The sequence below is a fragment of the Thamnophis elegans genome, chromosome 3 (assembly GCF_009769535.1).
Source record: "Thamnophis elegans isolate rThaEle1 chromosome 3, rThaEle1.pri, whole genome shotgun sequence".
NCBI lineage: Eukaryota > Metazoa > Chordata > Lepidosauria > Squamata > Colubridae > Thamnophis > Thamnophis elegans.
The window spans coordinates 21,294,287-21,422,286 of NC_045543.1; the positions used below are offsets into that span (position 1 = coordinate 21,294,287).

Genomic DNA, 128,000 nt, shown 5'->3' on the forward strand with positions numbered 1-128,000 from the left:
TGCATCTGAAACACTTTTGATGTATTAAATGGAAGGAGAACAGACAGAATTGATGTTTCAGTTATAGTGGATATACACTGCAGGAGGAAATTAAAATTATAAGGTTACCTCTTTAGGAACTAAACTTTTACAATCTAAAACAGCTAACTCAAAAAAGCCAATAGGCAAGAATCTTACATTTTTAACCTTTTTCAGTTTTGGAAGATAAAAGCAGATAACAAAATCTATTTCCTATATTAACATTTCTGCAATGACATTAATAAAGATAACAGAAAGAAATGAGAAACACTTTTCTCAATGTAATATATCTAATTTAGCTGATGCTAGGAAAAAAATATTTTTGTGCATACCCTTGAAAAATATTTTGAATCTGTAGCAATCTATTACCACTAAACCAGTTTTCAATCAAACAATTCTTAAATTAAAAATGAAATATTCTTAATTTAGACCTTACATTTATGTTTGGACTGTTCTGTGTTTTGAAAAATAGATTATTTAGAATCCAATTATGTTGCACTTCAGTCCTTACATTATTAACCATATATATATATATATATATATATATATATATATATATATATATATATATATATATATATATATATATATATATATATATATATATATATATATATAATGTGATGTTTTCCATGGTGAGCTAAAATCAGTAACACCATTTATTACAGAGGCTAAAATAATTTCTGTTGGTATTATCTGTATATTAAATTTTTGTTTAGTCACAATCTTTCATTTTTCACATTCTAAACAAACAGTGGTCATGTATCTTAGCAAAAGATGTTACATATTTGTATAAGCGTTTTCAGTAGCATATGCCTTTTTTAAAAATATCAAACATGCAAAGAAACAAAAATAAGACAAAAATATCTATGTTACACCAAGAAAAGCCAAATTTGCAACTGATATTTCTGGTCCATAAGTATGGCACCCTGAGGATACTTGCATATGTGTAAATGCTTCTCTGGGGTCTGTAACGCAGCAGGAATAGTTTTTTCCTTCCAGTAATAGTAATAAACATGACCTTGAGAATTCCAATGTTTGTTACAGGTTTTTCTGAAGATGCAAGGGATGTGGTTGGAAAGAGGCCTAGAATTGCCAGTGCAAATACATTATTAAATGTGCACACACAACTAATTACGATCTTCAATTATATGTGATATGTCTAAAATGAGATGGGCTGTCTCAACTGCAACTTGCAAACCATTCCGCTTTGCAGCAAAACAATCCAGGACAAGATGGTCAGCAGATGTTACAGAGGACTCGTGAACACAATTTTGGGGAAGGAAAGAAACAGAACGACAGTTTAACATCTTCCAGTTGAGGCCTTCCTGTTTGTTGCAAAGGCCGCACCCACACTTTTGAACAAAATCTGACCAATCCGAGTTGCTAGGAATCTTAGGTGGAATGGACCACGAATGACCCCAATGGGTATCAGTGAGAACGTCACCACTGTCATGCTCCAGAGAGCGAGCAATGGACTCCAGTGAGTGGCAAAAACAGTCAGTTACTAAGTGGAATTCCTCCGAAGAACAACCTAGATCTTCCAAGGTGCCCTCTGTTACACTACAACTCTAGAACAGAGAGGAAGAAAATGAAAGTTGTTGTTACTCATTGACCTACTATGTTTTAGTAGCTCATGTATTAGTATAATACTAGATATCAGTATATAAGAGCCATGGTGGCACAGGGATGCAGTACTGCAGGCTAACTCACTGCTCACTCCAGGAGTTCGATTCTGAGCGGCTCAAGGTTGACTCAGCCTTCCATCCTTTTGAGGTGGGTAAAATGAGGACCCAGATTGTTGGAGGCAATAGGCTGACTCTGTAAAACGCTTAGAGAGGGCTGTAAAGCACTCTGAACCCGTATCTAAGTCTAAGTTCTATTGCTATTGCTGTTATAGCTCAATTTAAGATTATCTGGAAAGAGACTCATTGTGGTTTATGACTCCAAGGTAAGTGTCAAATATTTTGATGGTAGTCCTCAACTTATGAGTGTAATGGAGCCTGCCCTTCGAGGTTGTAAGTCAATGGGAGTTGTAAAATGAGTCACCCACATGACCAACCCAATTTTACAACCTTTTTTGCTGTGATTGTTAAGTAAATCAATTGTTTGCTATGGGCCTGTTTTGTTGAAAGCCAGAAGAAAATTCTCATTTTTTACAAAAAAAACATCAAAAACATGGTTACATGACCATAGGATTTAAAATGGACATAAATGTGGACCAGCTGCCAAGTGCCTAAAATGTGATGAAGTGACAAAAGAGAGGGAAGCAACCATTGGAACTTCAAAAGCCGGACACAGGTACCCCCAGGAAGATCTGTTGTAACTTCATATGGTCACTAGGTGACCAATCATAATTAAGAACTACCTCCTTAAGTCCTCTTGCATTAGAAAGGTTCATTGCCTGAAAATGAAGAGGTCCTTGTACAATATTACAGTCCTAAAAAGCAAAGGTGCCCATATAATATTTTCTATTCTGTCGCAATTTAATATTATTGCTGGAAAAGAATTGTGAGGCTTTCAAGTGCTCTGTCAACGAACATAATGGGGTTGAATTTATTTTCCAACAGAGGACCTTTACATATTTATCTTTTGCCTAACAGTAGATGCCAACACCTAGCCAGAAAAAAATAATATTAAGCAGGAACTGATTTGGTTAATATGAATGGGAGAGCTCCAGAATATCCCAAGCCTAAAGTCAAGCTATACTGGGAACAACAGCAGCAACAAAAAACCAAACAACTTAAAAGCCAGGAAAAGGCAAATCATTTCTGCATTATTGCTCAGCAAATTACATGAGCATGAAGTCACTAGTAATTAAGCTTGGTTCAACAATGTCCTTACCTTACCTTATCTTTTCCTTGCTTTATCCATAGCCTTAATATTGATTTTATAATATACAAACATATAGAGACATACATGCATTAAATGTTATATAATACACAGCATGTGGTCTCAGTAAGGTGTTTCTTCTGTACTCATATGCGTACTTATGCATGTATACTTATTACCAGTACGTACTACCAGCCTTAAATAATTTAAATACCCCCCATGAAACTCTCAAACCTTGTGCTTTATGTAGGAGGACACATGAGTTTCGGTACAGCCTCCGCCCAGCAAAATCCATGGATCTTTGACTGTTAACTGCAAAACACGTTCTGCAGTTTGACAAGCAAGCTGCAGAGGGGGAGAAAAACACCAAATACTTGTATTATAGAAGCTGATATTTTCCCCTCCAAACAGAATCGGAAAAAAATATATCTCCAATTAATTTATCTTTTCTGCAAAGGAATTCTGGTTTGGTTTAGTAGGTATACTACTTATCCCATTTTATTTTCTCAGTGACACTACAGATTCGTGGCACGACATAACCGCGGTAGACTAAAGCGCGCCGACAACACCGCGGCGCTAAAACCACGATGTCAAAAGCGCGCCCACAACAGCGCGCCGACAACAGCGCGCCCACAGAAGCGCGATTTAACTTAAGGTGAGGTTTAGGGTTAGGTTTAGGTTTAGGGTTAGGGTTAGGTTTAGGGTTAGGTTTAGGGTAGGTTTAGCGTTAGGTTTAGGGTTAGGTTTAGGGTTATTTTTAGGGTTATGTTACAGTGCGCTTCTGTCAGCGCGCTGTTGTCGCGCGGTTTTGACGGTGCGGTTTTGTCACCGCGCTTTAGTCACACGCGATTTAGTCTACCGCGGTTTTGTGGTGGAACCCTACAGATTAACATAGATTGTTGCAGGTATTTCATTCCGCTTTTACACAGTTTGAAAGTCAACAAATGTAACATTTAAAATACTTAGCAAACCATGCAGGTAATCCTTGCGTAGTGATCACAATTGGGATAGACAACTTAAGTCAAATTAAGTGAAGTAGTAGTTGCTAAGTAAAACCATGACTATTTGTACAATTTTAATTCAGCTTTCCTTTGCTTTTTGGACCATGAAGGTCTGTATGCAATTACAAGGATTGCCATAAAATTACTATTTCATCATAAACGGTCGCTAAATGAGGAAGAAACCAAATAAGGATTACAGATCCCAGGTTATGTCCCATCCATGCTTAATAGGTGTTAATATCAGGAACATAGCAAACATTGTCATGGCAAAAATTGTGATTCAATAGCTTGCAGCCAAATAATTAGTCAGATAAAGCTGTGCATAGTAAGAGATATGCCCTTCTACCATTAGAAATGCTTGCTTTTGATTAAGCCTGCAAAAGGTTTTGTTTCTTTTCCCTTCCTTTTGACAATTATCTATCTTTCAGGCACTGGAGAGATTTTCTTGACTCTAAGGATTACTCCACTCTTTTTCTCACCAGAATTGACAATATCTTCTGTCATTACTCTGCTCAGACAATTGCACTCAGCATGTGATATGGAAACCCCATTAACTTCCAGCAACTAAACCAATAATCTCTTGATTTAAACAAACACAAGAGTTAATCCCAATGGAATTTAGCCTATTTGCAGACACTTTGCAAAGTCCCATTTATCTAATCATTTCTCATTTTTCTTTTATCACCTCATCTTGGATAAAAAGAGGTGTTATTTTTTTTTCTTGAGAAGATTTCTGTGCCAACATGTTCATCATGCTAATTTCCTTAAAATAGTCATTAAAAGCAGCAGCTGTAAATCAAGAAACACAATTTAATGCCTCTCAGTCTGATTTCATCAGACTCTCTGACAGAATGCTAGAATATTTGCCCCATAAGAACAATTACACTCACTGTCCAAAACACTGTCAAATATCTACTTGTTCAATGTTGTCCAAATATTACATTATTATAGTTTTATTCTACCTTTTTTCCTAAAGAAGCCCCTAAGGTCACATTCATGATCTTCTCCATTTATTTATATTTTCACAATACAGGTAGTCCTTGGACTTATGACCAACATTTCTGTTGTTGAGACATTTGTTAAGGGAGTTTTGCTGCATTTTATGACCTTTCTTGCCTCAGTTGTTAAATGAATCACTGCAGTTGATAAGCTAGTAACCTAATTGGTAAGTAAATCTGGCTTCCCCATTGACTTGTCAGAGGGTTGCAAAAGCAATGGTCATAAATATGAATCAGCTGCCAAGCATCTGAATTTTGATCACAAGATCATCAGGATGCTGCGAAGGTCATAACTGTGATGACCTTTGCAAATGGTCAAAAGTCACTTTTTTCAGTGAGGTTGTAACTTTGAATGGTCCCTAAATGAACTGTTGTAAGTCAAGGACTACCTGTATATGGAAAGGCTGAAAGAGGCCTATACTTGTACCTGCAGCCTCGCTTCGCTTGACAAGAAAGAGAGGAAACTCATGACAATTATATTTTTCTCCATACTTTATGCCAATTATATCCATGCCTATAGATCTGGGATGGCGGACTAATGGCACGTATGCCACAGGTGGCACGCGGAGCCATTTGTCAGGACACGCGGAGCGTTGCCCTGTCAGCTGACCAATGCGCATGCACGCGTTGGCCAGCTGAGTTCAGCCTTTTTTAAAGCCATTTTTTGCCCTCCCCGGGCTCCAGAGGCTTTATAGGAGCCTGGGGAGGGTGAAAATAGCCTCTTCTGGTTTGCTCATAGGGCCGTTTTTAGTCCTCCGGAGTCTTCAGGGAAGCCTCCTGAAGATCCCTGAAGGCTCTAGAGGGCTTAAACCAGCCCTACGAGCAAAGTGGAAGTCAGTTTCTGAATTTCCGGTTTGCCCATAGGTCTGGTTTTTTGCACTCCGGAGGCTTCAGGGAAGCCCCTGAAGCCTCCAGAGGGCCTTCGGGGGGGGGGGGGAGGGGGCAGCGGAGGCTGTTTTCGCTCTCCCCAGGCTCCTATAAAGCCTCTGGAGCCTGGGGAGGGCGAAAAAAGCATGCAAAAAAGGGGGTTGCGCCTGTCATGCGTGCATGCATGCTGGAGGGGTGGCACATTGCATTATGGATGTGGCACACCCACGCACGCCCCTCCTGTGCTCCCCCCGCTTATGGTACGCGAGCCAAAAAAGGTTTGCCATCGCTATTATAGATTGTACTTATCTTCCTGGCATTCCTTCCCTAAATCATCTTGCCTCTCATTAACAAACTCTCCAGACCTAATCCACTGTTAAAGAGTGCCTTAAGCATCTTATTTGTAGTACAACTCTTGATTTCCACACGTGATTAATGGTCTAAGATAGAGGTGTCAAACTGGCAGCTTGCAGCCCGGATTTGTCACGTGTAGGCCACGCCCACCACAGCTCTGTGAAGGGGAAAAACATGTGCAGAACTGAAAAACAAGATGGTGCCGGCATGGCTGGCCTGGGTTGCTGCTGGTTCCAGACAGCCAAACCACTACTGGTTTGGCTGAACCGGTCTGAACCGGTAGGAACCCATCACTGGTGACGCCGCAAGTTTGACACCCGTGGTCTAAGGTCATTATTGGTTTCATGTGTAGCGAATTAACCACTAGATTAGCCTTCTAATAACCTTCATCTACTATTTTTTGCAAGATATATAAAGAGATTACCTTTAGTTCATCCCATGCTGTTTCATTCCTATTGCAGAGTAGCAAACTGCAGAAAACTGGCTGATCAGGAAGTAGATGCAGGAACCATTTTGAATCAAAACATTGAGTCTGTAAGTCCTTCAGTTGGCCATAACAAGCAGGAGACAGCAATTGTAAGGAAGGTATTGGCTGAGAACCTAAATTAAAGAATTAAATTAAATTAAACCTAAATTAAAGAATTCAATTAAAGAAAATAAAGGCATGTATAATCCCATGAACAAAGAAGCATGTTTTATATGACTGCTGAAAAAGTTATTTGGGATAAAAACAGATGTTTTCTAAGGCTTCTATGTTCTTAAAATGTTTTGTGGCAAGAAATAGAGGAAGGGAATTTGGACGCACCTTACAATTAAAAGGGTTGCAAAAATTAAATGAAAATGAAAATTAAATTTTATATTATGAAAGCATAATCTCAGAAACAAAGCACGTACATTAATTTGTGAGATTTATTGCCCTAAGATGCCTTGGTGATAGTCAAGGACTTAACTATTCTAATAAAAAGATCAATTTACAATGGATTATCAACATTATCCATCATAAACACACACACACACACACACACACACACACACACACACACAGAGTGACAGAGTCATATGGGCCCAGCAGTTTTTCTAATCTATTTGATTTCTAATCTTTCTTTGAAAGGGATGAAATGGAAATCAGGTCACCTTCCTTTCAGATACCGTAAATATGATAGATGATTGGACACACATTATTCAATATTGTGGAAGGCAACCTTACTATTGCTGTTCTGTTGTAGACTCCTCTGCTCAGCCCCACGATGGCCCTGGAAACTGGCTGTTGCTGCTTAAGATAAGTTCTGGTTTCAGCTTTAGATCTGGCCCGCAGGGCTGCCTTGGAAACAGTGAAGGACTGACCCATGGTGCCTCCCCCAACGAAAACAGAGCGGTCTTCCAGAGCTCCATTTTCGCTGGCAGAGGGTTGCAGGAGGCTGTCGCAGCTGAAAACAGTGCTTGGGAGCCTGTTTTCACTGGCAGAGTGCTCAGGCCGCCACAGGGGCCAACATGACTGATGTCGAGCCGGCCACGCCTACCCTGGCCACACCCAGCCGCCCAAGGTCAAACACAACCCTGATGGAGCCCTCAATGAAATCAAGTTTGACACCCCTTCTTTATAGCATTCTAGACAATTGTTCTGGAGCCATATACTAATGGTACAACATTCCATAAAAATTCTTTTAATTGCTGATTTAATTTAAACTTCAGTCATTTTAGCCATATATTGTATCCAAAGTTCTTAGTCCACTTTATCGTACTCTTATTTATTCTTGTTTCAAATTTCAAGAAAAGTTTATACATCTTAGCAATTACATGTTCATTATTTCTACATATTTCAACTTCAAATTGTTTTCTGCTGCTCAATTCTAAATGTTTATCTACCTTAAAGCTTTCTCTTGTGTATCTGAAGACAATTGAAATCTAAATCCTTTTGCATCACTTGTTCTCTTGATTTCATTTTATGTTCTCCATGTTCCTGTTCCAAAAACTCTTGATGTTAATTATTTTCTTTACCTACTGTTTCATTCGTTTAGTATGTTTCTTGTGCTGAGACCCATAAAGGCATTTTCAGGTGTAGTCTGGATTTATATCAGTTCCAAATTCTCAACATGGCACAGTAATATAATGATTTTTAAGATCTACATTAACCTTATCATACCATACTAAAATTGAAAGTTTAAGAAAATCTGGAACAACAGAAAAATTAGTCTCACTGTAGGGAATGAAGCAAGAAAGAGAATGTTGCCAGTAACATTCAATGTAGCAAAACACTTCTTTCAATAATTTTAAAAACAACTACACAAACGGACGTCAATGGATGGATAAAATAGGTTGAAATCAGGTTGATTATATATTCTGCAAGACAAATGGAAAAGCTTTATTTCAGCTAAAACTACAGAAGACAAATTAAATAATCAAAGCAACAAGATTATGACTTCAGCTATATTCTGTAGAATTATGGGTCCAACAAAGAATAGATTTAATGGATTAGATTCATAGAATGCCTGAAGAACTCTGTAGTTTGAAGATGAAACAAACAGAAAAACATTCGGAAATGCCAGGAAAAGAATACAAATTGCTGCTACTGATGCATTCAGAGTTATATAAGAACATTACGTATATGAAAATGTGGCCTAAAAGATGAAAGAAAAGTTCTATGGGAGAAAAACAGTACTGGTAGTTAAGAAGAGACAGTATCAATATAAAGAGAAATTGACAAATAGTTGTCAAAATTGATGAAAGACACAAAAATTTGTTCATTATTCTGGTTGGACATTTTGAAAAATTAAATTAAATTCTCCTCAGCAAATCTACTTCTTAGCAAAAAATACTTCCGATAGAAAAGGCATGAAATACCATCATAACTGTTCAAAATCTTACAAATAGCAATAGCATTTAGGCTTATATATTGTCCCATATTCTCTGGATGGTTTACAATGTTCAAGCATTATTTGCATTTTGTCCCCAACAATCTTAGGTCTTACTGCTAAGGAATGGAAAAGATAGATGTGTAATCTAATGTAAAAAATGGAGCAATATTAAAGAATGCTCAAACTCTCAAACAATTGTACTTCTCTAACATACTAGTAAGATTAATATTTTAAGATTTTGCTATCCAGTCTTAAATAATACATGAGAATTTCTGGCTCTACTAGCTGGATTCAGTGCTAACATCTGATGACTAATGGAAAAGGCAAGAGAATTTCAAACAGATTTTTCTTTACTGACTTTTTACTTGTAAAAGCCCTTAAAAACCTAGGCTGGGTTATCATATCTTCCTACGGAATAAATTGTAGGAAGCAACAATTATAATGGAACATGGAGCAATTAATCGGATAAGAAGTAACCCAAGGTTATAGACTGTCACCTTTTATTTAACTTACATGAAAAATATATCATGAGAGACACCGAACTAGAAAAAAATAAAAATTAAAGCTCCTGGGAGAAACATCAACAACCTTTGTGATGATACCATTCTCATGGTCAGAAATGAAAAATATGAATCTTTTGTAAGTGAAAAAATAAGGTGGAAAAAAACAATTTGCTACTGTATATCAAAATCAAACAAAGGAAAATCAAGTGAGGAAGCAATGACAACCCCGTGCAAACAGTAGATAGAGATGTTCAAAGAAGCCTATCTTTCTAGATTCAAATGCAGGGGTGAAATTCAGCAGGTTCTGGAGAACCAGTAGCGGAAATTTTGAGTAGTTCGGAGAACCGGCAAATACCACCTCTGACTGGCCCCAGAGTGGGGAGAGAATGGAGATTTTGCAGTATCCATCCCCTCACACTCACAGAACTGGTAGTTTAAAAAAATTGAATTTCACCACTGTTCGAATGGTGAATAGTCATGAAAAAAAATGACATCTCTTACTTGAGAAGAAAACTATGATAGGTCTAGACAAAACATCTAATTTTTTGGGAACATGGACAAAACACCATGGTTTTCCCAAATGCAAATATGACTATGAGAGTTGAATCCTCTAAGAGGCTGAAACACAAGTGATTTTCATTAACATTTCATTAGTACATTATATGGAGCCAATTTTGTTTCTACCTTAGCTGCATCCAATATTGTAGTTAAAGTATGTCCAAAAGGCTCAGTCTAAGTTGCAGTAGAGCATAGTAATTAGATAGTGCTTCAAATGATTTATATCTTAATACTGCTGAATGCAATTACATTTTGTGGCAATGCGTGATTGTGATTCAAATTCTAGGATCTAACAAGACCAACTTTAATGCGGTTTATGTTAAAAACAAGGGATGTCCTTTAAATCCTGGATATTTTTTCACAGATGCTTCAATTGAATTATTCAATGATGTTGCATATCAAATATTTTAGGAATGTGTCGATAGTATTGCCTAGGATAAGGGAAGGAATTTATTTTAATTTGGTGTGCTGTATGAACCCGCCCACTCGGAGTTGTGAAATGTAGTCCATGATCTGCTACTTTAAAACAAGGGGTGACACTTTCTAGAAAGCTTCACATGGATTCCTGTAAATAAAAGTGAATGATAAGATACTTTATCTTGTTTTAATAGGGTTTATCATTGTGGAATGGAAATCAGGTTAGGTTCAACTCATTTTGAAGCAATTGTTTGCAGGAGTTGTAATTTAAAAAAACCTGAGGTAAGCAATGGTTGTTGAAATAGTTGGTGTCTACCCATTATGTGGTATCTGGTGGAAAAAGCATACTCATGGTCCTGTCCAAAAGTGTGTGCCATCTGGTGGGATCCTGGAACAAAGCCTTTTCTGCCATGGGACTTGTCTTCTAGAACCTCATCTCCCCCAAGTGGTCTTCCCTTGAAAACTTGGCTTTTGTCAGTGAGTTGGGACGGAAAGTATGGGTGAGCTTGTTTCTTGATCTTCCCTGTGTTAACTTAAGTATTCCTAGCTAGTTGCTAAGTTAGTTTATGTTAACTCTGTTGTTTTAAAGTTGATTGTTCTTTAATGTTTTTAATTGTTAGCCTCCCAGAGTTATGCACATGAGATGGGAAACCAAATACATTAACTAAGCAAATAAATATATGGTATGAGATTAGAGATAGGTCAAACACCTGACTATTGCTCAATAGTCTAGCACTTGCAATTTGGATAGGTGGGCAACTGACAAAGGAAAGATTTCTGCTAATGGTTTGCCACATCCCATTTTCTTGTGGATCATATCCTGAAGTGATCATGTCTGAAAGCTTATTCATTACCTGTCATTTTCTTCAGGGGCTCCATCATTCTTATTCCAACTCTCTCGACAGCAACAATATTGTTCTCCTTTAAATACTGCTTCAAGGTTGGGTGGATGACCTTCTGGCATATCACAAGGCCGACACCATCAGTTATTACTTCCCTGCCTACACTGAGTAACTGCTCCAACATTTCGGCTTCTAGAGAAATTCCATGATGGATAACTATGGCTCCTTCTCCGGCATGAGACAAATCTCCTGACATAGACATGCCAAACAGAGCCACTTTGATCTGACCTGAAGGAGTTCTTTTGAAAGGCGGAATCAGATGCATTTCTGGCATTTCAATTAAAAGTCCAGGATAGACAGTAGAATCCATAACTCTCTTATTTTTTAAAGGTATGTAATGACATTTTCCTAGCACGGCACTAGAATCCACATTTTGGGGGACTGTAAACAGAAAGGCTCTTAACACCAATATGCTGATGTGATCGGCCTCCTTTCTGCTAAGCATGCAAGCACGTTTGCTCGATATAATACTGCGCACCAGGCTAAGGAGAAGCTTAGAACTGCTGAAATCCACCGGTATTCGGCAACCACAGGTTTCAGATGAAAGGTAGTCAAGGCACAGGCTCAAAATATGTTTGCTAATTTTAATGAAAGGGTACGGAGCCATATTCAGGCTTTCGTATTTTTCAAGCAAGCTGCAGCAAAAAATTGCAGTAAATAAGCCACTGTCCCCGAAGAGCGCAAGGTGATTCTGCAGAGAGGCTACCAGAAGCTTTAAGACGGGAAGAGTGACACAAAGACTACTCAGCAGAACCGAAGATTGTGATGAAATACGAACGTATCCTCCCATGCCGTTGTGTAATTGTTTGAGCCTACCTGTGGGGCCATAGGAGGACCTCATTATCTTACTAAACGTGGAGACAGCCTGGCTAATCACCTCCTTAGTTAAAGGTCCAGTGGTGCAGAGGGAAGGTTTTTTAACATCAGCCCGAGACATCTTTCCCGAGAAAATTCCAGTCAAGCTTTAGAAGAGTTCCATTTCTACAAACCAGTTTTTAATTATCATTATACATAGGCATGCGAGACCTTGGGTTTTCTTTGCAGGCAATGATACAACAAAGGGATTTAACAGCACTTATTTGATGTTAAACAATGTGATCAATGTGATGATTGCCGAAGTTGCTTCATTCAACCACACCGTTTGAGTTCATTTCCATGACCTGTTTTTGAAGAAAGCTTTGCTGTTTTGGGTAGATGGTAAATGCCAACATGGGCACCAATGAATAAAAATCCAGGCATGGGCAGTCAATTCCTACTATTCCAGCTGCCTTCCATCTTTCCATCAGACCTATAATAAATAAGAGAGATTATGCCTATAAGGAGGAGGGGAAGAAAAGAGATCTCTTAATACTATAAACACAGAAAAATACATTTATTAAGGCAACTTATTTCAGTGAAAACTATTGGCAAACAATCTCTGAAAATGAGGTATAATTATAGAATGAATATTTTGCATGTTGGAAAACATTCTGATAATTTGCCAACTCAGATTACTCACCATAATCCTTTATATAAGCATAATGGAGAAAAAATAGCATTAACAGTGGGCAGTTATGGAGTTTTGCCAATAAAGCACTCAATCTTTGATTTACAGAGTTTATTTCTTCTCTTTAGAGGTATACAAATAAAAGTGATATTTTACACATTTTTAAAGCTCATATCTTAGCAATCCTTTGAAATGTTTAGTGATATTTAAAATATTTTCATATATATGACATTGATTAATTTAAACTTTATTGGAAAAGGTTTTGTGTCAATTGCAAGAATGTTCAGATTTTATTGTATTAAAGAACAGCATGTATACACACTGTACATACATAATAAAAAGGGCATAGCCACATCCTAGATGCGTGATCTTGGGTATCCAACTGAATGATACTATATCCAGGAATGTGGAATGTCCTTTTTGAGAGAAAACTATTGGTTTGACAAGCTAAATAGAAATCACAAGAGCCAAGATTTTTACCATGACTGTTTTGAGGGTGGTGGTGGGGGGAGTTGACCAATTTTTGTGTCAGATCTTTCATACACTGTTTTCTAATAACTGCCCCAGGAATACTTGGCAAGAGAGTCTAAATTTTGGTGGTTTCGAAAGAAGGCCTCAACTTTTGCAATCAGAATGAAAGAAATAGTCCAACCTGAATGGGCCAATCCGGCACAGCCATCTTGCTGGGGACAATTCACCATGGTCAATTTGCAGCAGGATAAGTCATGGAGGGACAATTCCATGCAGGAAAACACAATGTTATCCGCTACTGGTTTTTTGACATTATTTCCATTGACAAAAATAGAAATAATGTAGACAAAACAGTGGCAGATAACATTTACTGTGTTGAGTTATCCCACGTGGATTGTCCCAGGGAGAGTTGGCCATAGTGAGTTGTCCCATGATGAGTTGGCCTTTGCAAGATGGCTGCAACGTTGTCCTAGACCCTAGCATAACTATCTAACTCTATCAGTTACAGCATAAAGCTTGAGCACCAATTTATATCTGGAAGTCATTAAACATAGGCAACTAAAGGATACCCCAAACCAACTGGGGCATCCACATAAAACAGCATGTTGCCATTCTGGCACTAACATGGAATTGAACTTTAATTTTGGGAATACAGCAAAAGAATATTGATTTTGGAAAGTTAATGGGGTAGATGGACTTGAAAGAATATTTCCTAAAGGATGTTTAAAAGAATACATGAAGATTTTGAAATTAACCATAAGAAACCACCTCCTGTGGCAATGTTTTACTGATTGAAAAAGAAACAGATGCTAAGAAGGGACTTTGAAGGTTAAGTAGAGCGAACTAGAGAGAACTAAGGATTACAATTAAAGGACAAGAGACCTATTAATACAATGGAGCAATATGTTTTGCTATAAAAGAATTTAAGTTTGTTTTGGAGCGCCGTACTTAACAATTATTTACAAGATTGTTTGATATTGTAACAGTGGGAAATAGAAAAACAACAGATTTTATTGAATAAAACAGGCTGAGGTTGATTTGAATGTGGATTAGTATTTTTAAAAAATGCCAGATTACAAAAGTCATATGAAAAAAGATGTTTTGGGTCTGAAAATGAATTTATAATGCCAGAAAATGTGATATGGAAAAAGATGCCACAATGAATTTACAAATGAAACCAGCTGATATCTTAATAAAGGGGAGATATCTTAATAAAGGGGAGATACAAACAATAAATCAGAAGAGTGACTTGGAAAGTCTTCTTATCTTGGATTTATAAAAGGGATATGTTAAACTAATGTAACTGTTCCTGAAAGAAAGAAAATGATAAGAAATTAGCCAGTGAGATATTATTTGACAGGTTTAAAGATCAAGAAAAGTAAACAAAAAGAATTCAAAATGGATTTATTCGATCAGAGTCAATATATATGTTATGGTTTCTGATAGCTAAATGGAATTTCTTTTTAACCAGGTTTGAACAACTAGACTTTAAAGATCAGTCCATAAATGAGATATTTCTTTTACTTTACAATATAAAAAGTGTAAAGTTGGAATACAAAATGGATTGATTACATAGAAATATAATATAATATTATATATGATGTTAAGTTGAAATATATTATTATTACAAATATAATAAGTTACTACTTTTGGTAGACTTTTGCTGATTAGGACCGAGTGATGAATTTTTATAATTTGATTATTGATTAGGGCTGAGGCATGGAAAGAAGAGATCTTTGTTTTACCGAAATGTTACAGAAGGTGTTAATAAAATTGTACTTTTCCGGAAGGAGAGTCACTTTTTATATACCCTTTTCTTTATTTTTTTTCTTTTACCTATGAACTTTCCTTTTCTTAATTTGCACCTGTCTTTTATCTTAAAAGATAAAAGCTTAAAAAAAATATCACAGACATAGGCAGGTTAAGAATACATGATTTTGAATAAGGGCACAGATACAAATTTTGCTTTAATGAGTTCAGAGTGTGTGCTGTTATTAATTATGCTCAAAAGCTGCATTTGTAATAGCTCTGCCAAGGTAGCAGATGAACCACAGCTGTTCAGCATCACATGAATATTGCTTAATATTTTGGTTCTGCTACATGTACAAAAATTGTAAACTGATGAAAAATGAAATGGCTGGTGAATTTAACCAGCTAGGGGAGTATACTAGATACACACACACATACATATCATCTATATGTGTGTATATGTGTATTAGAGGGGGGAGGGAGGGAGAAAGAAAGAGAAGGGGGCAAGAATATGCCTATCAAATCCAGTTTATGGTTGTAAGTATTATAAAGAGATCATGGAAAAGAAAATTTTCAAACTTTTAAGGCTAAAACATTGCTGTGGGCTATCAAACTATACAATTTTCACAGAGAAAAAGAGAGACAATCAATATTGAGGTTATTTGTTCCTATAGGATTCTTGCCTAATCCTGTAATGGATCCTGGCCAGAGCACCAAATTATAATATACTATCTTGCATATTTGTCCATTTTGAGTATTTAAAATCCCTATGCTTTTTTCCAAAATCTTTTCCCCAAAACTCTATATTGTATTATGGGGTTTTTTCCCCCCGAGAACAGGATCAAATTCTGACAAAATGAAATGCTTGAGGACAATCAATGAGTTGCTACAGAAGCAACATCTCCAGATCAGAAACTCCCTGGTTCTGCTAAATTTTACTAATCCTCATTTCCCAAGAGAAAATTCTATGCCATGCCAGCAAAGCAGGTCCTTAGCTGTCTGTTCATTTCCTGGTTTTAGGATTTTTTCACAGAAGTTGTGATGTTGACATTTATACCTATGTTAGGAAAGCTTCCTTATGGTTTGACACTAAAGGCCATCTATTGTGGACCATTAGTATGCCATCTACAGGGAGATTCCAGACCACAGTTCTGCAAGAAGAGGCATCAATTCTACAACAGAGTGTAGGAAATTAAAGAAATTAGCTGTTCATTAACATTTCCTTTGGTTGGCTTAATGGTTATATAGGTAATCCTCGACTTACAATAATTTGTTTAGTAACCACTCAAAGTTACTACAGTGCTGAAAAAAGTGACGTGACCATTTTCCACATTAATGATGGTTGCAGCATCCCCATGGTCATGTGATCAAAATTCAGGTGCTTAGCAACTGACTCATATTTACGACAGTTGCAGTATCCTGGGGTCATGTGATCACATTTTGCAACCTTCTGACAAACAAAGTCAATGGGGAAGCCAGATTCACATAACAAATGCATTACTAACTTGAAAACTACAGTGATTCACTTAACAACTGTGGCAAGAAAAGTGGTAAAATGGGGCAAACCCCACTTAACAAATGCCTCATTTAGCAACAGAAATGTTGGGCTCAATTGTGGTCATAAGTCAAGGAGTACCGTATTTTTCAAACTATAAGACACATCAGAGTATAAGATGCACCATGATTTTAAAGAGGCAATTTTTTTCAAAACGTTTTAAAAAACGGATGTGCAGAGGGTTTGGGAGGCTTGCAAAGTGGTCCTGAGGGCTGGGGAGGGCAAAAATGAGTAAAAAATGGGCCATCTGTCCTTTTTTTTTGCCCCCTCCCCAGCCCCCAGGAGCACTCTAGAAGCCTCCCAAACCCTCTACAAGCCTCATTTTTTGCAAAACAACAACAACAACAAAAAGAGCATGCAGAGCTTTCGGAGGCTTGAAGAGTGCTCCTGGGGACCTGGGGGAGAACAAGCAAAAACCTGGTCATTTTTTGCAAACAAAAAAGCATGCAGAGCTTTGGGAGGCCCTTAGAGTGCTCCCAGGGGCTGGGGGACAGAAAACAAGCAAAAAACAGCCTTCCCCCCCCCCCGCAAAAACGGCCCCTTTTTTGCAAAAAAAAGAGGGGGCATGCAGAGGCTTTGGGAGGCTTCTAGAGTGCTCCTGGGGGCTGGGGAGGGGGCAAAAAAAAAAACAGGACAGATGGCTCATTTTTTACTCATTTTTGCCCTCCCCAGCCCTCAGGACCACTTTGCAAGCCTCCCAAACCCTCTGCACGTCCATTTTTGCAAAGAGGACGGGGTTTCAGTAGGCCAAAAATGCTGTATTCATTGTATAAGGTGCACCGAGATTTTCACCCTTGTTTTTGCAGGAAAAAGGTACGTCTTATACTCTCAAAAATACCGTACCTGTATTTTTGTGGCCTTTTAATGGTTCTGTACTTACCTCTTAATCATTCTGTAGCAGTTTACAATTACTTCCCTTCATTTTCTTTGTCCTGCAGCACATATCTCACAATGTGAGAGTCATCATAATAGTCGTCTTTTTTTGGTTGAAAAAGGGGATTGGATTTCATTTTATACCATCCCCAATGTATAAGCACCATGCCAGTTCCTGTAACAATGAAAAACCGGTAGTTCTTCCAAAAGTCTCTAAGACCCATGTGCTGATCACTACCTATGCAAAGAAATTGGGATATTTGAGCATGTTCTACTAAACAAGTTAATCAAATCATATCACTCAGACCACCAACAACAACATCAACCTACTATATAACAAGTTCATATTTGATTGACTGTTGATACTAATGGTATTTTTCTCTCTCAGAAATAAGTGCCATAAATATTGGGAAGATTTGCTTTTAAAGATGTTCATGCAATATATGTATGACCTATGCTGTAACGGTGCATATAAAAGGCCAAATCAGGTCTCTCATGAGAAATAATGAGAATTATACTTGACATTTGACTAGAAATTTCCACCACTCCTCAAATCCTATCTTCTTTCTTTTGCAAACCAGAATAATACTATAAAACTGCCTACTGCAACCTTGCAGTTGTTAGTTGTGAAGTCGTGTCCGACCCATCGTGACCCCATGGAGGACGTTCCTCCAGGCCTACCAATGTGCTGGGCTACAATGCTCACAATACTCTTGAGAACATAATATAGAACACTGGCTTATCAGGAAGTATGGTCTTACATGCTTGTCCCTGGGAACTTTTAGATGAAGTTTTTTTTGGGGGGGGGAATTGATTGGGTTGATTTGATAATTACAGACTTTCCCATCTGGAATTTGTTTATTTAATATAGTATTTTTTATTAAATAAGGATGGGAAAGCTTACAACTATTTATAGATCCATTAAATAAGTGAAGGGAAAAATCTATCAGGTTTTTTTAATTATTATTGTCTCTTCAACATCCAGACAGGGTGGATTCTTTATGTTTAATGTTAGATTTATTTGATCTTTGGGTTATTGTTTTTCTTTTGTTTTTGTTGTGAGTGTTTAATTTTTTTTTTGTATTTTTGCTCTTGTTCATAAAACTATATATATATATATATATGTATATGTATGTGTGTATATATATATGTGTGTGTGTGTGTATATATATATATATATATATATATATATATATATATATATATATATATATATATATATATATATATATATATATTTGGATAATCTGGTCAAAGTGGACATTCAGGAACATGAATGTAGTTTATATAGTTTAAAATGTTAAGACTCACAATTTTCCCTATCTAAATGAACACAAGGATTTCACTAGTATCCTATATCCCCCACCCCACCCCAATCCTCCACTTCTATAAAGTGTTCCATGAACATAAACATGCGGCGAACTAGGGGTGGGTTGCAATCTTGATTTGAAGGGCAAAATGTGATTTATGATGGGCAGATGTCCACAAAGCACCTATTGGAAACATCTTAAAGCAGCTGTTTTCCCCTGTCCCTGGATTTTCCCGACAGTCCACAAGAGCATCACTATATAGGAGAAAGACATATCTCGGGTAAAAGTTTCCAGCAGGTGTTACATATGTACACTTTGCCCATTGAATCAGAATGGCTGCCCTGCCTGGCTCCAGAAAATTACCCTAATATGGTTTCAAAAATAAGCTTAAAATGGACATTTTAGAATTAAATTGGTGTTGACTTGCACCTGCTGGATCTAAAATTGGCATGACATCTGCCAGATCTGTTACCTTTGCTAATCTAGTCAGAAAATACTCTCTTTGTTGAAGTCATAGAAAATTAAAAAAAAAAAAATCAACAAGGAAAAAAGGAGGGGAAATACATAACAAAGTTGGAAGGGACCTTGGAGGTCTTCTAGTCCAACCCTCTGCTCAAGCAGATAACCCTAAACTATTTCAGACTAATGGTAGTCCAATCTCTTCTTAAAAAACCTCCAGTCTTGGAGCACCTATAACTTCTGGAGGCAAGTTGTTCCACTGACTAACTTTCTCACTGTCAGGAAATTTTTCCTTATTTCTAGGTTACTTCAACAGATCACCACATTACTCTGTTTTCCCACCTTATTTAAAATGTAAATGTTAATTTTTTAAAAAATAAATTGTATTAAGCTGTAATTCTATCTGACAATAATTCTAATTAAATTTAATCAGACCAATTTTTAAGTTAATCTATATCGGACTGCACTTCAAAGAATTTTTTTAAAGCCCTCTTGATTTAAAATAAAATCTGCTTTTTATATAAAACATGCATATACTAATGAGTCATCTATTACGATTAAGACACTCTTTGCTGAAGAAATTAGAAAAGAGCCTAATTTCCAAAACTCGATTATTATAAAAATTAGCATGCATATTTAAAGTGCAATCTATATATAGTTAAAACATTTTACATCCAGATGACTTCAAAGAGAAAATAATGCATAATTATATGTATATAATTTGTTATAGCAAAATAATTAGTGTATGTCTTCCTGCTCAGGAATTATATATCAATATGGAAACAGATTTAATTCAATTATTTAAATCAGCATATTTTTACTGGGGAGGAAAGAATGGTTTATTTGCATATAAATAGAAGATGAAGCTAGTCTTCTTAGTTGTGGATTTTGGCTAACCAAGTTTTGCAACACAAGACAAACTTCAGAGATTCTCCCCCTCATCCCACACCTCCCCGCCCCCCCCCTGATCAACTCCATTCTTTGAGTAAAAGGAAGAAGCCCATCCATCTAGAGAACATCAAGTCTACATCTAATGCATTGAATTTTGGACAATAAATAATATTTTATTCTATTATGTGAGATGGGCTGTGCAAGAAGGCAGGTGGATGTTCAAAATAATGTAGCATGCACAGAGGGAAAAAAGATGTTTTACTATTCATTCTGACCCAACAAATACCAACTGCCTGTAAAAGTCAGCTTCTGCATGTGAATTTATTGACTGTATTATGCAAAGTGATTCCATTTTTCAGGTGGAAAGACATTCTATTTCCTTAAAACAAGTCATTTAAAAAAAAACCCAACTCCTCGGGATATAAATGGCTTCCTCTAAAAAATAGCAAATGCCACTCTGAAGAAATATCAAAAAGTTTCAAGTTGTGTGCATGTATACTGAAATCTATTCCCAAAACAGCCCCCGGGTTATTTAAATATCTATTACTAGCAACTGCAAATGACAAGTGACAATTATGAATGTAAGAAGTCAGGCAAGATACTATTCTCACTTGCTTTGACCTTTGGATATTAGATCTGTAATTATTTTGTCATGTTAAATATTCCAATTATACCAATAAAGAAATAAATTATCATGTAGCTAATTTCGGTATTTGGCCACCTCCATAATTTCGGTATTTGGCCACCTCCATAATTTCTCTTCATCTTTAGCTGACAAGTTGATGACACATTAGGCATTTTGCATGGGAATAAAGGATGGTATAGTCTTCAGCAGACTGCTGGCCTTATCTGAAGGGATGTTCCATTTAGTTCAGAAACTCAAATCGTGCAAAATTTCAAATCAAATAGCCAGCTTCCACATACATAATAATCCTGTTGCAGTTACAAGTACACAAGTACAATGTGAGGATAGAGCTCATCCCTCCTACTATCTCCAAAAGTGGAGGATATACTTAGCACCCCAGAGTGTTAATATTAGGCCCAGGATTGAATGAGATATTAAGTGTTATCTGGGTTGTATCATTTCAGATTGCAAGTGGGACTGTTCAACCAGGCTATCTGAAAAACTGTTGCATCTATACAACTGTCCCTATAGTTGGCCCTGAAGATGAGCTATGTAAGAGAGAATGGGATTTTGGCAAGTGATATTATTGGGTCATTGAAAGAACATTATAAAGATTTTGCTCAAGCCTCATTTGGTATGGGAAACACACTGTGATTTCATCCAAGGTTTTATCTGTGATTCAACAGTGTACTGTTTTTATAGTTCACAGTAAAATCTCTTCTGAATCAAGTTTTACTCTTGGTGACTATAAGACCCTATGTTTTTTCAGTTGCCATTGCCTTCTTTTTTAACTTCATACTCCTAAACACTCCTAAACACAATAGAGCACCACAAACAAATTAATATGATGAGTTTCACTGGTGCACCAGAGTAATATACATGTTGCATAGAATATGACGTACATATGGAAACGTATGACTAGTTTTCCCCCCCTAACTACTTGGATTATTCTTTTATTCTTGTATGGACTGCACCAGTAGAGGCTAAACCAATTCCGTTGTATACATCGTGTACAATGACACTAAAGGCGTTGAACTTTGAACCGATTTACATTTCTAGTTAGTATATCTCGATGGTCTCCATTCAAATATTAAGCAGATCTAATCCTATTCATCTTTTTGAGCTCAGACTTGGTTAGTTAGGCAGGTAGTGTCATTTAGATGGAATTTTACACCGTAAAACATGCTGTAATCTGCTCTGCAATAGGTTGTGGATCCTAAAAAAATGCTCTAGTTAATTAGCACCTCCGTTTGCCTTTTGCTACAAGGGGCAGATGCTTCTACTCCGCCCCCGCCCCGCCTTACATAAAAAAAATTGTCACCCGTCCTTTCCCATAAGTGCATTTCGACCCAATACCTCTCTCTTACGTTGCAGCACGGAAAAGCAAAACACTCTCGTTGCCCCACAATCCTTGCGCCCTTCAAGCTTCCACTCGTCAGGCTTTCCGGAAATGGAGACGAAAGAAAGGCAGAAACTACAAATTCCAAGATACACCGCGAGATTTAAAAAAAAACCCTCGATAAATCGATGTTCCGATGCATGCTGGTAATTGTAGTTCAGGCGAAATGGAAATGCAAAAAACAAAACGCGGAGTAGCTTCTCGGCTACAATACAATTGACCGGAAAAATCATAGGAGGGAAATTATTCAATTTGAATTGAAGCGTGATTTTGAGGGATCGGTTTCAAACATTCCTTAATTTTGTTAATCACATGTCTTTTATTAGGATTTCCCCGTAGCATGGAATAGATTAGTGGTTTATTAAAAGACAGGAACATGTTCTTAGCTATATTAAATACCCCGGGTTAAGCGGAGTAGCATCCCAAGGGCGAATAAAAAGAAACAGATGTGTCATACCGGTGAGATTTGACCCAAGAGTTACCTATTCACATTAAAATATTTTTGAAATTTTGAGCTTTATTTCATCAGATCCAGTAGTTACTGCTTGGGAAAGCCCATGCTTTTTGAAATTAATACATTTCAACTGACTGTACAAGTGGATGTTTAAAAAATAAAATAATACTCCTTATGTAATGAAAAGGTTTCATATTTAATTAATGTTAAACATTAATGTTTAATGTTTCTATAGTCTGTGCATTTTGTGAGACTCCTTGACTAGATTTGCACACCGGACTGAGCTAAGATTTATTTAACCCAGTTTTATCTTTAAAAAATTAGATCTTAAAGGACTGGATTCACACTCATAGTAAACCATCAAGATTATACATTCTAACACAAGGTCAAATAGGACATAAAGTCCAATTCAAACAATGTGAGTTACAGGGTACTATAATAAGATGACTTTGAAAAACATGAACAACCAAATTAAGCTAAAAAGTATTTGCTGTGTTGTGGCTCATTATGTTTCATAAACTCAGAGCAGTTAGCAGATGATTCAGTATGGTGAATATACCACTGATTAATTCAATGTATCATGATGCAGTTAACTAAATCAGTTTCTTGTAGAAACACAAGGATATATATAATACAGGTAGTGCTTGACTTACAACCACAATTGACCCAAAATTGCTAAGTGAAACATTAGTTAAATGAGTTTTGCCTCATTTTATGACGTTTGCCAGACTTGTTAAGTGAATCATGACCATTGTAAAGTTAGTAACATTTGGTTGGTTTGGTTTGATTTATTGGATTTATATGCATGGTTGTTAAGTGCAGCTAGCTTCCCTATTGATTTTGCTTGTCAGCTGGCAACAGCTGGCCACATGGCCCTGGAAGACTGCAACAGTCATCAATGTCAAGCATCTGAATTTTAATCATGTGACCATGTGGATGCTGCTATAGTCATAAATGTAAGAAACGGTCATGTCACTTTTTTCAGTGCCACTGCAACTTTGGTCATTAAGTTAATTGTTGTAAATCGAGGACTACCTTTAGATCTGGCAATAACCTCCTTGCTAGGGTACATTTGCATTTGAGTAAACATCATTAAAAACCCAATGAAAAATTATGAGTTACATAACATGTTAAAACTAAACCATTAATCCCAGTTCTCAAGTCAAAACCAATAAAATTCCATTATGTATTAATTGGCTTGTATGAATCAGGCCTTCATATTGAGCTATAATTGGTCTGGCTTGTTTTAACCAAGCATTTTGTAGAAACGCAGTTACTCAGTTTAATACAGGAACAGGCTATCTTTCTACAAGTATTTTGGGGGTGTTAGCACACAATAAACCCCTCATTTTTTTTCTTCCTTGAAACAATAGATTTCAGCATATTTAGCTTAATGATTAAATAAAACATTATTCTGAGCCAGACACCCTTGCCTAATTACATTACTTTAGCCATTTAGGTTTCAGAGTACAAACGCCTGTATGTATGCTATACTTGATCTGAAATAACTGATTTTAACAGACTTTCAAGTAAAATACAGAACTGTTTGAGAAAAGTTAAAAGTTCTTCCCGAATAATTGACTTGCGGCTTTACGACTTCATGGACACCTCCATGTCTTTCTTTTGGCAAGAATTCAGAAGCGGTTCTCTACATTTCCCAGGATATTTATTTATTTATTTTCCCAGGATAGTCGCCCGTCCTGGGGTCTCCTGCGGATCTCCCATCCGAATGGATCGATCCCTGGTAGAGCTGAAAAACGCATCCATGCTCACTTTCCCCTCTGACGTCACAAGCAAGAAGCTATAGAGAATACCGTATAAAAGCTATTGGTTGTTGCCCGTCACGTGATACGCGTGAGCCAGTCCACGCTTCGGGATGTCTCATTTTCAAATTTTTTTAAAAAAAAGTCGCGTTTCAAGCTGCGGTGCACGCCTTTGAAAGAGGTAAGACGCAGCTACAAACACGGTGCGTTGTTTTAAAGCGTGGGTTCGGAGACGTGGGAATTACCCACCGATTTTGTACTGGGCCGCTGTTAGGAAGCGTCACAAGAGGCAGAGGCGGCGTTGTTGTTGCTGCAACCGGTGATTTGGGGAAACTTACTAAACGTGGTGGAAGCAATAGTGCCCATAGGCGAGCATGGAGAAAACACGACTTTAGCTGCGTGAATCTGATCTCATTTGCTGTCCGGAAAGTAAAACAAAGGAATTACCAAGTACAAAAGCATGAGCTTCAAGTTGTGACTGTTATCTATGCTAAGAATGACAATGTAAACACAGTTTTCATATAGAATTGTACTATCTATGTGTGTGCAGGTATGCACTTAATGACGGTTTTTGAGGATATCCATTTGTATGGTCCAATCCTGAAAAATATAACTTATAATCATAAAAATGATCATTCTAAGCCATCTAATTCCCCATATCCAGAAATCATATACTTTGTTTCATGTATACTTTGGCAATTTTAAATTTTCCTTATAGATCTAAATTAAGTTTAAATTCAGTTTAGATGCATGCATGAAATGGAGAATGTATTTTGTTCTATGCAGGGATCCAAGTTTCAGCCATAACAAATTTCAGACTGATGGAGTGAGTTGAATGGGGCAAAACTGACATACCTTATTAGTCTACAGCAGCAGTAGTCAACCTGGTCCCTACTGCCCACTAGTGGGCATTCCAGCTTTCATGGTGGGCGGTAGGGGTTTGCTTGTAACTCTGCTTTATAAATTTTATAAAGTAAAGTTACTTCCCTACTTTATAAATCACCATTACTGTGGAACCGGTGGGCGGTTAGAAAATTTTACTACTAACAGAGATACAAAAGTGGGCGGTAAGTGGCTTGTGCATTAGTCCAACTATACTTGCCTTATCCAGCTATACTTAGCCATGACTGCACTTGAATTCAAGCATGACATATGTCCACATCCCCCATCCCTACCCTTAATTTCCCTTTCCCCTTAATTTGCTTAACTACGACTATGTTCTGCCAATTGCTTTTCCACTCTCCTCCTGTCTCCCACCCTAGAACTCCTGTCTCTCCCCCCCCCCCCCATGCATGTGTCCTGGTTTACTTGGAGCACGTAAACTTGACTAAATCATGTTTTATTTAAATCATTTCCAATGCCTGTAGTATCAAGCCTGTGTCAACCCATAAAATCCATTTTCTCTTTATAGCAGCTTTATTAATCTTTTGGTAGGGTTTTTATGATTTTTGAGTCATGGAAATTATAATGGATTTTCTTTAAAGCAGATACTTAAAGTTTATTTGAAATACTTTGTAAAAACTGAACATAAAATGGTGTTCAGGGTGGTATCTTTGAGATACTTGTATTCTATTCTACTGTATAATATGCAGATAAGTGCTAAGTTAATTGCTTCCTAATAATGCACTAACAACGGTCAATGAATAAAATACTTAAGGTCTTGGAGTTGATTTGTACAAGGAGGGGAGAGAAGACAAATGAAAGGGACAGAAAATAAATGAGAGTATAACACATTCCTGAAATATTAGGGACCTGATTGGTTTTTGGTCATGAAACTTGTCCTCCGATATCTAAAACCCACATCATGGCAGGAAGCTGTGAAACAGCTTTTGTTTTGAAATATTTTAATGAAATTCTTATGTGTGAGGGTTAAGACCCATTAAAATGCACAAAATGTCACACCAAAAAAATGTTAAGATCTGGTTACCTGAATAAAGCATCATTATAAAAACTGGTTCTGCTTTGAAGTTACTGAAGGACCAGTGTTAATAAATATTTTCATGTCTTTGTATCCTATGGACTTTGTATCCTATGGACTTTGTGAACACTTTGTATCCTATGGACTGTCTCTTTTCCTTGGTGAATAGCTTTGTATGGGCTTTTCAAAATAGTACTGGAATCCTTTTGTTTGAATATGTGTGTATGTATATACACAAACACACACACGGTTGCTATTACATTAAGGTAGGGTAACGCAGTTAACATATTTTTTACCGTTGCACTTGTATTTATTGATTTAATAAGCCACTAAATTTCTAAACTCTGGAGGTTTACAGCTAAACTTTATCAGTAACTGCACTAAATACTAAATAAGCCATACTACTGCCTCTTTCTCTCTTGTTGCATTATTGGTTTTACTTGCTTAGGTGGATTCAGTCTCAAAATACAAGATCCTGTCCATAATGTTTACTATCACCAGGGTCTTTATTTTAGGGGTATAATATTTTAGCTATACTGGGTATATCAAAGAGAGAGAGTACATTTTTTCATAAACATCACAGCAAATAACACCAAAAAGTAATTTCTGGAGGAAATTTCTTTATGTAATATATTTCTGTGTTGTTGAGAATATATATTTCATGAACACAATGGTTGTTGAGGTAGACTTGGATTGAACAATATGGCAGAACAATTGGCAGGGCAATGGTTGGATAAATCATATTAAGGAAGAAATTGAGAGTTGTGTAAATATTCTAGAGGGGGAAATTGTTATCTTGTGGCTTAATAGAAGCATATATCCACAACATTTTCATCATGTGTGGTTATGTATTAACAGAAAAAGAATATGTGTCATGCCCAGCTCAAGAACAATATAGAACAGTGCTGCCAAAATTCAGTTCTTTATTTGTTCACACCATATAGATGGAATCTTGCCTGACTAAACATTTATTGTAAACAGATATATCTTCTAGGGAGTGGCTGTCCTAAATCTCTTTCCCTCTTCTCTGATCTAGATCCAGGCTGTATTGTCTCTTGGCTCACTCTTCTCCTTGGAATATTCTCTTGCCACTTCATCATCCCAATTCCTCCTTCAGAGTAGCTTTCTTATTGATAAAATTGATAAATCAAGAAACACCCATTTGTTAAACATTTCCAAGAAAGAGTAGTAAATATTAAATGCCTAGGATGCAGCTTTCTCAGGTATAATGCTGCAAGTATATTCAGGATAGTAAGAGCTGACAAGATATGATGAAGTCAGTAGAATACAGTTGCCACATTCATTTAGTAACCCTTCTTGTGAAAAACTTTGCTACTCCAGGAAAAAAAGTTGTAAACGCTGCCAAGGACTTTTGCGCTAACTACTTTACATCAACTACTCCTAAGAAGGGGAAAGGGGGCTTTATTACCTCTTCCACATGAAACACATTTATGGAGTCTTGGGGCGCCTTATTAAGAACTCTAATATCAGTTTATAGGAAAATGTATTTATTGATTTAAAACATTTATATCTTTTCACATCTTATATAAAACTGAGAAGCTCCCAATCAACAATTAAAACAATATCAAGAATAAAACAGCATATTAACATATTAAATCTATTTAAACCATAAACTTTAAAAACCTGCACCAAAGTTAAACTTCCAACATACAGTCTCTCATTAAATCCTCTCACTCCACCTCACCTTACTCCAGGGATTGGAGGAAAAAACATGTCTTCAATGCTTTTTGGAAGGTTTGAAGGGTAGAAGAGGCAATGTTGTAGGGGAGGGGCAAGGTGCATGCCCACCCTAACTATACAATACAATACAATAGCAGAGTTGGAAGGGACCTTGGAGGTCTTCTAGTCCAAACCCCTGCCTAGGCAGGAAACCCTATACTGTTTCAGACAAATGGCTATCCAACATCTTCTTAAAGACTTCCAGTGTTGGGGCATTCACAACTTCTGGGGGCAAGCTGTTCCACTGATTAATTGTTCTAATTGTCAGGAAATTTCTCCTCAGTTTTAAATTTCTTCTCTCCTTGATTAGTTTCCACCCATTGCTTCTTGTTCTATCCTCAGGTGCCTTGGAGAATAGTTTGACTCCCTCTTCTTTGTGGCAAACCCTGAGATATTGGAACACTGCTATCATGTCTCCCCTAGCCCTTCTTTTCAACAACTGACCTTGTTGGATTGAAAGCAGATCATGAAGATATAAATGAAAATCTGCTAACTAGAACTAAAGGGAGACAAGAAACCTTGGCTTACTTTCCTCCAGTCTATTTTGGGGGGCATGATTAAAGAGCAGTGAAATAATTATTTTATTTCTGATGCTGTTGAAGCTTGGATGGAACAGAGTGTCACCTTGAAAAAAGAATCAGGCAATGGCTGAGTTACATTGCAGGTGCTAAAAATGGAATGAAGTCAGGCTCATTTTCCTACTGCTATTCTTAGGGTTTAATACCAGGTTTAATCCTTAGCTGGTGACAAGGAGTTGATTATGACCTGAACATTCAGTAATCATGTGAACTATTATGAACACAAGAGCAAAGAGTAATTCAGCCAAGAAATCTGTAGTCGAAAATTGCAGGTTTTTCCCCAAAGACATAGAAATGAATTAATGAAAAGATTTGGATTTTGTAACAGTAGTAAAACATTTAACAGCATTTTCTTCCTTTGCCACTTAAAAGTGTGCTTTTTCCTTTAGGGTGATTTTGTTCAGAATTGAGAAGCCATTTGTGAATTGAAAAAATAAAATAAAAACACTTTATTGCCAGAGTGAATAAGAAGAAAAAATGCATATGGATTAATTCACCTGTTGTGTTCATTATTTCCTGAAATTGCCTGCTTCTTGGTTTTTAAAAATGTTGTTTTTAAGTTCATTTACAAATGCATATTTTACTAAACCTGTGTGGATTGTTTTCTGCAAAAAGCTAGCCAGATAAAATAGGATAATTAATTTTAAATCAAACCCACCTAGTTTTATTCCTCAAATGCCTGAATTTGCTTCTGTAGCTATTCCCAAGGTATTTCATATAAAATTATCTGTCTGGGTTCACATGCAGGCATCTATAAATGAATATACATGTACATAAAATTTCAGGGCAGGGTGGAGGCTAAGATCATTGACTATGAAGACTCCTCCTTGTGGTATGGATGCTGGCTAGATGACTTTCAACCATCACCTTCTCAGTCCAACCTATGTCATAGGGTTGATGTAGGGAAAAATAGGAGAGGATACTAGGTATAATGCACTGAACTCCTGAAAAATGGCAGGCTATAAATCAAATAAATTACACCTGCAATATTAAGTATCTCATGTAGCTACTGGTTCAGCTTATGAATATGTATCTCCTTAATTATTGAAATACTGTAATATTGAACTGAACATTAAAAAAAAAGGCAAAAATAACTATTTATCTACAGTATTTCAGTGACCAGAAAATCTCAATATCTTGGGGCATTTCAGGCAAGGATGTTCCAGACTGGTTTTCCCAACATAACTTGAAGAGTGTTAAGAGAAGGTTTTTGCAAATAACTTTGCTTTGGTGTCTTCCATTAAGCTATCGATGAAAGGGGATATGTGTAAATGTTTATAGGCAAGCAAGAAGAAGCTGGCTAAGTTTGCATTTTGTAGAAGAGGATCTTTTAGAAGAAATCTCACTGTGGGTTTTGTGTATGAGAGAACAAATCTGAAATTTGAAAGGATTTTCTGCCTTATCCCAATAGCACCTTATTTATTTCAGCTTCAGTACCACATCTCTCAAGTATGAGAAAATTTCTTCTCACCTGGCTGTAAGAACTAATGGGTGACAAGTAGATTTTGCACTCCAAATTCATGCAGAATATTATTTAAGGCAATCTGAAAATGCAGAAGAAACCGGGAAAGAATAAAAGTAATGTGCACTCAAAAACAGAAGAGGAAGAGACTCCACTGGAATTGGAGAATGATTATTACTTATACAGAAGAAATTCCAATTGTTAAAATCTTTGCAGGAATATTTCTGCCAAACACTAGGTGATGCTGTTGTGCCATGAAGGCAACTAAAATGGGAATATTTTCTTATAATTAGATACCAAACTACAGCAATGCTGAAAAAGAGAAGCTAAATAGAGATACAATGATTAAATCTCAGATTAATAAACCGAGGAATGCAAAAATGTCATGTTCCTTTAGGCAGCTTCCTTATTATCCTTTTCCCATGAAATAGACCAGGCAGGATCTTTCAGAGGTACTAGAATCTGTTAGATCTCTGTTAATCTCTGTTTTCTGTTAAAAAGAAAGTATGGGGGAAAGAGGTAATTTACAAAGAAGTAATAAGTGGTTTCTATAATATCTGAAGTGTGAAGTTCTTCTTTAAGATATACGATCTCTATTTTCTTCTTCTTAAATTGTACAGTATTTTCTGGCAGCTGAGCTATCTTTTTAATTTTCTATCTATAAAAGTCTTTGATATGTTCATAGGTCCTGGAATCCTTCAAACCTGAGATTCCGGTTTCAGTTATGGAAAGAACCACATTTAAAAATGAATTTGCTATTCATGGGGTAACATTTAATATGCAAACATATCTGGAGGGCACCAGATGCATACTGATGAGCCATATATTATCTCAAATGCATCTGAGCAATTCAACCTGAAAACCTGACAATGATCTATTCAGCTCAACCTGTCAGATGGAAAATGATATTTGTGCATTGAAGTACAGATACAGTGTATTTCCTATCACTAAATTCAGATCATGATTCTGCATGTGGGGAAAATAGGCTGGATCTCAGTGACTAGATCATCCTGTATCTGTGCTGTAGATCAGAATGCTTGGAGATGTGAATTGTATGCTTCTCTGTGAAGAGAAAATGAAGGTGTATATAAAAAAAACATCCATGAGAAAAGAGTGTATTGTGGCCTCACCTTTTCTAATTCTCTATATGTGAAGGTTTCCATTGTTCTGTTTATTTGGTCTAGGAGGTTTTTATCTACTCAGAATCCTACTGCATTAATCCTTTCCAGGCAAATTAACTGTGTTGATCTGTTCCTGACCTTGACTCCTGTCTTTATAGCATCATTGTATGCAGCAGGAATATCTATTTTGCAGATGCAAAAGGGTGTCCCCATAGATGTCTAGATTGAAGTCAATCATTGTGACACTATTCAAGGGTTAGTAGAATGAATTAGTACAGGGGTGTCGAACTCGATTTCATTGAGGGCCGCATCAGAGTTGTGTTTGATCTTGGGGGGCCAGGGTGGGTGTGGCCAGCTTGACGTCACTCGTGTCCGGACACCTGTGGTGGCCCGAGTGATCTGCCAATGAAAACGGGCTCCTGAGCTCCGTTTTTGGCTGCGAGGGCTTCCTGTAACTCTCTGCCAGTGAAAAAGGAGCTCGGGAGAGCTGCCCCCTTGCAAGCTCCATTTTCGGCTGCTATGGTCTCCTGTAACTCTCTGCCAGTGAAAATGGTGCTTGTGAGGGCCGCATGCCGGCTTCCTGAGCTCTGTTTTCGCTGTCCGTTTCTGTTTCCGGGTAACCCCAGGATGGCCAGATCTAAGCACCCTGTGGGTCGGATCCAGCCCCTGGGCATAGTTTGACACCCCTGGATTAGTACTTTGCTGGAGCTTTTAGCTCTTTCGACAAAGTACAGAAAATCAAGCCCTTAAGTGATAGCTTTCTGCCCAGTCCTTCTTAACAGTTGAAGGCAGAAGGATGAAGAAATTTGTGTTATGTTATTTTGTGTCCACCATTCAAAGGAATTCCTGTCGCTCGGGCATTAGGGCTTAACTAACAGTGTGGCATAAAATGCATAATTATCTAATGCTGGAATCTCCAACATGGCATCCACAGGCACCTGTGTCCTCGGTGTCCTCAAGACTCCCTGCCCTATCTGATTTTGTTTGCATTAAATTAAGAAGTTGCTTTGCTTCATATCAGAGCAAAATGTCAGGTTCTTCTTCATTTCTTCTGGACCCCAAATGAGACCTATAAACTTTTGTAGAAAAGGAAGATGATGGGTTGCTGCATTTAGTATCCTCAGGAAAAGAAGGAAAAGCAGAGATCATCCTTCTGGTTTTAAGGATAGCAGGTAAAAGTCTATAAATTAGTGCTTTGTAATTGTTTTATATCCCATAAGATAGCCATTGTATGAATGTCAAGTCCTCAGGACCTTTTTGTGAGAGTTGTGGCTTAAAGTTGGAGGCCTCTGCAATGAGATTTTTGCTATAGCAAAAAGGAAAGCAATGTTGTATGATATTATGAAGTTTTGATTTAAGTAATTTTTCCACTTTCCTATGGCACAGTATTCTTGAATATTAGTTGACAAAAAACTCTCAAGGATTCATATCTTGATTTTCCACCTTGGCAATTAACAATCTTGTTCTATTTTTTAAAATATATTTTTATTTTACAGTTTTTCAAGAAGGAAACCAGTGACTTCTACCACATCATCTGGCTGCTGTTAGAATCTGAATTGAGAAGTCTCAAATCTTTGTTCTGCTGGCAGGTAAGAATTGAAGGGGGAAATTTTTAATTCTGCTACACAGACAAACAGCATACACGTTGGTAAATATGGTTGCACAGAAACTGCCAATAGGTTAAAGGGGGAAAGACACATACAAAACAAGACTTAGAATGAAGAAATAACTTTAAGAACCCATATAAGGTACAGACTTAAGTAAAAATTAATAAACATTATAAAACGTTGTGGTACAAAGGTGTAATAGGACGTAGGAATTCATTAAAGGTTACTGAATTCTTTGGTGTGCATTTCTAGTTCAAAGTGATACCTTCTGCTGACCAAAATTGAATAAATCAATTTTTGGGGGAAACTGATCCTGGCCTTTCCTTGGAGGAATCTGAACACACATTTTCATGCTACATAATGTTTTCATGTATACTGTGAATTTATAACCAGATTTGTGGTGCTTATCAACATACTTATTTAGTTCTTTGTAACATTTTAAACATGTTAATAAGAAAAGATTGAATGTTTGTTCTTGTTATAAATTGTTCTCCCTATGCCCTGGGATCTTTTGTCTTTGGTCAGAAAATTTATTTGGCATAGAAAATTATGACCTGGGTTCCATTACCATTGAAAATAACTCACAGCTTGAAGAATGTTCCCCAGAATTTGCTCTCCTACAAAATAAGAGGTGCATTGGAGAATAAGGTCTGCAATTTAGATAGCTTTAGCAATAAATGTTCTGTCTGAAAACACTGCAGGTATCCTTTGCTTTAAAATAGGTTCATGTTTTAAACTGTGACCACCCTGCCCTTCCTCCTCAGATCTTTGTATTAACTTAGTAATTACTTTATAGTCCTAGATTTAGATCTTGCTCCTAAATGCATATATGGAGTTGCTTCAAAATATATCAAGATCTGTGAACAATTCTACCGAAATCTTTTGTAAGACACTATGTATAAAGTTGTTCTTTCTATAGTCATTCCATTTCCGATTGTACCTTTCTATTGGTACAATAGAATTCTAATTCAAATATCTGTGTTAATATATACATAGGTGAAGAGTACGGTATTAGTTGAGGGGTCCTTGGTGCTCTCTTAGCTTGGTTGCTTAGTTTTCTTGCAGATGTTTCATTATTCAAACTAGATAACATCATCAATGCTAGCACTAGCGACTAGCACTGACAATGTTATCTAGTTTGGGTAATAAAATGTCTGCAAGAAAACAACCAAGCTCAGAGAGCACAAGGAGTTCCTCATTTCAACCCCGAGCTATAAATATTCTCCTTTGGGGAGTTAGTTTCTATATGGAAAGGGCCTTTTTTTACATCTAAATTCTATCTCAGTGGTTTGCTACTATTGAGTCCCCTTCTGACTTTCCTTTGCTCTTAATTCCAGAGCTTATTTCAATAAACTTTTATCATTTTCTGTTTGATTTTAAAGTATGAAAACATTTGTTTTTAATTATGCCAGTATTCACCGTTCGTCAGGCAGCTAAGTGTTGAATGCAAAAATAATTTTAAAATTTGACTTTATTTTTTCCCAGGAACTGTGGAATGTAGAAAGTATTTTGGTCTCTCTGATGAATGGCCTGTGTGTGCGTTTATATGTGTTTTCATTTTCCTCTTTTGGTCTTAAGCGTGATTCAGGGCAATGGGGACCTCCAAGGATTTTTAAAAAAAATTGTAATAAATGATATAGGATAGAGTATTTGAACCTGGGATTGATTTCTCTGCCAGTGGGAAGAAAGGCCTCACTCTAATATTAAGCATTAAGGTAAAGACTTTCTTGAGTTGAATTTGATTGCTGCTTACTGCCTTGATATGTGTAAATTCTGTGTAATTCTCATGGCAATAATATGGAGGAAGTGGCTATTGTGTTTTTTCTGAAAACCCCATCCCCAATATTTTGGTTTAGCCTGGGTAGGTGAGTTCAGTGAAGAGATGAAAATTGTAACAGGTTATGTGATGCTTATTTTGTGGGTATTCTGTTACTTGAAGAGAGTGTGACATTAGATGTACCAGCCATACCTGTAAACCCTACAAAAAGCACAACCAGAAATATTAGTTCTATCTTTATTATAAGGTTACATTATCATGTAGGGAAATCTGAAGATGTTTCTTCCCTTTTCTCTTTTTGCTCTCTCAAAAACATTTCCCAAACCCTCACTGCTTCTCTGGGTTGAGGCATATTTTGCATGCCAGTTGTTTAGTCTGCCACTCTCCCTCCTTTCTCCTAAGGCAGGGATCCCCAATCCGTGGATCAACACTGGTCCATGGCATGCCAGCAACTGATCCGCGCAAACAAGTGAAGTCCAATGTGCAGGATGCAAGTAGTATGCAAAACCACGCCTCCTCTACTCCGTGGAAAAACCTCTCTCCATGGAACCGGTCCCAAAAGGTTGGGGGTCACTGCCCTAAGGTCATTCCCACATGCCATTACAAGGCCTCACACTCATGTCCCCTGCTGGTCCCTCCTCTTTCCATTTAGAGGGAGGATCTAGAAATGTTTAAAGCATGATACTGTACTCATGAGGCAGAATTCTTACTCTGAATAAGAGAGCACCAAACAGAGATCTATGTCGGTCTGAAGCACCTTGCCTTTGTCCCCTCCTATAATTTGAGCTTCTCAGCTTCAACTTCCACTTGATTATCATATTATCAAACAGGTGGAACAGTAAATTTAAATCATAAATAATCTAATGAGTAAATTAATCCTGAAATTTTGTAAACTAACATTATTTACAACTAGCCAATAACCCAGCATTGCCCGGATATTTATTTATAGGGGTAAAATGTCTGGACCAAAAGTAATTTCTAATATTGGATTTTCCCCCTTACCAGAGGGAACCCCCTCATGGAATACTTTGAAGCCGTTACCATGGCAACTCCACTGCGCTGTACAGTAAAAGCCATTTTACAGAAGTACAGTAGAAGTCATTTTAAGGCACAAAAGGCTGTATCTCAACAGAAAACACACCCCGAAGGGGGTTAAGGGTGTCTTACCTCCACATTCTTTGTTTCCAGAGAGTAGTTCATCTTTATACCAAGTTTGGTTGGAATTACTTGAGGCATTCCAGAGTTATGCTGGAACACACACACACAACACAACACACACCTGCTTTTTATGTATAGAGATGTATAGACTTTTAAACAAGCTTTGATCAGAAATGTTCTTCAGTTATAGGTAGTATTTTTTCCTTTTTAATCCTTTCTTAATCAGAGCACTTTACATTTATGATGGTGAGGCAAGTTATGACAACTGTAGCATAAATAAATATGCATTCTCAGTAGAAAAAATATAGCTTCGACTTAAGATATATTTCTTATAGGAAGACTTAAGTAACACTTAGGTTTTCCATCTTTGGATGAAATTGCTATTGCTGACAGGTTTGGATATCAAAAGTGTCATAGTTGGGAAATACTACAGTAGTATTTCTCATTATCCTGTTAAGTAATTATGTGGCTGGGATTTTGACCATAAATGTGATCGTAGAAATTTGCTATTTTCCATACTCTATCCCAATAATTGCAGCAAGAAAAAAGAAAAAAAAAGAAAGGAATTGTATCTGCGGAAATAATTTAAAACTCCAAGCAATTTGGTTAAACATATTACATGTGTTCTGTGCCTAATTGTACTTTGTAGTAAGCTACAAAGTAAAAAGAAAAACCAAATTATATGCATTCATGAACACAACATTCTTTCAAGTTTGACATTATGGTATGTAGGCTTCAGAGTCTCTAATCATTACAGATTTCCTAATGTGATACCTCTTTTTTTATCTTACAGATTTAATCACCAATTAAAGAGACAACAATGACTTTGGACAAATTGGTTATCAAGGTAAGCTGATGATTGATGTAGGCAGAGAAAACCAATGTACAAATAACTCCAGTTGGATTTTATGGGAGCAAATCTTGTTGCATTGTTTGTTTGTTACACTGAAATGCACTGCTAAATGATTCTAGTATATTTCCCTTTGGTGTTAGGCTAGCATAACAAATGATAGTGTATATTCAGCCCACTAATTATGTGACAATCTAAAGATAGAGCATATATAAATTCAGGGAGCAATGAATGGTAGAAGAGGAGAAATTATCTCAACTGATTCTCAATTTTCAGTGAATAAGAATCTTATTTTTTATGTGACAGAACAAGTGGTAGAATCCTTGTGACCAAAATCCTGGTCCCAATTAACCCAAGGACTCCCTGTATTGGTTTAGAGATGTCCACAGACTATAGAACAGGGGTGTTAAACTGAATTTCATTGAGGGCCGCGTCAGGGTTGTGTTTGACCTTAGGGGGCGGAGTGGGCGTGGCTGCGGTAGGTGTTGCCAGCTCGACATCACTCGTGTTGGGGGTGCCTGTGATGGCCCGACCGGTCTGCCAGTGAAAACAATAGCAATAGCAATAGCAGTTAGACTTATATACCGCTTCATAGGGCTTTCAGCCCTCTCTAAGCGGTTTACAGAGTCAGCATATTGCCCCCAACAACAATCCGGGTCCTCATTTTACCCACCTCGGAAGGATGGAAGGCTGAGTCAACCCTGAGCCGGTGAGATTTGAACAGCCGAACTGCAGAACTGCAGTCAGCTGAAGTAGCCTGCAGTGCTGCATTTAACCACTGCACCACCTCGGTTGGTGAGCTCCATTTTTGGCTGTAATGGCTTCCTGCAACCCTCTGCCAGCAAAAACGGAGGTCGGGAGGGCTCCGTTTTTGTGGGCAGAGGGTTGCAGGAGGCCATCACAGCCGAAAACAGAGCCCACCGGCCCATTTTTGCTGGCAGAGGCACTGCAGGCCAGTCCTTTACTGTTTCCAGGGTGGACCTGCGAGCCAGATCTAAGCACCCCATGAGCTGGTTCTGGCTCCTGGGCCTTCAGATTGACACTCCTGCTATAGAGGTTTTGTCAGAGCGATAAAAGCATATTGTCACATCATAATACAAGCTCCACCATTCACTTAAGTTTGTGCAACATTATGACACCTGTACAAAAGAGTGACTTTTAAAATTTGACACCCCTCCCCTGCTCTGCCTGCAGAGGCTCATGAGATGAACATGTCTTTCTACATGTGAACAGCATCTTTGCTTGCAGCCGAATGTTTTGCAAAAATATCCCCTGAAAAGATAGCCATTAAGTTTAGCTATTTGAATAAAGTCTCTGTTCTCCTTGTGCAGTTTTCCCATGTCAGCTGTGTAAATCTTTCAGAGAACACTTGATTTCTATTGTCTTGGGAGTAATTGCACAATGGGTGGTCAATTTGTATTACTTTACTAAAGGCTGTATGCAATCCTTCATGTCTCCTTTTGCAGCTTGTAATGAGATAGCAGATACTTACGTTAACTCTTCTGTTAGCATCTCATAGTTAAATATTAAAGTTTATATTTATGCTGTTCAGACATACTCTAGCCCAGGGGTATCAAGCTCGATTTCGTTGAGGGCCGCATCAGGGTTGTGTTTGACCTCGGGGACAGGGTGGGTGTGGCCAGGGTGGGCATGGCCAACTTGCTGTCACTTGTGTCGGGGGTGCCTGTGGTGGCCCAAGAACTCTGCCAATGAAAATGGATTCCTGAGCCCTGTTTTAGGTCACGACAGCTTCCTGCAGCTGTCTGCCAATGAAAACAGCTCAAAACGGATCCTGGGAGGGCCACATGCGGCCTTCCCGAGCTGCGTTATCGCTGGCATAGGGAATGCGGGCCAGTCCTTTGCTGTTTCCAGGTTGGCCCCATGGGCCAGATCTCAGCACCCTGCGGGCAGGATTCAGCTCATGGGCCTTGAGTTTGACACTCCTGCTCTAGCCTGATCCTCGTAAGAAGCATGCTGGCGATCTTGAGTATTAATACTATCTACCGTTATATAATTTTACTAATTGTTAAGTAAATCAGTAGGAAAACTTGAGAGCATCCAGTTCCCATTATGTTAAGAAGGCAAATACTTTGGAGCATTCCTATGAGTATAGTACATTTCATTCCCTCCTTGTTGACTACAACTTACTATTTTCTTACAACTGGTATTGGCATTGTAAGGTTATTGTAATATTGAAATCTTGAACTTTGAACTTGCAAAGTGGTTTGTTTCAGAATACGTCTACTTTGTTTAGTGGAGTAGCTGTAGTTAGCAGCTTGAAGCATTTAATTTAAGTTTGCATTTAATGCAAATAAGCAGGTAGAACAACCCAACTGGCATTTTTATTTCCTCACTTGACTGTATTTAAAACTTCTCTAATGAAGTCATTACAGGTACTTCTAAAATATAGTTATGTTTATCACCAGAGTAAGATAATAAATGCTTGGCTGTGAGATTTTATTGCATGGATTTTTTTGATGTTAATCTAATTCCAGTTCCCAGACTTCTGAAGAGTCAGGTGGCTGAGGCAATTGCAAACTTTTGTTATCACTCAAAAGTCCCATCTCCTTGCGGCTTCACAGAGAGGCTATAGAAAGAAAAACAGAATGTTTCCAGCTTGATATACTTGGGTAGATATTGGTTCTAAATTGTTCAATTGTTGGAAATCCATCTCAATACTTCTTGCTAAAGAAAACTGTTGGAGTTTTTTTGGGGGGTGGGGGACTTGTTTGCTTTTGATTTGGTTTTAGGCAGCTTCCAAAGATTTTTCAAAATTTGATATGTACAGTATGTTTTTAAACTCTTAATACAAAATAAATCTACCTTATATGATGAGAGGAATGATGTAGGAAGAAATATTAGTCTGATGGAAACCTGATTTCGTTGGAGCCTTGTGGCTACCAATCGTTCTGTATTGAAAGTCCAGAAACTCTTATAGTTGTTGGTTAGCAAACTTGTGTAGACTTGTAGTTCAGTGTAGAAATGCAGATATTCATAGAATTAATATCCCAATTAGCACAATCTAACAGTGGTGATATTACCTAGTTGGGTGGTGAAATGTCTGCAAGAAAACAGCCACGCTCAGAGACTACCACATCTCAATTTATTTAGGCAGCATAGTGTAAGCAGAACAGTGGCTTCCTCAGACAGGTTTATTTAATAAGTCCTCAGTATGACTTCCACAAAATGAGATTTATTTTAAAATATTAAAATAAATGGCATAATTCCACCCACAGATTTTATTTTGAAGAGAATCATTGTTTCATCATTTGGTATCTCTTAACACTTCCATCCTTACTTACTAAATAATTACATGTATTGTTTATCCTTACTTATTTATTTATTTTACTTATTATTACGAATTCTTACTTATTATCCCTGTTTTATAGGGAGGGAGGAAGGAAGGGGATTTCCAACCCTCCCTTGCCAGCTTCCCACAAGCAAAATTAATGGGGAAGCCGGCAGGAACCTGGAAGTTGCTCCCACTCCCACTGATTTTATGGCCTCTAATGGTCATTCTGTTTCTCTGTTTAGTAGGGGAATATCTTTGAAATGATGACCCAGCGGACCATGGGTTACCTGCTATTGTGGTAAAAGTCTATGTATATTTATTTGAAAACAATTCTTTTCAATCAGAATGGAATTCATGCATGCAGTTTTTCTAGGATTCACTAGATTATAAAAAAACAGTTTTTCTTCTATTCTCCCATGGAGAAAAGTCAACATTGTCTAGATATGCATGGTTGTCACTGGCTGTTTTTACACTTTTATCCAATTTTGTGGTCTCACAAGAGCCATCAACAACACAGGTCAACACGCATAAGCACTCTTCTCCACTACTCCTCATATAGTATCTTACTCTCCATAATATTATCAATACATCTTATGAGTAATATCACAAATTGGACCCTGGACTTTTCACAAGTACCCTGCCACTCCCCCTCCTGAGGTTTGGAAACTGCTCTCCCACAGTGGTCTGGCTGTGATTCCAATTCCCTTTCTACCATTGAAGTCATGGTTGGTTGTTTCTTGATATTTCACATTCTAAACTTTTTATGGAGGATTTCTATTTTGAATACTGTTTTGAGTTGCCAAAACAGCTGAGAGAATATTGCATCAAACAGATTTTAAATGATAAATCCATGCTAGTTTCAATGATAATATGCTTGATTTCAAATTGAAATTCAGATTTTTTTTTTCTGTGCAAGTCATGGATTCTGCTTGGTAATATATTATCTAACATGTTTTCACTCAGAACTGTTTGGAAAGCTCTGGAAAATTCATTGGCTCATCTATTTACATCTCAGCGGTTTCAAATGTAATTTAGGAAGAGAAGAACACCTACCGTCTTAATAGCTTTGCTTCAGTAGAGCACATGTATCTTATTAGAAAAGTCCCAGAGGATTTCAGATCATTTTCCTGATGTTGTAATGCAATATTTTCTGTAGAGGGAGTAGTTGATCTACATTTGAGCTATAATCTCCAAACCTTGGGTTGAAAATTAATACTACATTCAACAAGAAAAGTTTTACTTTACTAAATTTTACTTTAGTCCCCCCCTCCCCCCGAAAGGCTAAATTCAATAATTTCATTGTGTCTTTGGATGAAATGGGATGCAAAGTGCAGGATGGTACAAAGTAGGTGATGTATAGCAATTAAGAGATAAACTTGAAGCAAGAAGATCCAATTTGCTAGTCTGCCTCAGCCACCTTAGATCATTCATTCTCTCTCCACTATACAGGGTGATTGAGGTGAAGAAAGTGAGGAGAAGTGAGCACCGTGTGTCTTGGCTTAAGCCCCTGAAATAAAATTGGGATCTAATAACTAAATACACCTTGTTCGGCTGAATAGGAGCAAACATGAATGAAAAAGGTAGTATAGCTCTATTAAATAAGTTCAAAGGTGAGGTTGGCATTACTAAAATGCTGTGAAGATAGATTAACATTGATCGGGAAGCCTTAGAAAAGTAATGCTCTATTCTAGAGAACATACATGTTAACATCTACTAACATTTTAAAAGATACCAGTGTTGGAATAATGTGGATTGAAGCTGCAACCTTGTATGTGCTTACTCTAGAATAAGCCTCTGGGACTTTGCATTCAGTGGGACATTCTTCTGGGTTCATTAGATTGGCCTGGAGCTCCCATAGCGAGATAGGGAATGTAAAATAAAATTTATAAATCTGGAATAACCCTGCCATTCACCCCCCCCCCCTTTGTTGGAAGATTTTTTTAATGTCAGGGGATCACTGAATTTAATTTAAAACCGCATAGATCTTTTATGATGACTTAGCCTAACCAGTAAAGGTAAAGGTTCCCCTCGCACATATGTGCTAGTCGTTCCTGACTCTAGGGGGCGGTGCTCATCTCTGTTTCAAAGCCAGAGAGCCAGCGCTGTCCGAAGACGTCTCCATGGTCATGAGCCCAGCATGACTAAATGCCGAAGGTGCATGGAACGCTGTTACCTTCCCACCAAAGGTGGTTCCTGTTTTTTCCACTTGCATTTTTACGTGCTTTTGAACTGCTAGGTTGCCAGAAGCTGGGACAAGTAACGGGAGCTCACTCCGTCATGTGGTGCTAGGGATTCGAATTGCCGACCTTTCTGATTTACAAGCTCAGCATCTTAGCCACTGAGCCACCACGTCCCTATAGCCTAACCAGTAAATAACCTTAAAGTTATGTGTGGGTCTTTGAAGTTCCTGAGTGAGGGTCTTTGGAGCCCCATGTTAGAAATCCTGTACAGTAGTTTTCCCTGCCTCCCTTCCTTTCAGTTTTTCATCTTTGTACTGTTGTCAGAAGAGGGTTGTGTAGGTTTCTCTGTGCTGCCCCCTTGAGGGAATGCTATTGGCACTCACTCTCCCTGCCCACTTCCACCCTATTAAACAGGCTCTTGCTTAACCCAAGAAGGCACTCTTGTGATCTCTGATGACAACGATAGCAGTAATTACAATCTGACATACTGTATGAAATGTTCTCCCACAAAAACAGGTTTTTGAGTTCTCTGCACTTCCTTAGGGCATTCTCTTGAAGGCTTTAATGTCAACTCCTAATAAAACTGGAATTATGTCCTCATTCCCTTACTTCCCCGTTCGTTCCCCTGAGAAATTGTTCCCTTGCCAGGTAGTGTGTTTTTTCTGTCTTTTCGATCCCTATCATTGAACTTGGCCACTGTTAAGCCAGGATGCACGCAACTGCAGAAGTGTTTGAGATTACAACTTGGCTCCTTTAAATACCCAACAAAGGGCATCCTTTGCCTGTCATCCTATTATATTTCCCTTCCTCCTTTCAAGTTTGATTGTAGTAATTTTTTTGTCATTTGTATTTTGATCATTTAGCTGCCAAAATCCACTTCTGTCTTTCTGGTTGGTAACTTGATCTGACATCTAACAAGTTTAAAACTCCATACAGTTAATGATTTTCTTAGGTTTATCTGATTTGAATTGGGCTTTCTGAAGTTTGAAGAAAATAGCTTTTTCTATCACATGTACATTAGTTTACAGGCGGTTGGGGGGGGGGTTCCAAAATTTTGAAAGACAAATTGTCTCTTTCATAACATGTCAGTGATAGCACCTATTTACCTGAAGGGAACTGATCAGGTTGCTCCAGGTTGTTCTTCTGCTCATTTTCCCCCCTCCTCTGTATTCTGGACAGATAAGCCCTCTTTAAAGCAAGTGAGTCACCTTTTAAGACATGGTGGTTATTACTTGACTTTGTAGCATGTTAGTATCTCTATCTCTTTATCTATCTCTATATTCCTCCATCAATCTTTCCATCTATCTATCTTTCTCCAACCTACCCAGTTATTCGTTTATTAAAATACAGTAGTCACCTGGGTAAATGAGACTGTTGGGCACCATTGAAATGTCTTTGGGACCTCTGCTGTCAACGGGATTGGGGTTACATACTGTATCTTGTTTTACTTTAGTTTTGTAACCCTTTAATCCTTGAGGTGGGATATTCCCTCAGTCAAAAGATTTAAAGTTGCTTATGAAAGTTGCTTTTCCCAGTTTTAGTTTGTAACTTCACGGGAGGCTGAACAAGACAGCTAAAGGGTCACTGCCATGGAGAAATAAGGTTGAGATTAAAAGAAGCCTTTCTGTAAATTGTCCAATATGCTGTATCTGGTTCACGGATACTAATCTAAAACCTTTGGGCCTTGATTGAATTATGCTGTTTGTAAGCCTGCTTTGAAAAACTTGATTCAAGGCCCCTCCAAGTGCCCATTTTTCTCTCAAGAAGAAGAAAAAGGGAATAACCCCCATGAAATCTCCCATCAGTGGCAGGAATTGAGTGCCTCTACATTAGATGTTGATTCCCTAGGGAAGAATAGCAGAGGACATGGACTCATCCTTTGTATGGTTGAGGAACATTTTAGATGTCATCTTGCTGTGTGAGAACTATATTTATGTAGATGGCTGAGGTAAATGTTTAAACAACTCTGACCATATGAATATAGACTAGTTGCTTTTGGCTTTTAAATCACGATTCCGTTAGGAAGTAAATGCATTGAGCGTGTATGTGTGTGAAAGACTGAATTTTGGGGGGAGCAGCCTTTAGTGAAGATGTTTCATCAAGGTTTTACAGTAATTAAGCCCTCAAAGTACTGATTTATACCTGTATTGAAACAGAAAGCTGGAAAAACAAAATATTGTGCCAAAAAGCAAATTTATTCTCTTTAAAAAGAATTGGGTTAATGTAATGGCATTGGAGTCGTTCAGCAGTCAGATGGTGCCTAAATCATCATCATTTTTCATGTTTGCTTTATGTAATAAAAGCTATATGAAAAAATTGTCATCTTTCAGTAAATGATATTTTAAAAATAGTTTGTTGTTAAAATAAAACTTGTATTAATATGAGAAGGAAGCCTCAGTCTCCCAGTGTTCATATGAATCTGAGGTATTTCATAATTTAGAGTCATAAGCACCAACCTTCCATTTCTACATGGTTGTGAGAAGCAAATCAGAAGATTTTTGCTTTCATTTTCACCAAACTATGGCTTGTCATTGTTTTTGAATTAAGCTCAACTCTGATTAATGTTGCCTATGTATTACTTTAAAGAGGCACAAAGAATAGGAAAGTATTAGAGTTAGAAAGCTTGCGTGACTTTCTGTTAATATTATTAAGATCATAAAACAACTTTTGCATGTTTGAGAACTTCATCTCTTTCATTTTTTTATTGTATAAAGATCTAAATGAACAAATAATCTTAGGTTATTTTGAAAACCCATACTTCCCCAAAGTTTGTCCCAGATTAAACATTTAGTTATCTGATAATGCAAGTGATTCATTTGTAACTGTTCTGGAAATGGAGAAAGGAGGGAGCTTCACAAGAGGCTGAGGCTCATGCACTAAAATCGAAGCATTATTAGAATCATTATACTGTGATGTTGTCTTAAATCATGGTTCAAAGACCATTTCTTAAAATCTGAGAGAGAGAAATAGGTGAAAAGCGGATTAGTGATGAAATAACATTTTTACAGTATTTAGTACCTTTATTTGCAATCATGCCTTTTAACAAAATTCATATAAAATTAAAACAGTTCATATCTTGAAAGTGATGAAAGAAATTGACACTAAGGGGGAAAATCATTACAGCCAGCTTGCATTTCCTTCATGTGGACTTCCTTTTTGTTTACTGTATTAACGTTTTCTCCTGACTGATTTCCTACTCACTTAAACTTAGCAACATTAATTTATTTGTGTGGAGAGGAAATGAGTTTAGTTTTACTTCTGTAACTATCATAATGTTCTTACACATCATTAATAAAATCATTCTTAAGCAAAACATGACTGTGTAAAAAGATTTTCAAGCTTCATTTCCACATCTGATGTTTTATTTAGCAAGCATTATGACTCATGATTTCTGGGGGAGCCTTTTTGTAATGCTGAGCAATGGCCAGCTGACTCTTAATAGACATAATTTAATTTTATATTTTACTTCATTATTATTAGTTTAACTAAATTTGTCATCCGTCAATGGCCTAATTCAGTCTTTCCCAACATGGGGACTTTGAGATGTATTGAAATACAACTTGCGGAATTCCATCTTCCGTAGGAATTCTGTGAATTGTGATCCTATACAGTTCAAAGGCCCTGGGTGGTGTAAGGAAAGCATTTTATGCAATAATTATTGTATAAGATACTTCACTGTGACAGATTACTCAACTATATTTGCCTGCTAAAAATAAATTATTGTAATGAACTGAAAATCTGTCTCAAAGGAAGGCGTAGCACATGTGTTCTGGAAGCATTTTTGGAGTTTCTTCAGTTCAGTGCTTCTGCTGCAAATGGTATACAGGTAGCCCTCGACTTATAACTATTGGTTCAGCCACTGTTCAAAATTATGGCGCTGAATGAAGAGACTAACCACCCCTGCCCAAAGTTAGAGCCGCTGGAATGCCCTCGTATTTGAGAACTTGTCAATCCACTCACGCTTATGACTGACTGCAAGGGGATTACCTCTAGCATGTTGTAACGCTCGGCCCGCAGCAGTTTTCGAAGGCTGGTATAAAAAAGTTCCATAGGAGAACTGAGACTGTTCCCCCTATGGACAAGGGGCCATTGAAACTACAACTCATCTCCTGTTATACTGCCTCTAAAAGGACCCATTGACTCATTTTATAACACCTCATCTGATTAAAGTACCGTGGGAATTCTGGTTTCTTTTGAATACAATTACTAATATTGGATCAGTATGACAAAGCTCTGAACATAGCTAAGTTTTGCTACTTTGTAAAATTAGGCAGACCTTGGTCACTCACTGATGATTTCACCATCAATTGTAATATGTTACTACACCCTGTTCCGTCCTGTTGAGTTCTGCTCAGTCTTGTTTTGTTTTAATGTTTAACTTTTGTGCTGCTCTGTGACTGTAATAAAAATTGATTAATTTGACAGACTGCAGGGATGCTGCAGCGCACACACCCCAGTCTATCTTCCCAACCCATTCTGCCCCACTGAGTGCCCGCAGACCTTAGACCTACCTCCCACACTCTCCTCCCCACTTCTTATCACGGCTCAGTCACTTATCGTTTCCTTGGAACTCCTTTGGGAAGCAACCGCTCCATTGTGGCTTTCCTACACAAAAAGCTGTGTGGTATAATCCCAGAAGTGGATGCCATTTTGGGAGCAGGTGCAATGAATTCCGGGATAATGGTACCCAGCCTCCATACAGTGTAGGGAGCGTGAGGGCAGACCGTCTGGCTCTCCTTCTCAAGCACTATCTCTGAGATCTTGTTATTGTTATATACACAAGAATGTGAAATTATAGCTGCCAGTTCTTTAGCTGTCGGCTTTCATAAGCATTGAGTTCTTCCAAAGAACCAGGTCATTATGTATTGGCATAAAATATGTGAAGATCCAAGTAGTAATGTGGCCTTTTGCAATTGACAGAAGAAAGTTTTGACAACGTACAGATTTAAGCGCGGCACAATGTTGTTGTTTTTTATGGCACCCAGTATACTGATATGACCAGTTTCTGCCATAATCTTTCAATTTTGATTTTTAAATCTTACTGCTGTGATCTTCTACAATTCTTTGTCTTCTATTCTACTATTCCTTGGTATTGCCATATCTGTTATCCACACTTTCTTCTTATTACTAGTACTATCATTGTATCTATGCCTAGAAATCTACTTTTTAGCCCACAGAAGAACTCTGTAAGAAGTATGGTGGGGAACTCTAGTTTCTATTGCTATAGTAACTAGACTTTTATGCTACTTAATTTGAATACAATGGGGCTGTATAGGCATATAGTGAGTATGGTATATAGAAATGTGCACACATACTTGAGAGAGGTTATTTTACAAGTTTTTCTACATAAGAGACTTGTTTCATCCTTTATTCTTTCCTGTATTGAATTATTTAACAATTAGCTATATCTTAGGAAATACTGTTTCATCCTGCATGAAACTTTTTAATATTCAAGGATTTTTAATAGGATTTTTTGTGACAAATGGCTTGCTAAGTGGAATAAAACAAATAATTTCTTTAAAAAAATTAATTTTCCTGTGAACAAGAATGGGTCTTAATCTTATATAAGGTAGAGACATTTTCAAAAGGAGATTTTGTATCAGATGGTGGCTTGTAGTTGTAGACAATCCTCTGAACAAAGTAGATATCCAAATTTCAAAGATCTTTGCCATCTTTTGCATTCTCCTCAGCATCACCTGTGCAGATCATGAATGCACTATCATACCATGTTTTCCCGAAAATACAACCTGTCCTGAAACTAAGGCCTTGCCACATTTTTCACGTGGGCAAAAATATAAGCGCCCCCTGGACAACCCCCCCATCCAGCCAGGCAGAGCACTGCTCACCGACCTAGCGGTATCCCAAAGGCACCAAGCTGCGGGAGCCGGGGGGAGAAAGGCACTCACGTGGCTTGCTGCCTTCGGGATACCGCTAGGTTGGGGAGTAGCATTCTGCCGTTCTTCCGATTCTTCCAGCAGCGGCCACTCTATGAGTGCGCTCTATGATTGTGGCCCCTATGGCAGCCGGCACACAACCATAGAGCGCACTCCTAGAGCGACTGTTGCTGGAAGAATTAGAAGCAGAGTTCCAGGGTTTGGAAGCCGGAGAAGAAGTTATGCTCGAAGCGCGGCGGTGAAAGTGGCGGCGGTGCCCTGGCCCTGCAGGGAGAGCTGTGCCAGGGCATGGTGAAGCTGGGGGGCGGAACAGGCGCTCACGCAACCACCCTCTCCAGCCGGGCAGAGCTCCATGCACTGACCTAGGGGGGTATCCCGAATGTGCCAAGCCGCAGGAACTGGGGAGCGGGCAGAGCACCACGTGGCTTGGCGCCTTAGGGATACCCTCTAGGTCAATGAATGGTGCTCTGCCCGGCTGGAGAGGGGGTTTGCTGGGCGGCTTCTCGTGAGCGTGGTCACCTCATGGTTGCTTTACCCTTGAGGCTGTGCCCGGCTTTTCGGGAGCCTGCTTGCAAGGGAGCAGCCACCTGGCAACCCCAAAACAATAAGCCCTCCCCTGATAATAAGGCCCAAGCCATATTTTGTGGGTCAAAAGAAAATAAGACCCTGTCTTATTTTGGGGAAAACATGGTAGATGTATCGTGTAGACTTATGAGTAGACCAGAGTATCACATGGAATAGTATGGATAAATAACTAAAGGAGTAGGAAAGAATAAGAAATTGTATCTAGGTTAATGATCAAACTTTGCTGTTGTAGCAGCTATTTGAAAAGGCCAGATGGTCACAGTTTCAAGGGGTCTTCCTTTTAATTGAGTGTGTTTAGGTCTGCATTTATAAATAGATGTTTAGCACAATTAGATACTTAATAAACACATTCCTTTCAACTCATAAAGCCTTTGGTCACTACAGGGACAGTTAATAATTTCTATGAACTGGATATTTTTAAAAAATCATTGTGGTTTTCAAGGTGACAATAGAATCTTGCACTTTTGGTTCTCCACAGGATACAGTGAAATAGATTTCGGGATGATCTATGATGCCCTGTTTTTACTCAATGTAAAATGTATGCAGGATCTCTTCCAAAGTCATCTTATGCTAACTGGTTTGATTTGTAGCAATGAAGTGTACCAGAAACCTTACATTTTGCAACATGCCCATGCTAGGTTTACGTCTCGAATACACGTTTGTGTATTTACTGAAGTATATATAGTTAAAATGAATATATATATTGCTGTTTGTTCTTGCTCCAACTTGCTAGGTGGCAAAAAGTCTGGAAAATTGAATGGGAGGACAGCCCAAAATGAGAGAGCAAAGAGACTGGAGACCCCCTTTTTAGAGAGGGAGGGAATGACTATAGTGCACAGAATGAAGTAGGATGGAAAAAGTTTGTGGGTGGGAGGGTAGCATTGTTCTCCATATCACAATTTGAGAACATAACCAAATCTTCCAACAATTTTCTAGTGTGTATAGTATTTGACCTTAATATATATAAACAACGTGATATGTTTGCTTGGCTGTTGGACATTCTTGTCCTTTGAAAATCAGATAAGAGTTAACCCCAGAATTTTGGTTATTTTTCCATTCTGGCAGACTGAATCAGCTTCTCCTAAAGGAACAAAGAAAAGAAGAAAAAGGCATAATGCCAGTGGGATTTAATTCTAGGGTAATTTAGCATGCTTTCCTGAGTCAACTATTGTTAACAATCTATATCATGGCGATTTTCTTAGATGTCAATCTTACATATAAATGATATACTTGTTTGATACCCACATTTTTTTTACAGAAATCTGCTCTTAAGCCAGGGGACAGATTCAAAATCTTCCAATAATATATATTTATTCAGCAGTATCTTAGTATAAATGCAGATGCTTGTTTTCATAAATATCTCAAATAAATATTTAGTCTTTGGGATGCATTGAGGTTATGGGAAATGTTTGAACCAGAAGGGCTGCGGAAAGCTTCACTGGTATTACATGGGGATCTTTGGGAATGTATTTCTCATACCTGCTGTTTCCAAGGCTTATTCAAAATGATATTTTCTTTGGAAAACAGACTGAAAGGGGGCAGATTTTATTAATGAATTACTACAGATTTTATTAATAAATTACTACAGATTTTATTAATAAATTAATGAATTATTACTATATTACTATATTCCATAAGAAGAGAGTATTTGTAGTTCAATTGAACCATGCAATCCTTGGTGCACTCTGAGCTTGGTTGGTTTGGTTGCAGGTATTTCATTATCCAACTAGGTAACATCATCAGTGCTAGAGAATGTGAGGTTTGTTCCCTGTTTACATACAGTAGTTTTTCTTGCCAGTGTCGATGTGGCTGTGATTTTCTTTTTGGTAGTTCTTGATTAGGATATTGTTTTCTGCTTGATTGTTTGCGTGTGTCAATCACTGTTTATCTGGGCATTAGCTGCTAATCTTTTTCTTTCCGTCTTAGCGTTTTTATTGTCTCCTCTGAGGTCTGTAGATGTTATTTATTTCTGTGTCAATTGAGGACTGATTCCCTAACATTTTTGGATTTAACTTGGACTAGGATGTTCACAATTTATCTGTGGAAATTATAGTTAAATCTGACCATGTCTTCTGAGATTAAAGGGTTTTCATCATGCCTTGTGACTGCTAGTTGATGTTCATGGATGTCCTCTGCTAGTTTTCTACTTTCCTGTCCTACATAATGGCTGTTATAATCATAACACAATATGTTTTAGGTGAATCCTGTTGTCATTTTTTTCTTTTCTATTTATTGAGTTGTTAGGTTTGCTTAAGATGTTTTGGGGTTTTTCGTTGAGGTGTGTGCTATGGTGATGCCTGTGATTGTAATTGTTTGTTGGTTATTTCTGAGATGATTTTAGTGTATAACAGTGCTATCCATTTAATTGGAAGCTGCTGTACTGTATGGGAAACAGACCACCTACACAGCATCTTCCAATAAAACATAACTTTATCAAAAAGTCCCTGGCAACTCAACCCCTTATAGCACAGCCAATACAAGCTATGAAAAGGATAACATGTGTAAGCAAATAACCAACTCAGAGAGCACCACTGCAAAATGACTGGCAAAAAAAAAAGGGTGTATCATATGCACATGATGCTTAATTTGCAGATTTGAGGAATCGTGACTATAACAGCTTGCCGGTGAATAGGACTTTTATTTCATTGAGCATTTAAAAACCCATTTCTACTGAAAGCAAGCCAACATTCAAAGCTGGGGGTAAATTGGAAAAGTAGGTCATATTTCTGTTTTGCTCAATGATTGCAAAAAGGAGTTTCAGTTTCTTTTTTCAACTTACTGGCCCATTTTACTATTTTTGGAGGGTGATGTAATTGCCTTGTTCCAGAAACACATTTCACCTCAGCCAATTTTTCCCTTGAAAGTAGCTGCCATTATCCACTTGATAAGTGTCTCCATCCCACTTAAAAATCTCAACAATTTGTTTGGTCTCCCACAATTTAGCTGGAATTTGAAGATCCTCAGAGGAAGTTATTTTCTAGCATGTTTACCTTAGTGATTGGTTCTGTAACGGGGATAACTATTTCATGTAGCATAAGTCTGTTTCTTATTTGGACAACAGGAGAGCATCTTTGCTTGACTTCTGTCATCATTAAATCATCTAACTGCTTGTTAAATTTCCTGTCTGTCCTACTCTTTGATTATTTTCAATTGAATCATTTTTATTCACTAACTTTCTGCATGTATGTTTAGAACATGCATTAAATTGTATCTCGAGAATTTTTGTAATCAAATGGTGGCCTCCCTTGTAAGTAAAATGATTTCTGTGCTGCTTCTCTTATTCTTTAGGTTATGCTGCAAAATAGACCACACGCCAATAGCCAAGTCTCTAGCCACTTAAACATGTAAACAGTCTGGCTTCTTACGAAGTGGAAAAAATTCTTGTGCAGTGTTTTTAATACGATCAGCATGTTAAAAGTTCTGTGTGCGGCTATGTCAGTTTTGTTTGGCGTAATCTTCTCTTTTGTAACCTCCCCATAATGTGGAACCAAATTGTTTACTTGTGTAGTTTTTATGTAGCAATTAGTTTCTGGGGTGGCTTAAGTGTACTCATATTTTTCCATCAACTGAGTTTTAAGCAAAGGAAGCTGCACACTTTGGGAACTGATGTTACCAGGGCCATATATTGCAAGAGTCATTTTCTAAGCAGTTGTAAAACTCTTTCTTGGTCATCATAGAACAATTGGCAAGTTTGGATTGAATTTTGACTTTGTTTTGGTTTTGTCTGTTTCTGGTTATCTTATCCTCTTTATGTTGGGAATGCCTACTCAGAATGCTACTTTCTATTGTAGATATGCACCGCCACATTTTCATTTGGTCAGAAGAGATAAAGTTCAGTATAAGTTTTCTGGGGTCTTATTGCTACCAGTTTGTAATACATTCATTCTTTTGGTTTTCTCTTTTTGAGCCAAAATGACATTTCATACCATGCTGTAAGTATTTGAAAACATCTAGCTGTCCACTCTTGGATATTGATTGCCTTGACAATGTGGATCCTATTTCTGATCCTGGAAGATCTCTTCTTATGTCCATAATTGCACATCAGGGTGAAAAGTACTAGGGTTTTGTATTTATTCTCCCAATGTTTTGGTCTCTTCTAATGGTTTTCTTATAGCTTCTGCCAGATAGAACTTGAATGGTCAGTGGCCAAAGATGATGGAGTTGTAGGTGAAAACTTTAGAAAGGAATCCTATTGGAGAAATAATCTCATTTAGGATAGGCAGTTTTTCAATACTTGAGGGACTGTCACAGAGAAAGGGGGGAAATCAGCCTATTTTCCAAAGCACCATAAGACAAGAAACAATGGATGGAAACTAATCAAGGAGAGAAGCAACCAAGAATTAAGGAAAATTTCATGACAGTGAAAATGATTAATCAGTAAAATGACTTATCTCCAGAAATTGTGTATGCTCCATCACTGGAAGTTTTCAAGAAGAGCTTGGATGGCCATTTCTCTAGAATGGTATAGTGTCCTGCTCGTACAGTGGGTTAGACTAGAAGACCTCAAAGGTTCCTTCCAACTCTGTTATTCTGTGATTCCAAGATGATTTCCTGCATCTTACAACCTGGGAAAGAGATGGGCTTTATTTTCAGTAAAACTTTTAAGTGTGCAGCTAGTGGCAGCCGTAATCCCTAGCTGGTTTCAGAAAGCTGAGCAGAGTGAGCCACAGTAGTTATAGGAGTATGCAATGTTCCAGATTCAGTTTGGAAGAAGGGTTTCAAAGTGCATCAGAGTATGAACACAGCAATTGCCAAAACAGCTTTGTCTCTTTCCAGCAATGTGTGACTGCAGTGGAAGAATCCTGCAGCAACAGCTGTACAATCTGGAAAAAGAAGCTCTTTTAATGAATTACAGGAGTGTTGCATTCATATTCCCCTGGGTTCCAAGCCATCTCTTCTGATTCAAATATTAACCATTAAGGTTAGTACTGGATGGGAGAGAGACCATTTAAAAAAATCCAATTATTATTTATTTCTATTTTGATTTTTTTTTTTAAAAATCAGCTTTCTGTTTTGAATTTTGAAAAGATAATCTGCTGTGGTTTATTTTTTTGCATCAGGCAGACATTTTTAGGAAAACTAATAATGAGTTTTGAAAAAGAAGCAAGATTAGATTATTAACTTGATCAATTTATTTCAGCAGTCAGGGCAGCATACAGATAAATAGATAGCTTTTATTTCTGGACAAGACTATTTGGAAAAGCAGTGTGGTCTTCTTTCGCTATGCTTTAGAACAGAGATGTCAAACTCACATCGTCACAGCGGCATCATGTGTCGTATTGGAACATTTTTTGTCCTTCGCTAAACTGGGCGTGGGTGTAACCAGCGTGTGATGCATCCGGCCCATGGGCCGGGAGTTTGACAGCCCTGCTTTAGAACATGTTCTGCTGACATAATAATATAAATTCAATCTTAGAAAACAATAATGAAATACATTGTGCAAAGAGGTTCAAGGCAGTTGTCAGGCCTGCAGCCATGTTCCTTTTGAATCTTTGGCCTGCCACACTTTCTATTATTCTACTATGCTGTTTCTATGGTGGGGAATTGGGAGGGGGAATAGTACGGAATAAAATGCTATGTAGCCAAAATAGAATTCCTTTCTAGAATGCCAAGGTCATCCTTTGTCTTGGCACTTCTGCACCTGACCGGAACTGGATGGGTGGAACAGCCAGCATGGCAGTGGAAGATTGAACCATGGGATGGACTTGTGGGTGTGTGGGCAAGATCATGAACTTTAACCTGGATGGGAAAAACCAAGAAGCTTCAGGTTCTGGTTTTCCCAGATGTGCCAACATGGCTCTCTTAATAAATTGGAACTTTGAGCAATACTTTGCCTTGGTCTCTGATTTAATTTTAGATGCTATTTGGAACGCTGACATTAACCCAAATCTCCCTTAAAATACTTTACCAGCTACTTCATAAATTGGGGCGCTGTTCGGGGTTCTGAGTCCCAGCATTGACCCGAGCTTGGGCAGTGAAAAATCTCAGTGAAGATGGAGGAGGAGAAGAAACCCACGGGGAAGTCAGCAGATGACGGATCGCCTATCTATGTCGAGACCATCTACGTGGTAGAGGCTGCAGAGAGGGAACGCCAGCTGACCCCTAGGCCTCCCTCGCAAATGGAATTAGCTCTGCAAGTACTAGATATGAGTACAAAAAGATACAGGGCTATATTAAACAGAAAATTAAAAGTTCAGTAAAATGTCGGATCCCTAGAGGACAGCACTATATGCAAAGAGAGAAGAATATGAAATGGGAGAAGAATTTTCTCCTAGGTTTGCAGGATTTCCCCTTTAGAATCCAAATAGCTGATTGTGTTGTTAAAACACAATTAAGTGCTGAACAATAATTCTGGGGTTTATTTATTTTTTACTTGCTTTCTATTTTCTAAGAAATGGCTTCTGACAGTGTGAATATTGGAAGAAATTAATCAAAGCTGAAGGACACTTGGGACTAAAAGCTTGACGTAGACCAGAGTTGGATTTCAGCAAGTAGGAGTAGGAAAAGTAATGTCTAAAAATTAATGGCCCAGCAATTATTCACTGATTGTATTAACCTGCATTTCTATATTTTCCTAACAAGTTCTAGGTTTGCTGTGAGAGATTTTTTTTAATAGAAAAAAGAATATACAACGATATCATTGCTTTTGTTGGCATTTTAAAACTCAGAGAAGAGTGTTCTTTAGTGAAAGACCATGTTCTCTACACAAAACACACAAACTCTATAGAAAATCAGGAAGAAGGATTCCTGTTATTGGGAAGGCTCATTGATCCAGCCAAAGTTTCTTCACTTGTTTATTTGCTAGGTTTATAATCCACCTTTTGTAGAGGAGCTCAAAATGCCATCCAAACTGCTCCATCCTCCAAATATTCTACATAGCATTCTTGGAAAGGAAGGTAGATTAGAACCTGGTGGGTTTCTCCAATCTTAGCCAAGACCTTCTTTACCACTACACTACTCTGTCACTCGCTCTTCCCTGATTATCAAAGAGCAAGAGGTGATTTTTGACAATGTCCTTTCCCTTCAGCCCTATCTTTCATATTTTTCTGAATTGTGACTCTACACTGTGAAACTGTTTTGGGAAGAACGGTATTGGGGTATGTGAGAGAAAGCTTAAAAGTATCACTCCCCTCTTGTTTTGTTCATGGGTTGGTCTCTGTTAGAGCAAGGAGTATTTTATCAGCTGAGGATACACCAGTTGGATGCCACCCAACACCTGAAGTATTTAGGATTCCGCTTATTTCTTTTATGCTCTTGATATTTACTAAAAGCATGGGCTTCCAGATGGAAAGATGGCAGACCAGCATGATTCTGAAATAGTGGCCGTGTAGTGCAGAAGCAAAAGCTGGCGATTGGGCAATATGCCTGAGCTAATGGAGCTTCTCTAGGTAAGGAGATGCCATGGCATCATCCACATGAACTCCAGGAGGCAACTCCTTGCAAGCAAGCCCATAAGGCCTGGAGATACCCCATGAGTGATCTGTGAGTAGAGTATTGGAAGCCACGGGAGAAGATACTGTTCACAGCTTCATGCGTGGCTGTTTAAAGGACACTGGGGCTGCCCAATCTAATTTCTGTAGCATATTTAAATGGAGTAAATTTTAAGTTTAAAGAGACCTTCAGAACAGCAGAGCACCTAATGCCATCTGGGTAAGTATACCTTTAATCTGGGAAATATTAAAGTGAGGAACCAGTTACAAAAATTTAAAAAGAATTAAATACAAAAAAGGTTACCAGGATTTTGGAGTGAGAAGTTAAAAAATGGAGAAAAAAAGACAGTTAAATTTGGAATATTGCATTATTTAAAAGGTTCTTTTGTAATAAACATATTTCTCTGTGAGAAAGAAGAGTGCTTAAATTTCTTAAGGAAACTGGTTGCGTTAAAAAAGAGATACATAGAAAAAGAAGAGCTGAAGAAGCTTCCTGGATGAGAAGTGAAACGTCTTCAAAGAAAAACCAGAAAGTCCAGTTGCCTCTTGAAAAAGCACCTTTGGGACTTCTCTAATTGTTTCCTTACCTTTCCTAGACTGGGAGACTTCCAGATGTTTGGACTTCAGTTCTCAGAATTTTCCAACTGATGTGGCAGCTCCTAGAAATCCTGAATTTAAATCAACTCCCTAGATCAGGGGTGTCAAACTCACGTTATCATGGTGGCGTCACATGATGTATCCCCTTCACTAAACTGGGCGTGAGCGTGGCCAGCGCGTGACACATCTAGCCCGCAGGCCAGGAGTTTGACAGGCCTGCCCTAGATTGTGAAAGGGTTGGAGAAAATTGCTTTACAACATGCAAAGCTTCTCAGCTGTTCATGGAGAATACAAACACTAAATGATGTAACCTGCCCATTGCAGTGAATTTGCCATTACCACTTTTGCCTGATTGTTATCTTTGTTATTATCAATGCATGAACCTTCTTGCAACATATCCAATCAGCTAAACTAATACAGCCGTGATAGACTTTAATTAAGAGGTGCTCTGGGCTGTGGGAAGGCATTTCCTCTTGGATAGGGCAGCCTTAGTGAACTTCTGATTTCCCCAGTCACTAAAACAAGAATTGACAAGAATATATGCAGCCCTCTCACATGTATATAATCCCCAGCCTCCCCCAGAATCATGCAGCTAACATTCAGTGGCAAAATGCCAACTCTGGGTGATGTTTTGGAGCAAAATAAAGGCTTAAAGCGTATCTGAAACTTCCACTAGGCTTAAGGCGGAGATTTCTTTAAACAAAAGGCAAAATCAGGACAAAAATGTATGTCATTTACAATGAATTTTTAACTCATATTTTCTCTGTGATTTTTAGGGTGCAGAGTGGGGAACATTCCAAAAAAAGAATAAATTGGTTCTGGCTGGAAAGGTTTACAGAAAATAACTTCAAATTCCAGTGAATAACTTGATCCTGAGCAGCAGCTTTGGGGGAAGTAATAGCGGTGGGCTGGTGGACTAGAGAGAGAAGGTAGATATCTGGAAAACCTCATTGCTCAATCAACTTCTATATGTCTGGATTCAACCTATTTCATTTATTATAAGATGGGACACCTCAGGAAAGATCTGCATAGTTTCTGTTTAGTTGAAGACCAGGGACTATATAACACCTGAAGATGGAAGTGTTTAAACATAAGACTTAGGAGAAATGTTCTTCGGAGCCCTTTGTGTTTTGAACTGAAAGAAGCTTTCTGTTCCATGATTTTTCATGTTTCATTGTTCTAGCTTTGGGTGGGTGTATTTATGTCAAAAAGAAAATTTTCTGATTTTTCTTGAAGAGTTTAGCTCGTGGAAGGTGAAAGAAGGCATTGTTTGTTTGTTTGTTTGTTTTCAATTGAAAATAATAATCATTTCAATAAATGTACTGTAATATTTCTCAGATCTTTATGGGCCTTAGTCTTCCTAATTACTGCCCATTACCACAGCTGCTTAATGTTATAATCATTAACTGTGGGAAATATTTTCCACCTAGTAACACAATCCAGTGGAAATTAAAAATAAGGCTTTGAAGTATTAAACATGTAAGGGCAAGTTTGGAAATGAATTTCCTTAAACTTGTGTTGACAGTATGTTTAGAAATAGTAGCTTCTGGTCAGTCATATTACTTTAAATTGAAAATGTGAATTTTGAGAACAGTTAATGGAACAGAAACAGAGGAAATTAGTGGCATTTTTGGAAGTTTACGGTATAAAAAGCTTGGAACTGTAGCAGGTTCACTGCTATTCCAATATTCTACCTTTTTGTATCATAGTATGTACTGTGAAGCTTTTTTATATAGATATTTCTTATCTAGTACACCAATGCTTTGCAACTTTAGCCATTTTAAGATGTATGGCCAATGAGCATTGGATGCTGGAGTATTCTGGGAATTGAAGTCCACACATCTTAATGTGGCTAAGGTTGGGAAACACTGTAGCAGGCTGTGCTTTTTGGTTAAGATGAAATATGTGAGTGTTGCATCAATTATGAGGAGCATCTAGATACATCAATTGCATCACTTCCTCTGTGTGCTTAGGTATCTAATCACTACTCCATTCAGCTGTGTGATTTACAGCAGGGGTCAGAGCAGAATGTGTGCAGATGCCAGGCCTCATAAATTTGCCCCAGATCCATGCACCCACCCATTTATTTAAAAGAAAAGGGCCTCTTTCTTTTTTGGAAGAAAATTTGATAAATGGCCTTGTGGAGAGACGGTAGAAATACTATGTGAGTTTGGGATGTTAAGAAATTCTATTTTTTTTTTAGCAGATTGGCAATCCCTAATTGACCCTGTAGACATTGGGTCTCAAGAGTCTGTTTTGTATTCTTAGTCAAAGATAATAAGAATTCTCTAATTTTTTGCATGTAGTTGTTCCTGAACAAAGTACCTCTCTTTATAACTATATGTTTGTGATTGTGGAGGTGTTTGCTGTTCTTGTGCATTTGAAAGAAATATGCTGCAATTCATAAATGTGCATGCCCTTGGAATCTGATATTATAAATATGAATTTGGGATTGCATCCAGATACAAAATATTTTGGTGAAGTAAATAAATGCTAGTTGTCATAACAGAGGTGATTTTGAATTTGAAGTGCTTTATTAATATTCACTAGCTTCTAATTTCTCCTCTATTGATTATGGCCTATAACATGAAATTGCAGACATTCTTTAATTAAACTTACTATCTAAATTTACTTTAGTGTGGCTTGAGCTTATTTCTGTAATTGAAATGAATCGATCATTTAATTAAAAACCTTAAGTCAAAAGTATACAAAAGAATGGAGCCTTTAAATTCACAGAATTCTTTATAAGGTATGGACCACACCATACTACTGAATTGGATCTCCAGGATAAGACTCACAGGATACTGCCCTGCAGTGATTTTTGACTATCATAAACTAACTTGATCTCCCATTAGTATCTGTATGCAAGTTTGTTAGAGAGTAGATGGTATTTGAAGACTCAATTCTGTTTCATGAACTCTTGTTTCGATATGTTGTCTAATGTTGGCCTGAAAAACATGACAGACAGCAATGATGGTGTTAAGATGTTGGTCAGGTACCATAGAGACCCAGGTTCAAGTCCAACCTCAGCCTTGGAAATTCACTGGCGATTTTGGGCGATACTTTCTTGTCTATTTTATAAGGGTTGTCAGGGAAAATGGAGGAGAAAGTGCTTTGCATGTTGCCTTGAGCAACCTGAATGAAAAGAGAAGTGGAAATCTAATAAATAAATAGGTAAATAAAACATGTAAAATCAGTTTAGGTGACAGAGGTACAACAATGAATTAGATGGTGGCATAAACTGAAGTCTAGTCTTAACAAGATGGAAATATTGACAATGGTGCCTGGATGTGAAGCCCACATACAAGCCCACATAAATATCTAACTCAGCTGTACAGACTCTAAAGTATCAGCTAGAAACCTAGAGAAACATAAAACTCTTAAATAAGATATTCTCATAACTGCTAAATCCCTTATAAGATTTTTTTCCCCAACATCCCATATTCAGGTAAATTGTTGGGAGTTTTGGAGAGGAGAAGGACGAGGATGAAGATTGTTGGGATTTTTTTTTTTGTTTTTTTTTAAAGACACAATGCAGAACTTTAAGGAAAAAAACAGCAATAAGTCCTGGATGAAAGCCTGGAATCCTACTAGGTTTTTTTCATCTCCCTTTGGCCCAGATCCAAGTTTGGACTTCCAGATTAATTTTTTGTTTAAGATAATTTACATGCTGTGTATATGCTCAGTTCTTTTGCATTTTATACAAAGTGACTTTATATCAGAGGGCATTCTGATGTAAGAAAATACTCTGTATGTTCTATCGCAGTGATGGCGAACCTTTTTTGCCTCAGGTGCCAAAAGGACGCATATGCGCGCTATTGCTCGTGTGCCCACCCCTCTAATGCTCCCCTGCGCCATGCCCCTTGCGCATGCACATGTGCCCCACCCCTTGCTGCCCTGCACATGCACGCACAGCTTTCTTGGAGCTTGGGGAGGGCAAAAACGCCCCCCCAGAGGCCCTTCTGAGGCCGGAAACAGCCTGTTTTCTGACTTCTGGTGGGCCCAGTAGGTCCACTTTTCACCCTTCCCAGGCTCCAGAGGTTTTCTAGGAGCCTAGAGGGGCACAAAATGGCCCAACATGCAAACTGGAAGTTCAGGAATGGACTTCGGGGTTGCCCGTTAGGCCGTTTTTCATTCTCCAAAGGCTTCAGGGGGCTTCTCTGAAAATGGCCAAAAATCAGCTGGCCAGCATGTGCATGCACGCTGGAGTTGACAAGGCAACACCTTGCATGCCCTCAGAAATGGCTCCACATGCCACCTGTGGTACGCATGCCCTTGGTTCGCCATCACAGTTCTATCGGTTTGAATCTTTGTGCTTTGGAACAATTGCAATGTTACACCCCCCAGCTATTATGATTTGCAAGGGACTACCTAAAATTAAAAAGGAAACTTTATGTTTTATTTTCTCAAGTGATAATGTTGAATTACAATACAATTTACTCTCGGTTTACTTTCCTGATTTGGGAGAGGTCCTGTTTTCCTTAGCCATCAAACTCAAAATTATAAGGGCCAGAAGGTAGGACTATAGAATCTGCATCATTCTTTCTTCTTGATGCTCAAGAAAGACTGAGAGAAATTCCTACCTCATGCTTCCATTGTAAGAGAGAAGATGCCAGGTAAATTCAGCTCCCTACAATAGACGGTATCAGCAGTAATACAAAGGCAGAAAGACAGGACAAACTATTTGAATATAAGAGGACTTCCCGAAGAAGAAATGGAAATCTCCCACCTTTCACCAAATGGGCTTATACTTAGCCCCAAGCAAGAAAATATACTATTAACCTATTCTGTTGTGAATTTTAATTTCTTCCCTTAAAAAATCAACTTTGCCAGTAAGAGACACTTGGTAGATTTAGTCTTTCCATCCTTTCAATTCAATAAGGTAAAGGTTCCCCTCACACATATGTGCTAGTCATTCCTGACTCTAGGGGGCGGTGCTCATCTCCGTTTCAAAGGCGAAGAGCCAACGCTGTCTGAAGATGTCTCCGTGGTAATGTGGCTGGCATGACTAAACGCTGAAGGTGCATGGAACGCTGTTACCTTCCCACCAAAGGTGGTTCCTATTTTTCTACTTGCATTTTTATGAGCTTTTGAACTGCTAGGTTGGCAAAAGCTGGGACAAGTAACGGGAGCTCACTCCGTTATGCAGCACTAGGGATTTGAACCGCTGAACTGCTGACCTTCTGATCAACAAGCTCACCATCCTAGCCACTGAGCCACTGCGTCCCTTTTCAATTCAATAGTCCTCTTCTATTTTTTGTTGTTGTGTTTCATTTTTTTAAATGTACACTATCCAATTTTAAACAGCTGAATATCATCCAAATTACTGAATAGTAGGACATCAATTTTTATAAGCTAAATAAATGGCTATATCTCCTATTCTTTCTCAAATTTAAATTTTTATGAGTTCTACCTTGCAGGTATGATAAACTAAAAAAGAAAAAGATTAAGACTTCAGCAAAAGAGAATGTGAATCAGAACCATAAATTGAAATACTATAATGTTACAAGTTCATGCCTGGTAATCAACACATCTTTTAATGTGCTGAAACTTTCTGGCACAGGGATTTAACATCTGCAGATGTTTTTGTGCTTGGAATATGGTGCGCATATGACTTAATGAGTTGATTACTGCGGTAGGTAACATCTTAAAATAATGGGAAAACTAAGAAGAAATAAGGCAAATAGGATGCTCTCCTCCCTCCTTTCAATCCAGTGGGAAGTTTTCTTTTCTTTTTTTAATGGATTCATGGCAAGTTCTGAAAAGCTGCTTCCAGTTGGACAATCCCTTAGTGGCATGGTTGAAAAGTAAACTTCTCCTCCTTCCCGGCTTTCTGCATTTACCATATTGTGTGCATAAAAATGCCTCAGGGCATTAACTCTTTCCACACTAATTTGGGAAATAGGAGTATCCCTTGTTACTATTCCATTCGATATTAACATTGCCTGAACGTAGATTAGACCATTTTTCTCAGGCTGCATGTAGCTGGGCTCAGTTCTTAAGTCAATAATGCACATCAAAAGCAACAACTTGAGAAACTTTGGTGAAATGAATTATTTAATTTTATTTCAGAACTGGACGACCCATGACCTGTTGGGCCATTGTTTCAGAGATATTTCCTTACCTAAACAGAAATAGAATGACCAAGGGCCAGCTTCCCCACTGACTTTGCTTGTGAGAAGCTGGCAGGGAGCATCGGAAATCACAATCACCAGAATATATGTATGTATGTATGTATGTATGTATGTATGTATGTACGTACGTGTTGTGTTTGTGCTGATAAATAAATAAAGGGAGACTAGTATAGATCTATTTCAAGCTATTTAGCTCTCATCAGCTAGCCATACCCTTACTATTAGAACCTGTGCTGTATTACATCTTAGGCAGATGTGTTAATCACTAAGCCACAAGATTCTCCTCCTTTATCAGCTGAGCCAGGGAAATAGGTATGTATTTAGTGTCACAACCCCTGGTATGCCCAAATATGGGAGGAAGCTTACTGCTTCCATTCTCTGTCTATCGGCTCGTCACAAGAGACCATCCAAACAGAAACCCAATTTTTTTTTTTACTGTTGCCTTTGTTGAAGAGCCGAGGTGGCGCAGTGGTTAAATGCAGCACTGCAGGCTACTTCAGCTGACAGCAGTTAGGCTGTTCAAATCTCACCGGCTCAAGGTTGACTCAGCCTTCCATCCTTCCGAGGTGGGTAAAATGAGGAGCCGGATTGTTGTTGGGGGCAATATGCTGACTCTGTAAACCGCTTAGAGAGGGCTGAAAGCCCTATGAAGCGGTATATAAGTCTAACTGCTATTGCTATTGTTACATTTGTGTTGCATTTGTGCTGATAAATAAATAAAGGGATACTAGTATAGATCTATTTCAAGCTACACTATATTGCCAAAAGTATTCGCTCATCCATCCAAATAATCAGAATCAGGTGTTCCAATCACTTCCATGGCCACAGGTGTATAAATCAAGTACCTAAGCATGCAGACTGTTTTTACAAAGATTTGTGAAAGAATGGGTCGCTCTCAGGAGCTCAGTGAATTCCAGAGTGGAACTGTGTTCCCCCTCCCATATTTGGGCATACCAGGTGCTTTGACATAACACTTATTTATTTCCTTGGCTCAGCTGATAAGGGAGGAGAGCTTGTGGCTTAATGGTTAATACAACTGCCTAACATGTAAAAACAGCCCAGGTTCAAATCCCAGTAAGGGTATGGCTAGCTGATGAGAGCTAAATAGCTTGAAATAGATCTATACTAGTCTCCCTTTATTTATCAGCACAAATGCAACACAATGTGTGTGTGTGTTCCAGCATAACTCTATAACACCTTGCGCAATTTCAACCAAACTTGATACACAGATGACTTACTCTCTGGAAACAAATACTGTGGGGGTAAGACACCCCTTGTGGGGGGCTGTTCTTTTAAGATACAGAGTGTTGTGCTGTACTGCCCTACTGGATTCTACTGTACAGCACAGTGGAGTTACCATGGTAATGGCTTCACAATACTCCACAAGGGGGCTCCCTCAGGTAAGGGGGGGAGGAATCCAATATTAGAAATTACATTTGGTTTGGACATTTCCCCCCTATAAATAAATAAATACCTGGGCAGGTATCGGCTAATTGGTTTATAGTTAAGAATATTTGAATCTCATTTGCATTATGAAAGCTCTTAAGATATGAGTTTGAAATGCAAGACTATACACAAATATATGTATAGTCTTGCATTTCATTGTTTATAGTGAATGTATGACACTTGGTTAAAGTAAAATGGATAGTTTTCCTTTTGACTATGAATTTGAATGTGGGTGACCTGTTTTGTGTTGTAAAGAAGATTGACAGGATATGAAAAGTGTTTGGTAGATAGCGGAACAAAGGAAATACTATTCATTCCCCAGCTACTCTTCTGAAGCATAAAGATGGATTTTTGAAGTGGTGGTTTAGAGAAGGATGTGGTGATTGGACATGATTATTTGTCTTTTGCTTGATGGAATGGAGTTTCCGAAGGGTATCTGGGTCCTTTCTCAAGCAGTATATTGTTAATTTAGATGTGAAAATCAAGCTGCTTCCTAATGAAGTATGTTTTAAGAGCCTTTCTAAGTTTGTATGTTGCAATTATACGAACTGTTGAAGCAGGCTCTCCATTATTGTTGTTTTGTTTAGCAGTTTAAATGAGATAAGCATATGATGTAAGCTTTAATTTAATTATTTGGGTTGCAGTTCATTCCACACTAATCTGGAGTAAGTAACAGAAATTTGTTAGGGCTTGCTTCTTGAGCTGTCAGTTATGTGCCTAATAGCATGATGGGGGTCATATTCCTGCAAAGTAATACTGAACATTGTTATAGGAACTTGCAGCATGCTTGTAATAAATATCAGTTTTGTGTTAGGTAAATCCACCATTGTATGTTTACTTATAACCAGTGGTGAAATTCATTTTTTTTTTTACTACCGGTTCTGTGGGTGTGGCTTGGTGGGTATGGCAGGGGAAGGACACTGCAAAATCTCCATTCCCACCTCACTCTGGGACCAGCCAGAGGTGGTATTTGCCAGTTCTCCGAACTACTCAAAATTTCTGCTACCGGTTCTACAGAACCTGTTGAATTTCACCCCTGCATATAACCTATATTTGCTGTGTCATTTGGACAGTCTTTTACCATTCCTGATTTAGGCAATGCTTTTCTTCCATCTTCCTTTAATGATTTTCTTTTATTACTTTACCTGATATATAGGTAGTCCTCGACCTGTGACCACAATTGAGCCCAAACATTGTTAAGCGACTTTTGCCCCATTTTATGACCTTTCTTGCCACAGTTGTTAAGTGAATCAGTGCCATTGCTAAGTTAGCAACAGGATTATTAAGTGAAACTGGCTTCCCCTTTGACTTTGCTTGTCAGAAGAGTGCAAAAGAGGATCCTGGGACACTGCAACCGTCATAAGTATGAGTCAGTCATCTGAATTTTTATTATGTGACCATGAGGATGCTGCAACGGTTGTAAGTGTGAAAAACGGTTGTAACTATTTCAGTGCCCTTGTAACTTTGAATGATGAGTAAATGAATGATTGTAAGCCGAGAACTATCTGAATAAAAACAATCTTTTAATTTGTTTGCTGTATTTTGAACAAATAATTAGGCTTCTCAAGCAACAGAGCAAATTTAGTGATTCAGTACAGCGACCCAACAGTTGGCAAAGAGAAAAAGATTCTTTCTGTGGTTGCTGCGTGTTATTTTCACTTGCCACAGGCAACCTTCCTGTTCCTTTTGGTCTCCGGGAACCTCAGCGACTAGGAAGTCATCAGGTGTATAATGCATTTCCAGTTTAAGATGCTATCGCCAGATGTATCTTAGTTATGCTTGGAGAAAGCTTTACATTTCATCAGCTTTTGGCATGAAGAAGAAGGAAAAAGTGCTCTGCCAGCACCAGAGAGACTGAATACTCCCAACAATTAAAATAGTCAGATGATTCTTAGGTTATGAAACACAGCAATTTACAGTTTGAAGACATTGCTGGCTTTGTTGTGAAGAGTGAATAACTGAAATTAGGGAAGAGGTACCATAACTCAATGGGGCAACAATGTAGGGTGTGTAATTCTAATGCTTCATTTATAGCAAGGCTGATGATGACATCATGTACACTGCCAGGGCTAGCATGGCAATAGCTGTGAACACTCTGAAGCCATGCTGGAAAGAAAAACTCTTTTCCTCCTTCAGGAAATATGAAATTAAGCGGGGAAATGGAAGTATATGCAATATATTTGTGAAGGCGAACCTATGGCACATGTGCCAGAAACAGCACACAGAGCCCTCTCGGTGGGCACGTGTGCTGCCTATGGCACATGTGCCAGAGGCAGCACACAGAGCCCTCTCTGTGGGCACGTGTGCCGTCGTCAGCTGCACTTCTGGGTTCCGTTGCACACGTGTGAAGACCAGCTGGTCCGGTGCGCATGCGTGCATGGCCAGCTGCTCTTTTCCGGGTTTTGGTGGTCCGGCACGCATTTGTTGGCACTCGGTGCCAAAAAGGTTAGCCACCACTGCAATATACCTTTCCCCAAGATCTTTTACCGATCACGTGTCAAATTTGCTAATAAAAATATGTATTATGTATGCCTTGGTTTATTCACAACATTATCCTATTTAATGTATTTATTAAATGTAAAAGCAGAATTTAGCAACTAAGTATTAATGGGAACATTTTAAAAATGTTATTACCGTTTAAGCCTTTAAAATCATGGTTTCTATGTTTTAATCAAATTGACCTGTTGACACAAAATAAAGTTGACTCTATCAACATGATAATAAGATTTATGTCTTTTTCTTCGGCTGTTTTAGAAAAACAGTGTGGAAAAAGCTGTGGGAGCAAGGCAAAGCAAGAAGATATCTTGCATAAAAGTTGTGGTGCAGCGGTTAAAATGTAGTATTGCAGGGTAACTCTGCCCACTGCTGGGAGTTTGATTCTGACTGGCTCAGGGTTAACCTTCCATCCTTCCTACCATAAGTAAGTCTAGCCTATTGAAGAGAAATATTAGAGGACACTAGTCTTCCAGTACTTGAAGGGCTGTCATAAAGACAAGGGAATTCTCTTATTTTCTAAGGCCTCAGTGGACGTGACAAGACGTAATGGGCGGAAGCTTGTTAAAGAGAGATCCAACCTAAAAGGAAGTAGAATTGCTCTGACAGAGCAATTAATCATTGGTATAGTTTGCTCCCTGGAGTTGTGGGTGCTACATCACTGGAGGTTTTCAAAAGTAGACTAGAGAGCCATTTGACTGGGATGGTATAAGGCTCCTGTCTTGAGGAGAGGGTTGGATTAAAAGACCTTCAAGGTCCTTTCCAGCCCTATGATTTTATGAAAGGAGAGCGGATAAGGGCTTTCCCAAGATCACACAGAGAGTTTCATAATAATCAGAGATGTGAACCCATATCTCACCGGAGTGCTATAAATTCACACATCCATCTGTATTGCAAACAAGTCCAGTTGTACCCACAATGGCTTTTCTGCTGAGCTATTGGTTAGACTATATTTCATGAACTTTCCTACTCTATGCAAGAGCCAATGCAGTTGGCCAAGCATTTCTTTGAGTTGGAATATAAAGCCAAGTATGCATCCCAGCGAAAGTCACTCAGCCTGGTTGGGCAGTCATGGCAGGTGGCAGTCCATTTGCGCTGCTTGGCATCCAGTCAGATGCATGTGAATGAGAGCCTCTTCAGTTCCTTGGCAACGAAATGGATTCCCTCCCTGAACCAAACAGAGAATTGAAAAAAAATAATTGTATATAAGTTTGAATGAGTGTGTGAAAAGCAAGAAGTGGATTTTTCCCCAGGAGACACGGTGTGGAAGCAACGGTTCTGCAACCTTGCTGCCTGTTGGTGGTCTAGTAATATAATTAGCTCTGCAGTCATGAAGTTTAAAATGTCTCATTAAAAAAAATAAAGAAATACTTAACCTTCTTAATAAAAATTATTAGAAAAGTATTTTTTTCAGTTACTTGTATAATAATGAAGAGCAGTAAGACTTCCAAGATTGATTTCTACAGTTTTTTTCAGTTCTCATGTTTTTAGGAATTAACTGGCTTTTTTAAAAAAAAACCATTACACATAGCCTTAACTTGTGTTTTTCTTTCTGTTAATATCTAACCAAACTGAGGAAGGTAAAACAGCTGGTTGCTAAGGCAACCAGAATTCCCTTCTTGTGGGATTTTTTGGCCTGGCATCGTGAGAGCAGAACCTTAGAAGGAAAAGCTGAATATAGTATATTATTTTTTTTTAATGGGAGATTCTCCAAAAGTTACCTCATTAAAGCAATTAAGTTGGTTTCTTTAGGAAATAGGCAAAGTGAACATTTCAAAGAAATAAGCTTGCTTTTGACCAGTGCAAAAGATAAAATATTGAGTTAGTTGGGCAGATTTTGCCTCTATTGAAATGTGGATGGAGGTGAATATTACTGTATTCACCCAGTAACATTACATACCCACCCCTAGTTAATACGCTCATATCACCAATAGGGTTTTCTGCTTCCTCTACTCTTCACTCCCAAGAGAAAGGGGGGAAGGAAAAAGGGAGGGGAAAATGATCAGAACTTGTGGTGAAATAAAAGTTCATTTCCCTTCTCTGCGTACTGGTGCAAAGTATCACTAATCTTATATTAAGATGATGTTGAATGAGCAAGGGAGAATAGAGTAGAACCTGAAAGAGAAATTATTCAAAGCTTATTGAACAGACCCTTTTTCCTGGTGTCTTACCAACATCAGCTTCCTTGTAATTTAAACCCATTTATAACTTGTATACAATTGCCTTCTGAAACAGCTAAGCAATTCTGCCCCATCTTCTACACTGCAGTCCTTCGGATCTATCATGTCTTCGCCTTGCTAAATATACCTAACACTTCCAATCTTTCTTTTTCCCAACCTCTTATCTTGGTTGTTGGCCTCTGGATATTCTCCAAGCTGTCAATGTCCTTCCTAAAATACAGTCCGCACCACTCAATTCAATATTCTGGCTGCAGTTTGACTAACGTGGAATAAAAAGGAGTAATTACTTCCTTTGAGCCCTGAATCCTGTCCTGATATAGCTTCTGTTTGGTATCTCTCTCCCCCCCACTCCCACTTTTGTGTCATCCACAAATTTGATGATTTTATTTTCTAACCTAACAGGTAATTTATAAATATATTAAACAGCAGAGTGCCTATAACAGTGCACCACTTGACACTTCTTCTAGCTTGACATGGAGCTATTGATATATATTCATTGCATACAATTCACCTAGCTTCGTATTCATCTTATGTTAGCATAATCATGCCCACATTTTGTCATCTTCTCTGCTAGAGTTTCATGAGTGACTTTACTGAATGCTTTGCTGAAGTTAAAAGTCATTTAAAACTTGTCATAAAATCAAATAGGATATGAGTTTGATTGACATGGAGAAACATGTGGTCACTTCATCCCCAACTTTCTGATTACTTTTAACTCTTCTGTTCCCTTTTGATTGGGATCCGATCTGGAAATGCTGATTCATTTTTGTTTCACCTTCAGAAATTTGAAATGGCTGGCAAGATCAGTGTGGAAATTTTAACCTTTCAGTCTTGGCCATATTGTTTTCTCAACCAATGTCCAAGTAGATAAAATCACCAATTGCTTCTGTCTCTCCTCCTGAAGGTGTTCATTACTGTTCCAGGTGGACATTCTCCAAATTGTCTTCCTGACTTGGCAGTTTATAACACACTCCCATGATAATATATCATACAACAGAATACAAAAGGTAAAGATTCCACTCGTACATATCTGCTAGTCATTCCCGACTCTAGGGAGCGGTGTTCATCTCTGTTTCAAAGCCAAAGAGCCAGTGCTATCCGAAGACGTCTCTGTGGTCTTGTGGCCGGCATGACTAAACACCAAAGACGCACGGAACACTGTTACCTTCCCACCAAAGGTAGTTTCTATTTTTCTACTTGCATTTTTACATGATTTCGAACTGCTAGGTTGGCAGAAGCTGGGACAAGTAACAGGAATTCATTCCATTACGCGGTGCAAGGGATTCAAACTGGCAGACTGCCGATCTTTTTGATCGACAAGCTCAGCATTTTAGCCACTGAGCCATCGTTGTATTCTTACCCAAATACTCTAGACTGGACTCCTATGCTCAAATTATTGGGCCTAAATACATGGATTCACTTCTTTCATATAAAAAGACACGTTTCTGTTTTATCTGGCTGGCTTTAAAAAAAAAGCGGTCACAGTTTGTCACGCAGCACAGATTGCCATAAGTAGTTGCCCATGCGATCTCTGTCCTAACCTAACTTGTTGGCTCAAGTCAGTTTGGTTCATAATGAAATAGAATAGTTATTGATCCTTGCTACATGCATAGTGTAGAATTAAGTCCATTTAAGAATAGTCAGTTGAATATTAGTAATATTGTATGATTGGTAGGAATGCATCTTTACAGGAGAGTCATTGTGACATTAGATTTCTAGATTTCTATATTAATAGGAAACATTCACTGAAAGAATAGAATGCTTTGATGTGTTTATCAAAAGCCTGCTTTCTTCCAATGAATTAAGAGATGGCTCCAATACCTCTCATCTTCTTTTGATCTCAGGTAAAGTATTCATGAAAAGTTGATGGCAAAACGTCTCAACTGATACGGAAACCTTTAATATAATTAAATATTCTGTGATCATTTCAAAATAGGCTTCATTTTAGCATGTGCCTTGAGAAAAACCCTAGTGTATTATATTTGACAAGTGCAGGAAAATGTGTTACAGTTCACACTTAGCTCTTTCTAAATCTACCCCATCTTTCCATCTCTTCCTCACACCAGCTCCTACACTATTCTGGGACCAAGGAGCATACTAAATCCTCCTTGGTTTGGGCCAATCCAGTAATGTGTTTCTTTTTCTAAATCTGTTTTTGCTATTCTGCATCTTTAAAGTCTCCCCAGTATTCATGAGTCTTGCCAATATGCTCTACCAGTTTAGAAATAATTTGAAGAAATTAGGTCAGTATTGATAAGAGCAGGTAGAATCTTTCTTTGTAATTCCTTCTGCAAGAACCTAAAAACCTGAGAGTTTACATTATCTTCGTTTTTTCCTTTTTATTGTTGTAAGCCACCTGAAGTAGCCCCAAGGCAAGATAAGTGGCAAACAAATTCAACAAATCAATAAATAAAGATCAGATCTGATCCAACATCACATGTGCCAAATTGATGAGAGAGGACAGAACTTTAATGAGCAAAAGGAAGGTAAAATGCAGAATCAATGGATTGTTTATTTAGTTATGAATCAATAAATTGCTTCAGTCAAGCCAGTTGTAAATGGTGTGTGGAAACAATACCCACAGTCAATGCAATACAGCAATAATGTATGATAGGAAAAACAGAATATATTACAGTAAACAAATGCAATCAATATAATAAAATATTGGCTGACCAGTGCTTTTACTAATTAAAAAACAGTTCACAGTTGCAAATATTTGCAGAAGATTTGGGGATGTTTTAAAAATGTATATATTTTTTATTTTATAAACTAAACAACATACATGTCAAGGCATTGAAGTACTTTTTTGTGTATTCTCATTACTTTTTCCATTTGAAGTATATTTGAAGTATTTAAAGCATATTTTCTTCTTCAGTTAATGGTTCTTTTCATTGCTGTTAAATTTTTACTTTTTAGTTCTCAAGTGATTATATATATGTATATGAATATATGTATATTTAGATATTTGTCAAGTCAAGGATGTGTGTGTGGGTGACACATACGTGTGTGTGTGTAACACACAAAGTCATTTTCTTATAGTTTCATTGCTATTAGTATAGAATGGGTTTGCAATTGAATTCATTTGGCTTTGATTTCTAATTTTAATGGGTTTCCTTCGCCCCATTCATAGAGTCCCAAATGCCCTCATACTTGTTGTAAACTACTTTTAGTTTTCTCTTTCTGTCAATGGTAACTCTACTAGTTATTTTTGCTCATGCTGCTAGTATACCGTAGTATTGGAACTGCTCACAGTCCGTCCGTCCGTCCATCCGCCCATCTTACCAATATGGTAATTTTTCAAAGGTTACCAGGATTGCAAGCCCAACTCAATAACAACAGTTATTTAATTAATTCAATTTGTATAGATGCCCATCTCATATTTGTGACTTTGGGCGTCTCACCTAATTAAAAACAATAAAATTGTTTTTATTAAATAACCAAAATACAAAAATCAATCACAAGCGCCATAACCCCCCAAAAACAATTATATAAATTTCATATATACAGTCATGTTCCATTTAGTGTAAATTCTTAAAATTAATAAAATGTTTTTAATCAGGTAGAATTAAATTAATTTGGATTGGATTAATACAGAGGTGAGCAATTGGTTTTTAATTCTCTGACATACTTCATTTGCTTAAAGTGCCTATTCCTTCTGAGATGATTCTATCACCTGAACAATCAACCGCCTTCCTTATAATGGCCTAGTTCTGTTGGCTTTTATTCCCTGTTGACTGATAGGAGAACTTTAACTCAAATATTGCAGGACTGCTAAGTGTATGACACCATTATTCCATGGGGGAGGAGTTTGTATTTTGGAGAGGAGGCCTGTGCTTTGCTTGACAGACAGTTAGTTTTCACTCTATGTCCATTTGTTCAGTAGCCATTCAGTTGCAGCAACACTGAAAAACATGGACATACCATCGGTCTTCGAGGTATTGGCCATCATGGCATTCTTGTGGCAAAGTGATCATAAGTGTTATCTGGGCACTCGGGTGCTCAGCTTGCAGTTTCAATATTGCAGGGAACTATGGCCACACAATTGTCATTTGCAGGCTACCCTGCTGGCTTCCCACAAGCAAACTCAAAGGGGAAGCCCTTGCCCTCAGCAACCTCCCGCCCACACACAGACTCTCCAAGACCCTCCCCTGGCCTCTCATGATTTGTGTGTGACCTGCATTGGCGCTCTCCTGGTGTCTTCCATCCCCCCACCAATACTCCCTACAATTCTTACCAGGGATTCCCACCTTTTCCCACTAAATGACTTTCACTTGGTGCTATGATGGCAGGGGGGACTGCCTAGATTGCTGTTGCTAAGCAATGCAGTCATGTGATGTTGCACTTATGATTGCATCGCTTAGAGACAGCAATCCCAGTCTGAATTGCTGTTACAATTAGAGGATTACCTGTGCTAGATATGGATATTCTATATATATTATGTGAAAGTTGAGCAATTCTTTATTCATGTAAGAAGTAATACTGGAGTGTTATTAAATAATTCAGTAGTTGTTCGCTCTTTTTGTTCATATATTGATTAGATGTATAACAGAGAAATAGGTCTTTCATCTGTATATTATCTTTTAAAATATACAGGTAGTCCTCATCTTTTGGGACCAGTAATTTGACCATTAAGCAAACCAATTGGTGACCAAAACCATGACTGTGCTTATTATCTTATTTCAGCTTTCCTTTGTCTTAAAGAACTGCAAAGATTGTAAAGGGGGGGGGGGGTATTTTTTCATCAATATTGTAACTGAATGGTTGTTGTATGAGACAATCACTAAGTGAAGATTACCTGTATGGAGAAAAAAGAGAGGAAAAGCTGCTTAAACATACTTATTAGAAAACAACTCGTTGAACTCCTGGAAAAAATGTATTTTTTTAACTGCTGGACAGTTTTTAGGCATGTAGTCCGATTTAGTATTACTTTTAGCTGATATCTCTTAGATACACTGTGCTTATGAATATGGAATCTAGTATTTCACAATACTAGACATCTTACGTTTTGTCTATATTCTTGTGAATCAAGTGTTTAGCATTGTATCAGTTCTGAGGCATAATATAAGTATACTATCTGCATTAATCTAATTTATGTGGGAGAATTCAGTTTGGCTGAGCACAAGTCGTTAAATTCTGAACTTTTTATGTTTCTCATAGCCTTTGGCAGAATTATGCATAGCTTCATGGCCTTACTATTTGTCTTTTTCATTTTATATTTGTTAAGATATAATGATGTCCATTACACCATCAGATCATTTTATTAAATTTTAAAAAAATCCATAGCATAAAGGATGCCAATTACTTGTAATTTTAATAGCCCGAGTCCATCCTGAATTTTAGATTCCAGATTGTTGTAGTCTTCCCAGCTTAGTTTAGTTTAGCATAGTTAAACACATTAAAATCCAATTCCTATAAATCCCAACAAGCATGACCAAAAACCATGATTGCTGTAGGAGTTGAAATCCAACTCTCGAAGTCCACTGAGAAATTTGATTTGGAAGGTGACATAATTTCCCTTGTTTTTGTTAGCAGGTTTTTATTTTTAATCATAGGGATTAAAATATAAAGCAGTTAAGCTAAAAGTTGCTTTGAATACAGTTCATTATAAGGTTGATAAAAATATTGTTTACTGCTGACTGATTATTGCTGTCTTAAAAGAATAAAACACATATTAGAGCAAAACAGTTTGAGATGCTAAATTAATGGAAGATTGGCAATCTCATCTTTTGCAGGAATAGATGATTCAACTTGGCTTTTATTTTTATGATGATAGTGTATTAGTATAATATTTCTTAGATGTATTTAAACAGTAAAGAGCATAGAAATGTGTGTGGTCAATAAATTATATATATACTATATACATACATACATACACACACACACACACACACACACACACACACACGGTTTGTCATCCAAATTTGATATTTTCTTTCCATAACTGGATTGATAGCTCATACATAATTTTTCCTGAGAAATCATAGGTTGCAAAGAAAAAGTCAAATTACCTCCATTATTATTGTGAAATCAACTGAGTTATGTTTTGACACCTGTTTTTAGGAGATTTCCCACTTGTGTCATTTTGTACCATAACAGCAATCCCTGACAATTAACAGTTCCTGTGAACTTTTGAACTAGTATTATCTCACTCACCCATCAGAATAAAATTCAAATTCTTCCAACAGCAAACAACATTAAGTTACTCAAATGTAACTTTTTGCCAAGAACTTGACCTTAGCCCTAAACTTCATAAGTAGAATAGTGGCCCATAGTTTGAAATCAGAAAGGAAATGGATTTCTTTTTCCCCCTTTGGATACTCTCTCATGGATAAAAACGTCCAGTACAATCAACCTACCAAAATCTGTGTGCTTATGGAACTCTGGAGATGGGGAATTTGTTCCATAGTGAGTAACTCAACCGCTCACTGTATGTAGACAGTTGACACAGCACTTGATTTAAAGTTGTACCTGGATATTTACTGTAGGACCTTGAGGTTGCCTTAACTCATGTGAATGAATTATAATAAATAAGTGCTGTCGCTTCTGATGGAATCTGATCTGGGCCGTGGCGTTTGATAGGAGGGGAGGTCAGAGTTACCTATCAGGCCATCAGCCATAACTGAGACAAGGAAGATCAAGTGGCCTTACATTGTTGGAGACTCAGGAAAGTAATGACAGCACTGACCACACAGACTATTACAAAGAATAGTTTTCAAGTGGCTAGTTGGGCTCATATGAATTACTGTACTTAGGCCACATTTTGACAGTCAATAAATATAAAGGGCCTACCACAGAATGCCAACCTGCAACATTTTAATGTCCTAATTTCATTCTGTTAGTGTTCAGTGATAGTTAAAATTTACCAGCAAGCTGCCTTGTCAGCCCTTACTAAAATTGAATGTTCACACTACTTTAGTAAACCTGTAGAATAGCTGAGTTTTGTCACGGTGCAATCTAAAATCTCTGCTTTGAATACTGTACCAAATGCACGTAGGTGAATGAAGCACTTGTATCTTATGAGTTGATTAAAAGGCAACCCCAATCCATTTCAACAGAATGAGATAGATTTCTGGGACAGCATACAATGGCGGGGGTTTTTAAACAACAAAAATGTATTTGTACAGTATTTGTTTATATATTTTTGAATTTATCTCCCATCCTTTTGAATTTGCAAATATCTAAGCTGATCTACAGTACTAAATATGAAATATAAAACATTAGAGTAGCCCCCGTGTAATTAAAATAAAAACAATAAATAAATATGGCATTAATTAGGCTATTTATTTTATTGCTGAAGTTTATTCAAGACACATTATACCAATGATGACTTGAGTTTAGATTTTTAATAAATATTATGGTCCTTTTGACAGCTAAGTGGGCAGATCTGCCAATATTATATCCTATGTTATTTTCAATTATATACAAAATCTATGAAAAGCAGGGACTACAGTTAATTTACTAAATTAAAGCCTAAGGCTAAGTAATATATCAATTACCTCCACCCTGTCTGCGCATTGGTTTCTTTTTATCTGCTTTACCATTAATTTTAATGTTTTTAATGTCTACTGTTTAATGTTTTGATCCTGTAATTGATTCTCTTATTTAATTAAGTAAATATTTATGCTTGTTGACAACGTATAATTTAATTGTCAATTTATTTTTATTTCTCTGATATCTCCAAACACTATCCCAAGTGTGGAAACTTTGCAGTCTTGGTAGATTTCCATATTGCATCTCAGGACCGTATGTGGTTTTCTGATCATCAGAGAGAGGTAAAGACTAATCATTCCTACTTTTAAAAATATCTAAAGAAATTGATCTCAAGAAGTTCATGATCTTATAAATCCACCTCAACTGTCTCAGTGCAGAACAAATTTTATGAAGGAAGAAGCATATACCTGTTTTCTTTATTACCACTTCTCCCGTCATTTTGTTCTGTATATATTACAGTGGCCCATAGCATAGAGAATTTAAACAAAAAAAAAAAAAAGATCTTTAAATTTGATCTATGGGAAAACATGTGTATTTTATTTAGAAAACAAATTATATTCTGTCTTTTCGTTAAAAAAATACTAAGCAACTTATTTGTCGGCAATATTGTGCTTTATTAATAATCATTGATTTTTTAATGTACTTGCAATGTTTTTTAACTTGCAAATCACAAGTTTTGTTAGAAGCATATTATTATATGCAATAAGTAGAAAAAATGTTCTTCTCAGTCTTTATATTTAAGACAAATTATCTCCCAGGAAGTCTGTCTTCTGCTGAAGGATGCAGTTGAATCAAGAGTAAACCAATACTTGAAAGCACGTAAATTACATGGTCGGTGCAAGCAAACAGAACATGGAGAATCTAATTCTTTGTCTTTAAGAGGTAAGAGTTCATCAATTTATTTACAGTTGCATTTACTTAATCTTTTGATTATTACTGCACAGGTTTTTTTAAATCAAATAGGTAGATTGCATAATGTGGAAGTAATCAAATTCAATAAGAAATGGTGATGCTTTTAATATGTGGGTGATGATTTAATCGTAGGATTAGGTTTCTTTTTAACTCAGATTTTTATTCAGAGCCCAAAATTAAAAAGTAAGCGTGCAGAGATGATATGAACTACTTAAAGAAGGAAATGAGAAATAAATTATCTCTGATCCCTTGGTGGCCATTAATAATTTAATAGATTTATGAATGGCAGAAGACAGATCCCAAGTAGTTTGTCCTTCATATACCCCTTATCTAAAACTCTAACTTCCTGGGAACTCAGACCCCTCCAGAAAACATGAAAACTGTGGACATAAAGATAATTGAAGAATGTAGTTGCTTAAAAATTACAGGAGTGAATTATAGAATATATGGGAAGGTGAATTTAATCCATAAAGTGCCAGTGGCCTACTATTAACCATTATCTTTCATTGGATTCCAATTATTCCTGCGTATGGAGTTCATAGCCTCCAGCTTAGTTCTTCCCCAACTGTTGAGTTGTTGTGTCTGAATATACTATTGCCTATTCTCATGCAGACTTGACCAGTCTTTAACAGATATTAACAGAGTTGGAAGGGACCTTGCAGGTCCCTAGTAGACTCTACATCTACCTCTACCTAGGATCAAACTCGCAACCGCCTGATTGTGAGGCAAGAGCTTTCAGTGCCTCTCGGAAGGAAAGTTGGAATGTCCCTCAGAATCATGAAAGGCAGAGCCTTTTTGATCATAGCCTATTGGTGGAACTTTCAGAACAGATGTAGTTTGTGTTTTTAACCACCCCAAATATATATTTCATTTCCGACTGCTTTTAGCTTAAAAGATTATTTTTGTTGTCTACAGAAGTTTTGCCTTTAAAAAAAGCTAACTCAATTTGGATGCATTGGAGAGTTTGTGCATGTGTTCTCCTTTTCATCACATAAACTTATTCATATTGACATTTTTCAAAATGATTTATTTATATTTTCCATGCTGCCTTGAGAGAATATTGTATTCTGAGTATATTCATCCCCCCCAAAGAAATAAAAATACCACACAAAATAAAATGAGGTCAGAGAATATATGTTTTTGATTGATCAAATGGGCAGAAAAGTTCCACGCTGAGTTTCCGTAGTTAGAATAGAGATGGAAATTTGAAAGAACAGACAAGCTACCGTTTGTGCCTCCTTCGTACGACCTATCCTGGATGAAAGAAAGGGATTTAAAGCCTTCCTACAATCCAGATGTTAGAAAGATGTGCTGTTGATATTTGGGGAAAAAGCTGAACAGCTGTGAGCAAACTGACTTTTCTGCTTGGATGTTAGGAAACATCCAAGTGAAATGTGAAAATATACGGGCAACACAGCACAAACACATACAATATGTTATTCAGAAAATAAGTCCCAGTTAGACCATTGTTAACTGGCAAGTTATAAAAGATTGTACCTTGTGTGGCGTGTGTGTGTGTGTGTGTGTGTGTGTGTATAAAGTAATATTTGCAGATTCTTGCACGTATTGTTATATTATTTAATCTAGTTGAAAGCGAGACTTTAAGATTGTACAGAGCAGTTAAAAATTAAACCTATATTTTAATCTTTACATGTTAGTCTTTCTCTTGTTCTGTGGTCAGATATAATCTTTGGAAGAAAGCTCCTCTGGATTTCTCACAGGGCATTAAAACTGTCTAGGTGTTTAAAGCGAAGCATGTCTAAACGTTTTCCAGCATCAGGACTTAAAAAAGAAAAGAAATAGCCTGGCATGGTAACAGGGAAGGATTTCTTTTAATTAAAAATAATTACAAAAGTGGTGGCATTCGAAGTATAATTTCCTTACCTTTAAACTTTTGATTTGATGTTTAAAAACACAAACTGCCCCCTTTTCCCTAAATAAAATTTAATTGCAAACAAAGGAAAGAAGTAAAGTAAGGTTTCTGTCAGCCCTACCAAGTAGACCAGACCAGGAAATTAACCATAAACCAAGAGATACTTAATGTTGTCAGAACATAAATGTCCAGACTGAAATGTGTATTCTGGGAATCGGAGATCTGCAGTAGAGTGGAGTTCATGGCAGAGGAGTACCAGATTGCATTGTGAACAAAAAAAAAATGACAAAAGGAATGGAGTGTCAATAATTTCCAATAACATGGAATCAAAATTACACCTGATATACAGCCGCCCCCCTCCCTGAAATAATGATTTCACTTTGAATCCAAGGCAAGACAGCGATATTATGGCAATCCAAATGCAACAACATATGCAGAAGAAGTAGAGGTTGACCACTTCTGTGGTGACTTATAATATCTTGTAATATTGCAACCCACACAAAAGACAACCTACCAGTTATGGGAGAATGGAATGCTGAAGTTGGTAATAAAGCTCCACAAATCATGGGATAATCCATAAAAAGGAAGGAAGCAGAGGGCAGTTTTGCCAAGATGGTTCTGTGATTATTAAAATTGAATACACTGCATTTGTTTACATAAACAAATTTTAAAAAATTTAACGGTCTTCCAACAACCTTTAAAAAATGACTGTACAAATGGATACCAGCTAAAAGAATAAGTGCAAAATCAACTGGTCCATATTCTAAAAGCACAGATAGAAAAATGGTCTATAGCCGGGATGGCGAACCTATGGCACGCGTGCCACAGGTGGCACACGGAGCCATTTGTCAGGGCACACGAGGCGTTGACCTGTCAGCTGGCTAGTGCGCATGCGTGCGCTGGCCAGCAGAGTTCAGCCTTTTTTAAAGCCATTTTTCGCCCTTCCCAGGCCCCAGAGGCTTTATAAGAGCCTGGGGAGGGCGAAAAGAGCTTTCCCCCCCGAAGCCCTCCGGAGGCTTCAGGAGCTTCCCTGAAGCCTCCGGAGTGCAAAAAAACAGCCCTATGGGCAAACTGGAAGTTTGTGAACGGACTTCCGGTTTGCCTGTAGGGTCGGTTTAAGCCCTCCGGAGGCTTCAAGGACCTTCAGAAGACCCTACGAACAAATCTTTTTAGTCCTCCGGAGGTCTCTAAAGCCTCCGGAGGGCCTCCAGGGGGGGGGGGGGGCAGGGAGGCTGTTTTTGCCCTCTCCAGGCTCTTATAAAGCCTCTGGAGCCTGGGGAGTGCATAAAAGCATGCAAAAAATGGCAGGAGCACCTGTCATGCGTGCATGTGCACTGGGGGGGGGTCAAGCATTGCATTATGGGTGCGGCATGCCAGCGCATGACTCCCCTACCCCCCCCTTATGGCGGGCGAGCCAAAAAATGTTAGCCATCACTGGTCTATAGTATTCAGTAAACAAAAATAGGCTTCTAACTGCAGCTCACAAACTGCTTAAAAGTACAACTGAAGAACATTAATAAAATCATCAACCAGATATGCTTTCATCAATATGCCATACAATACAGTGAATATTGTAGACAAGTCAAGAAAAGAATAGATTTAATGGATTAGACTGGGTAGAATGCTTCAAAAATGCTAATACCATTAAAGATGAAGTCATCAAAAATATCCAAAACAATATAAAAAGCAAAAGAAAATGAAATGGCTGTTTGCTAATATGCTAACATGGTCAAAGAAGAAAAGTAATATAGGCAGAAGAACATTTTTCCAAATGTCCCAAAGGTGCTTTTCAAGAGGCCACTGGACTTTCCGGTTTTCCTTTGAAGATATTTCACTTCTCATCCAAGAAGCTTGTGAAGACAGCTGGAGAAGGTTCTTGGATGAGAAGCAAAACGTCTTCAAAGAAAAATCAGGAAGTCCAGTTGCCTCTTGAAACAAGCACCTTTGGGATGACCATGACCTGAATGATTGAGAATCTCCGTAGACATTTGTCCAACTAAATACTGACTTTCAGGAAAAAACAAGCAGGAGTTCTACCTAAAGGGACTAAGAACAATAGTCAAATGGGAAGGACGTGAGATACGGTACTTTTTGGAAAATTGCAGATATCAAGGGAAACTTTTTCACAACCCTAAAGCAGTAGAACAAAAGAAGAGAAAGACAGTAAATGTCTATTGGAGAAAGTAGAGATGATCTATGGTTTCCCTCCAGGAAAATGGAAAAATGACTGCTTGGAAGGTTTCAGTCTCCCGCCAGCAGTTCCCTGACTTAGCCTTTCCCTATTCTGCTTACCCTCAGGGCTCACAGAGTTTAGAGGGAGTGGTTGCCTCAGCCAAATTACTTCACGCTATTAGCAGTCTCTTCATATTCAGAAGGATATTAAGGCTCTACAATACTAATTTCATAGTGATAGAATGTCTTTAAATATTTTACAGCTTAATAAAGTTAAACTCAGCTGACTGAATTGCCTGGTGGATGCCATGCCCCGAAGCAGCTCTCTTTCTTCTGACTCTCTCTAAAACTTGCTGAACCTATTTTTGTTGCCTCTGTTGTATCCCTTTATGTTTCTAGCTAAAGGTCCTGACTGATGATGGGCAACACATGGGTTGGCCTAAGAGTGTCTGTAAATAAGAGTTTCCCAACCTGGTATCCTCCAGGTATCCTGGACTACAACTCCAACACTTAATAAGGCTATTGACCTTGCTTGTTGGGGATGATGAGGGCATAGATTGAGGAAAACTTATCTGAGCAATCGTACAGGCAGGATTTACTATTCGACAGATGAAGCTATTCCTGATGATGATGATAATCTCTCTCTCTGTGACAGTATGTGTGAGAGAGACAGATATGTATATGTACACACACACATGCACACACACAATTTAGATAAAAGCTATTTTCTGTAGCTTCAAGCTTAGTGTTGAAATATTGACTGAAGAAAGATAATTAAGGGATTAGATGTAATTTAAAGCAGGAAAATGTAGAGTATTGACTAGCAACGCTAACATATTAATGCTTGTGTGGCCTATACATTTTACAGTTTAAAGAATAAGATAGATTACACAGCCGCATATATCATTTAGTTCTTTCAATGTGTTTGCTCTAAAAACATTTATTTTATTTATTGAGAGTTTTTAGTCCCCGCAGCACGTAAAAAGAATGCATTTCAAATAATAACGGAGCGAAGGCTGGGGCGTACAGCATCTGAAATAGCTGGATTGTAAAGGAAGAAAAGGTTCGGTGTTTTGGAAAAGATTGTGGAAAAAGAAGCAGGGGTGTGTCAGGTACAAACACACTTTGAGATCACGACAGGCCTCCATAGGCCTGTCTTGTGGTTTTGGAGAAGACTTTGCTGAACTCAGAACAGATGATTCAGGTGCCAGATTTTGCTGGGAAGTGAACACCTGCCAGGCCACTCCAAATAACTCAGCCGCTGAAAGGCATTTTCCCAGGCTCCCAGGTGAATGGTCTCTAATAGCCGTGGGAGACAGCTTTCCCTTGTTGTATGCTACACCACAGACTCTTACTGGCAACCACACAGATGATCGAGTCATCAGTAAATATGTGTCGCTACCATGCTTATGGAGAAAGCTACCAATCAAGGTGAGGAGAACTCAGAAACTGCTTTTTTTAATTTTAAAAAAATGGACTTGAGAGGGCCAGCAGCTGGAGCCTGGTGAAAAAACATTTAGAATTACATTTCTGGTTCCAGGAATTTATTAAGTCCCAGATCTGAATAGAATTTTGGTAGAAAAACTGCTGCTGGTTATTTGCCTCTATCCCTTTATTAGAAAGGGCATTCAGAAATCCTTTTCTCCCCCATTGTTTAATTTTATTTGGACATTGAATGATCAAACATTATAAACGTTAAAAATTCCAAAACTAAACAGATAAAATGTTTTTAAAAATCCTAAACTATATGTTGCAGAAATCAACCAATAAAATTAGGGATACTTGCTACTCATCCCATTTTTCAAAAGCTCTTGTTAACTTTAAATTTTTAGAAAAAGGTCCTATTGAACGTGTCTTTTTTTGAACCTAATTTTCTCAATTTTGATAAAATACTGTACCTTAAAATGGTGGAGGAAATTTCAGAGACTGTTGCTGCTGCTTTTGTAGTAATTCTGCATTAGCATCTTTGATCTGTATGGCCCAAAGCTGCTTTTTCAAGAGCAACTGGACTTTCTGGTTTTTCTTTGAAGACGTTTCACTTTTCATCCAAGAAGCTTCTTGAGCTCTTGAAAAAGCAACTTTGGAACAACCATGACCTGGATGACTGAGAATCTCCATAGATACTTTGATCTGTATAGAAGCTAATGTAGATGATGGAAGTGGTTGAAAGGTTGGACTTAATACAATACAATAGCAGAGTTGGAAGGGACCTTGGAGGTCTTCTAGTCCAACCCCCTGCCTAGGCAGGAAACCCTATACCATTTCAGACAGATGGCTATCCAACATCTTTTTAAAGACTTGCAGTGTTACAGGGGCATTCACAACTTCTGGAGGCAAGCTGTTCCACTGATTAATTGTTCTAACTGTCAGGAAATTTCTCCTCAGTTCTAAGTTGCTTCTCTCTTGATTAGTTTCCACCCATTGCTTCTTTTTTTAAAATATATTTTTATTCTTTTTAAACAAACCAACACATACAAAACAAAGCAAGAGAAGAACAAAGAACAACTTTCCTCCATTTCATCAAGCATGTCGTTTGGTTACAAGTTTTTGTGCATCAATTTTAAAGTGTAGGATTAATATCACTGGTTTACATTAAACATAACTGGATATTTCACTGTCATTGAGCATTATGTGTTCAAATTATCATTAATATTCTTTTATTTGTAACAATCCTTGTTTGCTTAAATTCATAATTATCTATCAAACAACAATGAGTCTTTAAAGTATTATAGTATCACCTATCTCTAAGGAGTAAAAGCGAATATTAGAACAAAGAATTTCCATTAGTTTATAATATACATTCATACTTTCAATTGACCATAATGTCACCAATCATCCAGAGTTCCAAGAATAGTTTTCCATTATTAATTATTAATCCATATAGTGGTTAAGTATTTCAATTCATATATATCTCAATTGTTCATTACATCATCATTAATCCGTTTAATATACCAAGGTCTTTCTAATATAAAATGGTCACTACATACAATTATACCAAAGTATTCAAATCATCCCACTCTTATACATGCAGATCATTATTGTCCTTTATATATCATGTGAATAGTACACTATATTATAACAAGAAAAAAAACCTATTACTACATAAGTAAACAGTTTCATTCCCAGGTTTTTTTATCTAACCATTGATAAAACAAGTCCCATACTTTATAATATTGCTCATCCTCTCGTTCTCTAATTTCAAATGTAAGCTTACTCATTTCGGCACATTTCATTATTTTCCAAATAGTTTCCTCCTGTAATGGTACTTTCTCATTTTTCCAATTTTTGGCAAATACAATTCTAGCAGCTGTTAAAACATTCATGATCAGGTATTTCAAGTCCTTATTGTATGCTTCTGGTATTATTCCCAATAAAAAGAGTTCCGGCTTTAAGTCTATGTTTATGTATCATTTTCTCCAACCACATGTGGATTTTATCCACCCATTGCTTCTTGTTCTACCCTCAGGTGGCTTGGAGAATAGTTTGACTCCCTCTTCTTTGTGGCAACCCCTGAGATATTGGAACACTGCTATCTTGTCTCCCCTAGTTCTTCTTTGTCTTAAACTAGACATACCCAGTTCCTGCAACCGTTCTTCATATGTTTTAGTCTCCAGTCCCCTAATCATCTGTTGCTCTTCTCTGCACTCTTTCCAGAGTCTCCACATCTTTTCTAAAACGTGGCGACCAGAACTGAATGGAGTATTCAAGTGTGGCCTTACCAAGGCATTATAACATGGTATTAACACTTCACGTGATCTTGATTCTATCCCTCTGTTTATGCAGCCTAGAACCACGTTGGCTTTTTTGGCAGCTGCTGCACACTGCTGGCTCATATTTAAATGGTTGTCCACTAGGACTCCAAGATCCCTTTCACAGTTACTACTATTGAGCAAGGTATCACCTATTCTGTACCTGTGCATTTCATTTTTGTTGCCTAAATGTAGAACCTTAACTCACCATTGAATTTCATTTTATTAGATAGTGCCCAATCAAGTTTGTCAAGATCCTTCTGTATCTTAAGCCCATCTTCTGGAGTGTTGGCTATTCCTGCCAGCTTGGTGTCATCTGCAAATTTGATGAGTTCCCCATTTATTCCCTCATCCAAATCATGGATGAAGATGTTGAAGAGTACTGGGCCTAAAACAGAACCTTGGGGTACTCCACTGCATACTTCCCTCCATGTAGATGCAGTTCCATTGAGGACTACATGTTGAGTGTACTTGGTCAGCCAGTTACGAATCCATGTGGTGGTGATGCTGTCTAACCCACATTCTTCTACTTTATCTAGTAGTAGGTTATGGTCTACTTTATCAAATGCCTTACTGAAGTCCAAGTAAACTATATCAATGGGGGAGGTGCAGATCCATTCCCTGCTGCAATGTTTCTCAACCTTGACAATTGAAGATGTGTGGATTTCAACTTCCAGAATTCTCCAGCCAACAAGCTGGCTGGAGAATTCTGGGAGTTGAAGTCCACACATCTTCAAGTTGCCAAGGTTGAGAAATACTGCCCTACTGGAATTGTAATTTTGTCATTGTCAGTCTGCATCCGGGTCATTCCTGTTACAGCCCAAAACATGCCAAAATGGTAGGGTGAGGCTGTTGATCAGCATAGTTTAATTTTCTGATTTAACCACAGGGGTGTGAACAGACTGATGAAGGCCTTTGTCTGCAATTGTCATTCCTGAGGCTGTTTTCCAAATGAAATTTGGAATCATATCAGCGAATTCCAACTCTTACCCCATCACCATCTCCAGGGTGTAGATTACCTACTTTCCTTTTAAGTCTACATGCTAATAGGAATAGTTTGTTTTTGTAGAAGCTGTCCAAATTTCTGTGGGTATTTTTAACTATTCTAAAATGACAATGGAAACATCAGGTTTTCACATGATTTCAGTAAAAATGTTTTCAGTGACGGAAATATACATGATGCTCTGAGTTGTGCCAATCATAAGATATGTAAAAATAATGTCACATAGGGTTAGAGTCAGTGAAAATATATTTATTTCTGATCCAAAGATATAAAATTATTACCATGCTTCTTTTAGGCACATTGTTGTGTACATCACAAACCACATTTTCACATTAATGGAGCCATTCCTTCATTAATAAGAATGACCAGGAACGCTTCAGTTCAAAGATGCTTGGGGAAAAACCATTGCAATTATATTTCAAAATTTCTGAACCTACAAATATTTGCTTGTTCCTTCTTTCTGCAATTATTATATTGCTACTTGGAATAAGTCTTACAAGTCTGTAAAGACCTTCTTTCACTTCAGTTAACAAATTAAACTGAAACAGACCCAAATTGTCTTCCTCTCCATGTCCCGTCCCCCCCTCCTTGGCATTTAATCATACAACCTGATGAAGAACTACCGGAATTCAAAATTACCAGCTCTTTTTAAAATGTTCCCCTGGCCTCATGAAAATATTAACTTCATGAAGCTGGTTTGTAATTATGTGACCTTTATGATCTTGGTTTTATTCTGCCAATCTTGGTTGTTCAGTTGTGCTGTCCCATAATTCCATATATGGAGGAGTACAGCATAGCAGAGTTGCTAGTCAGGAAAACAATAGACATGAAATCAAAGGTTTTCTGGAGACAAAAGTGTTTGTTATGCAACTAACTTGTAAAGTAACATACGGGCAATTATCTGAGTCAGAAAAGGAGAGAAATTACTGTTTGGTATTGACTTGTAAAGAAAGGAAATGCCATGAGAATTGGAAATCTGAGTTGGAGAGAAAGCTTATGAGGATACTCCTTTCATCCTTCATCTTTATCCAAACCAGGGCATTGATGCAGTGATACTTAAGAGACATTTTTGTCTCCACTAAAACTTTGCCAGTTTTAGCCTACTGAGACGGGATTTTATAGAACCAAGCAAAGCTACAGTTCCAAGTCAGGCTGTGTTTGATTACTATAGCAAGGCCATGGAATTAAGGTTTCATTTAGAATAAAGGATGCAGAAATTCCATAGGCCTCTATGGTCTACAAACATAATTTCGATCATTTCAGGATTCCATTATCAAATCTTAAAAGTGCATTTCATCCTAGCTTGATTCTTTCCAGTCTAGCTGAACTTATCCAAAGAAAATGTAGCCTTTTTGTACCAAACTATGCAAAAGAGTGAAAAAGGAGTATTTTTTTTTCACAGTAAAACAACAGGATTAAATGCTAAAGAGCAGAGCATATCTTTAATTGAATTATTCAAGGCACTGATGTTTAGTAGATCTTAAGTTTCTTCTACGTAAAACACAGGAAGTCCAAAAAAAAGTCAGTCATTGCATTTCTGTTGTTCCAGTGTAATGTAGAATAAATTGCAAAGTCACCTTTCAATAGTGTAATATGATCAAGTGTTTTAAAAATTCAGTGACTATTTTTTTTTGAGCGAGAGAGATGGCTCGGGTGCTTTGCCATGGGCTTATAAAAAGAAGGAAATCAATAACTGTATAAAAATATTCTGCAATATTTTTTTTGCAAAACTCTACCAATCTGAACCAAATTCTCAACATGGCTTTTTTTTAAAAATGACAACAATGAGTGTGTTTGGAAATATTTTAACACAACTTTATGATACTTTATTTTCGTGGAAATGGCCTCCAACATTTTTATGATGTCCCCTTTTTTTCCTACAGTGTGTGTTAAGTCGATCTATTTTAAGTAAAACTAAAGGAGGATTCATATATAGAATGTATTATTATTATTATTTTTAAAAAAAGGTTTGCCACATTGCCCAAAGATATAATTATGCCAAGAATTGTGAAATGTGAGAAAGTGGCATTTGGCAGGACTGGAGGTGAGTGATTTAAGGAATGGATAAAAGTTTGTAGCTTATAACCGGTTCTCAAGCCTGCACTGAAACATTTGAACATGCAATTTTGGATTTCGTGGCTAGAGTTGAGGTAACGATGCACATAGCTAGCATATGTTTAAAAATATACTTAGTGAATTTTAATTGTGTTTTTGTATATGAATTTTAATCCAAACACACACTTGATAAACCTGTGTTGCCTGTAGAAAACCTGCCTTGCTTTTTATGTTACAGCGGACGAGTTTCACATTTCAGCTTACTTTGTCAAAAGATGGGCTAATCTGCGATGTATTGGACAACGGCATGGTGGTAAGCTTCCTATGTCTCCCTTTGGAGTACTTTGGAGAAACAAGGTGAAAAAGTGACGCTTGGACTAATGGTATTCTTCAACAAACTAGGTGTGGTGCAGAAAGATTTGAGGGGTCCTTGGCACTGTTTGAACTTGCTTGTTTTCTTGCAGATGTTTCATTACCCAAACTAGGTAACATCATCAGTTCCTAGGACCCATCATTTCAATCCTGAGCTGCAAGTATTCTCCTTTATTGACAGAAAGATTTCCATTCTTCTCTTTCTACTGCTTGACCATAACTTGCTAATGGCTTCTTAGATGGAAACTGCTATGTAAGAGTACTTACTTGTTCTGTTCTCTCACAAATAAATTAAAAGGCACGTAATGCAACAGAATTGAAAGGAAGCTTCCTCTAGTTTTTATTACCAGTTTTTTTTTTGACTTAGGGCCACTAGGAAGGTACATCCTCTACCGATGATAAGTGGGGAGAGCATTCTGACCTATTCATAGCTCAGGAACAGAATTATGAAAGAGCGTTGTTTCTCATATATCAGAAAGAACAATGAGGTTCAGCTGCTAATTGGCCACGCCTTCCAGTTGAAACACTTGATATCTCAAGCAGGCATTTTAGGTCATATCAACTGACTTGACATTCATTCTAATCACAGGTATAATATTCTGAATACATCAAATATTTCATGTTCTCTCCCCCCACACTTCCTCTCCCTCTCCCTCATTATACTTTTATGATCCATATCACAAGTGACAGGTTCTGTTTTCTAGAAAGGAGTCTTTGTAACTCTGATGTGTGCCCAAAACTTCATTTCAAGAGAAGGTCTACACATATCTGCTTTCCTTTTATGAAGAAGCTTACTTCTTTGACTGGGGCAAATGCTTGTGTTATGAATTTCCTTCTGCTATTTTATTCCATGCTATTTACTAACTGATTAGTTCTTAATTAGCCCAGACTCCCTGCAACAGCTTTTTACTGAGTGTTTGAATTCTTTTTTTTTTTATAAAGTTTTTTATTTTTATTTTTCATAACATATACTATTACATAGCCAACATCGTATTGTATTATTAAATGTTTATATCAATCCGTCTTACGATCAACTCCCCAAAAGAAAAAGAAAAAAACCCCAGTTATTGGTTCTTCTGTTCTCCATACAATATATACGTTCACTTATTTCTCCCTCTCTCATTCCCCTCCCTACCTCCTTCCCTTCTCTATTTCCACTTCCTCTCTCCTACTCCTCTCTCCCCTTTCCACTCCTCATTTCTCTCCTCCTCTTCCCCCCTTCTAACCTCTCTCCTATACCTCTCTCCTTCCCTTACCTCTCTCCTTTTCTTCCCACTCTTCATCTTGTTTGCTTGGTGTATTTCAGCTTCTGAGCAAGCTCCATTTTATGTTGATGGTATTTATAGTTCCTTTTTCAATATACATATTTAATTTTAAACATCTAAAGTAAAAATAGAACAAAGAAGTATACATATATAGTCATTGTACTTTTAACACCCCCCTCCCCAGCCTAATTTTAGTTGAGATATAGATCTGGTTACAGTTCCCAGCTATTCTCATCATTATCTTTATATAATTATACATCCTTACGCGCCCCCAGTTTGTGATTCTGCCTTTAAGTCTAAATAGTTTCCCATTATAGGTGTATTTCATGTTTCCTCTCCAATTTTTCCATATCTTAGATTAGGTTACCTTTAGTTGTCTGTGCATGGTAAACCTCGCTGTTCAATATTCATTTCAACTCCCTTAATCTGTTGTATACTATAGCAAACGGTAAACATCTTGCTTTATTTCATCATCTTAAAAGTTCTATGTGTATCCATGTTTCATATATTTTAACCCATGCTTAGTTGCCCTTCTGTTATCGTTTCCGTGTTTGAATTCTGAATCAGTAGAGGTCGCCCTATGAGTCAGGCATATTGTCAGAGGGTAGTTCAAATATCTGCCAGAGACAGCTTTTGTTTATCTTTTTAAGTGATGTCATTGGATCTGATCGCTTTTCATCTTTTTGCACCCAAAGAACTCTAGAAGGATATGACATCAAATTTTAGGCTGCCAAAAATAAAATGTTTGGAGCAATTAATTGTTTGGCTGAAAACTTGCTTGAATCCCACTAAATATGGTATTTACAGTATTGTGAACATTTGTTAAGTCTATTGGACATGTAATCTTTCATTTGATAACACCATAAATCAAGCCCATTCTGCCCCATTGCTTTTAAGTTCAGTGCTTTGGGAATCATATACCCCATATATATTTCATTTGACATTCTTTGTATATTGTCATCATCTGTCTTAACTGGTCCCTTTAGGAAAGTGGTTCTCAACCTGTGGGTCGGGACCCCCTTTCACAGGGGTCGCCACGACCATCGGAAAACACATATTTTCAAAAAAATACGGAAAACATAAAATAATTTTATGGTTGGGGGTCACCACAATATGAGGAACTGTATTAAAGGGTCACGGCATTAGGAAGGTTGAGACCCACTGCTTTAGGACCTATCCTTTAAAAAGTAGCAAAGACCATATTTACTTATATGGCTTTTCCTTAAAGTGGATTTAAATTCTGGTGCTTTTTAAAATCTTACTATAATCTGCTATGGTTTTCCAACATTTTTATCATGCTTTGAATTATAGCAGCATAAGAAACTACTTTTCTGAAAATCCAGAGTAAGACTAAAATGATTTCGTGAGTTGCCCTACTACCATTCTGTTTGAGACATAATGAAACCTGTACAGGATTCAGCATAGGATTTCTCAGGAATATATCTTTTTTGGGGGGGTCTTTTTGTTTTCATCATGATTGTGGCACAGCAGCGCAATGTCTCAGTGGTTAAGGTGTTGGCCTTGTTGGCTAGAAAGCCAACAACCCAAGTTTGAGACCCGAGTCCCGTGCAATGGGGTCAGTGCCCATCTTCACTTAGCTCCTGCCCATCTGGCAGTTCGAAAGCCTGCAAGTGCAAGTAGATAAATAGGTACCACTTTGGTGGGAAGGAAATAATGCTCTACGATGTCTTGCTGGCCACATGACCATGGAAATGTTTTCAGAGAATGATGGCACATAGCCTTGAAACAGAAATGAGTGCCACCCCCTACTCTGCTTGTCGGCAATGACTATCAGAGTAAAATCCTCTCTTCCTTTCCATGATTCTGGCAGGGGAAGCCTTGGAGCTATATTAAGAGTGGGCATTTATTACACTCACAATGTCACCTTTCATTCCGTTAGCTTGTTAGAGTCTTGTTCTAATACTGTACCATATTAATGTTGAGTTTACAATTAACACCTGCCCCAATCTTTGCTCGTTGAAAGACTGTGCAGTATTGTTGGTGTATCACCTAGGGCTGCTAACAGTGAAAATCAATAAATACCACAAAGAAGTAAAAATAAATACAATTAAAACTAGGCGAATAACTTTATATTTGCCATAAAACAAATGGTTATAGGAATTCACGAGAATGTGACATCAATCATTTGGTTTCTTGTTTTGTGTCTCTGATTGTCATCATAGGTGAGATGATATTATCTGCCATCAAACTTGGAGAAAGATTGACATAAAAGGGTGTTGACATAACACCCTCTTGACATAAGAGCCAAGGTGGCGCAGTGGTTAAATGCAGCACTGCAGGCTACTGCTAGATCAGCAGGTCAGCGGTTCAAATCTCACCGGCTCAGGGTTGACTCAGCCTTCCATCCTTCCGAGGTGGGTAAACTGAGGACCCAGATTGTTGGGGGCAATATGCTGACTCTCTGTAAACCGCTTAGAGAGGCCTGAAAGGCCTATGAAGCGGTATATAAGTCTACTGCTATTGCTATTGCTATTGCTATTGTTTTTAAAATATTTTTTTTGGGGGGGGGGAAATCTTGTAAGATAGAATTGGAATAGGAGGAAAAACCAGCCAAGAATTTTTGCATATTCCAATGGAAAAATCTTGACATTTTTTTTTCAAATTTAGTTCTTAACTTTAATAATTTTTGCCTGTCAACCAAAAACAAAACAAAACAAAAAAAGGATTATGGAACTCAATTGATCAAAAAAAGATGTTACAGGGTTTAAAAACCTAAAGGATTAGATAATATAGAAAGTGCTTCTGAAGTTTCATTATGTTAAAAAGCTTCCAAAATGTATTTGTTCTTATACTTATACAGAATTGCGTGTATTTCCGGATCGTTTTGTGATTTATGTCTCAAGATTTGAACCTAATCCATCTTCCTGGGTCAAAGAAAGTGTGGCATTGGTATGTATGAAAAATATTAACAAATAGCATATTTTACAGTATTCTGGTTAGAAACGTGGGTGGCTTCATGTTAGCCTTTGCCATTCATGGATTCTTGGCATGTGGTTGGGATGGAAAATTTTACATAAGTTCTTGGGCCAAATGATTTAAAAGTTGGATACAAAAATTGTTCTCTGAATTCATAAGCTTCGCACCCAGAAAAGAAAGATAGTGAGTTTCTGGTAAGCATTGTTAATGAATTCAAATTATCCTTTAAAGGTGCAGAATAAAAAACACCATAAAGGCATATTTCAAATATGAATGATATAAATTAATATATTGTTGCCATCCATACAAAATTAAATACTTTTCATCTTTTTTTTTAGCACAGGGGAAATTAAGGATATTTCAAATCTAATTTTATTTAATCTGCTAAATATTCTAAAATATATGAAGAACTGTTGCAGGAACTGGGTATGCCTAGTTTACTGAAAAGAAGGACTCGGGTAGACATGATAGCAGTGTTCCAATATTTCAGGGGTTGCCACAAAGAAGAGGGAGCGAAGCTATTCTCCAAAGCACCTGGGGGTAGGACAAGAAGCAGTGGGTGGAAACTAATCAAGGAGAGAAGCAACTTAGTACTAAGGAGACATTTCCTGACAGTTAGAACAATTAATCAGTGGAACAACTTGCCTCCACAAGTTGTGAATGCCCCAACACTGGAAGTTTTAAAGAAGAGCTTAGATAACCATTTGTCTGAAGTGGTGTAGGGTTTCCTGCCTAAGCAGGGGGTTGGACTAGAAGACCTCCGAGGTCCCTTCCAACTCTGTTATTATATTATATATTATATTAATCAGGTTACAAAAACTCAAGTTACCACCCATTCTACAGCCCTTAGGAAGAAAAACGACTCTTTTTTTTATTTTCTTGGCAACAATGCAGTCCTGATTTGCCATTGTCTTCTACCAAGGCGTGGTTTCAAGCTTTTCAATCAAATTTGTACTCCTGGAATTTCCAGGTTATCTCTCCTCCAAACAGTAGCTAAGCCAATTTCATTTTCTTTTTAAAGTTCATCTAAGGTCATTTAAAATCGCCATCATAGGAATAATTAACTTCAGGAAACAGCTTTGCATTGATGCTTTCCCCCATGAAGACTGGACTATGTTGCCATATCCATGTGGATTAATAGAGGAACTCATGACATTAGAACACAACGGACTGCCAGATTTTTAAAGATAGGTAGTTCTCAGCTTACCACCAGAACTGAGCCCAGAATTTATCTTGTTAAGCAAGGCGGCTGTGCTTCATTTTACAACCTTTTTTCATCAAAGTTGTTAAGCAAATCACGGCAATGGTTAAGTGAATCATGTCATTAAGCAAATCTGGCTTCCCTCCTTGACTTCGCTTGCTGGAAGCCGCTTGGGAAGGACACAAATGGTATCACATGACTGTGGGACACTAACTATTGTAAATACATGCCAGTTGCCAAGCACCCAAATTTGCAATTATTGTAAGTGTAAAAAAACAATCAAGTCATTTTTTTCAATGGTTTAACTCTCAATAGTCAGCAAGCAAATGGCTGTAATTCGAGGACTACCTGGGTTGAAAGGGCATTTGGGTACCTCTAGATTCCCTGTTCATTTTCAGGTAATTCATTTCAGAGTGCTCAGCAGGGGTGAAATCAACTTACCTTCTTTACCGGTTTGCAAATGTGAGCGCACACACTTTCTTGGCTCGCACATGCCACCTCCCCGCATGCGGAAGACCTTCCGCGCATGTGCAGAGCGTCAAAATGGGACATGATGACGTCCAGATGGGTAGGCGGAGCCTCCCTCCGCCACAGCTACCGGTTCACCCGAACCGGATAGAACCAGCCAAATTGCACCACTGGTGCTCAGGACTATATTGCCAAATGTTTATAGAGATTCTCAGTCATCCAGGTCATGGTTGTCTCAAAGGTGCTTTTTCAAGAGGCAACTGGACTTGCTTGTTTTTTTTTAAAAGACATTTCACTTCTCATCCAAGAAGCTTCCTTAGCTCTAACTGGATGGTTGCAAATGGAAGGCTCCATTCCGATCTGTACTGCTCAGGTGACCCTGAGGATAACAGATAAACCTCCAAGTGGCCTCAACGACTCTCTGAAAGAATGCAAATGATCAGCTGTCTGCAAGAAATATAAATCCTTCTGTTCCCCACCATCCATTCAGTGCTAAAGACGCTTCTTAGACAAGAAACAAAATGTCTTCAAAGAAAAACAAGAAAGTCCAGTTGCCTCTTGAAAAAGCACCTTTGGGGTCAGGACTATATTCATATGTCTTCTCAGTCTGTGTGAGCCTTATGCTGATCAAGGAAACAAAAGCTTAGGTTTGTTGGAGAGAATGCAAAAGTTCTTCTGTTTACCTCTTGAAGGCCCTGACTGAAGAAAGCACACACCTTATTCCTTTCCCTCCGCATCGTTGTGCCTGATTTTCTGCCCATGATGACCACTGTTTGACTCAAACTTTTGACTTTTTCTGATGATGCAAAGGGCTTAATATTCATAGGGATAATGACCTTGGATATGAAATACACATCTGTTGCTTGGGAGAAAAATATGACAAATTGATCAAAATATTGAATGCAGAAATGTCACAGTGACAGCAAAGGTGTTGTCAGGGTTGTGGTTTTTCTCATTTATGGCTGTGAGATCTGAGTCATCAGGAAGGCTGAACAAAGAAAAATGGTTGTCTTTGAATTGTGGTGCTGAAGAAAATAGTTGAGAAAATCATGGAGGACAACAAATAATTAAATACTAGATGAAAGTAAACCAGATTTTTCACCGGAAGCATTAAAATGCAGCTAAAGCTTATGTATGTTGGATATATAATTTGAAAGAAACAGCCACTGGAGGAGACCATGATGCTGGGAAAAATGAAAGTATAAAGAAGAGCCCAGTTGTAGACAAGATGCTTAGATAAGATCACTGAAGATACAAGGTATAAGAAGCTAACAAAGAATTAGTTACTGGCAGAAATCCTTGACAAAACATTGGTTGCCAAAGAGTTGAAGCAATTAAAAGACTGAACAACATACAACCCCATATGTATGCTTAGAAGTTTGAAATTGTAAAACAAAAAATGTTTCTTTGTCTATTTCTTTGGTGCTTCTCCTCTTCATGACATCCTTTTTTGCAATTTATGGTTAGCAACCACTGAGCATAGGATAGGACCGCTGAGCATAGGATGTTCTAGAACAAGGCTGTAAAACTCACGGCCTGGATGCACCACGCTCTGGCCATGGCCACGCTCAGTTTAGCAAAGGGGGAAAAGTCGTAATACGTCACGTGATGCCACTGTGACAATGCGAGTTTGACACCCCTGTTCTACAAGAATCTGAAAACATTACATTTCTTTTGAATGACTATGTTAAGTAAAAAAAGGACAGCATCCAGAAAGTCTTGAAGGGGTCAGAAGACCTCCTGAATTAAAAGAAGAGTTGATGGAATCTTTCAGCCAACAAAATTTTTGGCTATCAGCTATTTCTGTTCCCAGTTACTTATCAACTAGTAATTGTGTTCTACTGTGTTCTAAGTTTTTTAAAAAAAATAACATATAGAAGTATATAAGTGTTTTGAGTTCTCCAAAAGAGGTAGTGGAACATATCATTGAGCAAGTGAACATGGAGGGCTAACTGGAGTTATGTAAGGATGTTTAAGAGGAATTTCCTATCAAATTTTCAAATCAATTGTTTGTACTTGACTAACCTCAAAATTCAAGAACAGAAACAAAAGAGTTTCTACTGGTGTTAAGAAACAAGAGCAAACATGATTGGACAGGAAGTTTAGAACATAATATGCAGTGCTTGTGGCTTGTTGGTTGGAAAGGATCTTGAGCTGTATTTGTAGTTTATAGTATGAAAACTTGAAAAAACAAAACAAAAGATAAAGCAATGAATGCCCATATATAAACTGATGGGAAAGAACAACAATTTATCAGTTCAAAAAAAGGAAGTTTTTTTAAACCAGAAACTAGCCAAAGTAACTATAAAAAAGACAATCAGACAGAATAAACAAGTAGATGAGAATAATAACTGAAACATCGGGAATATTCTATACTACTGGAACTCAAACATATTTGGGCTCTTACCATTGAAACAGAAAAAATAAAAGATATTGTAGATGTCAGCGATCCAAAAATCATGCAGAATTAAATCAGAGTCCAAGGCAGAGCTATCCTTAAAGTTCCAATTTAATAAAACAGACATGTTGGCATCATACTATGGAATCCCAATTCTAAAACTTCCTGGGATTCCACCCAGTTAAAAGTTCATGATCTTATCCCCACACCCACAAATCCATCACATGGTCCAATCTTCTTCTTCCACGCTGGCATCTCCACCCAGCTGGTTCCGGTCAGGTGCAAAGGTGCAGAGACAAAGAATAACATTGAGCTTCTAGAAAGGAATTTTTTATTTTGAAAACAACACATTCTACCCCTTGCTATTCCCCCCTTAATGAATATGCATACTAAAGATGAAGCTAGAAGAGAGAGTGTGGCAAGCCAAAGATTCTTAAAGGAATCGCTGCAGGCCTGACAGTAGAGTAGAAGAGAAACTAGCGATCTAACAAGTAGATCAAGGATACGTGTCCTCTAAAAAGGTAGAGAGAAGAGTCAATGATAGTTGGTAGTTCAACTGATACAGATATAAAACAAATCTGTAGTAAATGTAAAATATTCAACTAATCCATTGAGAATTATGCTTTCCTTGTATATGTGGGGACAAATGATCCTTTAAGGAATAGCTACAACAATATCCCACATACTTTGGACACCTTAAAAGAAAGGTTCAGGTTCAGTATGAAAATAAGTTTTATTAATTATTTAACTAATTGGCATGCCAGGTGATTTGAGGATATCAATTCTCTTCCTGTTTTCCAGATAGGGAAAAATAGGACAATTCGGCAAGCTACAGAGTTAGTCTTAGAGAGATACAGTATCTGGAAAGATTTGAGAGCAGATGCTAAATAAATCAATTTGTAAGGACTTGGTTAATAATGTGTCTTGTTACCAGATGTTAGCTGAGATCTATCAAGAATGATTCTTGACAGGCTAACCTGATCTCATTTTTTTAAATTAGACAACGTAAATAGATTATGGAAATGCTATAGGAATAATAAGTCTTGATGTCAAGCAAATCTTTTCACAAAATATGCCATGATATGCTGATTAACAAGTTAATTGAGTATGGGCTTGATGGCATAAAGAAACGTGAATTGAATACGAATTATTCTCCATTGAATTAGAGAAAGGTGATGCAGGATTCTAGGTACTCTCCCCTTCAATATCTTATTAATAAGTTGGGGTGAAAGATGAAGAGAATATTGCATGTATTAAATTGATGGATAGCACAAAATTAATGGGATCTCTAATACTCAAGAGAGAAAAATAACTCAAAACCCAATATATTTCAAACAGTAGTGATCCTCAAAAGTGCTGCAAACACAAAAAATAAAAAAATAAAATAAATATTTGTACAAGGTATCAAAAAAACTGGAGACATTCATATTTTTTCATGTTCCAGTGTATTTAAATAATTGAACACTATGAAACACAATTAAGAAATAGGAAAACAACTTCTTATTACTTAACTAATAAAAATATCAACAAAACAAACTGTCAAACCATAAAGAAAGAACAATTCCACAAGGGTTCAATATCAATGCATAAATATATAACTGAGAAACAAAACACAGAGAAACAATTTTCAACTATATACGGATTATCCAATTTTAAAGTTCTACAGTAATTTATTGGAACTATAAAGATGTCTTGTTAAAAATCGAATGTTAAAAGAGAATAAGTACTCTTGACCTTTGAAGTCACAACAGTTATTATTAATGTTACCATAATTAAATTAACAAACAGGCTGTTCTATTTTGAATTATAGTTTAAAAATAACAATGTTTATAACAAGTCCTTATAACAAAGGACTGTAGGACAGCATGTGGAACATTCTGATACCTCTTAAAACCATATTGCTCTAAGATCTAACTTAATTGCTACAGAATTAAGATTTAGATGGTTCTGAAACGAATGGTCCCAGTCTTGTTATAACATGAAACTATCTATGCCAAATAAGAAAGATCACAAGGATTGGGTGGCATATAGGCAAAGAGGCAGTGGGAGGGAGAACACAGTCTGGGAACCCAGCCAATATAACTTTTGTGACAAACCATTTTTAAAAACCGACTTCTTACATTTCAGTGTGTACATATTTGCTGGTTAAATTTCTAAACAAAATATTTGAGATGGAAAGCAGTAGGATGAATGTTTCATGATTCCTTTAGCATAGTGGTGTCAAACTCAAGGCCCACAGCAGGGAATGCAGGAGGTCATCGCGGCCGAAAATGGAGTCCGGATGGGCCTTGCACAGCCTCCTCGAGCTCCACTTTTGCTGGCAGAAGGCTGCAGGAGACCGGGCCATCGTGGTCGAAAATGGATTCTCGATGCGTAACGTCAAGCTACCCCTGCCCCCTCTCCCCGGCCTCCCAAGTTGAAACACAATCCTGCTGCGGCCCTCAATGAAATCGAGTTTGACACCCTGCTTTAACAGGAGCCTGCACCCCAATTTTATTGAATCAAATTGTGAAAAGCTCCAGAAGGATCTCTTTAAATTGGGTGAATGGTCAACCAAAACGATGATGGCATATGCATCATCCTAACAGCATAATCACATTGTGTAAATCAGCATTTCTCAACCTTGCCAACTTGAAGATGTGTGGACCGCAACTCCCAGAATCCCTCAGCCAACATGTTGATGTAAATATTGTCTATTGAAATTATATTCTGATATCTGATGCACTTATGGTTTAGACCACCTTTGTAGGTTTCCAGATAAGCTTTTTCTTAGACTTACTCTTTCTTTACCAAGATCCAGTTCTTTTTTTACCTTTTAACCTCTGTGGTAAATGTTCTGTATTTTTTAAGCTCAGAGGTTCTTTGTGTGTGCCTTGTTCCAGTGAAAGATTTTTATAGAATATGCAGAAAGAGCAATAAAGCTCCATCAACCATTATGAAAGCAGATGCATGCTTGTGCAACCCCCCCCCTTTTCTTTTGTTCTGCTCCCCAAAATGTTATGCTAACTTCAAACCCAGCATGTGTGTTGGGGACAAACACAGATATATGCAAATGGACACAAAAAGACAGAATCCATTGTCCACTTATTGAATTCTCAAGATGCTCCTTGCTTAAGAAATGCAAGCCCAACCAAGGTAATTCTTCTTAGAATTTCAAACTATTTCAAAATAAGCATTCACCAAACACACAGTTCTCTTTCTGCCTGCCAATGAATCTATTCCAGGGAAGGGAAAATAAAGTTCAGTCTAATGGAAAAGGAGTGGCATGAGTTTGCTAGTGTTGTGGCCTGCCAGCGACCAGCAGAGCTGGCAGCAGGTCCGGTCAGTGAGGAGGTTGGGGAGGAACATGGGTCAGTCCTGGAGTCTGGAGAAGGCTCTGATGAAGTCTCTGTGTCAAAGGCAGATAGGGGGCCAGAGCCATATGCAAGTTATCAGCTGCCTTCAGAGTCAGGCATCAGTGAGGCAGATGAACAGCTGGAGCCTGTTCCCAGTGTACGCATGCACAGAGTTGCCAGATGAAGGCAACAGCTAAAGAACAGGGGCTGACTTGTGAATAAGGCCAGAGGTGGACGATGAATGGCCCCTCCCAGAGGAAATAAAAGAAAAGTGAAAGGGGAGTGGAGTGGAGTTTGCAGGAGACAATTATTTTGCTTAATTAGTTTACAACACTCCGAGACTCCTTGCCAAGTTTTGCAGATATTAGCCTGGTAGCTCTCTACACCAGATAAGGTCTGTGACTGTAAATCCTCCCTTGAAAGACTGCTTGATGTGAATGAACAGAATTCACAGTAAATTAACGAAAAGGGTTTTTGTCGGGACTAGGAGTTAATGCTCTTGGGAAGCCTAGGTCAGAACAGGTAGCTCTGAGATCTGAAATACATCTTATATTTTGCAGTATAGCTATAGCTTGTCAGCAAAAATTTGGCAAGTAACGCCAAGAGGTGAGTGCAAGATTCTGAGAACAAGAAGAGGTTTTGGCACTTTTGAGATTAATCAGATGGTTCTCTTTGAAGGCCATGTGAACCTCTAGATGACATGGTTATGTTGGAAACAGTGTAGTGTAAGCAGTGGGTAGATGTCGTTTGTCATCAGTAAAGTGATTGGCCCTTTGCGATCAGCATCTGTGACAATTGTGCTACAGCTTTCTATATGGGATTCTCCGAATTGAAGGAAACACTGAAAAAAATGGGGAGGAACATGAATATTTTTGTTCTGATTTGAGGAAGTGGTGCATTTTAAGTTTCATTTATTTGTTTGTTTGTTTTTAAATATAATTTTTATTAAACATTATTACCTTTAAAAAACAGGAAGAAAAATACAGCGACATAAATACAACGACATAAGCAAGACAAATCATACATAACAATATAAAGTAAAACATACAGATACAAATGCCGTTTTAAACATACAACCCCCCTCCCCCCCCCCACGGTGACAGTCATTCACAGCCCAATTTTTTCTTTCTTTCCTCATTATTAGGTCTCTAAGCCACATCTTCTCATTGCAAGATTCAGGGATCTATTACGGTACCTATGTTAACTTTCCCCATTTTAAGTCCCTGCTGTTCTCCTAGTCGCCCACATATACCATAGGTTCCAGCTAAGATAATGTTCTGTTTCTCCTTTGTCCCTCAGCCAACCCGTCATTCTGTCCATTTCTGCACATTCGTAGATCTTTTTAATTATAGCATCTTCCGACGGTATAGTGGTGGATTTCCAAAATTGTGCATAGGTTATTCTTGCGGCCACAATTATATGCAGGCTCAAATGCCATATTGAACTGCTTATGTTATCTAGTTTGATGCTTAGTAACAGGTTCTCAGGTCTCCATTCAGTGTTTGCCCCGGTAACCTCTTTTAACCATTTTTTAATCCTTTTCCAATATTTCGTGGCCTCAGTACAGGACCACCAAATATAGTAGAATGTGCCATCCTTTCTTCCACATTTCCAACACAATGGAGATAACCCAGGAAACATCTTGGCTAACCTCATTGGGGGGAAGTGCCACCTATAAACCATCTTGTATATGTTTTCTTTGAATGCAGTAGATGTTGTAAGTTTAATGGTCTTACTCCATAGATCCCACCATTTGCCCATTTCAATTTCATAACCTAGGTTTCTCTCCCATACTATTAGAAGGCTTTTGTCCATCTCTTCATTAGTATCTTGGCAGGTCAAAAATTGGTAGATCTTCGATAACATTTTCTTGTCTCCACCAAACAAGATCTTATCTAGCCCCTGAGGGTTTGGGTAGATCCCGAAACGTGCCTTATCACTTTTAAACCTGTTTCTAACCTGTAAATATTCCCACCATTCCAAATTTCTGCCCTGTTGCTCTAATTCCATTTTTGTTTTCATGTTGCCATCTTCTGTCATGATATCTTTATATGTTATGTTTCTTGTCCAATTAAATAAACTCGGATGCGTTAAGGCCTCTAATGGTGCCAACCAACACGGAACCCTAAGATAATATTTTTTCCTCATTTTTTCCCAGACCCCCATCAAAATCTTCCGAATATAATGTCCCATGAAGTATCTATGGGGGGTGTCTCTTTCTTGCCAGCGGGAGGCATGCCATCCCTGGGGGAGGTCATGTCCCTCTATAGCCAATAGGCGCCTTCTATTCAACATCACCCAATCTTTCACCCATGTCATGATTGCTGCGTTATAGTATGCTTCCCAGTTTCATTTATTTGAGAAACAAATATATTCCTTGAATTATAAACTAATTTTCTGGAAACACCCTTCTTTTCTTTGATTGACCATAATATCTCTAATTGTATGGTAAGATGGAAGAACTGATCAGGGAAATACTTAGGATATAATTATGAGTGGTAAGGACTGGTGAGATCGTAGGAAGTTCACTTTCCTGGTATTCAGGATGCTGCTTCTAAGCACTATGTGTCTTAAAGCTCAATGCATTGTTAGAGACCCCATACATCCACTTTATGGCCTGTTTCTGTTGCTCCCCTCCGGGAGGAGGTTTCAAAGTATTTCTAGCAGGATTTCTAGATTTTGTAACAGCTTTGTTCCCTATGCCATCCGTCTGGTAAACTCACCATGTACAGGTATACATCCGAAGTAAACTCTGCATTTATCTGTATCTATGTATCTATGTATCTATTTATTTATTCTATTATGTAATGTATATTGGAGGTGGTGACTTGAGAGCTGTATGCAATAACATTTCACTTTAATGTATGCTTATTAGTGTACATTCAAAGAGACACAGTTTTTATTCCTATTCTATTCTATTCTTCTTATTCTATCCATGGGATATTCTCCCTGCTTTTCTGTTCAATACTCAGTGCCTCTCAACCCCAAGTCAGCCAAATGATCTAGAATGCTATATTGGTCACTGAGAAATCCAGAACTATTAGGATCACATGTTCTTAATCTACCTTTATGCATAGATCATCTACTAAAAGGGTAAAGTAGATAAGGTAAAGGTTCCCCTTGCACCTATGTGCTAATCGTTCCCGACTTTAGGGCGCAGTGTTCATCTCCATTTCAAAGCCGAAGAGCCAGCGCTGCCCAAAGACTTCTCTGTGGTCATGTGGACGGCATGACTAAACGCCGCACGGAACGCTGTTACCTTCCCACCAAAGGTGGTCCCTATTTTTCTACTTGCATTTTTTACATGTAGAACTTTTACAAGTAGAACTGCTAGGTTGGCAGAAACTGGGACAAGTAACAGGAGCTCACTCCATTATGCGGCACTAGGGATTCAAACTGCTGACCTTTCTGATCGACAAGCTCAGTGTCGATCACGTCCTTTACAACCTTACTCTTCCCAATCATTAATAATCCGTTTTTCTATTTTTTTTTCTATACCAGGTTAATGGTTCATATAATGATTATAAGCCTTTTTTATATGTGTGTGTGTGTGTGTGTGTGTGAGAGAGAGAGAGAGAGAGAGAGAGTTTAGATAAGTAAAAGAATTTGGGTTTACTCAGCAGGATAAGAACTCGTGTAATATTTTCTTTCTTTTTTGCAAGCGATGTCATTCCCACAGGAAATAAGCAACTGTATTCTCAAAACAAATCCCCTTAACTCTGTAACCATTCCTCTCTGCCTCTCTGCCTCCCTGATCTCCCAGTTATATTATGAAAATATCATTGTTAATACCATAATGGGTATTATATGAAATGTCTATTCTGCTTAATTGTCGCCTTTATTACGGAATCATTCTATTTTTCAGTCAATTTATATCCCTCTTTAAAAAAAAACGAGACTCTTTAGTTCTCACAGTGTCATTCAGAGAATGACTCACATTCCTTACATCAATTGTTCAGTTCTCAAAATATAACACAGGCGGGGTGTGGCTCCAAGGGGAAAATCTACTGTACTTGCAGGACATGTTGGGAAGTGTTTCACATAGAAATTTGTTTTTCTGTTGTTTTGCAAAACATTAACTCCTTTTGGCCACTTTTTGAAAAAGGGGGCAGTTGTTTTCCTTAACACAGCCAGTTTCAGCCACAAACAATTAATTTCAAAGCAGATGGAGGCAGCAGGTGAAATTATAAGCTTTATCAAGTGTCCTTGAAGAGTCTTAGTCATGCTACTAGGACCGTGGGAGAGACACAGGAAATATCCCAACAGAGTTTTCCTTGTGAGAGAAGCCTTCTCTAAACTTTGAATGGAACACCAGGGGAAGATAGATACGTCATCCCTTTCCTGTAGGGTTAATTTATGGGCAAAATAAATCCTGAGGTTTTTTTAAAAAATTCGGATACAACCCCCGCCCCATTCTTTCCGAGTGGAAAAAACATATTGAGAGAAGGAACATATTCATGGATTACGTGAAAAAAGATTAAACATTGTCTCCTGCCTCTACAATCATTGCAGTCAAATTCAGAACCCTCTCTAAAATTGCATTAAAATCATAATCCCAAAACAAAAAACGAGAAAAAAAACCCACCACCCATGTGGCACCCAGGTGTTTTCCACTTGTTATGACTTGTTAAGTTTTAAGTAATATATTTCAGTTATGGGTTAACTGTCTTGGTGAAAGCCACACCAATAGGTCATAAGTTTCAAAAGTGGGTTGGCCATACTGTATATCATGCGGTGGCTCAATGGCTAGGATGCTGAGCTTGTCGATCAGAAAGGTTGGCAGTTCGGCAGTTCGAATACCTAGCGCCGCGTAACAGAGTGAACTCTTGTTACTTGTCCCAGCTTCTGCCAACTTGGAAGTTCAAAAGCATGTAAAAACCCAAGTAGAAAAACAGGGACCACCTCTGGTGGGAAGGTAACAGCGTTCCACGTGGCACGACAAAACCACGAAGCCCTTATCCGTGGAGACATAAGCGCGTCGCTAAAGCCGCGACGTCATCATCACGCGTCATCACCGCCGCGACAATAGCGCAGCAACAGAAGGGCGCTTTAAAACGGCGCCGTGGCAGAAAGCCGATTTCAATTAAGGTAAGGGTTAGGATTAGGTTTAGGGGTTTGTTTTAGGGTTAGGGTTAGATTTAGGGTTAGGTTTAGGGTACTGAGTGCTTGGGAATGCGCGGATTTGCCCTCCGCGATTATGTCATCGCGGTAGGGTCACGTTTTTCCTTAGCGCTTCGAACGGCGCGAATTAGTCTTCGCGCTTATGTCTCCGCGGATAAGGGCTTCACGGATTTGTGGTGGAACCGCGTTCCATGCGCCTTCGGCGTTTAGTCATGCCGGCCACAAGACCACGGAGGTGTCTTCGGACAGCGCTGGCTCTTCAGCTTTGAAAAGGAGATAAGCACCGCCCCCTAGAGTACGGAATGACTAGCACATATGTGCGAGGGGAACCTTTACCTTTATATCACAATTAAAGTTTGATGAAAAAATTAAGGCCATTCTCGGACTTCTACTTCCAGTTGTACAGACTTAGTTATGCTTGGGTAGTTATTCAGATCTGAGGAACCATGATCCGCGTAAGAACTGCTGAATGTGCTCTTGGTGTGATACCTGCAAACCTGTTTGTTGCATTTCTATCACCTGTCACCACAGGTGGCATGTTTGCTTTTGTGTTGAGTTCTTTAAAAATGCATCCAGTTGATCATATTGTGCATTGCTTTGCTCGCTGCCTCCCTCTTAGTTCAAGCATGAGAATATCGGGCTAAGAGAATGATCTTGAAGTGCTCAGAGATGGTGAGTGGCTAGGCTAGTGCAGTGCCAGGTTGTAACTAATAGAATAGTAGAGCATATAAACAGAAACCAGAAGGTCAGAAAATGCATTAATGGCAACCTATCTTGCTTCTCCTCAATGAAATGTAAAAAACATTGGTATTTATGTACTTGTGTACTTCAGATGCAGAGATAGATTTACCTGGCTGACACGCTATTCTTTGGCATGGTATGATTAGGTTTAGGATGAGGTTTAAAACCCCAAACCATAGATTAAATTGTAGTTAAGATGGAATCCCTTAACCCTCGTGGATTATCCTCATGATCTGGTTTTAGTTTACATGCATTAATCATGGTATTGAGCGTCATTGAAATCTCATCTTGGGCAATTACCATCCACAAGCGAGGGGTGAATATGGGCCACTTGGCATTGGCCATATTTGGTTCCCCTGATATGCGTGTACCAGATGTGTGTATAGAGAGTGTGTATAGTGGTTAATGATGTTTTCACAACCATATAATATATGTGATATTTAAAGGTAGAAATGCAAGTGGAAAACTTCTGGCATAAAATCATGGGTGCAATACAGTGGTGGGATTTTAAAAAATTACTACCGGTTCTGTAGGCGTGGCTTGGTGGGCGTGGCAGGGGAAATCCCCATTTCCCCCAATCAGCTGGGACTCGGGAGGCAGCAAATAGATGGGGGTGGGGCCAATCAGAGGTGGTATTTACCGGTTCTCCGAACTACTCAAAATTTCCACTACCGATTCTTCAGAACTGGTCAGAACCTGCTGAATACCACCTCTGGTGCATTACCTCTGGATGTATTTTTTCTACTATTTAGTCAATAGTAGCATGAAATATGAATCTGGAGATAACATCATCTTACAACATCACATAGTTGTTAATGGGAATATTAAGAGAGTCATTTACCACGCCATCCTATTTCTTTAAAAATAATTGATGGTGTATGCTGCTGACTGTTTTACGGACTTTGGATAAAAGTAATAATTTGACCTATGTAGGCCCCAAGTATTTCCCAATGATTTCTTAGTATGGCTGGAGTCAGGTTTATGGACCATATTTATTTGTGGTTCAGTTTAATAGCTGAAAAAATGTACAGCCAAAGAGTATTGCTAGTGGTGCAGAAAGCCTTTCACAGAATCAAGCGTGTTTCTCTTCAGATTTGGCTTATTGGCATTTGAAACTATAATGAAGAGCACCGGTATTGTGTAACATTTGAATTAAGTAAACTAAAATAATGGATTTATATTTAAAACATTGGTATTGGGGTTTTGGGTTTTTTTTTGATAGGAGGAGAACCTATTCACCAAGGTGTCTGAATATTTTCAAGGTTCAGCTGAAGATAGAAAATGCCAGATTTCCCTGACTCAACAGGAAAAACAAGACAATCTAAAAAAGTTGTAAGTCCTCTTCCCACACGCCCCACAGCACGCACTTTTTATATAACCAAGATGTGAATACAAAATTTAATAATGTCAAAGCATCTGTCTCCTTCACTCCATGAATATGTGGGGGTAAAGTTAACATTGAATAAAATCAACTTTCTAAAAATAACGATTGGCTGGAACCAGCAGCAAAATTAAATTATAATGGAAGTTGAGGGAGAGAATTGATCTCAGAAAAAAAAGAAGCCTGTGCTTTGGTATTCCCAATCGTGCTAAATTGACTTTATATTTTTAAAAAAAGCATTTAATTTTGTTGGGTAAAAGATAGATCTAATTAAAACCATTATTTTAAGAAAAAGGGAACTGAGATCCAATGAGTCCAACTTAACCCTTTTCTTTCAATAGCTGTTGGAAGAATAGAGGGAAGCAAGTTTTTAATCTTGTCTGAAACAATTGTTATAGGTTCTAAAGGCAAATTATATTCATATTAACGGCTAATTCCACCACTATCCCATGCCCTAATTTCTCTTTCCACATGCCAGTTAATTGTAAGTAAGCACAGAGATGGTAGTAATAATAGGGAATCTATTTTTTTTTTAAAAAAATCTTCCTATTTTATTTTTGTAGGTTCCAATATATTGTGCTTATTTCTAAAGGACTGATTTGATTAAATGTAGACTCCATCACACACATCAATATTTTCCAAGATATAAGAAAATTGGCACTCTTCTTTTATAAAGGAAGATTTATTCTTTGGTCCAGCTAGATGGTAGCATCTATCCAACCTTGTTTGATCTCAAAAACTTAAGCAGTCTCAAACATGGTTAGTATTTGGATGGGAGGCCATTAGGAAATGCCAGAGCTGTAGATTAAAATGAGAAACTTAAAATAATTGTTGTGCTATAACAATATCTATTATTCTTAGAAATCAAAGTAGAAAAACCTCTAACTGTTGAAAAAAAGACAACATGTCCAAGCACACAGACTCGAATATGGCGAGGAGGGAGATAGAAACTTATTCTTCCTATAGAAGTATTTTTACTGTTGGCAGTCTGATTGTCTTTATCCTTTCCAATCTTTAGGCTATTGAGATGGTCTTATTATCTGAATCTTCATCTGCTGTGGATTCCATCAGCCAGGCTGATACTACCAATCCTCTAGTGACTCAGGAGTCCATATCCACTCTGAACTTGCCCTTTAATTATCTAATTCCACGGACTTACCTGGACATTTAAAATACTGAGGAGAACCCTGTTTAAATTGTCTCTGCTGTTCAAGGCCCACATAGGCAGAAGTGAGCTTTCTCCAATATTGCTTGTAAACTAAGGAATGCATTCCTCCATGAGTTATGCTTAGCCCCTCAACTTTCTATTGTTAGAACTAGAGATAAGAAATGCACAGCTTTTGAACTTTTAAAAAAAATGATTAGAGGTGTTGCAGCAACTCTGTTTTTGAGTAACTCTTAATTTATTTTTCCTTATTTTCTAGTGTTATTGTTAGAATGTTGTAAGCTGTCTTGATTATCCTGCTTAGATGGAAAGATGCGATGTAACTTGAATGATAAGAGCTGTAGAAATAATTTTATAAAATAAAATGGGGTCCTTTGATAGTTTGGAAATAGATGAGGATCCTTTAGGCTGAAGAAAAGACTATGCATAGTCCTTCTATTTCAATATATCTTGACTCAAAATAAAATTTTCTGAAGCTTGGAGCCATGTTCTTTTTGCTGTAGCTTAGAAATAACTAATTTATTATGACATAAGCTTTCGTTAATTAGAAATGTTCTGTGATAAATTCTTTAATCTTTGACGAACTTCAAGACTTCGGTGTTGATCTTTGTAGCAAAAAAACATTAAAATGATTTAAACTTCAGTTTCAATTATTGACTTTTTCATTTCTGGGAAAGCTAATCTCACAATTCCAAAGTGCTATTTGGCTGTGCCTGCGGTTAACACTTAGGCTGCTTAAAGTTCAGTTGTGTGTAACAGATGGTGCTATTTAACTTCATATTGCTTAAGAGTTTTCTTTTTCTACTGCTGCTCCCTGAATAAACACTCAGCATCTCAATTTTCTGATTTTTTTTTTAAAGTTTGTGTCACTGATTGTTTCTTATGAGTGTTTCTGATGGAGTTGAGCAAATCACAGCAAACCAGATGCTTGTTTCATTCATTCAAGTTATCCAATAAGCAGTGAGTCATTGGGAAAAGGTGTAGCCTTTAGATTCAGTAACTGATCACAAAACGTACAATCACACTCTTATATTGCTGTGTAAGAAACTTAGCCTATTCCGCCAGGACAAAAGGCTTCAACTTAGTAGCATTTAGGAAATTTCTAATGTTAACAACCATTTAGGCCCCAAGTTCTACCTTTGACTCATCTTTCCATAGAATATTCCTATAAATGATTATCCAGGTGCTTTTTAATAAACTTGAAATGCTCCTAAAATGAAGGGTTCATTTTAGGAGCAATCAATGGCTTTTTTTCAGCTGTTCTTCCTTGAACTCCATTTGAACTTCCTTGAACTTCACCACCGCTTTTCTGATGGTAGCGTCATGATGACTGAAGTTACCTAGGGCCAGGGAGATCAACAGATCCATCGTGTTCTTCTGGGATTTACTGTGATATTGTAGACAATTTAAGCCTACATTCTTGCAAGGGTTTTGACCCAGTGACCACTCTTGGAAAGAGTGTATTTAATCTTAATCCAAGATATTGTATCTAATCTTCTCCAGCTCAAGACTTTGCTTCCAAATATAGTATAGAGCAATGGAGACCCAGACTTTTAGAAATAGCTTTTCTATTTTTTTTCTATACTCTTAAGCATTTATACTTTTTTATAGAAGTCTTCAGAAATTTGTTTTGAACTGGGCTTGATGTGCCTATAGGCTCTGTGTGCTGAGCACTTCACAGGAACAAAGAGAACCAGGCTTTATGAAATTTATATATATATATATATATGAGCCATGGTGGTACAGTGGTTAGAGTGCAGTACTGCAGGCTGCTACTGCTGGCTGCCTGCAATTTGGCAGTTCATATCTTACCATATCTCAAGGTTGACTCAGCCCTTAATTCTTCTGAGGTGGGTAAAATGAGGACTCAGACTGTTGGTGGCAATATGCTGACTCGAGAGAGCTGTAAAGTGCTGTAAGTCTAAATGTTATTGCTATTGCTATATAGGATAGGACTGCCCCAAATCAGGAGGTGGCATATTGGCTATGCAAGCAATCTTCAAAGAGCTATTGCAGATGTCCTGTGTTATGACAACAATGTTGTTATGTTTTAACCTCTGCTAGCCTTGTAGCTGGAAGAAGCATGTTGAATTTGTAAATAGATACATACATCTCTAATATAAAATCGAGGCATCATAAGGCACATAACTTTTGTAATTCGATAAATGCCGTGTTCGTGAGAATGGAATGCTAAATACCCTAGAGTATCAAGGTGTTGAAAAAAGAACCCACCCCACTAAATTGAAGGCAAGTTTCCTTTCTGAATGTTTGCACATCTTGCTTTGTTGGAAGCCATCGCTTAAGGGAAGCATTTCAAGATGACCTACATTGTGGGTTATAACATCTGCATGGAATATCAATCTGTCCTGTGGATTTAAATTTTAACTCCTATGGAGCTCATTGTTTTACTAAATATCACTTCCCTCAGGGGCAGATGGATATCTCTTAATCTGATGAATAATGGGGAAAAGTCATCAAGATCATTTTAACGTTTCCTGTAGTGGAGGTTCTCCAAATGTCTAGAAACAATGAAGTGTTAAGACATCTGCATTATGAAAATAAAATGGTTTTAATTATTATTATTTTATTATTATTTAGAATGAAGAGGGCGACACATGCTAACAAGAAGAAACCTCAGCCCAGGATGGCCACCACGAAAGTATATCTTGGCTCACCAGATTCAGACACGGAGTAGGAAGAATGCATTTCAACCAGTTTGATGCTCCAGCCTGAACTGAAAATGTAGGCGTAAAGCACAATCAAAAGATTGCATAAATACAGCTGAGAGCAGCTTGGGACTTCCTGTTTCAGAATGGGCAATGATGCGGACTGGAGACAGCCAAGCAACGCTAACAGCCAGCAAAAACTTCATTTGTGGAGTGGTTAGACATGACTTCTCTGCAGGAACCCTCAGCGGTGCTATGAGTCAGCACTGCCACATCCAAACCGAAGTCAAAGGGTGACTGAAAGAACTGAAATAGCGCGCTGAGCAGGCAGGAGCAGGAGGAAGAAAAATGTCCCCAAGGCCAGGATCACCCGGTTCCCAGATGCAAGAGTCCTAATGGTGTTTCAGAACCCTGTTCTGGAGAAGCCCCCACTAAATCCCACATCGTGATCCAAATGAGGCTTGGCAGGATTCACGTCTGATGGAGAATTGCTGACTTAAAGAAAAAACTTCCCCCAAGACTGGTTTTACAAGAAGTGCTACAACGTCGTGCAGACAGACCCAATCAAACCACAGTCACCAAATAGTCCTTAATGTTTCACTCCTCTGCCAGGTCAGAAGAGAAAGAGTTGAGAGAGAGGGAGAGATCTAAAAACAGGGTGAAAGAAAAAAGGTAAAACCTAAAAGATAAGGCAAGAAACACACTGCCTTCCTCTACCTTATCCCTTTTACATGTGTCATATGTAACAACTAGACTTTGCTCAAGATTTAAAAACAATTCCTGAACCAATTAAGTAGTCTGAATTTTTTAGGGACACTGAAATAAACAGAATTCAGGACGCATGTCACTCAAGGATAGCTCCATAGCTTGAATCATAGGAAACCATTCTTAGTTCTCTTTCCTTGGCCTATAAGTGGACTGACTTGAAGTTTCTCCATCAGAATGATAGAAATCTGTTTTATGGTCCTTTGTCTGCTTAGCTCTTCATAGTCCTGTTTTTATTTAATAGTATAATGGGAAATAAATATTTTCCTTCTGTGAAATGTGTTTTTGCACATTTTTTTTTTTTTTTGGCTTCTTGTCTGATAAATCACTTTTTAAAAATTATTTTGAAGAAATGGTGGCATATGCTTAAGTGAACAGATTTTCACAAGGCACATATTGGAAGGAGAGCCTGTGAGTCAAAGATTAAAGAATCAAACCATTTCTGCCTCAAATCAACATAAATGGCCTTTTTCTAACTATGGTCCATTTGAGGTTATCAGCTTTGCTGATCCATTGCCTCATTTTTCCTGTTGCAAGAAATGTTGATGAGGAAATTAAACTGCATCAGGATTGCTTAAAGCAGGCTTAGCACCTTAATAGTTACAGAGCTCATTGTCTAGGATAATTGATCCCAGGAATAATATCCTTTCTTACAAAGCCAGGATATAATGGTATGCATAACATCCTTGTATGCATAATATTGTATGTATAATTGTTTGTATGTACACATTTCTTTTTACTCTTCCTTAAAGAAGTGTGGGAGAACGTTATTTCCCGATATAATGTCCCAACAGCCCTGTACAGTAGGCATGAAAGAAAGAAAACAAATGCCCCAAGATTAATGAATTTTAGGGGTAGTGGAATTTCTGATCTAGAAATTCACTGTCCTCTTTGGTGAGGCAAACATAACATCATCCTATGAATGTCAAAACGATACTTTAAAAAAAATCATAATTGTTTCAATGCAATGATTTAATGCTTTTTAAGTTCTAGTATAAACTGTTACAAATCCAATCCAATGACATTGAAGATCTTGTTTTCTTTGCATTTGAATTAAAACAGTATTGATACTATTTAAAAAGTAAATAAACTTTACTGTAGGTCCCTCCCACCCATTTTAAAATTCCTTTTGTCCCATTAAGAGATTCTCCGCAGTTGTCAAGATTCATTGACTGGTTTTATTTTATGTGCCTTAGCATGTTTGAGCAAGCAAAACTGAAATGCTTCAGTATTCATTTCTTAAGTAGTTTAAACCCTTTCCATTTATACCTGGGAGAGTGAACAGAACTTAGAAAAGCACTTCCTTCTAGAATGAAAATATCTGATCTCTCTTTCATGTACATTACTAACCTAAATATATTATCAAGGATACAGTTCAATCTACTTTCTGGCAGATGTTTCACCTTCATTGATCAGACTGAAAGACATGTGCATTATAAAGTTTAAGAAAGTAACGAATCAACAAAACAAATGATTGTATTTAAAATATATTGGTACACGTTGATAAGCTGTTTTGAGAGCTAAATCGCCTGAAACAATTAGAAATTCAGAAACATAGCACTCAGCCATTGGTGAGTTTCGGATCCCGTTGCAACCGGTACAGTGCAATGGGGCCCAGCGTCCACCACATGAACGTGCGCAGCATGCGTTCACACATGCACAGCACGCGCAGCGTGCACATGCATCCTACCCTCCAGTGCCGCCTCTGCGAGCCTCCACAACACTCCAGCTGCTTGGAGGAGCGTCGCGCAGCCGCTATACACGCCATGTGCAGAAGAGTTCAATTACAGGTAAGGACAATGGGAGGGCAGGTGGGCCTTCCGGAGCACCGTACCGGAACGGTACCTGGTGCTCCGGGTAGGCACCAGTAGGCCCGTACCGGGGCGTACCGCTTGCAAACCACCATTGCACTCAGCTCTTGATTCTTAGCTGTCAGAAAGGATCAGCAGTTCTACAAATTTGTCATAGAAATGAACTACCAGTATATTTTTCTGGGATCTCTTCAATCCATTGGAGCATGGATTGCTTAATCTAGCAAGATTTGTGATCATTCTGAAAGAAAGTATCTAAAAGTTTGCAAGATCCCACCAATTGAATACACTATTCTACTTTTACAAATTTGGTTTTCTTACTTTGGTCATCAAATACATCAGATACAGATGCTTCATCCAATGATCCTATCATTAGTGCTATCTCTCCTTTACAACTGAATTAATCAAAAGTCCTTTTCTTTGTTCTTTTTAAAAAATCTCGTGGTTTTCCGTATCTCCTTCACGGTACCTATTCTTGTCCTGACTTATATTACCAATTTTACTGGAGGTTTTAAAAATAATTGTAAGAAACAAAATTTGCTATTGTTTCTAACTGTGTAGCATGTTTCATTGTAGTGGAATAATAGTTTTTTATCCAAATATATTGATGTGTGATTAATGAAATTATAAACACACTGAATGTGAAGAAGGAGAAGATGACAACAATAAAGCCACTTGGTGTTACTTCTTCATCTTTCTGAGTATTGGGGTAATCTCATCTTCTGGCAAGTCAATGCAGTTAGACAAAACTACATTTTGGCCCTTTATTGAGAAATAGCATGGGAATGCTTTGGTTTCTTCCAAAGCTTTAACATCTAATCCAAAACATCGTAATACTTCCAAGCACTTCTTGGGTTGGTAAACCCAGATCCTGGCTTGTTGGGCCACCATTTTTCAAGGTGATACCAAGAAGGTCAAAGGTTTGGGGATCTCATATGATACAATAAATAGTCTTCCATAGCATTAGGACAAGTCTAGGTAGAAAGAAGTTGTAATACAGCAGGTGGGCTTGCATAGCTAAGTATATTGGAAAAGAGCAATTAAGTGGATAAGATCAGCCGTGGATTGGGGTGGGGGAGAGCTGTGAAGGTACTTAATATTAAAAAAAAAAATCCAATCTAGAAACCACAACATAGATGAGTGGGTGTGCACGGGTAATCATCATGGAATGCTGTGGTCCAGATGTTTCTACAAGACAAGGGTCTGCCAGAAAACTAAAGCTCCATTTTGTTGCAGGTCAGCCCCTTCTGATGTTTGGCGCCAAGAAAGCTTTGAGTTCCAGTGCAAATATAATCTGTATGCTTGCAGGCAATTCTGATTCCAAACTGATTCTGGCTTAAATCTTGGCAAATTAAGAGCAGTGTGTGAAGAAAAACACTTTCTAAGAACATTTTCAGCAGCTGTTTGCCACTCTTTTATACATTAAGAATTGTTACGGGATACATCTCAGAACAATAGCATAATATTGTTGTTTCTGGAGCATCCTGAGGAATCCAAAATTAAATATTCCAGAAAGAGAGTTGCCAAGTTCAATTATTCTTTCTGCAAGAATATACAGCTGACAAATACAGGAGCTTTCATATTCCTTCCCACAATTTTCCAGTAGTGGGGTTGCCATTCAGTCCCATTCATTTTAGCATGACTGATGGAAGAGGTACACTGACTTAAGGTAAAAGTTCCCCTCGCACAGATGTGTTAGTCGTTCCTGACTCTAGGGGCGGTGCTCATCTCCGTTTCAAAGCCAAAGAGCCAGCACAGTCCGAAGACGTCTCTGTGGTCATGTGGCCGACACGACTAAATGCCGAAGGTGCACGGAATGCTGCTACTTTCCCACCAAAGGTGGTCCCTATTTTTCTACTTGCATTTTTACATGCTTTCGAACTGCTAGGTTGGCAGAAGCTGGGACAAGTAACTGGGACAAGTCACTCTTATGCGGCGCTAAGTATTTGAACCGCTGAACTGCCGACCTTTCTGATTGACAGGTTCAGCATCTTAGCCATTGAGCCAGCAATGTCCCTATAACACTGACTTAGCCTGTGATAAAACCAATTTATTTTAATACAAGCATTTGTATGCTACCTGATTCCTACCAGAGTGTTGATATCTAAACTATTATCAATTATAAAAGTTGTTGAGTGTTCCATATTAGAGAAGTAAATTGAGGCAGGGTGGCACCATTGCTGCAGAAAATGCCCAAACCGTAATTTCATTTATTTCAATCAACCGAAGGGACTAGAATCTCTCTTTTTTTTGTCCCTTTAAATGCTCTCTGGAAAGACTTTCCCCATCTTGGCAGAGGCCCAATTTGAGCAACTTGCTGTGGAGTCTGTCGTGGGGGGTTTCTTTGCTCTGAGTCCAGAGAAAACTTTGCTCCTGGTTATGCTGGTGAACCCGTCTGCATACGAAGACGCCATTTCAAAATTTAGTGTGGAAAGAAAAACATCTCTCAAGAGCCTGAGGGGTGGGGTAAATCTTTGCAGAATATTACTGGGCTGCTCTTGGCAAAATCAGTCAACAGTGTGGGAGAAGAAAACTTGCTGGAACACAAGAACATCAGAAGAGTCCCGCTGGGTCAGGTCAGAGGTCCCGTTAGATCAACACTCTGCTCCCACAGTGGCGAAAGGAATGCCAGTAGGAGGACCCAGCTATATGATCAATACAGGCCCCTCTTTAAAAAAAAAGGAAAAGCCAGCAGGATTTATGAATTTAACACATCTGCTTTGTATTTAAAATCCATTTTGCTTTTGCCAAAACCTCCCTCTTATAAAATGATGTAGCTTCTTCAAAATCGATAGGTTTCTGTCTAGTCTTCATTCCCTTGCATATTCTAGGCCCGAGCATGTGCAGAGTTCAATTTGAGAATTGGCTAAAAACTGGTGTGTGTGTATGTGTGTGTGTATCCATTACAAGTGAATTTTTTTTCAAACAAAAGAATTCACAAAAAATGAGCTTTGAGTCTTAATGTTCAATTACATAAAATGTTGTCTCCTCACGGTTTATATACTTATTTTTTAAAACTATTATGCCTTACAGGTGACCTCTGATAGCATCTTTTCTCATTAGCACTACTTGTTACAGCTGCTAATTCGACCCTTTGAAGGAAGGATCTGTAGCAGGGGTGAAATTCAGCCGGTTCCATCCGGTTCGGGTGACCCGGTTGCACTGGTGGCAAGAAGCTCCGCCCACCCGCCCAGATGTCAACGCATCCTCTTTTTGACGCTTTGCACATGTGTGGAAGGTCCTTTTGACACTCTGCGCATGCTCGGAGGTAAGTGTGCATGCTCACATTTGCAAACCAATAGTGAAGGTACGGTATTTTTCCGAGTATAAGACACACCTTTTTTTCTCAAAAAAGAGGCTGAAAATCTGGGTGCGTCTTATACATTGAATACAGCATTTTTTGCCTCCCGAAGCCCCACCCCCTTCACCTAAATGGCCATGCATAGCCTTATGAAGGCTTTCAGAGAGCTCCTGGGGGCTGGGGAGGGCAGAAATGAGCAAAAAATGGACCGTTTTTTGCCCCACTAGGCCCCAGCAGCACTCTATAAGCCTCCAGAAGGCTATGCATGCATTTTTTTGACAAAAAACAGGCCTGTTTCCGCGAAAAACGGGCAATTTTTTGCTCCTTTTTGGGGAGCCCACCTTCCCAGGAGCACTCTGCAAGCCTCCCCTCCCCCAAGGCTATTCATGCCTTTTATTTGAAAAAAAACGGGCCCGTTTTCACAAAAATGGGCCTTTTTTGGAGGTTTGCAGAGTGCAAAAACTTTTTTTTTCCCTTTTGGAAAAGCTCTTTAACTGATGAGAATTACATTGATCAAGTGCTGTGCCAGCAGAAACAAAGTCTTAAGGTTTGTCAGCGATTTCCTTCCCCACCACATGGATAAATACACCTGGAAACATCTTCTACCTACCTACTCTCTCTCTCCCTACTTACCTACTGTATTTCTGTCTCTCCCTCCCTCTACCTACCTACCCACATAGACTCTCCCTCCCTCCCTACCTTCTGTATTTCTCTCTCTATCCCTCTATCTACCTACCTACACACTCACTCTCTCCCTCCCTCCCTACTGTATTTCTCTCTCTCTCTATCCCCCTACCTACCTACCTATCTACTCTCTGTCTCCCTACCTATCTACTGTATTTCTCTCTCTCTCTATCCCTCTACCTACCTACCAACTCTCTCTCCCTACCTATCTACTATATTTCTCTCTCTCTATTTCTCTCTATCCCTCTATCTACCTACCTACACATTCCCTCCCTCCCTACCTACTGTATTTCTCTCTCTCTATCCACCTACCTACCTACCTACCTACCTACCTACCTACACACACAATCTCTCTCTCCCTACCTACCTACTGTATTTCTCTCTCTCTCTATCCCTCTACCTACCTACTCTCTCCCCCTATCTATCTACTGCATTTTTCTCTCCTTCTCTATCCCTCTATCTACCTACCTACCTACTTTTTTAAAAAAAATTGCCTCTTCAAAACCTTGGTTCGTTTTATACTCGGATGCGTCTTATACTCCGAAAAATACGGTAAGTTGATTTCACCCCTGATCTGTAGGCATTGTCTACATTATCCAGAGGACCTCATGGTTTCCTGGAGAGGAAGATATGAAAGTTGTGGAATAGCAGACTATATCCTGCTTTGTGCCAGCTTTGTCATCAAACAGCATCCCAATAAATTTAAGAGGCACTTATTTCCTTCTCAAATTAAACCAAGCTGTTTTCATCAGATGTGGAAATGTATAAACTTTACACAGGAGAATTTAACTTTCATTTGGACACAAGATTCTCATTCTTGGGACTTAACTCTGCTTGCACCCAACTCTTGCCTATTGTATGTGCTTGTGTGTGTGTGTGTGTGTGTGTGTTAGAATGCTGCTGCTGAGCTAATTGGAGAGCCAGTTTGGTCTAGAGGTTAAGGTACCAGGTTTTGAAACCAGGAGACTATGAGTTCAAGTCCTGCCTTAGTCATGAAAGCCAGTTGGGTGACTTTGGGTTGGTCACTCTTTCTCAGCCCAACCCACCTCACAGGGTTGTTGTTATGGGGGAAAATAGGAGGAGGAAGGTGTATTGGATATGTTTGCCACCTTGAGTTATTTGTAAAAAAAATAAAAAATAAAAGTGGGATATAAATGAATAAGTGTTTCAAGGCCACAGGAATGCTGTTTACTACATAGAATGCCCATTTTTGTCATGAAAGAAAGCTGTCCTGTGTTGTGCTCCTTAGCGCTGAATTGAGAAGTGCGTCTGTTCCTCTAGCACATGGGTAATTCCTTGGCTGTGACGGCAGGTCTGGGACAACTTGCCATCTCATTGCAGCTAACTTACCATGGGACAACTCGTTGCGTGATAATTCCAGTGATGTTATCCATCCCTGTTTCTTTGATATTATTTTCATTTTTGTCCATTACCACAAAAATGGAAATAATGTTGAAGAAACTGTGGCAGATAACATTGATCACATAGATATGATTACCCATTATGGAGTTGACCCACGGTGAGATGGTCATGGCGAATTGGCCACAGCAAGTTGTCCCTTTCCAATCACTGCGGCCATCTTATAGGGCTGAGTTATTTATGGAACCATCTGCTCTGCTTCCGCTTCTCTATCTGATTGGGCAAAGTTAACATGTTCTAGCTGCTTCTCTGTTTAGCACAGTCATCTAATGAAACTTAGGAATCATGACTTCTCCATCCCAGTGCCAGCTCTCTAGAATAACATTCTCCCTTAATTTCATCCAGCTCTCACCCTGCTTGTCTTTCAAAAGAGCCTTGAACAAATGCTTCTGTAGTGGAGACAATATCCAAAAGGAAAATATTTTCTTAATTTTTTTTTCTCTCTCTCTTTCAACCCTGCCAACTTTTTCCATCCATGCCCACTTTTTGGGACCTGGCCTGTATGGAACAGTGCAGTGGTGGGATTCAAATTTTTTTATTACCAGTTTTGTGGGAGTGGTTTGGTGGGTGTGGCAGGGGAAAGATTCTGTAAAATCTCCATTCCGTCCCCACTCCAGGGGAAGGTTACTGCATAATCCCCATTCCCTCCTGATCAGCTGGGACTCGGGAGGCAGAGAATAGATGGGGGGCGGGGCCAGTCAGAGGTGGTATTTCTCGGTTCTCCAAATTAGTCAAAATTTCTGCTAACGGTTCTCCAAAACTGGTCAGAACCTGCTGAATACCACCTCTGGAACAGTGGATTGCAAATTTCTTTGCCTTTGTTGCTCTGATTTGCTACTCTGGTTCTGCATGCTGAGATAAGCCTCCCAAGCTGAACTAATCTCATGGACATGGTGTCCCAGGACCTTCTATTTCAGCGATGGCGAACCGTTTTTGGCTCGCGTGCCATAAGGGGGAGGAGCACAGGGGGGGTCGTGTGTGGGTGTGCTGTACCCATAATGCAATGATCCCCCCTGTGTGCATGCACGCATAAGAGGCATGACCCCCACCCCATTTTCAATGCTTTTTTTACCCTCCCCAGGCTCTAGAGACTTTATAGGAGCCTGGGGAGGGCGAAAACAGCCTCTCCTGCCTCCCCCCTAGGCTCTCCGGAGGCTTCAGGGACCTTCAGAAGGCTTCCCTGAAGCCTCCAAAGGGCAAAAAACGACCCTACGAGCAAACCGGAAGTCATTTCCAGTTTGCTCGGAGGGTCAGTTTAAGCCCTCTGGAGGGCTCGGGGACCTTCAGAAGGCTTCCCTGAAGCCACCAGAGGACTAAAAAGGACCCTACGAGCAAACCAGAAGTGACTTCTGGTTTGCTCGTAGAAGGTCTCTGAAGTCTCCGGAGGGTTTAAATCGATCCTACGAACAAAAAGGAAGTCCATTCCCAAACTTCCTGTTTGCCCGTAGGGCCGGTGTTTTGCACTCTGGAGGTTTTAGGGAAGTTCCTGAAACCTCCGGAGGGCCTCTGGGGGGGAAGGCTCTTTTTTTTCCCTTCCCAGGCTCCTATAAAGCCTCTGGAGCCTGGGAAGGGCGAAAATGGCTTTAAAAAAGGCTGAACTCAGCTGGCCAGTGCTGGCCAGCTGACAGGGCAACGCCTCGCGTGCCCTGACAAATGGCTCTGTGTGCCACCCGTGGCATGTATGCCATAGGTTCACCATCCCGGTTCTATTTCTTCCTCTGGGCTTCCTCAGTCTGAGCTAAATGCCATGGCTCAATCAAGAGTAGGATCATCCTCTGGTGAGAGTTCATTTCTTTCAACTTCTGCTTGGGAAAATCTCAAAACTAAGATCGCTTCAAATTTGTTTTGATCACAAGTGACCCTTGCTTGCCCTCGGTGTGGAAAGGAAAGCCCACTAAATGAAATAAGCAACTATATGAACTTCCTCCCAGGGATGAGAACATCGTGAAATAAGGGTGAGTCCTGGATTTTTAGATTACTGGTATTAAAAGAGCCTTTTTAAAAAAGCAAAGCAAAACAAAACCCACCAAGAATGAAATATAGCTTGCTTCAGTTTACAAAGGAAAGCTGCCAGGATTTCTTTAAAATGCCCAAGTGTAAGCAAGCTGATCTGGCAGTCACGTACTTGATTTTCTCCTTATTCCTAATCCTCTTGTCTGCGTATATGAATTGTGGCTAACCAGGGAGGAGGAGGAAGCTAAACCGCACAAATCTAGATGACCACCAGGTGGCAGCCGAGAGGTGTTTCTTTGTCTGCCCTCTAGTGGCTCCTCTGGATTTTCACAGCACAGATATGGTAGGTGCTAGAGAAGGATACAATCTGCTTATTTTCAGATGCAGCTTCCTATGTTCTTTTGTTCAAGGGCCAGCGCTAAGCCCAAACCCAGGTTTTGACCTCCCCTGTTAAAATTCCAAAACATATTCCTTGATTCTATTTGGCTGGTAGTACAGAAGCATGGCTTCTGATTATCATTTCGTGGACAGGGGTGAGTGGGTGGGTTAATAAGAAGGATTGTCTTACACGAGCATTTGAACAGTGCCCCTGTTATTTTTAGGATTTAATTCAAGATGTCTGGGCCTCACATGCTTTCTCTGTCCTTAAGTTTCTCATAAATGTTCCAATGCGCTGTGCTGTTCTTGAACTATCACCATGTGTGTTCCAAGTTAGAACACTGAGCACAGCTGGAGAGATTTGTTCATTGGCTGCCCCTCGAGCATTGTGGAGTGTTGGGTAATATATGTCTCTTTTCATTTGGAGAGTTGCTAGCTGCTTTGCCATTACAGTCCAATCACCCAGTGCTCTTGGGTTGGCTCAGGACCTCAGAGACATCTGGAAGTAAAGCAGGCATGACATTTGGCTCAAATATAAATCATGCCCATGGAAGTAGGTGAGCTTTGGGTTGGAAGCCTTGGGTGTAAATTTTGCAAGAACTACTCGGATGGAAAAGAAACTGGTTGGTTAAGTAACTCCAGAAAGAATTTCCCCAAGTTTTGGGTGAATCATTATCCAAAGTGCAAACGTGTATTATTTTACCCAAGGCCTCCTCTTACTTAAAAACAAAAACAAAATCCTTTCTAAAAGTATCTTTTATTCTATAAGCTGCAAATTGGCAAGAGGCAACACTTGGATTGACTGACTGAAATTTACATCTCTACCCAATTGAACCAGTTAAGCAGCTTGCAAACTGAGACAGGAAAGAAACAGCAAGTATCGAAATAGTACGGGTAGACCTTGACTTATGACCAAAATGGAGTCCCAAACTTACGTTGCGAAATGAGAGAGATGTTAAATGAGGTTACCCCGTTTTACAGTCTGTCTTGCCACAATTGTTAGGTCAGTGTTTCTCAACCTTGGCAACTTTAAGTCCTGTGGACTTCAACTCCCAGAATCCCCCAGCCAGCGCAGCCAGAGAGGAAGGGAAAGTTGAGAAGGGAAGGATGACAGAGGGAAGAAAGGAGGTAGGGAGTGGGAGAAGAGAGAGAGAAGAAAGTGATGGATAAAGTACAAATATGGTGTATGGAGAGCAGAAGAGCCAATAATTGGTTTTTGGGAGTTGTTGGTAAGATGAATTGATGTAAACAATTAATAATACAATATGATGTTGGCTATGCAATAGTATCACATGTGATTATATGTAATGAAATGGAAAAAAAAACTTTAATGAAAAAAAAAACTGTGGAGAATAGTTTTTCACATCGGCAATGCAGGAGGAACATGTAGATACAGCAAACCACTGTCCCCTTTCCTGTGCCCTAAGAAGTGAATTGCAACTACCTCTAGACCAGGGGTGTCAAACTCGATTTCATTGAGGCCACATCAGGGTTGTGCTTGATCTCGGGGGTGGGGGGGGGTTATGTCGGTGAGGGAATGGCCAGCTCGATGTCACTCGTGTCAGGGGCACCTGTGATGGCCCAAGCACTCTGTTTGGCTGCAATGGCCTCCTGCAACCCTCTGCCAGCTCAGGAGGGGCCACGTGCAGCCCTTGCGAGCTCCGTTTTTGCTGGCAGAGGCGCTGCAGGCTGGTCCTTCACTGTTTCCACGGCAGCCCTACGGGCCAAATCTAAGCACCCCATCATGGGCCAGATTCGGCCCACAAGCCTTGAGTGTCATACCCCTGCTCTAGACTGTGGACCTGCTTGTTCAGGGAAAGCACAACTCCGTCAAGAACCAAGTTGGGGCCACTATGGATTCAGTCATTCCATATTGTTTGACTAGTGTCTGAACCGTGAGTCTGCTTATTCTGTCCAGCTCCTAATAGCCTCCAAGCATCAGAATAAGATTTCTACATATCAGCCCCGTTAGGTAGACCAGACCAGAAATCCATCTTCACAGAAAAAATACTTAATTAAGATGGGCTAAATTAACAGAATCTTGCAAGGCTGATAGCACTTACTTCCCTTTCCTTGTATTCCACTGAATCAGGGATGGGACTGATGCTTCCAAATACTATCTTGCTCCTTAGGATTTAAAGACTATTGCAGCCCCCTTTGCTTATGAAAAGGTTCTTGTATATTTCTGTCAACCTCATCTCTCTTGCTCTTTGTACTGGGGGTTGCTGCCCCCGCCCCCAGGCAATGGTCAACTACCAGCCTGTGGCCCATTCGGAACCACTCATGCAAGTGGCGAGTGCTTGTGCATGAAGCTCCACTCACATGCCAGCCACTCACACAAATGGAGCTTTGTGCACACAGGCATCTGCCACTCTCAGAGGATCATCCCCTCTACCACCACCACTACCACCACCACCACCACCACCACCACCACCACCACCACCACCCGTGCCATACTGCCAAGCCGGAAAATTTGGAGACTGCTGCTCTTCGCTGTCACATCTCTTGTCCCAAAGGTGCTTTTGCAAAGGGAATTGAGTTTTCTTGGTTTGCTCCTTGAAAACATTTCGCTTCTCATCCGAGAGGTTCCTTCAGTTTTCTTGAGAATTGAAGAAGCTTCTTGGGTGAGAATTGAAACATTTTCAAGGAGCAAACCAAGGAAGTCCAGTTGTCTTTTGAAAAGCACCTTTTGGGACAGCTGTGACCCAGATGATTGAGAGTCTCCATAGACATATCACATCTCCTATTTAGTCCATAAGGGATGCAATGGCTCAGTGGCTAAGATGCTGAGCTTGTCGATCAGAAAGGTCAGCAGTTCGACGGTTCAAATCCCTAGCACCGTGTAATGGAGTGAGCTCCCGTTACTTGTCCCAGCTTCTGCCAACCTAGCAGTTCGAAAGCATGTAAAAATGCAAGTAGAAAAATAGAAACCACCTTTGGTGGGAAGGTAACAGCGTTCTGTGTGCCTTCGGTGTTCAGTCATGCCAGCCACATGACCACAGAGATGTCTTCGGACAATGCTAGCTCTTCAACTTTGAAATGGAGATAAGCACCGCCCCCTAGAGTCAGGAACGACTAGCACATACGTTCAAGGGGGGAATCTTTACCTTATTTAGTCCATGGAGAAGAAACAAAGCTTATCACATATTGATGATGCTTCATGCTGTTCTGACAGATGGTTTTTGCCTCATTGCCTTCCTTTGGATGTGAAACAAATGAGGGAGAGGGACAAGATCCAAGGTCAACATATTGGATTGCCTCTGCACATACAATTGCCACCTGAATTGTCCCTGAGGGAAGAGCTGAGGTGGCGCAGTGGTTAGGGTGCAGTACTGCAGGCCACTTCAGCTGACTGTTATCTGCAGTTCAGCGGTTCTAATCTCACCGGCTCAAGGTTGACTCAGCCTTCCATCCTTCCGAGGTGGGTGAAATGAGGACCCAGACTGTGGGGGCGATATGCTGACTCTGTAAACCACTTAGAGAGGGCTGAAAGCCCTATGAAGCGGTCTATAAGTCTAACTGCTATTGCTATTGCTAAGAGCAGGATCACTCTAAAAGGGGCCCCTTTGCCCCAACTTTCAAACCTTGCAGGTGATTCAGAAGGATGCCACAGCCAATGGTATCACAAGTCACGGAGAGATGCCAAAGAACAAAGGTGGTCATGGAGCCCTTCCAAAAGATCCCCATGAAAGAAAGTAATGTGGATTCTATCCTATGCTCAGGACCAAATCCTGGCTAAAAAGTATCTAAATGGCTCATTTCCTTCAGGGCTTTTTATAGCTGTCATAAAAACCAAACCAAACTTCTCTGCAAATGAAGACGGGTGGCCTGTCTCAGTAAGCATTTGTAGAGAGATGCTGATAAAGTTTGTTGATCCGGTGCTCAGAAGTGGATTCTGGATTCTGTCAGCATTTCAACAGCCGACCTCAGAGAAGACACAAACTCTACAAGTTATACTTTTAATCGATCGATGTTCCTCTTTTCCTTGCTCATCCCCATGAAGCTTTGTAGATTTCTGGACTATTCTCTACAAGTGTCAAAACAATTATTTTTCTGACCTTCAAGGAACAGAGATGGGGGGAGGAGAAATCCAAGAGGAGAGTGTGAGGAATTTTATCCTTTACCTTCCTTTTCTATTTACCTAAGACACTGATGAAAGAACCTCTTGGACACAAGAGCTTGAGGGCTAAACAAACGAAGTCTGATTAAATCCCAACTTTCAAACTGATTCAAATATTGATTTGAACATCTGACCTGAGTTGTAAAATCAATGCGATTCACTTGAGCTCGCTGAGCTGATTCAGACCGAAACGCCAAATCTGAACTGACTTGATTGGATAATTCACTCTATAAAAGTGCCCCGGTCAAGCATGGAACGTATCTAAGTTGGTCTAAATCAGTCCAAACCATTTGGATACATTCTCTTTGATTTAACCGATCAGATTGATAGGAATGTATAAAATATATTGTGCATGGATCAGAGAGATAAAGTTAAATGTTTCCCCATTCCAATCGTATCAGAGTCTAGGGTTGGTACACATCTCCATTTCTTGGCCAAGGGAGCCAGCAATGTCTGAAGATACTTCCATGGTCATGTGGCCAGCATCACTATACACTAAGATGCATGGAACCTTCCCACTGAAATGGTACCTATTTATCTACTCTCATTTTCATGCTTTCAAACCAGAGGTGGGTTTCTACTGGTTCGGTCAGGATCGGGCGAACTGGTAGTGGTGGCGGTGGGAGGCTCCGCCCACCTGCCCGGACACTTCTGTGCAAGCAAACCAGTAGTAAAAAAAAAAAAGCAAACCCACCATTGTTTCAAACTGCTAGGTGGGCAGGAACTGGGGCAAGTAAAAGGAGTTCACTCCATTGCACAGTGCTCGGGTCTCAAACCTGGGCTGACAGCTTTTCAGCTGACAAACTCAGAGTCTTTAACCACTGAGTCATTGCTCCCCCATGGATCAGGTAACATTAGATAATTGTGCACCAAAGTAAAACAAGGTTGCTTTTTCCCATGCATGGACCTAGAATGTGTATCTTCTGCCAGAGAAGTTATGGGGTAGGAGACAGTGGGGAATAGAAAGGCTAGTGGCATGGAGCAAAGTAGGATGGATGGGTCAGATGGCTGTAGGGTAAGTAGCAGAGAAGCATGATGGTACAGAAAATTGGGTGCTGGGGTGGCATATAAGACACCTAGAGAAGGGGGGAGGGAAGGATAGCAACCTTGCTCTGTTTTTCTCCATAAGAAAACTGAGATGTGTCAACAGTCAAAATTTGGATTAAACTAATCCTAGTTTTGCTTTGGCTAAATCCCGACCCACCCAGAGCAGCTCAGTCAAAAAAGAATTTGAATCATTTGTTTGACCACAGTGTGGTTCAGGTGTGCATGTGGCCAAATTTTGTTCATTCTACAAATCTGTTTGTCATTTTGATTTGTTGAAGCTCTAAATGGAGCTGGAATGTTGAATACACATTCATACCTATGGCCTTCTATAGTAACCCTTAGGATATTAAACAAGTACTAAAAACAGACCATAATATCTGAAGTGTAAAGAGTGGAAGTGAATAATGCATGAGAATTAATGAGCTTCCTAGAAATGGTGAAACATTGAGAGGGAATAATAGATGGATAGATGATGTCGGTCTAGGACAACTTGCTGTGGCCAACCTGCCAAAGTCAATTCACCATGGCCAACTTGCCACAGGACAATTCAACGCTGTTGTTTCATTCAGATACTTTTATTATTGATGACCACTTTTATCTTCCCGTCACACACATGCACACCGGGAGGCTGCTCTTCTGGTTTCCGGAAGAGCACTCCCGTTTCGGCACTCAGTACCGAAAAGGTTGACCAACCCTGAGATAGGGCATCATCTCCTGACAAAGAGAATGTGCTATTCCTTCCTTAGTCACAAACATTTCTCCACTTTCTTATCCTGAGGACTTCCCATGTCCCTTGGTAAGTCACCATCAAAATATTGTTCTGCACAATGAGCCTGTACTTTACAGGATTGCAGCTCAAGGTAAAAAAAAAAAACAACCCCAAAAACAAAGTTTTATCAGAAAAGGGTATGGTGTAAAAATTTGCTAGAGACATCTAAACCAAGGAACTTTATCCACAACCTTCCCCCAGTGCCAAAGGCTCAGGGTTGAAAAATTTCCCATTCTTGGTGGATCTTCATGATGATTAATTGCAGTGAATGCAATCTGGCAGTTCTGTGCCCCAAACTACAAACAACAGGAGATCCATCATCCTGTCTCCAATGTCTTTCCAAAGGTTAAATTCCTTTTGCCCCCGCCCTTCCAAAGTGCTGGGACTTCTGCTTCAAGAATTCTAATTCACAAAGTCCCAGTATGGCTAGAAGACAATGGATTGGGGAAAGTAGGCCGAATGGTCTGGGCGCTTTCTCCACTGTGGCATGTCCACCAACTATCAATACCCATTTTGATGGAGAAAAGAATATGCCCGGGGCCTGTAGCACTCCTGTTTTTGCTCAAGGAATCCATTTGAAGTGGCAGGGGAGCAAGAGATGTCCAATCACGCAAAGGCACAAGCCTCCAGCATAGATGAGCTACTAGTAGAAGACCTCTTCCACCT

General features: G+C 38.6%; 2 protein-coding genes across 3 annotated transcripts in view; one reads left to right on the forward strand and one right to left on the reverse strand.

Moving 5' to 3' along the window:
* The window catches only part of MKKS (McKusick-Kaufman syndrome), a 12,860-nt gene extending 267 nt beyond the window's left edge, over positions 1–12,593 (reverse strand). The window contains exons 1-4 of the mRNA XM_032213455.1: positions 11,258–12,593; positions 6,495–6,670; positions 3,085–3,195; positions 1–1,589 (exon numbers count right to left, since the gene is read on the reverse strand). The exon at positions 1–1,589 is cut by the window's left edge and continues 267 nt beyond it. Of these exons, the coding sequence (XP_032069346.1) occupies positions 1,149–1,589; positions 3,085–3,195; positions 6,495–6,670; positions 11,258–12,242 (1,713 nt within the window). The 5' untranslated portion in view covers positions 12,243–12,593 and the 3' untranslated portion in view covers positions 1–1,148. The remainder of the gene's footprint in view (positions 1,590–3,084; positions 3,196–6,494; positions 6,671–11,257) is intronic.
* An 11,842-nt stretch (positions 12,594–24,435) lies between these two features.
* SLX4IP (SLX4 interacting protein) lies at positions 24,436–113,493 on the forward strand. 2 transcript variants are annotated; one of them, XM_032214733.1, is made up of 9 exons: positions 24,436–24,521; positions 32,656–32,748; positions 36,495–36,548; positions 76,477–76,554; positions 77,032–77,155; positions 88,276–88,350; positions 92,496–92,584; positions 107,098–107,207; positions 111,020–113,493. In XM_032214733.1, exons 3-9 carry the CDS (start codon positions 36,522–36,524, stop codon positions 111,114–111,116), a joined length of 600 nt encoding a protein of 199 aa, XP_032070624.1. In that variant the 5' UTR covers positions 24,436–24,521; positions 32,656–32,748; positions 36,495–36,521; the 3' UTR covers positions 111,117–113,493. The 2 variants fall into 2 exon arrangements, with proteins under 2 accessions (XP_032070624.1, XP_032070625.1); XM_032214734.1 differs by lacking the exon at positions 107,098–107,207 and having other exon boundaries at positions 111,020–111,106.
* The last annotated feature ends 14,507 nt before the right edge of the window (positions 113,494–128,000 follow it).

Coding starts and splice junctions, on each gene's coding strand:
- SLX4IP (XM_032214733.1), top strand. CDS start 36,522: ATGACTTTGGACAAATTGGTTATCAAG. Junction 76,555..77,031: donor TTTCTGATCATCAGAGAGAG/GTAAAGACTAAT, acceptor ATTATCTCCCAG/GAAGTCTGTCTTCTGCTGAA. Junction 77,156..88,275: donor TAATTCTTTGTCTTTAAGAG/GTAAGAGTTCAT, acceptor TTTATGTTACAG/CGGACGAGTTTCACATTTCA.